Source organism: Acomys minous (assembly GCF_964271855.1).
Source record: "Acomys minous genome assembly, chromosome: 7".
NCBI lineage: Eukaryota > Metazoa > Chordata > Mammalia > Rodentia > Muridae > Acomys > Acomys minous.
Window position 1 is genome coordinate 1,174,980 of NC_140488.1, and position 106,495 is coordinate 1,281,474.

The following is a 106,495-nucleotide window of genomic DNA, read 5'->3' on the forward strand; positions in this document are numbered from 1 at the left end:
TGATTACCCAGAACTCATGTAAAATGAGTCAAGACAAGGTGATTCACCTTTATAATCCCCGCATCAGGATGGTGGAGATGGGTGGAGCCCTGGAGCTTAACTAACCTAGCTTAAATGGTGAGCTACAGGCAGAAAAAGACAATGCTGAAGGTTGTTCTCCGGCTTCCATGTGCATGTACATATATACAAAGAGCATCATGCTTTTTGAAAGCCAGATACAAAAAGCTCATGTATTAATTCTAATTTTACAAAATATCCTCTAAAAAGTATAATCCAGACAAAACCAGTAATTGCTAAGAGCTTGGAGGGAAATATGGAATTTGGGGGGTATCAGCATTCTAAAATTGAGTACATGAAAACCCTCTGAACTGTATGCTTTAAAGGAGTATACTCTGAGAAAGTGATTACCCTGCAACAGGGCAATACGGTAAAAATGTTTTGAGACAGGTAGTATAGGCTGGTCTCCAAGTCACTACATTGTTGAGGACAATCTTGAACTTTTTTGTTTTTATTTATTTATTTTTTAAAAATTTTACTTATTTACTTGTTTATTTATTATGTATACAGTGTTCAACCTGCATATAATGCCTGCAGGCCAGAAGGGGGCACCAGATCTCATTATGGACGGTTGTGAGCACTATGTGGTTGCCGGGAATTGAACTCAGAACCTTTGGAAGAGCAGCCAGTGAGTGCTCTTAACCTCTGAGCCATTTCTCCAGCCCGAACTTTCTTATTTTTTAAGATTTATTTATTATTACATAAACAGTGCTCCTCCTGCACGTACACCCACAGGCCAGAAGAGGGCACCAGATCTCATTATAGAAGGCTGTGAGCCACCATGTGGTTGCTGGGAATTGAACTCAGGACCTCTGGAAGAGCAGCCAGTGCTCTAAGCTGCTGAGCCATCCCTCCAGCCCCAACCTTGAACTTCTAAATCTCCTGCTTTCTCATAAGTTCCAGGATTGTGTCACTATATGCAACAAAATTAGTTTTCTAAAACTGTGATTATGAAATACTATTTTTTTTTCCTCCAAGGCAGCATGTATAGTTCTAGCAGTCCTAGAATTCCCTTTGTAATTCAGGCTGGCCTTGACCCATGTGCCTTTGCCTCCTGAGTATTTGATTAAAGGAATGTGCCCAGCTTTTATTTACCTTTGGCTGGCTTGTGCCTCATTATGAGACCAGGCTGGCCTCAAAGGCATGTATCATCACACTCAGTCATTAAAAGATTTTATTTTACTTAAGTGTGTCTGTGAATGTATGCCACATGTATTTGGGTGCCCAGAGACCAGAAGGGATCAGATTCTCTGGAACTTGGTTTACAGGGAAGTCAAGTTGTGAAACACCTGTTGTAGGTTCTAGGACCCAAACCTGGAAGCAGGTACTGATGGAAGGATTTCACTAGGGTAGATTTTGAGGCTATACTATTTTACAGTGACTGACTTAGTTTGAAGGCCATTACTCTGTCTTAGCTTTGACGTCAGGGACAATGAATAGAAGTCCCTCCCGTAGGACTATTCCAAGTGGGGAACCAAATCACATAGAAGGCACAGCATGAATAAAGTAGATGGTTTTGAAATGCTTTATTAACATCAAACAGCATAGTGTGGAGATGAATACTAGTGTCCTCATGTCTTCACAGAACAGTCATCACCAACAGCACAAGTCATCCTAACTCTTTTCGTTGTGTGAACAGTGGAGGGGATATGAAGGGAAACAGCAGAGACAATTCAAGAGCATCTGAAGTTACGCATTACCCTGGAAGCTGCAGGTACGAAGGCAGCATAGATGGTAACTGAAGTTGAACAGCACTGTGCATGTCAGGGGTGGGTGCTATAAAAGCTGGGCTAAGGACCACAGTTCAACACACATTTGCTTTACTTATGAGGGAAATACTTTTAAACTGTTACTTCTACATTGTTCCTTAATCCGCTTAAATTCAGTCTTATGAGAAAGTTCAGTATCAGGTGGTTGTCTTGTTAGCTAGTCTGCCATTTAAAATTTTGTAACCCACTTTGGTGGTTAAAACAGCTGATATTTGTATATGTAGTCACAGATTAAAGGGAAATTTGAATTTCTGAATGAGGAATAAAGGTGTTAACTGCTTTTGCCTTTAAGGAGAACTAAGCACATCATTTTTAATCTAAGTGATGGTTTTGGTACAAAGCCAACAGCTAAATAATTTTGTTTGTTAAGAAGCACTTCACAGCCACAATGATGTGTCTAGAACTAATTCCAGAAAAATTTAGCACTTGACTGGATCTTCTCTTCCAAGGCACGTTCATCACCGCCAGCTGACGAACCATCATGTTAGGCTCCATGGAGACGGCTGCACAGACAGCTTCTCCAATGCCACCTATAGGAACAAGGATGTTAATATCTTTTCTGCAAATGGCTATATAGACTTTAATCGCTGGTCTGGGGGCAAAGTACTTTTGCTACTTACTGATCCACCCAAATAGTCATGTTCCAACTAGCTGAAGGAGTTCTCGTGTTTCTAACTCCACCTCTCCCAATCATCCCCCCTATACACAGGGGCTACTCTTAACCTGCTCTCTAGTGATTTGTGCAGTTTATGGTACTGAGATTCTTAAAGCTGTCAGGAGTCTGAAAACCACTAAACACAAGGAACAGTGTCAAGAAAAATGACAGCTAGCTTGATACGGTGGCCTTTGTTTGGTACCTCTCTCTCTTCATGGGTAACCCTTGTGCCTAGATATGTGTACAAACAATGCAGACTATGGTAAGTGCCTACTTTTCTGCTGAGAGTCAGGTGAACTTTGGTACAAATGTCTGGTAGAAGACGTCAACACAGCAAAGTCTCAATAGAATCATGGGGTGCCCTATCTCTGACTATGTGTACTCTTGGGCAGACATGGTCTTTGTAGGAAGTGTTCTGGTCTTTTTTTCCCGAGACAGGGTCTCTCTGTGTTAGCCTTGGCTGCCCTGGACTCCCTCAGAGATCCACCCGCCTCTGCCTCCCGAGTGCTGGGATTAAAGGTGTGTGCCACCACACCCGGCTTAGGAAGTGTTCTTTAGGCCCTTTGTTGGGGTATGTATTTCTCCCATCTTTATCAGAGAACTATCCAATGAGATGTAGTTTTAGGGCTTTGTGTCATAAAAACAGAATATTGTCTCTCCTACCTATTTTCTAGGCGCAAACACAGCCCAAGCCTTATCTCCCTGAAATACTCTTATTTTTTGTCACTTGCTGTTTTGTTTGGAAGGATCTAGTTGTTTTTGAGACAGGTCTATGCATCTTTAGCTGGTCTAGAAGATGCTATGTAGGCCCAGCTGACCTCACACTCAGGGATCTACCTGCCTCTGCCTCCGTCTGAATAGTACATTAAAGTTTGTCCCACCAAGCCTGGCTCCAGGAACTAGTTTTTCTTAGGGGCTGGAGAGATGGCTCAGAGGTTAAGGGCACTGGCTGTTCTTCCAGAGGTCCTGAGTTCAATTCCCAGCAACCATATGGTGGCTCACAGCCATCAATAACCAGATCTGGTGCCCTCTTCTGGTGTACATGCAGGCAGAACACTGTATACATAATAAATAAATAAATGTTAAGAATGCCTGTAATCCCAGCATTTGGGAGGCAGAGGCAGGCGGATCAATGTGAGTTCCAGGCCAGCCTGGTCTACAAAGCGAGTCCAGGACATCCAAGGCTATCACAAAGAAACCTCGTCTCGAAAAACCAAAAAAGAAAAAAAAGAAAGAAAGAAAGAAAGAAAGAAAGAAAGAAAGAAAGAAAGAAAGAAAAGAGTTATAAAAGTGTTTGTGTTTCCCTGTCTACTGTTCACTTAGCCATCCCAGTGTTGCTAACTGATCCACCCTAGTTGACTTGGCTCTATTATATGGACACAGAAAGAACATACAATGTTCCATGTTCAAGAAATCATTCTAGGCAGCAGAGAGGCCCCTACATGGATGTGGATGCACTTGTAAAGAGCATTAACAAAGGTATCCTGAACTAGTTGTAGGCTACATAGGAAACATGGTGTATCTCTAGCCAAGCAAAACAAAAACGCTTTCTATCAAAACAAACATGTGAAACCATACCCAATGTACCCAACATACCTTCTGGGTAGTGTTCCTCCACAGTGATAATTCGGCCACCTGTGGCTTTTGCATTGGAAATGATGGTGAAAACATCCAGAGGTTTAATGGTAAATAAGTCAATGACACGGACAGAGATATCTGGAGAATAGTAATATCAGCTTAGTTTAAAAAGCAGATACAAGGCAGGTGCAGTGGTGCACACCTTTAATCCCAGTACTCAGTAAGGCAGAGGCAGGCGGATTGATGTGAATTCAAAACCAGCCTGGTCTACAGAGCAAGTCCAGGACAGCCAGGGATACACAGATAAACCATGTCTTGGAAGCAAAACCAAACAAAACTCCAAACCAAGATTGTTGTTTTTGTTTTGTTTTGTTTTTTCGAGATAAGGTTTCTCTGTGTGGCTTTGGCTGTCCTAGACTCACTTTGTAGACCAGGCTGGCCTTGAACTCACAGCGACCTACCTGCCTCTGCCTCCCAAGTGCTGGGCTTAAAGGCGTGCGCCACCACACCCAGCAAACCAAGATTGTTGTGAGCTCATGGCCAGCCTGGTCTACAAAGCGTCGAGGACAGCCAAGGCTACACAGAGAAACCTTATCTAGAAAAAAACAAAACCAAACCAAAAAGAAAAAGGAAAAATAAAAGCAGATACAGCTGGGTGGTGGTGCACAACTTTAATCTCAGCACTTGGGAGGCAGAGATTTATATTACATAGCTGACATTCTACCTGTTGTCAGCTTATAACTTCAATGTTTACACAGTCAACTGACCTTCTTTAGAGAGTTTATCAGCAGCGACTAAGGCTTCATGCACAGTGACTCCTGCTCCAATAATTGTGACCTTGTCATTGTCACTATAGCGGACAACCTAGTATAAAACACCAACAAAAGAAAATATGGGAAGTTATCGGAAAGACACACTGCTCCCGACCTACCACTAACAAATTCATTAGTTAAGTAATTCACAAACAAACTAGGTACAGTTGTACACATCTGTATTACCAGACACTCAGAAACTAGAGGCAGGAAGATTTCAAGCTTAAGGGCAGCAATGGCAATTTTGTGAGACATATCTTAAACCTGTAAGAAAGGGCTGACAATAGGCTAGAGAGCTCAGCAGGTGAAAGTGTTGACCACCAACCCTGATGACCTGAGTTCTTTCTATTCCCTGGACCCACATGGGAAGGGAGAACCAATCACACCTCAGCATTGTTCTCTGACCTCCACACAGTCAAGCACATTCAGACTGGATGAATCTTAATGCAAAGACAGACTCGGGAGGCAGAGGCAGGTGGATCTCTGAGTTCGAGGCCAGCCTGGCCTACAAATTGAGTTCCAGGGTAGCCAGGACTGTTAGACAGAGAAACCCTATCTTGAAAAAACAAAACAAAACAAAACATTGCTATCTGAATACTATTGTCAGCCTGGATTGAAGCAAAGGGTTCCTCACAGCCAAGCAGTGAGGGTGAAGAAAAGCCTGGGACACTGCCATACACAAACACACAGAATTAATAAAAACAAATGCAAAACAATTGACTGGAAATGTGCCCAGAGATAGAGTATTTGCCTAGTGTGGGCCCTTGTCTGCAGGCAGAGGAGACGCTCCCTCCTGGTAAGCTTCAAGCTCGGACACAGGTGAGCGGACCCCCTGCTGTCAACAACCCACTCAAATGTGTTAAAAAGATAGTTCTTTGCAGATCCTAACCTGCACAAAAGGTGACAAAAGCTGGATCTTTGAAGAAGAGTGTCCTGGGAGTGTCTCCTGCTATTCAAATATGCTTAGTTTAAAATCCCAGGGGCTGGAAGGTTTAGGAGCACACCCCCCCCCCCCATATAGCTCTGTTCTTGTCCCTTTTTTAAGCTTAGTGAATTAAAATCTAGTTGTTTGACTCTGTTGTCTTTATTTTATTAAAGTGTAGTCTGGCCTTTCATGAGCCAAAGGGCCCCTTCCCCCCCTGGAAGGGATGCAGATTTCTCTTGTCCCAACCCGGCTGAGCCCAGCTGCCCTGCACTCCCCCTCCCTGCCCAGAAGGCCTTCTTCATGACCGGTTCTCAGGACATCTCAGGACAGAGCCTTCTTCAGCTAGCCTCCAGAAGGCTGAAGAAAACGCTGGGGCCAGATTCTCAGCCCAGCCCCCAGGAGAAAGGAACCCACAGCCTAGCATGCATAAGGACCTAGTCTCAATCTTTAGCACTATAAAAACCAAACAAGCCCTTCTATAAAAGGATTCAACAAAGGTGGGTTCCACAAGTCTATAGTTCCCTGGACGTGGGAGGGTGAGGTTTTCAAGTTTGAGGCTAGCCTGCGGTACATAATGAAATTCTGTCTCAAAACAAAATAAAAAGTTCAACAAAAGAGGCTCCAGTTGGAAAGAAGTATAGATCCAGCAGGAAAGGTCACAACAGATTTAGCAAAAGAAATGCAATCAAAACATATTATGTAAGGGCTAGAATGGCTCTCTTTATATAATTATAATGGATACTACACAACATAGGAAAAGTTATGTCCTTACCTTGGCCTGTCCAATGCGAAAGGTTTCTTGGCTGGTGTAAATAACTGCAGTTTCTGCTTGGCTGGTACGAATGAAGCACAAATCCTGTGGCATAAGTGCAAACCAGAACCTCAGTTAAGAAAATCAAACTGTAACAGATGGAGACTACAGAAAACCACAGCCAAGCAAAATGTAGAGCTGTGGAGGCCAGTTCCAATGGATACATCCACAAAATACTCCCAAACATAACTTTCTGGGAACTCTGAAGAAGAGAGGGCGTAAAGACTGTAAGAACTGGTGGGGCTGTGGTGGCGCACACCTTTAATCCCAGCACTCAGGAGGCAGAGGCAGGTGGATCGCTGTGAGTTTGAGGCCAGCCTGGTCTACAGAGTGAGTCCAGGGCAGCCAGGGCTACACAGAGAATATGTGTCTTGAAAAAAACAAAAACAGAAACAAACAAACAAAAAAGACTGTAAGAACCAGAACAGGGAGTGTGCAATGAGACCGTGTCTCCTATAAATGTTAGAAGCTACACCCATGAAGTCTCACCAACATGTCTGTCTAAACATGTGTTGAACAAAGACAATAGACAAGCTAATGTGGATATGAGCAGGGAAGTCTAGACAAAAAACTAGAAGCAACTAAAGAATGAATGCTGAGAGCAGGAGAAATAGTTTTCCTCAGGGAAGATCACACCAATTGGCTATCTAATCCCAAATGGCCAGCTCCGAAAACATAATCATACTAGTAACGTATCGACTGAGCACGTTATATTTAGAAATATACAACACACACACACACCCCAATTAGTAAAACAAAAACAAAAAAAGAAAGAGTCCATAAATTTGAAAGAGAGCAAGGAGGAGTACACAGGAGGGTTTGGAGGGAAGAAAGAGAAGGGAGAATTACCAGTGAACAGGTCTTACTGCAATGAAACACGATGACAAAACAGCAAGTTGGGGAGGAAAGGGTCATTTGGCTCACACTTCCAGATCATAGTCCATCACTGAAGAAAGTCAGGACAGGAGCTCAAGCAGGACTGAAACCTAGAGGCAGGAGCTGATGCAGAAGCCATGGAGGAACGCTGCTTACTGGCTTGCTCTCCATGGCTTGCTCAGCCTGCTTTCTTATGGAACCAAGGACTACACGGCTCCACCCACAATGTGCTGGGCCCTCCCACATCAATCACTAATTAAGAAAATGCCTTACAGCTGGATCTCATGGAGGTATTTTCTCAACAGAGGCTCCTTCTTCTCTGATGACCCCAACTTATGCCAAGTTGACACAAAACCAGCTAGCACAACATCTGACTTTGCTATTAAGACAGGAAAATCCCAAGCAGGATCCTAGTGATGTCCTCAGTGATAAGATTTCTATATTGTCCCATTTTTTGGTTTGGGAAGATTTCTAAAATGTGCACTAATGTTTCCTGTCCTCATGGAACAACAACTCAGCACAGGGTCCTGACTCTTGTTGACACATTAAAGATGAATTTCACTACAATATAGTTAGCAATGACTTACCCCTTAAATAAACATGGGAATATGAAGTGAGCCATTCCAATGAGATAGTGTAAATATAACTTTATTTTCAACTTGAATGCACACATTTTCAAGTTCAAGTGCCATGATAAAAGATGTGCATCACCACACCTTAATCCCTGTCCCAGTTTTTATGTGAATTCTAGTGATCTGAATTTTGGTTTTCATGCTTGTGTAGCAAGCTCTTTTTCCACTGCACCATCTCTCTAGCCCTATACTAGGCTTTCATTTCACCATTTTACAATCCCAATGCATTCATGTGCATAGTTACCTGTTGTTGTAAAGGTTGTAATTTTAAAAAGAATCCTGTCATCAAAATGTGTGTGTGTGTGTGTGGGGGGGGGGTGGTTTGTTTTTTGAGCCAGGGCCTCATGCATCTCAAACTGGCTTAAAAGTATTGATATAGCTGAAAATGACCTTGAAATGTGGCCTTCCTGGCTCCATTCCCTGAATGTTATGATTTTAGGCATGTACCACTGTGGCCAGTGTATGTGGTGCAGGGGATCAAACCCAGGGATTCGTGCATGTTAGGTAAAATGCAGCAACTGAGCTACCACCTCAGCTTCTAGCACAAAATTTTTTTTATTAATTTATTCTTGTTACATCTCAATGGTCTAGCACAAAATTTTATATTTTATGTTGGGAAGACAAACAAACAAAACTCACATCAGTTCAAAATTTGTAGTAGAGTCCAGAATCATTTTCTGACTAATATGGCATCCTTTAAACATACCTCAGTAAGCAGGGCATATTGGCCCACACCTGTAATCCCAGCACTCAGGAGGCAGAGGCAGGTGGATCTCTGTGAGTTCAAGGCCAGCCTGGTCTACAGAGCAAGTCCAGGACAGCCAGGGCTACACAGGGAAAAGCCAAAACAAAGAAACAACTGCCCCCCCAAACCAAGTATACCTCAGTATTGGCGGCTAAATAAACAGCATGTTCTGTGGAGACGGCATCACTCGGACAAAAAACAGTACAGTTGGGAATTGCTCGTAACATAGCCAGGTCTTCTAGGGCCACGTGATTGTTGCCCTCACCTGAGAAAGCCACAGACCACAAAAACATGAACACAACCTTAGGAGAAACCTGTAGAAACCCACCACCAACTCCTTTCATCATTCTTGAGAAGCATCTACTCTTACTGCCCTGAACTACAGCATGGTTCAACATTTGCTGTAATTTACCTTGAGCTTTTACATATTCATCTTCCTTGAAAGCTCACTAAACTATTTTGGGTTAGGCTAGCAGATGATCTTTTGTATCAGTAATCAGTTAGTTGTCTGGCCACACAGTACTACTATTGTCCAAGTTAAACCCACTGCTCTCTCTTTCCTAAATGTCAGTGACCCATCCTGCCCAGTCTCTGATCCTGTATACTCCTCTCCTTAAGAGCATACCAAGGCTTTGTCTTCCTGCCTGTCTTCTACTTCTCACCGCAAAGAAATTAGATGTTTTTTCAGACTGAAGTGTCTTATTTATTTTACCAGGCCTTTCAAGTTCTGGATAATATATTTTTGGGATACCCTAGGATGCTGCTGTAACTAAGGATGCCCTTGGATATATGGGATCAGTATACAGAAATCACAATGTACATACAGAACGGCAGCATAGTTCTTTCAGGCTTGGAAAAGGAGTGTGCATTTACTCTGTGTTGCCTAGGACAACTGTCTAGCTAACCTCACAAGCCACTTGTCTCTGATTTTCAAATTCTCATGGAACCCAGTTTTAGCTAAAGATTCCCAGGCCCTTTCTCAGGCTGCTATCCCTGCCCACAGGACTGTGCTTCCATGCCTGGCTTGCCTTGTCTCTCAGCTATACTTGCTCCCTGAGCTACCATGTGTGTCTCAGCTTCATTCACCTAGCTGATTCTACTGCCAGCTCCAGCCAGAGCTGCTTTCTCTAGTTCACTTCTCCCACAGAACCAGCCCCTTATATGATTCCTGAATGCAAATTGGTAGCATTCTAGCAGCAAATGTAAGCTGCTACAACTATCTAGATGACTCATGTTCTCTATGCAATTTCTGTAATTCATGAGCAGGATTTCCTACCATCTGTCAATGAAGAAACTCTTGTATACTTGCTTTTTTTTCTTTTTTCTTTTTATATAGCTCCAGATCCTATTAGTCAGCAACAGTTTCTTTACTCTCTCAGGGCCACCTTTAGTTTTCTACACTCTTGCTAGTTCCCATCTTTCTTCAATCCTTTCTCAAACTTTCCTGTTTCTACCAATATCTGGCTTATTAGTGATACTAGAATCAAGTTTGCATTCACACAATTTCCTGCATCATATTCCTCAAAGGTTCCCACTCCACAAAACAAAAAGGTGGAACAGCAATCCTTGCTCTGTTTCTACCTAGAAATGTGTTCAGCTGCTCACACTCTTCCCTTCCCTCTACCCAATCTGCTCATTCCAATTAGCTTGTGACCACATAGAGGACAGAAAACAATTCTGGAATGTGTGTGTTATCCTTATCAGATCTGTTACATAGCAAGGCTCAGAAAGGCCTGCAGTCAAGGACTTCTCAGTAAGTGAATGGGTACTTTGCAGTGATGTGCCTCCTCTGGATTGGTATCCAGAGTACCTCAAACATCTAAAACACAATACAACTTTTCAAAAATAAGTCCCTTTAGTGAACAGTAAGAAAATGCAAGGACTAAATAAAGCTATCAACACAATGATGTTCTGAATGCATACCAGTAGATACCCCACAATGGCAACCAATAAGGTTGACGTTGCTTTGAGAGATGGCTCCCATTCGGATCTGATCAATTGCTTGGCAGAAAGAGGCAGCGAAGATGCAAGCAAAAGCAATGGTCCGGCCACGGGTGGCACAGCCTACAGCCACATTCATCTAAAACACAAAGGACAGGAAGTAGAACATCCCTGGATTGGGCTTCATCCCCTCCCCATTAAATCACAGTGACTACCTGATGTAATTCTACTCTGTGTATGGTAAACTAGTCTTGCAGTCCTAGCATGTCTCTTTTCTGTTTTTTCTTGGACTTTTCTTACACATATCTGGTGGTATACATACCTCACACCTCTTAGAGACTAAATTAGGAAATGGAGTGTCTGTCGTCTGCCTACCTTCCGTCTTGTAAAGGGCTTGCCGCTCCCTGTGGACAGTCTGCCCAATGCTCATCCTGGATCCCAACTTTCTGACTAGACGGTGTCTCCAATCCTTTGAATCCCCCTCCTTTCAACCATTTTTTTTAACTTTCTCTTAAACCCTGTTTCCATTCAATTATGTGTTAATACCATAATGCTCCAGATTTATGTGATGTTTGTAATAGTATCAGTCCTGCTGCCTCTTGCTGATGGCCATGTAGACTGAGCTCTCCAAGCTCTGTGCTCATCCTTCCTCTTTGGGCCACTGGCTCTGGGAGACTGTCTGATATGCACAATTAAAAAAAAACCCTCTCCCTCCTTTTGACCCTACCATACCCATGTGTCTCTGCATGTGGTTGGGCACTCATGGAGACCACAGGGTCCCTTAGAGCTGGAGTTATAGGCTGCTGCCCAGAATTGGTATTGGAAAGCAAACCCAGGTGTTTTGGCTAAGCCATCTCTCCAGCCCCAGATGTGCACATTATTAATGTTTGTGTTCTTAAAAAAAAAAGATTTACTTATTTATTTGTTTCATACACAGTGCTCTGCCTGCATGTACACTCCCATTATAGATGCCTGTGAGCCACCATGTGGGTGCTGGGAATTGAACTCAGGACCTCTGGAAGAGCAGCCAGTGCTCTTAACTTCTGAGCCATCTCTCCAGCCCAATGTGTTCTTGTTATTTACATTTCCTTTAGAACCCTAGATTCACACTCTAGGAGGCTTTGAACTAGGACATGATATTCTCTGGGAGCAAACAAGAACTTTCCAAAGGGATAGTGGTTGCCGCAACCACCAAAATCAAGATTCTTAATTTTTTTGAGACAGGGTTTCTCTGTGTAGCCCTGGCTGTCCTGGACTCACTCTGTAGACCAGGCTGGCCTCGAACTCACAGAAATAGATCTACCTGCCTCTGCCTCCCGAGTGCTGGGATTACAGGCGTGCGCAAACATGCCCCATTTTAGGACTAAATCTTAATTGACTTGGCTTGACATTCATCTGTTAGACAAAAGGGCCCATAGCTTCTTTCCCCACTATCTCTCTGCCAACAACCCTCTAGCTAACAAACTGTCAGAATACATGCTTATACCCACCTTCATTTTACATTGGGTGGCATTCTGGAATATAAAACCTTCAGATCAAATAGTAAACAATTTGAAATAATGTTGAGTTAGGCACTGTGGCTCCTACACTTGGGAGGTAGAGTCATGAAGATCAAAAGTTTATGATTCATTTTCAGCTACATAATAAGTTCGGAGTTGGAAGTCTACCAAAGGAAGCTCCAAATACATGGCTTTCAGTCAACAACCACACTAGCAAGCTTTTTGATAGGAACGTCAATTAAAAAAAATACGGATTGGCTGGGTGGTGGTGGTGGCAGCGGCACATGCCTTTAATCCCAGCACTTGGGAGGCAGAGGCAGGTGGATTGCTATGAGTTCTAGGCCAGCCTGGTCTACAGAGAGAGTCCAGGACAGCCAAGGCTAACACAGAGAAACCGCATCTCGAAAAAACAAAAACATTGGGGGAGAGAGAGAGGCACAGATATGCAGAGCAGATTTAACTGCTTTGACTATTGGTATTCTTTCTTTTTAATACTTTGACAGTTTCTAACTATTAGTGTTTTTTAATTAAAATAAATTGCTTGAGAAAGGGTCTCACTATGTAGCACTGGCTGACCTCGAACTCATAGAGATCAGGTGGTTTCTTAATCTATCTGTCCTTGGATGGCTATAAAATTGTGTAGCTACAGGCTAGATGGGACAGAAAGGGTTCCTAGGGAACTCAGGACACTACAGATCTAGAGCTCTCAGCATGCTGCCTTCTATCTGTACAAACAGGACACCCAGAGGGTGTTTAGCAGTTTACACCCTGTCTATCAGACATAAAAGAACACCTCTTTGACTTTAGGTGACCACTAGTATTTCCTGGAATTTTTCTGTAGAAAGCCTCTCACAGACTACTGATAGCTAATGAGAAAAGACTTGAGAGACCTGCATGCTACACTCACCATGTTTTGCTCAGCAATATGACACTGGATGAATCTCTCTGAGTGTTCTTTCTTGAATATGTCAGAAAAACTGGAGTTCTTGGTGTCAGCATGCAGTACAATCACTCTGTCATTTTCATGGCCCAGTTTAGCCAGAGCCAAAGCACACGCTTCTTGAGTAGATACCTTGAACAAAGAGTCAAAGAGTAAGAATTTCTTGGGAGTACAGTTAGAAGGAAGCTACTACTTTATAGTTATAAATTGTTATGTTTCACAAATTTATGATTTACCAACAGTCTCTTGCAGAATCATACATATGGAGGTTAATAACTATAACTCCAGAACTCAGGGAGGAGAATGAGTTCAAGTCTAGTCTGGGCTGTAGTGAGACCATACCTCAAAAAATAAACAAAACCTTCCCCCAACCTACCAACCCATCCACCCAAAACAAGAAGAAAATCAGAGTTAATTAAAGGAGGCACAATTAATTTTACAGCTTATAGCCATCAGTCAAATTCCATTACTGTCTACTAACTTGTTCATCCATAGAGATCAGGATAAACAAAGACTCTTGTGTATTACGGAAGAAAACATTAAAAAAAAATCATCACTTGGGGGGGGGGCAGAGGCAGGCGGATCTCTGTGAGTTCGAGGCCAGCCTGGTCTACAAGGCAAGTCCAGGACAGCCAAGGCTACACAGAGAGACCCTGTTTTGAAAAACAAAACAAAAAATCATGATGATATATATGATGTTAGTCAATGTTCCACACTTTTGCCTACCATGTCACCAGCTACATAAGCAGGAGGCGAGGTCATATTTATATCCATGATGTTGATTTGAGGTGAGTCCTCAAAAGGGGGCGGTGGTGCAAGAATCCTGTTGGTTTGTATCTGGCTCTCAATTAATTTGATAATTGTATCTGCTCTTTCTTTTGGCATTGGCCTTCCACACCAACTTTCTGCATCCTCAACATCTGCAACAAAGCAAAGATACTCACTCCAGGTGCTTAATGAGTACCTGTCAGATCATCTGAAAGTCACCTTGAGAGAAAAGATGTCTGAATAGGAATCACAGGAATAAGGATCCAACACAGACGTCCTGGGTTGGAATTGCAGTAAGGAAGAGCAGGCTAAAAAAGGTCCCGTTGCTTTTGAGGGAGGCACTGTTTCACATGCTGTTAACTGGAGAGTTTAATGAAGGAAGCAAGGCTGGAAAGACAGACTGGGGAGAGTGGTATTATGTATGTGTATGAGTTTTTACCCAAAGCAAGACTGAAAACTACAAAAGGTTTAGGAGGAGAGTGGACGATCTTATGTGCTATAGAAAGATTGCTGGTGCAATACTGTGCTTGCAAGAGAGTCATCAGAAAGCAGACAGACTATTTATGAAGCTGCTATAGTTCACCAAAAATGATGGGGACTTAGTGACTCTGTATGTAAGGCTGTATTTCTGAGGAGGACTCACAGATCAGTTTTATTCTAAAATATCTGTATTATTTAAAAATGATTAATCATAACTTCTTCAACTACTTAAACTTGAGAAACTAAATTTGAGGTAGAAAATTCCAGATGACAATCTTGAAATCTGCAGAGTTACATCTTGTTTTATGTCTCATTTTACCCCCCTAGTTTTAACTCTTTCATAGTCCTTTCCCTCCCCAGTAGATTAAGTGAACAAAAATGTAATAATGAAAGTGGAAAATCCTAATTGAAGGCCCCAGTTCCCAAGCTTCTGTTCTCTATGTGTTCTTCCAGATAGTGTGGGTCTAGACAAGTGAGTATCATCTACCAATTTACTCAGGGGCGTGCCCCTACACACAGCATAGTTTCTGACAACTAATGATACAAATCTTACATTGTTAAGGAACTGTTTCCTCTGGTGAACTGTTCCACTAGCTACTCCCTTACGAGGATAGAAAACCATTGTTGTTTTGTTTTTGTTTTCTTTCGAGACAGGGTCTCTCTGTGTAGCCCTGGCTGTCCTGGACTCACTCTGTAGACCAGGCTGGCCTTGAACTCACAGAGATCCGCCTGCCTCTGCCTCTGGAGTGCTGGGATTAAAGGCGGGTACCACTCCACCTGGTGAAAGCCATTATTTACTTGGTAGAAGTTTGGCCTTCCCATCCTACCCTAACCAGATATATTAGCTAGTGAGGTCAAGAAAAAGAAGCAGCTGGGCTGGAGAGATGGCTCAGTGGTTAAGAGCACCACCTGTTCTTCCAGAGGTCCTGAGTTCAATTCCCAGCAACCACAGGGTGGCTCACAGGTATCTGTTATGTGATCTGATGCCCTTTCCTGACCTGCAGGTATGCAGACAGGCAGAGCACTGTATACATAATAAATAAATAAATAAATAAATAAATAAATAAATCTTTTTAAAAAAGAAAAAAGCAACCTCTAGTATGTTACCAATATTAATACTCTTTATTAAGGAAATCAGCAGCCTAGTCAATGCTTCTTTTTGCCTGTTCTACTCCAAGGACAAATATTTTCAACACTCACAGGAAAGAAACACTTACCTGGCATGCCTCGGGCCCTGAAGGTCTTGGCAACCACAGCAGTGGGCTTGCCTCTCACTTGAGCTGCCTGTGAGAACACATGGCATAGGGTTTTCACATCACGGCCATCAACCACGTAAGTATTCCACCTGTCATTGAAGATCTCAGATTACAATGAAGAAGGAGGATGGGACAGAAAAAAGGCATAGCAACAAACTCACAATTACCCAAAGGCTTTAAAACGCTTCTGGTAGATGTCAATGCAGTGGTCCACAGATAAAGAGCCATAGTGTCCAAAGTGATTCACATCACAGATTGCTGTGAGATTGTCCAGATTGTAGTAGGATGCAAAGGCCAATGCCTCCCACATGTAGTTTTCTGTGGACTCCTTCCCCAGAAGACAGAACACCCGGTAGCTAGAAACAAATCAAAAAATAGTTAGGACCCTTGTGGGGTCCACTTGGGCCATTCAAGCAAATGTATTTCAGGGAGATAAAGAAAAATGAGAGTGAGGGAGTGAGGGAGGAAGGAAGGGAGGGAGGAAGGGAGGGAGGAAGGAAGGAAGGAAGGTAGAGATTGACTCAGGGAGCAGCTTTAAAAACCCAATGTTCTTAAGACTATTTTCCTCATCAATCTTCCCTAGCTGAGGAAATGAAGTCTGAGCCTCATGAGACCATTGTTACAATTTTTAGCTGCTTTTGCTCCCTTTCCTGGTTTGTTAGCAAGCAAGAGGGAATGAGAAAACAGAGCCCTGAAACATGCAAACAAGGTATATATACTTTGTTCAGAAAGCTCCATTTAAAAAAAAAAAGCGTTGCCACTTTTTTCTGAATTTAAGATTTATTTACAAGCCGGGTGTGGTGGTGCAGGCCTTTAATCTCAGCACTCGGGAGGCAGAGGCAGGCGGATGGTTGTGAGTTCGAGGCCAGCCTGGTCTACAAAGAGAGTCAAGGACAGCCAAGGCTACACAGAGAAACCCTGTCTTGAAACAACAACAAAAAGATTTATTTATAACTATCATACTACATGTATGAGTGTTTTCTCTGTGCGTATATCTAAGAGACTGTCAGATCCTCTAAAACTGCAGTTACAGGCAATTGTGAACTGCCATGTGGGTGCTGGAAATCCACTCTGGGTCCTCTGGAAGAGCAGCCAGTGATCTCAACTGCTGAACCACCTATCCTACTAGTCTTTAAGAAAAGTTTATTATTATTAAATTCAAGGCACTAACTAAGAAAGGCTATCATGGGTGAAAATTTTTGGCAGCTCTGTGAAAAATGGAACAGGAAGGCTGCTAGGGGGTGTGGTGGAAGAAACACGACTAAGTACTTCCAAAAGGATTCTAGGAGTTGAGACAAGATCTCCAATGATCTAGATAGTTATCTGAGAGCCTACGAAAGAGAAGCACTATACCCTGGAAAGTTGACCCACTGGAGCTGTGGATTTGGGCTCACCACATGCAGCACAGGCTGCAGGAAGTCCAAGGTCTAAACCTGGCATTTCGTTTATAGTACTGCTCAGCAGCAGCAGATGAACACAGGTACAAGAAAGAGACTGTGAACCAACCCAGTAACATTTGGGGTTCCTAATGCAAAGTACATGCCGTTCATTCCACAGTGAAATTCTGCAGGACAAAACATGATGCCCTCTCAGAAAATACTAGTGTTCTAATACTGCAGTCACCACTAACATCCAACCAGAGATGCTAGAAGAGTTGCACAGATGTCATTGGTTTACTGCCTCAATACTGTGTAACCAGAACTGTCAAAGCCATCATTCTCTTCTCAAACTAATGAGTCAAAGCGCAGGGGTGGGGTAGTGAAATGGATTCTGGTAAGCATCTTACCTGGCTTGGTCAAAGTACTTGCCAGTATATGCCATCCCACAGGCAGCCCCGAGTCCTTGCCTCGGCCATCCTGCTGCCACATTAACAAATGGTACTCCCTGTAAGAGAATATAGGAACAGCTGCAGGACATAGGCTTTGGGCAAATTTTAGGACTGAGTGCAGCAGAGGACAGCCAATGCTGTTACACAGAGAAACCCTGTCTGGAATATGGAGTAATCAAACAAACAAACAAAAGCAACCAACCCCCCTCCCAAAAAAGGCAAAAAACAACCACAAAAGTGCCAATGTCTGTGATTAATCACGTTCTGTAATTCTACTTCCCCTTAGCTAATATCCATTAGTTTATATATAGCAGGTAGGATTCCAGTTAAGAGACTTTGATCTTTTAAAAGAGATGCTGAACATTTAAAGAATTGCCTCAGTAGGACTCGGCCCATTGCTATGTCTGATACGCACTGTCCTAGTTGATGACTGATTTTGAAAGGCCCTGCTGCACTCTACTCTGGGCAGCACCATCCCTAGGCAAGGGGATCTGGACTGCGTAAGAAAGCTGGTTGTGAGCTGGTGAGGTGGCACACGCCTGTGATCCCAGCACTCGGGAGGCAGAGGCAGGCAGATCTCTGTGAGTTTGAGGCCAGCCTGGTTTACAGAGTGAGTTCCAGGACAGCCAGGGCTGTTACACAGAGAAACCCTGTCTTAAAAAACCAAAACCAAAACAAAAAAAGCTGGCTATATATGAGCTAGCGAGGAAAGCAAACCAGTAAAGCATCTTGAGTTTCTATCTTGACTTCTCTAAATGATAGAGTGTGACCTGGAAGTTTAAGTTGTTTTTGATCAAAGTAACATGCTCTGATTCCCAGATGTCTTATATGCCCTTGGATCACAGACCTGCAACACCTCTGCTTCCTCAAGAGTATGAGACTAGCCAGGCATGGTGGTGCACGCCTTTAATCTCTGTGAGTTGGAGGTCTACCTGGTCTATAGAGCGAGTCCAGGACAGCTAGGGCTATGCAGAGAAACCCTGTCTCAAAAAACAAAAACAAAACAAACAAAAAAATAGTATGAGACTATAGGACATATTGAGATTATCGGTGTGGGTATCAGCAAGAAGCCTTACATAGCACAAAGTCCCTGAAAAAGCTTCTTGGCCCACATTTTTTTTTTTAGATAGGCTGTTTTTGTAGCTCAGCCTAGCCTGGAACTATGTAATTTAGGATGGCCTCAAATTTGATAATTCTGTCTCAGCTGTGTAAATGTACAGATTCCAGGTATGTGACATCACAGCCAGCTAGGGGTCTTTTATTTTTCTAATCAACTATTATGCATTGAGTGGCACAACCTGGGGATGACAAGGGCTAGATTAAAGGTATGTATACCCCCAAAGGGAAAAATTAACTCCCAAGCAATGCTTATCTTTGTCCCAGCACTAAGTATGCTTCAAGAAGTTGTTCATACAAAGATCTTTTGACTACTTCCCAGGCCTGCTTAGCTGAAAAAAAATAAAAGCTGGTAAAATTAAAAGCCCTTAAGTTCTGGGCTTTTGCAAGTCACCCTCAGTTTTCTGCAGATTCACCAAGGTAGATTTATGGAAGTCATCTGCCTCTTAAACCAGCACAGGGAATGGGAGAAGTTATGATCTGCCGATGTGGACTTTAGTACTAGGTGGAGTGAGGTAGAGTACCACCAAAGAAAAGACGGCCAGCTGCCATATGCCATCATTTCTGCAACACATGTCATATGGTTCCTAGTGGGCCTCACTAGAACAACCTTGCACTGTGAATAAAAAATCAAAAGAGCAAATGGTCCACTTCACGTGTATTGATACATGGTGCCTTTAAAGAGTATGTTAAGAAGCAAGTATCAAGGCAGGGAGACACCTATAATCCCAGAACCAGAGCTGGAGTTAGGAAGATAAGAAATTCATGGTTACCCTGGGCTACATAGTGAGTTGAAGGCTAGCTTGGGTTACATGAGACCTTATCTTCCTCTCAAAAAAACGTAAAACAAAAGCAAAAAAGAAACCTCAACTGCCTGAAAATAAACCCCACAAATGAAACCAGACAAACAAACAAACAGAAAGCAGTAGTATTCATTTCCCTATCATCAAACCGTTGAAATGACGAATCGGTCGTTGTTTGGGTTCTCTGGGTCATCCTGTTTATATCTCATCGTGTAGAAGAACAGCACAGACATGATCTCAGAAGCACTGCTGCATGGTGTGATATTGCTGAAAGGCAGAGAGGATGCAAGTCATCTCTCACAGGCAAATGGTTCCCGATGGCATCTTGTATTTCTATGTGTAGCATCAGCACAATGTCTTTGAACTAGAAGCGGCAGTCATTTCCCCTAGCATGACTGAATTCAGGCAAGAATGAGGATTGGTGAGCCATGGCCTCCCATGCTTAAGACATTAAAGGCCACTTGAGAGGTCAGCAGACTCCCAATCCCTCTTCTTCTCTGCACACAGTCTGAACCTAGCCCTCCTCTATGAGAGGAGTTCCATGTACTTGGGCTTATTCTCAATTTGCAACTGACATGAGCACTCTTTCGCTCATATGCTATTATCTGTAAAGCTTTCACATGCTTCACTCTATCAGAACCATCTATTCTAATACATCAAATGAATCTCAGTCTGTCTCTCTCTGGTTTTTTTGAGACAGGGTCTCTCTGTGTAGCCTTGGTTGTCCTGGACTCACTCTGTAGACCAGGCTGGCCTTGAACTCACAGAGACCTGCCTGCCTCTGCCTCCCAGGTGCTGGGATTAAAGGCGTGTGCTACCATGCCGTGTCAAATTTCTCTAGTTAAAGATTTATTTGTTTATGTAATTTATGTGTATGAGTATTTTGTCTGCATGTACTTTTGTACACCAGAAGAGAGCATCGGATTCCAGGGAACTACGGGTATATAAAAAATAGATGACTGTAAGCCACCACATAGGTGCTGGAACTTGAACTCAGGACCTCTGGAACAGCAGCTATTGTTCTTAACTGCTGAGGCATTCCTCTAGCCCCTAAAATGACTTTTATAGGGATGAGAGAACAGGATAGGGAATAAAACCTACTCCTGAAAATATTTCTTAGCTATTCATTTGGCAGAACATTAATATTCAAAAGATCAGGAACTCAAAAACTTAACAACAAATTAAAGTGGGCAAAGACATAAAAAAGATTTCTTTAAAAAAATTGGGCAAATAATCTAAATGGATTTTTCAAAGAAAGAAATGTGAATGGAAAAAAAAAAAAAAGAAGAAGAAAAAGAAAAAGAATTGCCTTGTAAAAACAGGGGCCACAGTTCAACTACGAGAACACATACTTTCAATCAATTTCTCTGTATTTGATAAAATTAAAAGACATTAACAAATGTATTTGCTTTATTTTAAAAAAGGCTTAGCCTGGTATGGTGGCATACACCTTTAATCCCAGCACTCAGGAGGCAGAGTCAGGCGGATCACGGTGAGTTCGAGGCCAGCCTGGTCTACAGAGTGAGTCCAGGACAGTCAGAGCTGTTACACAGAGAAACTCTGTCTTTTTATTGTTGTTGTTTTGTTTTTGTTTTTGTTTCTCTTTGGTTTTTCAAGACAGGGTTCTCTGTGTAGCCTTGGCTGTACTGGTCTCGCTTTGTAGACCAAGCTGGCCTCGAACTCACAGTGATCCACCTGCCTCTGCCTCCGGAGTGCTGGCATTAAAGGCATACGCCACCATGCCCAGCTGAGAAACCCTGTCTTGAAAAATAAAAAGTCTGGTGTGATACCTGTAAGTGTTACCTCAGTAGGGGGTGGTGGTCATGGGCCAGAGCTGGGATAACATTAAGACCCATATATCAAAAATGTAAAACAAAACAAAATCTTATGTCTCTTAATGTCATAGTCCAGGTTTAAGAGCAAATTATTTTTGCAGTGCTGAGGATGGCTCTCAGGGCCTTTCACGTGCTATTGAGATGCACTCCCAAACCCAGAGCAGGATTAAAAAAATACATTCAAAGTACTTTGCATGACTACAAGGACATTAAGTTAGAAACCAACAGATAAACAGAAAACATTCAACAAAGTTGTGGAAATTAAATAATGAGCTCATATATAAACCAAAGAAAAATAATACAAGGATAATTAGAAACAGATGCATGAAAATAAAAGCAAAAACCCAAATCTTATGCAGCAAAAGCAGTGCAAAGAAAAATGTATATATTTCCAAGAAAAAAAAAAAGAAAAACAAAAACAAAAAGTTCTAGCATGAACTCACAAAGTCTCCTGCCTCTGCCTCCCAAATGCTGGGATTAAAGGTGAGCAGCACCACTTCTCAACTTTTTTTTTTAACAATTTCTAATCAGCAATCTAACTATACTATTTAAGAAACAACAAAAGAACTAAACCAAAAGCCTTTAAGAGAAGGAAAGAATAAAGATCATAGCAGAAATAAAATATGGTGCAGCAAAAGAGGGAGAAAAAAAATCTATAAAACTAAATTTAGTTATTTTTTTTCCTGGGCAATGCTGGTGATCAAGCACTTTGCATTGAAGTAAAACCCACAGGATCCAAAGTTGGTTCTTAGAAAAGAGTAACAAAGCTTTGGTTAGATAGAAAAACCAAATCTGAAAAGACTTAAGTAACTCAGAAAATTATAATGAGGCCATTCTATCACCTCTACAGAAATGAACAAGAAAAATTTACAACAGTGTGAACAACTGTATCCTAAAAAAAAAATCTTGTTAATCAAAATAACTTTAAAAATTCATAGAAAATCTAAAAAGACCTGGTTAGTATTAGGAAGTCTGAACAGACATACAAGCAGTAGCTTAGTTATTGAAGTGTGGACGAGCTGAGGGTAGTAGCGCACGCCTTTAATCCCAGCAATCAGGAGGCAGGCTCAGGAGAATCTTTCTGAGTTCAAGATCAGCTTGGTATACACTTCAAATTCCAGGACAGCCAGGGCTATGTAAAGAGACTGTATTTTGGAGCTGGAGAGGTGGCTCAGAGGTTAAGAGCACTGGCTGCTCTTCCAGAGGCCCTGAGTTCAATTCCCAGCACCCACATGGTGGCTCACAATAATCTATAATGAGATCTAGTGCTCTCTTCTAGTGTGCAGTGAGAACATTGTAAAATAAATAAATAAATAAATAAATCTTAAAAAAAAAAAAGAAAACTACCAAAACATTTAAAGGGAAAAAAAAACAAACCCCAGAGCTTATCTCAAAAAACCAAAAGACCAACCCTGCACCCCCCCCCAAACAAACAGACAAAGGCAAAAAAGAAGGAAAAAAAAGAAAAGGAAAAACTAAGAAAAATTGTGGGGAAAGAAAAAGAAAACGAAAAAAGAAAGGAAACACTATGAAGAAAAATTGTGGTCAAGCAGTGTTATAGGCCTTAATTCCAAACATTGGGGAGGCAGGAGAATTCCTTGTATCCAGCAGTTCAGGGCCAGCGTGGCCACACAGAAATGAAAAACTATAGACACGTCCATCTCTTACCAATTTGGTGAAAATTACCATCACTAATAGCAGTAAACCAACTACCCATTTTTTTTTTCTTGAGACAGGGTCTCTCTGTGTAGCCTTGGCTGTCCTGGACTCACTCTGTAGACCAGGCTGGCCATGAACTCACAGAGATCCCCCTGCCTCTGCCTCCCGAGTGCTGGGATTAAAGGCGTGCGCCTCCACGTCCAGCCATTTTTTTTACGAGCCGTCAACTGTTTGTTTCTGAAAGCACACCCCTTCTGTCCTGCGTCTCCCGTTTGTTGCCTTTCTCGGCCCCTCTCCCGCAGCGCTGCCTGTGTGGTGTGCTCTCCACAGAGCCTGGTTTGCTTTTCATCCTAACGGCTGGCAACCCAGGGCTGCTGAGTCATGACCTCCCGCCAATTTTACCGCGACTGCGTAAACCCGAAACTCCGTTCCCGCTAAAATGTGAAACTAGAGCTAGCTTGGTAAATGCCAGGGAACACTGGTCCTTCACTCGATTTGGTTCCAGATTTTTCCTTACTAAGGAGGGCTTGTGGGCTTCCAAGGCCTTTGGGGTGTACGGCGCCTGCCGACAAGGTTGAAGAGGTCTGTACCTTACGGACATCTACAGGCAATTGGGGGGGGGGGGCGGAGGGCAGAAGGGCACAAAATGGAGGATAACGGCGGCTTCCCCTCACCTCACAGCTTCAGTAAGAAAGACGGAAGAACCGCGCGGTAATGCCTTCCTCGGCAGCCTTACCTCGTCGAAGTACTTGTGGCCCTGATGGACCGGATTCGCAGGCGGTTGGCGATGTCCCGCAACACCTGCAGCGTGCTCTCATCAGGTCCAAGGCTGCGGGCCATGCCGCTGCTCATCTCTGCCTCCCACATACTCCCTCCACGTTGCACTCCGCTGCTCCAAATGGCCGCCTCAGCCTTGCAGCTCAGTTAAAATGCCGGTCCTAGCAGGGATTAATCCCGCCCCCCAACTCTGCCCGCCCAATCATCTGTCGCAAATCTATTCCGGTTATGTGTGTCTCCCGCCAAAAGTAAGAATATCCCTCCACCACGCTTGCACTACTTTGTTGTGCGGCGGCCTTCGGCCGTGTCCCGCCTCACTCTGCCTAACTCCGCGCGTTCTGCCTCACAAACTGCACGTGAAGTCGTCCTGTTGCACGAGGACCAGTGCACTACACGTCTCACTTTCCACAGGTCTTCCCATGCTTTCATTGCGTGTTGACCCCTCCGCCACACGACTATATGCTGCGTCTGTGTGCCCGTTTCAAAAGGATTTTGAAATCCGTCTCGTGCATTTTCAGCACTATACAGACTAATTTTGTTTCTTTATATTTTTCTTTGGGTTTTAAATTCCTCAAAAGGACTACCTCACATCAGGTACAGTTTTCCTTTGGCGACAATGAAGAAAAGTCCTGTAATTAGAGCGCAGTAGTGACGGGGGCTATAGAGAATGAAGCGAGCTTTGTGAAACCGAAATACACGCTTTAAAGTAGTTTTAATAGTCATATTTCTCAGCTGCTGAGGCTAATTGGTTATTTGGAGACTTTAAGATGGTTCTGAGCTATTTTCCTTTCTAGAACTCTCGGTCCAACAATCCCGGAGTGACTGTTTAGTCCAAAGCTGCCCTGTAAATTGACTGCGGAGCCTGACTTGGGTGAGTTTCCATGATGGTCCAATGTTTAGACTTTTTCTTTTAATTCCTGGGCTATATTTCCATAAAGATGGCATAGTTCGTCTCAAAGACTTGGGATAACCTTTGACACCGGTACGGCACTCAGAGGTTTGCCGAGGTTCAGTAATGTAGAAGTCTCAAGTACAAGACCTGGACATAAAAGTTAGGAGTTCCACCCGGATAGGGGTGGCGCACGCCTTTAGTCCCAGCACTCGGGAGGCAGAGGCAGGGGGATCTCTGTGAGTTCATGGCCAGCCTGGTCTACAGAGCGAGTCCAGGACAGCCAAGGCTACACAGAGAAACCCTGTCTTGAAAAACCACTAACAACAACAACAAAAAAAAAAAAAAAAGGAAAAAGTTAGGAGTTCCTGTGTCCTCAAAAATTGTCACCCGAGTGCCACTGGACTTGGTTATTCCTGCTAGGTTAAAAGGTTCCTGCCTTTAAATTTTCAGTAGATGCTGCCAGATTTAGCATGGTAAAGAATCTGAATTGATTTTACTTACATAGTAGGTGAGTATTCCTTTCCTTATAGTCTCATAACTACTGGATGTTATTAGCACTTTTAATTTTTATCAATTTGATAGATAAGTGAACAGTAATTAATGTCTTGAATTACACATTGAAGATCACATTATCTTTCAGTTTTTAAAAAATATTTATTTTTACGTGTATGAATGTTTTTCCTGGATGTATGTATGTGAACCATGTACATGCCTAGTGCCAGAAGAAATCAGAAGAGGGCTTTGGATCCATTAGGAGGCTGGGAATCTGACCAAGGTCTTAGGTAAGAGCAGCAACTGCTCTTAACCACTGAGCAATCTCTCCAGCCCTCTTCCTAGTTTTTTGTTTTTGTTTTACTATTGTTTACTCTTTATCCAAACTTCAGCCTATTTGAGGTATGTAATACTGTCTTTAGATGTTTTATTTACTGAGATTGTTCTTAGATTACTAATTTATATGATTTCCTTAAGTATGATGCTGACTAGTACTTTACTACATATATTTAGTCTTTACCCCTTAATCTATATCTGTTTTTAGTTTTTAAGGGTGAGGTAAGATATTTTATTTGTAAGAAGTTAAACAAAACCTAAAATTTAAATTTGTTTTATTTTTCCTTCTATACAGTAGGCTACAAGAGTTTTAAAGTATGCCTGGCGGTGGTGGCGCACGCCTTTAATCCCAGCACTCGGGAGGCAGAGGCAGGCGGATCTCTGTGAGTTCGAGGCCAGCCTGGTCTACAGAGCGAGTCCAGGACAGCCAAGGCTAACACAGAGAGACTATCTTGAAAAAACAAAAAATAAAAAAAGACTTTTAAAGTAACAAAACATGTAAATCATTTCTTTTTCATGACATTTAGGCCTGAACATTGCTTAGAAAAGTCTTTTCTGGGCAGGAGAAATGGCTTAGCAGTTAAGAGCGCTGACTGCTTTTCCAGAGGTCAGCAACCATATGGTGGCTCACAACCATCTATGACATTATCTGTGCCCTTTTCCTGGTGTGTATGAAGACAGAACGCTCATATACATAAATGAATAAATTAATATAATAAAAAAGGAAATGTCTTTTCTATTTAAAGAGTGTAAAATAAGAGTTGACCTCTGTGGTTCACACCTGCAATCTCAGTACTCAGGGAGGCAGAGGCAGGCAGACCTCTGTGAGTTCGAGGCCAGCCTGGTCTACAAATCGAGTCCAGGGCAGGCAAGGCTACACAGAGAAACCCTGTCTCGAAACAACAACAAAATATTGTAAAAAATATTTATTATATACTTTTAATTTTTCTTTAATTAACCGTGTAATTAATTTATTTTATGTGTCTGAGTGTTTTGGCTGCATGTATGTGTGTGTTCCACATAGATGCCTAGTGCCAGAGTAGGTCAGAAGAAGGGGTAAGATCCCTGGAACTGGAGTTACAGATGTTTAAGCCACTATGTGCCTGTTGGGAACTGATGCCAGGACATCTGTAAGAGCAACAAATGCTTTTAACTGCTAAGCATGCCTCCCCCTTTTTATTATCCTTTTTTTTTTTTTTTTTGGTTTTTTGAGACAAGGTTTCTCTGTGTATCCTTGGTTGTCCTGGACTCACTTTGTAGACCAGGCGTGCACGTCAAAGGATAAGTTAGTGTTTGGAATCAGTTCTCTTCTTCTATCATGTAGGTGCCAGGAATGGAACTCAGGTCATCAGGCAATCGTTATTACCCTAAAGCCATCTCAGTGGCCTGGTTTTTATTTTTATTTATTTATTTATTTTTGATAATTGCAATTTCTTTTTTTTTAATTTTTTATTAATTTATTCTTGTTACATCTCAATGGTTATCCCATCCCTCTTATCCTCCCATTCTGCCCTCCCTCCCATTTCCCCCTTATTCCCCTCCCCTATGACTGTGACTGAGGGGGATTGCCTCCCCCTGCATATGCTTATATGGTATCAAGTCTCTTCTTGGTAACCTGCTATCCTTCCTCTGAGTGCCACCAGGTCTCCCCCTCCAGGGGACGTGGTCAAATATGAGGCACCAGAGTACGTGTGAAAGTCTTACCCAACTTTCCACTCAACTGTGGAGAATGTTCTGCCCACTGGCTAGATCTGGGTAGGGGTTTAAAGTTTACCGCCTGTATTGTCCCTGGCTGGTTTTTTTTTAAAGATTTATTTTATTTATTGTATATGAGTGCTTTACCTGCCAAAGAATGCATCAGATCATGTTATAGATGGTTGTGAGCAACCATGTGGTTGCTGGGAATTGAACTCAGGACCTCTGGAAGAGCAGGCGGTGCTCTTAACCACTGAGCCATCTCTCCAGCCCTGGCCTGGTTTTTAAATGTAAATTTATTTTATTTGTTATTATTGTGTGTGCATTGGGAGGTTATGTGCCACAGGACATGTATTGAGGTCAGAGGACAGATATGTGGAGTCAGTTTTCTTGTTCAACTTTTATGTGAATTCTGGGGATTAAACTAGATTGTTAGTTTTCCACAGCAAGTACCTTTTACCCATTGAACCGTCTTGCTGGCCTGTGGTTTTTTTCTTTTCTTTTTGATAGAAACTCTCACTGCTCCTAAACTACTATGTGGCTAGGATTACTTGTGTGTCTCCCCCATATCTGGCTTCATTCTATTTTTGTTCCTTCTTTTTGTTTTTTTGTTTTTTTGTTTTTTTGCATGTCATGTATTTGGTTTCTGTTCTAGTGGTTAATGATTAAATTCTTTCTGGTTTTTTGAGACAGGGTCTCTCTGTGTGGCCTTGGCTGTCCTGGACTCACTCTGTAGACCAGGCTGGCCTCAAACTCACAGCAATCCAACTGCCTCTGCCTCCTGGGTGCTGGGATTAAAGGCGTGAGCCACCATGCTCAGCCCATTCCCAGTTTTTAAAATAGGTACTACGATCTGAAATCAGATCTTCATGCTTTTATAGTTACTCGCTGAACCATCTCTTCAGTTCTTAACTTTAGTTTCTTACACCGACATATTTTTCCTTCAATTTTGAGATTTATATTGTGTCTATAAAGTTCCTCCAGAAAAAGCTATAAGCAAAAATTTATTCTCCCTAGTATCAGCTTCATTTGCTAAAGGTATGTATGAACACAGTTTAAGCATGCCCAGCCCCCACAGAGTGCTGGGATTACCAGCCAAACGCCCAGCAAGCATACTTCTTTTTTTAAAAAAAGTCTCTCATATATTACATTCTGACTGCAGTTTCCTGTAGGGTCAATTTTCTTTTTTTTCTTTTTTTCTTTGGTTTTTCGAGACAGGGTCTCTCTGTGTAGCCTTGGCTGTCCTAGACTCACTTTGTAGACCAGGCTGGCTTCGAACTCACAGCGATCCGCCTGCCTCTGCCTCCCAAGTGCTGGGATTAAAGGCGTGCGCCACCACCGCCCGGCCAGGGTCAATTTTCTTAACAATTATATTTTATTATAAAATTATTAACTGAGTATACCTTACTTATAACCCGACTAACCTAAGCAAAAGGAAAAGGAGATTAAAGAACACAATAATGAAACCTTAAGTGTATCAGTTCCAAGGAACAATTCTCTTGGTGTAGTCGGCAGGATTTCTTCTGCTGGAACCTGTGTCATCCAGAACTCAGAGCCTCAGCCTCAGCCTGGAGCCCCAAGCCTTCCCTTGAGTGGTTCTCTCTAGGAGCTTCTCGAAGTGGAGCGATGAACAGCCAAAACAATCCCAAGTCTCCAGAACAGTAGCCCCCGCCTCCTATTTGGGGCTCCTATATATATGTCCTCCAGAGTCTGGTCACAGGTTTTCACAATCAAGCTCCTGCATGAGGTGGTTCCTCTCAAAGTCCGTTCTCCATCCCACTCTTGGGATCATATCAAAAAACAAGTTTCTCTCTCCTTCAGTTTCCCCTCTCTCCCCTCCCCCAGCGTCTCCCCTCCACTGCCCCTCTCCCCCAGACCCTGCCCCCCATCTCCACTGCCTCCCCAGGGCCATCAACAAACACAGCATAACAAGCTACAGTAAGACCAGGCACGCACCATCACAGCAAGGCTGGCCGAGGAAACCCAGTAGGAAGAGAAGTGTCCTACAAGCAGGCAAAAGATTCAGAGACAGCCCGCACTCCCACTTTTAAGAATTGAACTCTTTTTTTAAGTCACCATTTTTAATTAAAATTTTCTCATGTTGTATAGTAACCAAACTTCATTACATGCAAGCAATTTCTGAATAAGATCAAAAAGGCACAGTGAGAATCAAATAAACAGTCTAAATAGATTATAATTATTTTTAGCAGAAAAAAAAAAAAAACCGTCCCCTTAGGTCAGCCACAACCCAGAGTATCAAGTACCAAATCACCTAAGCTGAGTCTCTTGTTCATCTCTTCTGAGCAAGATTGGGACCATAACCCTAAGACTGAGTGATAACCAAAATACAAAAGATAATTAAACAGAATCACATAATCAGATCATTTAGATAACTGGAGGCAAATGCCAGGTGAAACAACAAAAGTGTTGAAAATGTTTAATTCTAGAAATTGGGCAGTGGGTGGTTGGAGCCCGGGTGTTGCTAATATTTTTTTGTTAAATTATATCTTCCTTTAATTAAAAAAGAAAAGAAAATAATTTTTCTAGAGCCACATTTATTAACTTCCCCACCATCTAAGGCTCCTTTACAGCTATAAGTAAATGATATAAAATTCTAGGTTGGAAATCATTTATCCTTCAAGCCTCAGAGGCATTACTTCATTGTCCTCTAGTTGTGCTGAAAAGTCTGAAGACATTCTGAATTCCAATTCTTTGAATCTGACTTGATTGTTTTGTTTGTTTGTTTGTTTTTTGTTTTTTTCCGAGACAGGGTTTCTCTGTGTAGCCCTGGCTGTCCTGGACTCCCTCTGTAGACCAGGCTGGCCTCGAACTCACAGTGACCCACCTGCCTCTGCCTCCCGAGTGCTGGGATTAGAGGTGTGTGTCACCACTGCCTGGCTGAATCTGACTTGATTTATTTTCTCCAACAGTATATTCCTTACGTATTGAAGATACTATTCAGCTATAGTCTTGATTTTATTGATGCTATCAAGAAGTCGGATTACAGTCTAAAAGTCATGGTTTTAAAGGTAATATGTTTTTCCCATCTGTTTTTAACACATATATAAATACGTGTTTTTCTGAGATAGGGGAATCAGGCTACCAGGATGAGACCTGATGGGCTGTGATCATATGGTGGGGGAGGAGGTCCCCTTCTGTCACAGGCCTAGGGGAAGGGAGGGGAATAGGATGAAAGAGGGAGGGAGGGGATGGGAAGATACAAGTGAGGGGACAACAATCAAGATGTATCTGAATAAATTATTTAAATAAAAAATAAATTATTCAAACAGATCCAGATACTATGTGAAGTTTTCTGTTTGGTTTCTTCTGTTCAACATTATGCTTGTAAGATTCCTTCATAGTCCTCAGGGTTGTAGTTTGTGTCCTTTGTTGTATAGTAGTGTATCACCCTCATCTGACTCCCTGTCTACCTTGTTTATTAATGCTCAGTAAATAACATGTGGGGTCCCGGGCATTGTGGCGCACACCTTTAATCCCAGCACTCGGGAGGCAGAGGCAGACAGATCGCTGTGAGTTCGAGGCCAGCCTGGTCTACAGAGTGAGTTCAGGACAGCCAAGGCCACACAGAGAAACTCTTCTCAAAAAAACAAACAAAACAAAAAATGTGGGGTAAATGACTTAATGAGGGGCTGGAGAGATGGCTCAGAGGTTAAGAGCACTGGCTGCTCCTCCAGATGTCCTGAGTTCAATCCCCAGCACGGACATGGTGGCTTACAACCATCCATAATGAGATCTGGTGCCCTTTTCTGGCCTGCAGATGTACATGCAGGCAGGGCACTGTGTATGTAATAAATAAATAAATAAATAAATCTTTAAAACTTTTTTTAATGAATGAATAAACCTGTTAGCATAGAAATTTCTCTACTTACCTCTTTTTCTATCTCCCAGAAGTAGCAATACAGAAAGCCGTATGATTAATGCTACTTTATAAGAAGAAATGAGAGACATAATTGGTAATTCTTGGAAGAGAGATTCAAGGCTAGATGAGGCAGATGTCTACCCATCTGAGGTTTGTAGTAGGTTACCATCAAGGAGTAGGTGTGGAAAGGAAGAGAGTTGGGACCCAGAATATGAACCCCAGCTCCCCACAGTCTGCATTGGGCCCATCTTGAATACACACATCGTGTACACATCACTGTTTATGCATACATGTGTTTTCCTGAAGTGAATCCATTCTTCTATTTGAAGCTCCCAAAGCACCTGCTGTATGTTTTCTTGTTTCCCAATGCAGGTAGAAAGCGCCAAGAGCTCAAGTGCAACCCTCCCCTCCAATGTGCCTTCCTGCAGGTCCCCGCCCTCCAACCGTGAGGATTGCCCCAGCAGTCACACCAGCTTCTCAGATGGCGAGCTTGCCAGGAATGTGAAGGAAGGTGTCAAACATCGAATCTTCTACCTCTCAGAGCAGCTGAGAGTGGAGAAGGCCAGTAGGGATGAGAATACTATGAGCTACCTCAAGCTGGTATCCAAAGCTGACAGGCACCAGGCCGCACACATCCGGCAGGCCTTTGAGAAGGTGAACCAGCGCGCCTCTGCCACCATTGCTCACATAGAACGAAAGCTCTATCAGTGTCACCTGCAGCTGAAGGAGCTGGAAGAGGGCAGCATCCCAACGAGCTCGGCGCTGAAGGTGGCCAGCGACACGGACAGCAGTAAGCAGCCATGTGCACGGATCTCATATTCCAAGTTGTCCAAGCCAGGCGGGAAGGACAGCCTGCCCACGAGCGCTGCTAAGCGCTCCGCTGTGGACGGTCACTTGTCAGGCATGCAGCAAAGGAAATTCTCAGACAAAAAATACCTGGCCCAACAACAAAAGCTGCTGTTGCAGAAGGTGAAGGAAGAACTGATGGAAGCCAAGAAGGTCCATGCTAGCCTTCAGGTCTCCCATCAAAGCCTCAAGGAAAGCCACGGGGCTGATGTGGCGGAGATACTGGAGTTACTTCAGGAAAAGAAAACCAGGTGAGGAAAGCCCCTGCTTACACTTTGGCTCCCAAGACAAGAAGCAGTCAAGATATAATTTTAGTTTCCACTGTGAAGGGTTAAGAAGGAGCCAGGGACACAGTCAGGATGAGGACAGTTGAAAAGAGCAGGTCTGGGCTGGGCATAGTGGCACACGCCTGTAATCCCAGCACTCGGGAGGCAGAGGCAGGCAGATCTCTGTGAGTTCGAGGCCAGCCTGGTCTACAAAGTGAGTCCAGGACAGCCAGGGCTACACAGAGAAACCCTGTCTTGAAAAACCAAAAAAGAAAAAAAGGAGCAGGTCTGTGCTTCTCTTGGTGGCTGTTACCTACAGTGGAGCGAGAGGTTCTTTTCTTACTGCCCTGTGCTTACCTCTGTCCTTTGCTGGCTAAATAAGCTATAGCTAGGATGCCTGCTAGGCAGTCTACTTGGTGTGATGGCGCAATAGAGGCAGCCAGGTGAAGCAGGGGCTAAGCAATACCACTAGTATGAGAGAGAAAGTGTCTCGTATGTCCCATTTCCTGGAAAAGTTTGTCAAGAGTCAAGTCTGAACTTGCCTTTTGTGAGTGCTCTCTCTTCATTATGCTGTGGCTTGAGTTTCTTTCTTTCCTTTGGATTACAGTAACTTTCCTTTTTCTTTCTTTCTTTCTTTCTTTCTTTCTTTCTTTTAATTTATTTATTTTTCTCGAAGACAAAACGGGTCCACCAACTTAAAAAGAGGCAAGCCAGGCATTTACTATGTAGTGATTACAAGGCCAGTTTTCGATACATAGTGAGATCCTGTCTCAAAACAACAACAAACAAGAAAATACATAAATCAAACCCCTTAGTGGATCCACTGAACCCCTTTTCTGGTTCTCCACCAGCTTTGGGTACCTTGCTCTGTCTCATGTCACTGTCACAAATCCCCTCAACAGCCTAATGAGAGGGAGGAGTTGCTTCGGTAATCCAAGACTCTCAGTGTGTTCATGAAAATAAAGATTCTGCAGTCATTTTAGTGCCTACACACCCAAGGAGGAAGAGGCAAACAGCAACCATTCTCTTGGGTTTTCACAGGGACTCTTAGGTGCTTTTGTGTCTAAGAATCTCTAGGGAAAAATTAGTGAGCATAATAAAGAAAGCCATCATTAAGTAAGCTAGCCATTAAGTAACCCGAGACGAACAGGTTCCATTACTCTTCTTACTTTCGTTGTGTATATACATAGACAATTTTGTTTCTACTTTCATTTCATATATACATACATGATTTTAAGTATGTTTTAGGTTTTTATTTAGGGTTTCTCTGTGTAGCCCTATCTGTCCTGGACTCACTCTGTAGACCAGGCTGGCCTCAAGCTCACAGTGATCCACCTGCCTCTGCCTCCCGAGTGCTGGGATTAGGATTACAGGCGTGCGCCACTACGCCCAGCGTTTTTAGTTTTTAGGTTTTTTTTTTAAATCCTCCTTACCAATAATCTCTAGAGTGGCTGGGGTAGTTTATATTCAGAGCAGCAGTATCCAAGGAGTCCCTTTTGCGTACATCCTCACCAACATTTGATGTTACCTGGGTTTTCTTTCTGACAGTCTCAGTGGCCTTCTGATTTGCATTGAGGTGGAACATTTTTTCTCTGTCTGTTAGTTTGTATGGTATGTTATTTTTCATTTTTTGAGAACCATCTGCTCATTTCATTTGTCAATTTATTAAGCTGTTTTTATTTTAATGTTTTACATTTGTGCATTCTATGTGTGTGTGTATGTGCATGCCACAGCACATGTGTGGAGATCAGAGGACAATTTGCAAGGGCTGGTCTCTCTTTCTACTGTATAGGTCCCAAAGATCCAGGAGACAGTGCTTCCTCACTGAGCTGTCTTGCCAGCCCCAATTGAGTTTTTAAAAAATTCATTGTATATTAATCATCTGTCAGACGTATATTTAGACAAGATCTCCCATTCTATAGGATATCTCTTCACGCAATTGCTCCTTCTTTTGCTGTATAGAAGCTTTTTAATTTTAAAAAGTCCCATTTGTCAGTTGCTTCCTTCCTTCCTTCCTTCCTTCCTTCCTTCCTTCCTTCCTTCCTTTCATTTTTCAAGACAGGGTTTCTCTGTGTAGCCCTATCTGTCCTGGAACACACTCTGTAGACCAGGCTGGCCTCGAACTCATAGAGATCCACCTGCCTCTGCCTCTGCCTCCCGAGTGCTGGGATTAAAGGCGTGGGCCCCCATTTTCCAGCTATTTGCATTATTTATTGTTTCCAGAGTTAATGTGGCCTTATTCTGAAATACGCCTATATCGTAAAGCACTGTCTCGATGACCTCCTCTTGTAGTCTCAGCACTTCAGGCCTTGCCTAGTGCTTTCTGAGCCATTTGAGATTGATTTCTACAAACCTGGATGAGAGATAAGGACTTAGTGTTAGTGCTCTAGTTTTCGCAGCACCATTGTTGAAAAGGCTTTTTTTTCTCTAACATGCATTTGAATAATATCAGATGTCTATAACTTCATGGGTTTATATCTGGGTCTTTTATCCTATTCTACTGACTTACATGCCTGTATCTGTGTGGGTACCATGCTGTTCTTCTTACTACAGGCCTTAGTGCATGACTTGTAATCAGGTGTGGGGATGCCTTCAGCACTGTTCTGTTTTATCCGGATTGCTTTGGCTATACGGGATTGTTCATACTTCCATACACATGTTGACATTGCTTATTTTATGGCCTAGAGAGGTGGCTCAGTGGGTAAAGTACTTGCTGTTCAAGTGTGAACACCTTAGTTTAGATCCAGGCATGGTGGTGCACAGTTGTCAGCCCGGTATTAGGAGAACAGAGACAGGAGAATCATTGGTGCTTAGTGACCAGCTGTGTCACAAAATCAGCGACTTCTAGATTCAGTGACAGACCCTGTGCTCAACTTAATTTTCTGTTGCTATAGTAAAACACTGTGACCAAAACCACCCTAGAGGAAGAAGGAATTTATTTGGCTTACATTTCCAAATCCGAGTCCATATCATTGCGGGAAGTTAGGGCAAGCGTGTAGGGAGGAGTTCCAAGCAGAAGCCGTGAAAAACGCTGCTTTCTGGCTTGTTTGAAGACCTAATGCTCCAGTAGCTTTCTTTTTCTTTTTAAGAGTTTTTATGTGTATGAATATTTTGCCTGCATATATGTCTGCTCACTCTATATATGCAGTGGACATGGAGGCTGGAAGAAGGGCTCAGACCCCCTGGCAGTGCTGGCAGTGTGAGCGTGGGCCAGTGTGCTTAATACTGAGCCATCTCTGCAGCCCTTACCTTGATTTCTTTATTCTTTTCTTTCCCTTTCTTCCTCTCTTTTTTTGTTTTTGCTTTTTGTTTTGATTTGTTTTTCAAGACAGGGTTTCTCTGTGTAGCCTTGGGTGTCTTGAACTGGCTGTATAGTCCGGGTTGGCCTCAAAATCACAGAGATCTACCTGCCTCTGACTCTTCGAGTGCTGGGATTACAGGCGTGCACTGCCACTGTGCCTGGCTCCTACTTAGATTTTTAAACAAAATTATGTAACATTTAACAAAGTTAAATCTGTTCTCAAAAGGAACTATTGATTACCCAGCATGGGGATGCACGCCTGTAATCCCAGCACTCTGGAAGGCAGAGGCAGAAGGATCTCTGTGAACTCGAGGCCAGCCTGGTCTACAGAGTGAGTCTAGGACAGCCAAGGCTACACAGAGAAACTCTGTCTCGAAAAAATTTTTTTAAAAGGCTCAGCTATTAAGAGCACTGTCTGCTCTTCCAGAGGTCTTGAGTTCAATTCTCAGCCATCTGTAATGTGACCTGATGCCTTCTTCTGGCCTGAAGATAAACCACTCATATACATAAAATAAATTAAAAAATTAAAAAAATAAATAATCTTTTTTTAAAAAATAAAAAGGATGTATTGTAACTATTTTTTTTTGAGACAGGATTTTCTTGTCTTGGCTGTCCTGGACTTTGTAGACCAGGCTGGCCTCGAATTTACAAAGATCTGCTTGCGGCTGCCTCTCAAGTCCTGGGATTAAAGGTGTGTGCCACCAGGCCTGGTGATATTGTAATTTTTTTTTTTTTTTAATTTTTTTTTTTTCTTTTTTTTCTTTTTCTTTTTTTTTTTTTTTTTATTAATTTATTCTTGTTACATCTCAATGGTTATCCCGTCCCTTGTATCCTGATATTGTAATTTTTTAACGACAGGATTTCATGTATCTAGGACTGGCCCCAAACTTGCTGTGTAGTTGAAGATGATCTTGAATACCTGATCCTCCACTTCTACCTCTTTAAGTGCAGTTTATAGGCCCGTGACGACACACACAACTGCAGCTACTGGGATGTTGATCATTGTAGTTGTTTCCCTGCTTCTAATCTGGTTTTAGGCATGTGTTAACAGTGCTCCTAAGCCAGGTGTGCTTGTACACACCTGGAATTCTAGAACTCAGGCATAGGCAAAATAATCCTGATGGTTTTGAGGCTAGATGGGACAACATAGCAAGACTCACAATGAAACAAAACCAAACCAGGAGTGGCCATAAGCTAAAATAGCCACTCTCCGGGAGATATTAGGGCGCTTGTATCAGAGAATACCTAAGAGAAGATGAAACTAAAACTAAGCAGGAAGCAGATGAAATTGATTACTTATAGGTGAGGGGTGCTGACTGGACGCATCAGGGAGCCAAACCCTCCCCGTAGCCTTCTCTGGCACTATAGTGATTGGTACTATATGTGGCCTCCAGATCCCAGAGGCCAATAGCACCCAGCCTATCTTGGTTTCCATTTGTTGCCTCTCATAATACTCCAACTTAGTGGATTGGAACACACTGAATTTATTCTCTCACAGTTTTAGGGGCTAGAGGTTTAAAATTAATTTCACTAGGCAAGGATGCATGGTTCATTCTGGTTCCGGGTGACTGCTACGTACCTTAATTTGTGGGCACATCTTCCAATTGCTTTTCATTTCTCTGTATCTCCTCTCCATTCCTGTCACTTTTTCTCTTCTCTTCTCACTTCCTGTTTTGACTTTCATTTCTTGAATGGCCTTGAACTTGCTATGTAGGTGAGGATCACGCTGAACTTCTTGTTCTCCTGTCGCCACTTTCCAAGTTTTGGGAATAGAGGACTGTGCCACTACACTCGGATCTTCCAATTTCCCCTTTCTTTGTCTTCTCAAGGCCGTCTCTCTGTGTGTTTAATCTCCGTCTGCCTAAAACTGCGTGAGGACTAATGCTCTATGGTAGAGCACTTGCGTATCAAACATGATTCCTAGGCTTCCTCCCTAACACTACACAAAGAAAAAGAACACTTGTGATTGCATTTAGGGCCTACCAGTGCAGTCTCCACATATTGGTATCATCAACTATGTCATTTCTAGAAAAAAATTTTGGAGTCTGTATAGTTTCCATGGATTAAGACGTGGCTGTTTTTTGGGGGGGAACCATTTTTTAGCCTACCAGTTCTCCTCGGTTTATGACAAGCAAACATGTCTCCAGGCATTTCCAAATATTGCATAGGGGGAGAGATTTCCACTGAGTACCATTACGCTAACTACACGAAAACAGTGCATGTAACTTACCATTTCTGTTTCTAATTATTGTTATTAAAGCCCTTTTTATTGCCTCATGACCATTTGTACATATTTTCTTTATCAAAGTTCTATTGAAGTCTTTGGATAGTTTTCAAACTGTATAGTTTGTCTTTCTCTTGTTGAATTATAAGAGCTCTTTCTATCTTATTTATACTAATCCTGTCAGATAGATGATTTTAGAGAATCCTGCATTTAGGTCAGGCCTAGCATCCTCTCTGCTAGAGCTAAATAGCTTTAGTCAAAGATTAAAAGCAATACTAATTTCCAAGTCTGTAAAATTGAATCAGTTTGAGAATTCCACTGTTGTTGTGAGACTTAGCTTGGTCAATATTTGAGTTTAGACCCCAAGTGAATGCTCACAAAATGGAAATAACTAATATTGCAATATTGTAGAAAAATCAACAGAATGCCCTAGGGTGAAGAACTGGCCAGGCTGTTGGTCTGACCTTCCTTTCTCTTCTTTCCTTTGGGCAATGCCTCCTCACGGCTTCCTCCTGCCTCTCCTCTCCACCAGCTTCACAGTGTCCACACTACCCCCATGGTTTTGGTTCTCTGTCATATTTTAGCATATTTTTATGGAGAACATCATTCTTGCTTTACATTTCTAACTGTATTTGCAGATGATGGCATTCATGGACTTTTTTCGTGGTCCATCTTGCACATGAGTTTCCACCAGACTGAAAATGCTCTAAAGTGAATATTCTGTTTGTGTGCTTCTTTCCCTTCTATATTCCAGGACTTTGAAAACTTTCAATCTCTAGCTCCTCTGTCCCAGGAATATTCTGGTATGATTTTCTTTGAGACACAGTTCCGAAATCAAAGGTTATTTATAGCAGAGCCTTTCCAGCTGCTAAGATCACGCTTTGTCTTACTGTTATAGTACTGTGCTGCCTTCTCAAGGCTGCTTAGGCTTCTGTTGTGCTCTCAGAATATGTTGGTCAGAGGGCTCAAGAATTGTCATTTCTGTTGGACTTGATTTCATTAAAGTTGGAGCCTCCTACATCTTGCCAGCCAGAGATGGAATATTTTTTTACATACTTATTTTAAAATTTTATGTGTATGAATGTAAGCGCGCTGTGTATGCCTGGTGCCTGTGGAAGCCAGAGAAAAGGGTACGTTCCATGGAACTGGAGTTGTGAGCTGCCATGCAGGTGCCGAGAACCACACCCAGGTCCTCTGCAATAGCAACAAGTGCTTTTTAAAAAACATTAATTTTTTTCTGCCAACGGCCATTATCTTTTTTACATATGCATTCATATTATTATACCTATATGTAATGAACTACCTACAGCAAAAAGAACCACAAAACAGTCAGGAATTATATGAATGTTGCATTCTTAGTGTTTTGGCCATTTTTATTTGGCAACCTTGAAGAAAACATCTTTCCTATGTTGGTGAGTCTAAAATTCTGAATGTAAATCAATATCTATCGTATCTCATCATTTTTTTTAAAGACAGGGTTTCTCTGTGTAAGCCTTGGCTGTCCTGACTCTCTTTGTAGACCAGGCTGGCCTCAAACTCACAGTGAACCACCTGCCTCTGTCTCCCGAGTGCTGGGATTAAAGACGTGTACCACGACGCCTGGCTCTCGTCATTATCAACTTAAAACATCTATCTAGACCTAAAAACATGTTCGCTCATAAACAACTAAGCTTAATTGTAAAACTAAACTACCTGGTCTTCAACTCCATCAGAGAATTGAGAAGGGATAAAATTAATTACCCGAGTGTACAGGAGTGCAGTTTATTACCTGAACAGTCACCCCAAACTCACTATAACGGTGGAGCATCACCTTAGCCTTCTGGCCTGATATATCTGACAGACATATTTGTGCAACAAGTGCTCTTAACCACTAAGCCATCTCTTCAGCTCCTCTATCTGTTTTCTCTTAACAGTTTTTGAGTTTTAGGTCTTCTATGAAGGTCTTTGATTCATTTTGAGTTTTTCTTAGTTTATTTACTACTGCCACATTGTATATGATGGGGCCACATATGAGGAGTTCATAGAACAACTCTGTTGACTCAGTTTTTTCCTTCCACCTTTATGTGGGTCCCCATATTGAACTCAGGTTTTCCAGCTTGCGTTGTCAGGCATCAAGTATTTTTACTTGCTAAGCCATCTCACTGGCTCCTGAGCTGATTTTTTGCATAGGATGAGAGATAGAAATATAGTTTAATTGTTGACATGTTTGTTTTAGCCAGTGTTCTATGGCTGTGAAGAAACACCATGGCCACAGCAATTCCTATAGAGAAGTGGGGCTTACACGTTCAGAGGTTTAGTCCACTGTCATGATGGTGGCAACCAGGTAGCATGCAGGAAGACATGGCACTAGAGAAGTAGCTTGGGAGTTCTACATCTTAATCCCCAGGCAGGAGGGAGGGAGGAAGGAAGGAGGAGAGAGAGAGAGAGAGAGAGAGAGAGAGAGAGAGAGAGAGAGAGAGAGAGAGAGCGCCTGGCTTGAGCATTTGAAATCCCAAAGCCCACCCCCAGTGACACACTTTCTCCAACAAAACCACACACCCTAATCTCCACTCTTTAATGACCAAGCATTCAAATATATGAGCCTATAGAGGCCATTCTGATTCAAATCACCACAATGTGGATATCTAATTTTCCCAACATCATTTGTTAAACAAACTTTTTTCCAATGTATAATTTTGACACCTTTGTAAAAAATTAGGTGGCAAAGTGGTTCATTTGTAGATCTTCTATTCTGTTCTATATGTAGGTCTGCTTTTGTGCAAGTACAATTCTGTTTCCATTCCTGTGTCTAACTCTGGAATACAATGTGAGATTAGATGTTGTGATATCTCCAATTCAAGATTGCTTTGCTGTGTACCATCTTCTCTGTGTCCATATGAACTTAGAGGGCTGCAGGGATACCTCAGTCAGCAAACTGTTTGACTTTAGGCATGAAGACCTGAGTTTGATCCCCAGAACCCATATAAAATTGCCAGGCTTGGTGGCACAAGCTTGAATGTAATCCCAGCTTTGAGGAGATGGGCACAAATGGATTGTAGGGTTTAGTAGGCAGCCTGTCTAGCCTACTTGGCCAGTTCCAGGCCACTGAGAGATCTTGTCTCAAAAAACCAGACAAACCCACAAAACCAAAAAAGGTGGATGGTGCCTGAGGAACTCAAAACAAAGTTGGCTTCTGGATTTCAAAAGTTCAAGCATACACACACACACACACACACACACACACACACACAAAGAGAGAGAGAGAGAGAGAGAGAGAGAGAGAGAGAGAGAGAGAGAGAGAGAGAGAGGGAGACAGACAGACAGACAGACAGAGACAGAGACAGAGAGACACAGACACAGAGACACAGAGACAGACAGAGACAGAGAGAAGAGAGAGAGGAAGAAGAAGATCAAGATCATCCTATTGCTTGAATCAAGTGTTTGTTAAAATAGCACTGTAGAGCTGGAGAGATGGCTTAGCAGTTAAGAGCACTGGCTGCTCTTCCAGAGGACCCGGGTTCAATTCCAAGAACCCACATGGTGGCTCACAACTGTCTGTAACTCCAATTCCAGGGAATCCGACACCCTCTCACAGACATGCAGGCAGGCAAAGCACCAATGCACGTTAAAAACAAACAAACAAATAAATAGCAGTATAGAGTACAGCAGTGTGGGTGACAGGCACTGCTTTCATTTTCCATTAACTGTCTGGCTTCCTCATTCTGGAGTGTTGCCAAGGGGTTGATGTACTAGTTACTTCTTTTTCTTGTGGTGTTGAAAAAAAATCCTGACAAACTCAAGTTAAGGGAGAAAGCTTATTCTGGCTCACTGTTTGATGGTAAAGCTCATCATTTCAGGGTACTTCAAGTGCAGAAGGAGCTTAAGGTCACTCACAGTCAGGAAGCCAAGAGTGATGAATGCACATCCTCAATCCTCTTTGTTCTTTTAAACGTTTTTTACTATGTTAATTTATTTCCATGTGTATTTGGGCACATGTGGAGGTCACAGAAACACTTCGAGGAGTCAGTTTTCTTCTTCCACCTTTTGGAATTGAACTCAGGTGGTTAGGCATGGCAGCACTTGCCTTTACCTGCAGAGCCATCTTATCCTTATTTTCTTTCTAAAGAACACCTTTGCTGGACATAAAATTCTGGGTTAGAATTTATTTCTTATAAATACTATGCATATGGAAAACAATCCATTCTGGCTTCTCGTGCTTCTGTTGAAAAGGCTATGTTAATCCCAATGAAAGAGAGTGAAGACCAGCAACCCAAATTTTTTGGTCAAATTAAACAAGCTTTATTTTCTGTCATACAGGCCTATCTCCCTGAAGTGAGGATTGAGAGAATACCATTGTGCAAAGGAGAAAGTGGTGTTTGTATAGCTTTAAAAAGAAGTGCAAGGCTAGGGAGTTTCTAAGGGTTTTTGGTTACATAGGAACTTGGCAGAATATCTGAAAATTAATTTGCTGTTCCTAAATTTTACTTAAGAATTAATACAGAACATTCCAGACCGATGTCTCTTAATCCTCCTCCTCCTCTGCATCCTGGTGGCTCTGGAAGTAGCGCAAGTCATAACTCTCTTTGCTGTTGGCGAGAACACGCAACCAGTCTCGAAGATTGTTCTTCTTCAAATATTTCTCAGTGAGATGTTTCAAATACCTTTTGGAGAAAGGCACCTCAGAAGTGACAGTGATCTTGCTCTTGCTCCGGTCAATGGTCACAACCCCTCCGCCTAGATTCCCAGGTTTCCCATTCGCTGTAGTTCTCTCCTGGAGGAACTGCTCAAAACTGGCAGCATCCGTGATTCCATCATCTACAGGACAGGCGCAGTCAAAGGCGCACTGTTTTCTTCTTCTTCTTCTTCTTCTTCTTCTTCTTCTTCTTCTTCTTCTTCTTCTTCTTCTTCTTCTTCTTCTTCTTCTTCTTCTTCTTCTATTTATTTATTTTTGCCTCCTTTGCTACAAGCTTTTTCATGGGTGCCATGGTGACAGAGGAGGCAGAAAGGGTACTTCTGAAAATTATTTGACAAAACATTTTGTCTTAACAGAATGGAAGTCAGGGTATGATCAGCGTATAGTGGGTCAAGACATGGTCAAATTTAAGTTTTACAGAAAATAGAAAGGACCTTGTTTTGACCTTGTAATAAGATGCCTTCTAGTCTTAAGATGGAGTCAGGCTGGTCCATTAGCTGCTGTTGTTTTGATGGTGATGTTTTGAATATGATCAGTTTTATTATCTTCTGGCTCTTTCTTGCAGTTTATAGAGTTTTATTTTGAAACAGTTTTCTCTGTATAGTTCTGGCTGTCCTTGAACTTGCTCTGTTTTAGTGTTCATTGGTTTTGCTGGGATGATGCTGTGTATAATTTTACTTGCTTTCAGCCATGCTTTTAAAATACTGTTCTTTCTCTGAATTCCTTGCTTTTACTCTTGTTCTTTTGCTGTTTTCTCCTACTTTAAATGGCCTTTATGAGTGGGAATGCCTCAGTCGGCGAAGTTCTGCAGCTCATTCAGTCTCACAGTCTTAGATGGTCCTTGACCTTTCACCTCTATTCCATGTCAACTGACAGCAGATTCTAGTTGTCCCATAGTCACAGCAGAGACCTTGCCAGCCCTCTATCATATTACTTACGTCTGGCATCAGAAGCTCTGACTTCTCTCACCACTATCCTGGCCTAAACTACCAGAGTTTCTCACTCCTGTGTTATCTTTTCTTTAGTCTTCATTAACCCACGGAGATTTTTACCTTGCCACTTCATTGTTATAATTTAGTAAGCTTTTTTTATCATTTAATATTATTCATTAGTATTATTCTTAACCATTAAAGCACAAATTGATTCAGTGACCTGTCCAACGAAGTGTCAGAGATATTATATCTTAGGGTGAAATGCTCCCAGAACCATTTTCTCCAAACCTACCCATTTATTTTTTATATATTTTTCTTATTTCTTAGAGAATTTCATGTGTTTGTGTGTGTGTGTGTGTGTGTGTTTTAACGTTTTGAGACACCATTTCTCTGTGCAACAGCCCTGGCTGTCCTAGAACTCATTGTGTAGACCAGGCTGGCCTCAAACTCACAGAGATCCACCTGCCTCTGCCTCCCAAGTGCTGGGATGAAAGGTGTGCGCCACCAGGGCTGGAGAGATGGCTCAGCCATTAAAGGCTAGGCTCACAACCATAAAAGATGTGCACCACCACATCTGTTATTTATGTATCTTAATTATATTTATTCCTCATTATTTTCCCCAACTCTTCCTAGGTGCACTCCCCAGATCCTTTGTGTCTTCTTTGTCTTGAAGTACCTGTCTTAGTCCTCGGGCTCTTACAATCTTCCTGCCACCTTTTCTACTTTGTTCCCTGAGCCTTAAGGGTAACAGTTGTGTTGCAAATGCATTAGTTGGGGGCAGGCACCCACAGTCAGTGATCTGTACATTTTAAACAGTTATGGCTTTCTGGAATGATCCAAATCTACTTCAAAATGAAGCTTTATTAGTGAGGAATGAAAGGTAGATTTTATCTTATATTTTACGTATATAAGTGTTTTGTCTGTATGAATTCCTGTGCATCGTGTGAATGAAATCTTCAGCGAGGCATCAGCTCCCCTGAATTTGGAGTTACAGTTGTGAGCTACCACGTGGGTTTTGGAAATTGAACCTAGGTCCTCTAGAAGAGCACTTTCCAAGCCTGTTAGGCTTCTTGGACATTTGCTTGCTTGTTTTGAGATAGACCTCATTTTGTAGCCCAGGCTGCTTCCAATTTATTATCCTTTTGTCGTAGCCTCTTAAGTACTGGAATCAGAGGTGTGTGACATCACATGCGGTTCTTTGGGAGATATTAGGCATCCAGGGTCTGTATGACTACCATCCCACATGCTTTACTGGATTCTATCAGTTCCTAGACAGACGTCTGATGAGTTGTTTCCATCCACCCTCGTGACTCCCTGGCCACCCACTCCACCTCAGCCTTCAGTTTTCCAGCCCCTGTGGTGTCCTTCATGGGGTCCAGATGAGGAACTTTAAAAATGTTTTTCTTTTGTAACTAAAACCTTAACACTTTCAACACATTCTCTTTAAATCTTTTTTAAAAAAATTAAACTTCAAAAGACTCAGCTATCCATATGACCGGGGATGCCTAGTTTGTGTGAGGCTCCAGGTTCCATCCCCATTAACACACACACACACACACACACACACACACACACACACACACACACACACACACTCAAGCATGTATGCACTCACACAAAGATTCAAAAGTACTCTCCGGGGTGCTAATATTTTCCATCCATGTTATAATAGTTTCTTTTTATTTTTTTCTTTCTTTTTTTTCTCCTTCCTTCCTTCCTTTCTTCCGTCCTTCCTTCCTTCCTTCCTTCCTTCCTTCCTTCCTTCCTTCCTTCCTTCCGTGACTTCAGGCTTCTTAACCCCCACTTCTAGGAGCCTTAGCATCATCCCCATAGACTCTTAAGGGCCTCACCTATCTCAGAGATGCTTCCCCACTGATTTCCATTCTCTCTCCTGGTCCTCCCCTTCCTATTACCCTCTCCCACTCTCCCCATGCCTCATCCCTGCCCCCATTACCCTCTTCCCACTCTCTCCCTCTCAGTTCCTTCTCTCCATCTATTTCATATGTCTATTTTATTTCCTCTTCTGAGTGAGAGTCAACCATCCTCCCTTGGGGCTGCCCTTGGCTTCTTTGGGTCTGTGGGTTGTACCATAGTTATCCTGTACTTAATGCCTAATATCAACTTGTAAATGAATACATACCATGTGTTTCTTTCTGGGTCTGGATTATCTCACTTGGGATGATCATTTCTAGTTCCATCCATTTGCCTGCAAATTTCAGGATTTCCTTGTTTTTAATAGCTGAGTAGAATTCCATTAGTTAAGCAAATGTCTTTGTTGTGTGGTGGAGTATCTTTTGGGTATATGCCCAGGAGTGGTATAGCTGGGTCTTGAGGTAACACTATTCCCAGTTTTCTGAGAAAATGCCACATTGATTTCCACAGTGGTTGTGCAAGTTTGCACTCTCACCAGGAGTGGAGGAGTGTTCCCCTTTCTTCACATCCTTGCCAGCATGTGATGTCACTTGAGTTTTTCATCTTAGTCATTTTGATGGGTATAAGATGGAATCTCAGAGTCATTTTGATTTGCATTTCCCTGATGACTAAGGACGTTGAACATTTCTTTAAGTGCTTCTCAGCCACTTAGGATTCCTCTGTTGAGAATTCTCTGTTTATATGTGCACCCCATTTTAAAGATCAGGTTATTTGGTTTTTGATGTCTAGTTTCTTGAGTTCTTTATATATTTTGGATATTAGTCCTCTGTTGAATGTAGAGTTGGTGAAAATCTTTTCCCAGTCTGTAGGCTGCTGTTTTCTCCTATTGACAGTGTCCTTTGTCTTATGGAAGCTTTTCAGTTCCATGAGGTTCCATTTATTAATTGTGGACCTTGGAGCCTGGGCTATTGGTGTTCTCTGTTCAGGAAGTTGTCTCCTGTGCCAGTGAGTTCAAAGCTCTTCCCCACTTTCTCTTCTAACAGATTTAGTGTGTCTGGTTTTACGTTGAGATCTCTGATCCACTTGGACTTTAGTTTTGTGCATGGTGATAAATATGGATCTATTTGCATTTTTCTACATGTAGACATCCAGTTAGACCAGCACCATTTGCTGAAGATCTTATCTTTTTTCCATTGTATGGATTTGGCTTCTTTGTCAAAAATCAAGTGCCCAGAGGTGTGTGGATTTATTTCTGGGTCTTCAATTTGATTCCATTGATCAATCAGCCTATTTCCATGCCGGTACCACACTGGGGTTTTTTGTTTTGTTTTTTTAAAGATTTATTTACTTATTTGTTTATTATGTACACAGTGTGCTGCCTGTATGTGTGCCTGCAGGCCAGAAGAGGCCACCAGATCTCCTAATAGACAGTTGTGAACCACCATGTGGTTGCTGGGAATTGAACTCAGGACCTATATGAAGAGCAACCAGTGCTCTTAACTTCTGAGCCATCTCTCCAGTCCTGCTGTTTTTATTACTGTTGCTTTGTAGTACAGCTTGATGTCAGGGATGGTGGTTACCTCCAGAAGGTCTTTTATTGTATAGAATTGTTTTAGCTATTCTGGGTCTTTTATTTTTCCATATGGAGTTGATAGTTGCTCTTTCAAGGTCTGTAAAGAATTATATTGGAATTTTGATAGGAATTACATTGAATCTATAGATTGCTTTTGGTAAGATGGCCATTTTTACTGTTAATCTTACTGATCTGTTAACATGGGAGATCTTTCCATCTCCTGATATCTTCCCCAATTTCTTATTTCAAAGACTTGAAGTTCTTTTCATACAAATCTTCACTTACTTGGTTGGAGTTACACCAAAATACTTTATATTATTTGTGGCCATTGTGAACAGTGTTGTTTCCCTAATTTATTTCTTAGCCTGTTTATCAATTGTATAAAGGAGGGCTACTGATTTTTGAAAGTTAATTTTGTATCCAGCCTCTTTGCTGAAGGTGTTTATCAGCTATAAAAGTTCTCTGGTAGGATTTTGGGGTCACTTATGTATACTGTCATATCACCTTCAAATAAGAACACTTTGAATTCTTCCTTTCCAACTTGTATCCCCTTGATCTCCTTTAGTTGTCTTACTGCTCTAGCTAGAACTTCAAGTACGATATTGAAGAGATATGGAGGAAGTGGGCAGCCTTGTCTAGTCCCTGATTTTAGTGGAATTTCTCTAAGTTTCTCTTTGTTTAGCTTGATGTTGGCTATTGGTTTGCTGTATATTGCCTTTATTATGTTTAGTATGTGCCTTGTAGCCCTGATCTTTGCAAGACTTTAAACCTGAAGGGGTTTGTCAAATGCTTTTATGGCACCTAATGAGATGATCATGTGGATTTTTTCTTTTGATTTGTTTATATTGTGGATTACATTGATAGATGTTCATATATTGAACTATCCCTCTATCCCTGGGATGAGTCCTACTTGATCATGGTGGATGATGCCTTTGATGTGTGCCACGATTAAGTTTGTGAATATTTTGTTGAGTATTTTTGCATCAATGTTCATGAGGTTGATTGGTCTGAAATTCTTTCTTTGTTGAGTCTTTGTGTATCAGGGTGACTGTGGACTCATAGAATGAGTTTGGTAGTGTTGCTTCTGTTTCTATTTTGTAAAATAGTTTTTGGAGAATTGGTATTAGCTCTTTCTTGAAAGTCTGGTAGAATTCTGCACTAAAATCATTTAGCCCAGGACTTATTTTTGGTTGAGAGGCTTTTGAGGACTGTCTATTTCCTTAGAGGTTACAGGACTGCTTAATCTGTTTATCTGATCTTGATTTAATGCTGGTAAGTGGTATCTATCAAGAAAATCAGAGCTAGGCATGGTGGCTCACGCCTTTTATCCTAGCACTTGGGATGTAGGGGCAGGCAGATCTCTGTGATTTCGAGGCCAGCTTCGTCTATAGAATGAGTCCAAGATAGCCAGAGCTGCACAAACAAACCCTATCTCGAAAAAACAAAAACAAAAACAAAAAACATCCATTTCCTTTAAATTTTCCAATTTTGTAGTGTACATGTTTTTGAAATAAGACTTAATGATTCTTTGTATTTCCCCAGTGACTGCCGTCCCCACTTTTCATTTCTGATTTTGTTAATTTGGATTCTATCTATCTATCTATCTATCTATCTATCTATCTATCTATCTATCTCTATCTCTATCTCTATCTGCCTTTTAGTTAGATTGGCTAATAGTTTATCTTGATTTTTGTTGATTCTTTGTATTGTACTATTTGTTTTTAATTTATTGATTTCAGCCCTGAGTTTGATTATCTTGGGTGTGTTTGCTTCTTTTCGTTCTAGAGCTTTCAGGTGTGTTGTTAAGTTGCTAGTATGCGAACTCTCCAAATTTCTTTATGAGGGAGCTTAGTGCTATGAACTTTCCTCTTAGCACTGCTTTCATTGTGTCCCTTAAGTTTGAGTATGTTGTGCCTTCATTTTCATTGATTTTTAGGAAGTCTTTTATTTCTTTTTTTATTTCTTCTCATAGAGATTTATTCCATTTCCACGAGTTTGTAGGCTTTCTATTGTTTCTGTTGTGGTTGAAGTCCAGCTTTAATCCATGGTGATATGATAAAACACAAGGGGTTGTTTCAAATTTCTTGTATACATTGAGGCTTGCTTTGTGACCAACTGACTATATGGTCAATTTTGAAGAAGGCTTCATAAGATACTGAGAAGGTAAATTTTTTTGTGTTTGGGTGAAGAGCTCGGTAGGTATCTGTTATGTCCATATGATTTATGACATCTGTTAGTTTCATTATTTCTCTCTTTAGTTTTTGTCTTGATGACCTATATGTTGTTTTAATTGAAAATTCCATATTGTTCTATTTTACGAATAAAGGCTCAGGAGAGAGATGCTGTGGTGAAAAACCTGCTAGCTAGAGAGGCAGAGAAAGAACCCAGCTGACCTTCCTACTCAGCTCACATTCCAATGGAAAAGGCCCAGAAGGCACACTAGCTCAGCTGACAGCCCAGGAGGAAAAGGCCAGAAAGCCCAAGGCCAAAGGCTTACTAGCTCAAAGCCCAAAAAGCCAAAGGCCAAGAAGCTGAGGAGCTCAAGAGCTAGAGAGCTAAGAGCCAATGGGCTAAAAGCTAAGGAGCTAAAGAGAGAGCTCAAGCTAAAATCCCAAAAGCAAGAGCCCAAGAGCTCCTTCTACTTCCACACGCTGTCTAAATCACCCCTCAACCCAAAGTCCCTGTCAGCTGGTCTCTTGTTCCACCTCTTGACCTAGGGTTAATTTATTAAATCCTGTGTACAGAGAGCTCTTGGATTAAAGGTGTGTGCTAGGGCTCAACCATGCCAAACAAAAGACAGGCTTTTACAGTTCACAACCTCAGGGATCACAATGGGATCAAAGGCAGGTTTTTACAGTTTACAATCTCAGGGATCTCATTGGGATCAAATATCCTGCCACACCTGTCCTTCATGATAGTGGGCTGTTGAAGTCTCCCACTATTAATGTGTGGGGTTCAATGTATGATTTAAGCTTTATTAATGTTTCTTTCAAATGTGGGTGCCTTTATATTTGCTGCATAGATGTTCAGAATTAAGATGTCATCTTGGTGGATTTGTCCTTTGATGAGTATGAAGTGTCCTTCCTCATCTCTGATTAATTTTGGTTGAAAGTCTATTTTATTAGATATTAGAATGGCCACTCCAGCTTGCTTCTTGGGTCCATTTGCTTGGAAAACCTTTTTCCTGTCCTTTACTCTTAGGTAATGTCTATGTTTGTTGCTGAGGTGTGTTTCTTGTATGGAGCAGAATGACAGGTCCTGTTTACGCATCTACTCTGTTAGCCTGTGTCTTTTTATTGAAGAGTTGAGGCCATTGATGTTGAGAGATATTAGTGACCAGTTACTGTTAGGTCCTTTTATTTTGATGTTGGTTGTGGTACTGTGTTTCTATGTTTGTCTTATTTTGTTTTTTGCTGTAGTGAAGTTATTTATATCCTGTGTTTTCTTGGGTATAGTTGACCTGTTGGGTTGGAGTTTTCCTTCTGATATCTTCTGTAGGCCTGGGTTTGTGCATAGATATTGTTTAAATTTGGTTTGTCATGGAATAACTTGTTTTCTCCATCTATTCTGATTGAAAGCTTTTCTGGGTATAGTAGTCTGGACTGACATCACTGGTCTCTTAGAGGCTGCCCAGGCCCTTTTAGCTTTTCTGATAGGTCTGCTTTTGTAAGTTACTTGGACTTTTTCCCTTGCAGATTTTAATATTCTTTCTTTGTTCTGTAGATTTTGTGGTTTGGTTGTTATATGGCAGGAGGATTTTCTTTTCTGGTCTACTCTATTTGGTGTTCTATAGGCCTTTTGCATACTTATGGGCATCTTTTTCTTTAGGTTGGGGAAATTTTATTCTATGATTTTATTGAAAATATTTTCTGGTCCTTGGAGCTGGGACTTTTCAACTTCTTCTATTCCTTCATACTATCTAAGATTTCCTAGATTTTTTTGTGCCAGGAATTTTTTAGATTTAACATTTCCCTTGACTAATGTTATCTATTTCTTTTATTGTATCTTCAGGTTCTGGTGTTGGCATATTGCCCAGACTCTTGTTTGTGTTCTTATATTGGCCTTTAGCCATCTGTTTATCTCTGGTAGGCCAGAAAATAGAGCTTTGGGAGAAGATGTGGTTTACCTTTGTTGGGAGTGTTTTAGGGGAGCTGCTGGCAGGGGTAGGAGTTGAATTTTCCCTCCTGGTCTCTGATGGCCCCAGGCCTCTGGGAATGCAAGTATGGTTGTGATCTGGGAGATGGAGCTGGCAGTGGGGAGAGTGTAGCTCACCACTGCTATACTTGCCCCAGGGGCACCCAGCAGGCAGGGGACTTCCACATAGAGATCTCACTTGTCTGTTCCAGGTGGCTACAAGCCTCTGAGGATGGAGGCTGAGCTGTGGGCATGGAATGTAGCACCTATAATACTTTCTTATTTATGTTTGTATGTATAACAGGTAGTATGTTTTGCTTCTATTTTTTAAACATCTGTGTTGAAATTTAGTTTGCATGTGATAAAAAGCCCCATCTAATTGCATTTCAATGGTTTTCATTAAATTTACTGAGTTGTGTGACTATTAATAAAATCCAATGTGGGCTGGAGAGATGGCTCAGTGGTTAAGAGCACTGACTGTTTAATTCCCAGCAACCACATGGTGGCTCATAGCCATCTATAATGAGATCTGGTGCCCTCTTCTGGCCTGCAGGTGTACATCTAGGCAGAGTACTGCATACATAAGAAATAAATCTTAAAAAAATAAAATCTGATGTTTGCTTTTATTTAAGTAACTTTATTGAATTATAATTCATAGCCTACTAATTTCACTCATTTAAAGTATACAATTCAGCTTGACCTAGTGGCACATGTCTGCCACTCAGGATCTCCACTCAGGAGGCTGAAGCAGGAGGATCACAAATTCAGAGCTAGCTTGGACTACAGTGTGAGATTCTGTCTGATCCACACAAAATCATACAATTTTATTGGGCCAGGGGTTAGTATATTCAGAGTTAATCCATTATCTAATCTTCCTTGAAAAAAACCAAACAAACCTTATTAGCAGTCACTCCTTGTCACCCTGATTCCTAGCCCCTGACACCCACTCATCTGAGTCATGTTTATGGATTGCATATAAATGCAACTTAACTCAGTGTGGTCTTTTGTGAGTGCCCATACTCTATAATAAAGATGCATTTATGGAGAAACTACTGCTCCTGGGAATGTTTGGGGGATTTGATAGGATATACAGATAGCTTAAATTTTTATTTCTATACTTTCTAGTCTATGGCACATTTGTTACTAGAGAATAATTGTAAATACTATCTATCAGTGTAAATATTCCCAGGCAGAGGTAAAGGAGGCAGCTACCTTTGACTCAATCCTAGGTGGGGAGGGTTTTTATTTTATTTTATTTTATTTATTTATTTTTTGTAAATCCAGCTGCAGGGTACTCTCTGCTAGCAGTAATGCTAAGATACAGAGTGAATATTACTTTCTCTCTTGCTTCCTAGACAATCAATAATGGAAAAACAGGCGAATTATCACTTGCAGAGATACCTGGATGAGATTTGCCATCTCAAACAGCATCTGGCATGCACTGAAGAGAAAATGGCCTATTTGTCCTATGAAAAAGCCAAGGAAATATGGGTGAGGGCCCCAGGGAGAAAGCGCTAGTAAGAAGGATGTGGGGATGAAAAAAATCTATTTGGATGCTCCCAAACCAAGGCAAGAGTAGATCTTCTAGCTATGCATGACATGATGTGCCTGTACCTTTGCTTTAGAGCCAACAATGTTCACCCTGCCTGTGTGTGTGAGCCCCACTCCTCATCATGCACCCAAGCTGCTCTGGGAACTTTGGACTGTACTTCTCATCCTGTAGGGGACAATCACTGAGCCATAGCCTGGAGTCTATAACCTATAGATCAGGGGTGAGGCCTAAAAAGCCCAAGAGATGCTGGGGTGTTTGCATTGTTAGTAGAGGGAAAGTCTCTGGGAACCTCTTCTTGGGGTCTGTCTTCCTGCCTCCCAGTTCTTTCTACACTTACAGCTCCTATTTCTGTTCCTGGTTAGCCCTTTCCCACCTAGGTCCTCAGTCTCAGTAGATAGGACCCCATAAGCCAGCACTCCACAGCAACTATCTGTGTCTGTTGTGCATGGCCTAGACGTTCTCCTTATCTTTTCTAAAGGCATGAGTTCATCAGGTGTGGTGGCACAGGACTTTAATCCCAGCACTCGGGAAGCAGAGGCAGGCAGATCTCTGTGAGTTTGAGGTCGGCCTGGTCTATAGAGTGCATTCCAGGCCAGCTGGAACTGTATAGGGAGATCTTGTCTCAAATAAATAAGAAAGAAAGAACCAGAAAATTAAAATATCCATCTCAACAGCACTTCCTGAGCACCCCCCAAGTAAATAAATTATTAAATTAGATAAGCACATTTCTGTTTTGACTTCTGGTGAGTGTATGTGTTTGTTGCTTACAGGATGTAATGGAGACGTTCAAGAGCAGAATAACTAAGCTAGAAACTCTACAGCAAGCTACCCAAATGGAGATGATGGCCAGCCTCAGAACCCGTCCCAAGGACTTTTTGTTCAGATTCATAAGCCTGCTTCTCACCCTGACCACTATCCTCTTGGTCTTGATCTCTACTTTGTGTTCTTGCCCCTTGCCCCTGCTCAACTCACGTCTGCGCGTGTTCACTTTATTTGTGCTGATTGGTCTTGGGACCTTGGCCTGGCAGAAGCGACATATCATCTCCATCATGAACTGGCAGGCCTGGGTCCCCTTCAAGTGGAGACCAGACTTCAAGGACACTAAGCCTCCATTAGATGGACACTGAGGGGCAAGGAGTGCTGCTCACCTGAATTTGTTCATTCCTTCCCTCCGTCCAGATGTTGAGGGTATCCAATAAGCCCCCCCTAGAAAGCTACTTCATTGCTCTCACCTTCTTAATTCTGTAACTGTGAGCCTAGTGGGATGTATGCAGATGCCAACTTGCCTTCTTCCAGTTCCCCATTATCTTTTCACAACATCTATAGACATGGGGATTGGATTAAAGATGAAACACCATATGTTCTGGTCTCTTTGTCTACACTGTACTGTGTCCAGATCTGGTGCCTGAACACCCAGCAGTTTAGATAGCCCCAAATTGTAGATATCTTTGGGATTTGTTGATTTGGGCAAGGGGAAATTATGCTTGTTTCACAAGGATAGAGGAGAAGGGAGGTAGTACATGGCTAAAGCTTTGGTGGATGGGACAGGTTGGAGGCCAACTTCATGCAGGGGACACTGAAGAGACAGATGAGACTTCTGTTTTGGAGGTGCTGGAAAGTTCAGAGCTATCATCAACTTTCTTTCCAAAGAGCTGTAAGATGCAGTTTCGAAACTAGAAGGACAGAAAGCATTATTCAGCAAAGCAGAAAGGGTTAGTGCACTGTGCTAAAGGTGAAGCTTGGGACCTTCCCTTCTCCCATTTCATAGTGTGAGCAGACGAGGAAGGCCCAGCTCATCCTTTACACATACGGACTAAGGATGTATGAACCATCTAGTTTAGTACTTAATGGTGATTGTAGTTGAATTGTGACCTCTCTTTAAAAAAGTATGCCAAAGCCTGATTACTGGAACCTGTGAATGTGCTTTTTTTGGAACAGGGGTCTTTGCACATGTATATTACAATGAGGTCATACTAGATTAGCATTGTTACTACTCCAATGACCAGTGTTCTTATGAAGAGAGGAAGATTTAGATGACTCTACATATACGGAGAAAGGGCTATGTGAAGAATAATATTGGAGCAGCATGTCTGTGAACTGTAGAATAATGCGGAAAAACACAAGACCGATGCTTAGCCTAGGGCTATGTATGTGCTAGGTGAGTACTCTTCCACTGAGCTACAATTATGTTGTTGTAAGCCATGAAGTTCGCAGAATTTGTTGTGGTAGCCTCAGGATAGTTTGGCAGTGACTAACACCAATGCCATCTAAGGAGCCCAGCTACAAAGCTTTGAGAACCCAAACTAAAAGTACCCTCTAATTTCAGATCTATATTGTAATAGTCTCCATTACCTCTAACATTAAAAGTCTCAAAATGAAAACTCTTAAGTGTTGACATTGATAACATTAGAGATGGGCTGAATAACAACATGAATTTGTCTGAAAAGCTGGCAGATAAAGCAAAACATTCATTCAACATCTACTTACTGAGTTTTCACTTCATGCCTGATTGTGAACAAGAGTAGAATCCCCTGTTGCAATTTTCTTGGAATATAGCAAAATGAGTGCAAGAACAATTCATACAACTGGCCAGGAGAATGTACTTCACTTCCCACCCTTGTTTCCTGTCTTTCAACAAGGATCTCATTCACTAGATGGAAGAGGAGATTGGGAGAGAGCACTGGTGTGCCACGCACCGCACTCTGTGTTCCATCCCAAGCACCAGAGGAAAGAAGAGGCAATTGGAAGGACTCACTGAGTCTGATGAAAGAAGAGGCCCCAGCGAACACTTCCGCTTACTAATAACCCACACAGTAGATATCCTTTAATTAAGTGCATATGATGTGTTCAAGAAAGAGGAAGGCAAATGGCACTCAGAAGGTCATGAAACTCAAAAGGTCCACCTAGACATGACTCCTGTCCTTAGTTGTGGGCTCATCAGAAGGGAGGAGCCTGCAGTGCACCACACTTTAAGTGCCAGGCTCATGTGAAGACAATGCAAGCATACCAGACCTAATGGTTGAGTGCAGGTACGGCTGGGGTAGGTCACATGCGGAGTTTTTCCGCACTCATTTCCTTGGAGGATCATCATTAGCCCCACCAGCACATTCTCCATAAGGCTTTCCCATTGATGACTTGATTCCAGATAAGAACCTTTTCTGAGTTCTAGGCCATTTTGAGTTGATCTGCTTAGGCTCTTGCTTACCTGCCGGTTCATAAAGACATAGATAATGGGGTTGTAGATAGTGGCACTTTTGGCAAAGTAGGATGGTAGGGAGGCCACAAGAGGGTGGAAGGCATAGCCAGGGTGGGCAGTAGCATAGCATGCAAAGAAAGTATAGGGCCCCCAGCAGAGGCAGTATGCGAAGATCATCACCACCACCATGCGTGTCACCTCCTTCTCAGCCTTCTGGGTGGACTCAGATTCTTTCTGCTGCTTTGCTACCTAGAGAAGACAAGGATGGTGAAGGGAGGAGTCAGTTAGGGCCCTGTACCTGGAGGGACTATTGCTATTGTTCAAACAGCAAGTTACAATACTAGCAAGAAGAGGGAAGCCTAGGCATCTATGGGGAATAGGAAATGGTCCACCTAGTATCCCAATCCTGCCTCCCACCCTGAGTCAGAGAATGGCCTGACTTGAGAGCCAGAGTGGTCCTGGAGCTGACTTTGGAAGAGTTCATGTAGGCCTTGAGGAAACAAGTAGCTGGCCTGGCTCAGGGCAACTCTCAGAGCAGATCTTTGACGCTGTTGTCTTGGTTTCAAGAAGCTTGTGAAGTACTAAGGAGGCTGAGCTTAGCCTGCATCTGATCCCTTCCAAGAAGACCTAGTCTTGTGCTCAGGCTTGAGTCTGAAGTCCTGGGCAGAAGTTAAGTTTGTTTTAACTAAATCAGGCGTGGCAATTGCCAGGTGCCCAGTGGCAATTCAAGACACACACACACACACACGCACACACACGCACACACACACACACACACACACACACACACACACACACACACACACACTTCCCCCAGGCTTTCTAGAGAAGGACAGAGGCCAGCCACTATCTGCCATGAAAGGCTTGCTGATGGTAGACAGCTGTAAGGGGAGCCAGGAGAGCTAAAATACAGGAAGAACTGGAACAGCAGTGACAGCCTCTGCTCGCTAAGAGCTAATGCTACTGAAGCTGGAGAGAAGCCCTGTGGGAACTTGCTAAACTGACTCTGCTATAGCACCACCAACCTAGGAATCAAATTGCAGCCTTCATTACCAGACACTAAAGACTAAAGTGAGCAGCACCTCTGGTAGGGCTCACGGTCTTCCGTACAAAGTACTACCTGAAAGGACTATCTGTCACCTGTGCTGCACAGGGTCCCAGCACTGAACAAATGGTATATGAAGTAAATATCAGGGAGTTGTTTGACAAAGGGACAATTTATGCTGGCGAGGGAGACCATTGGAGGAGCACAGAGCTCTCAGCATACAGTGCCCAGCTTACACATACCCTTACTCTCATCTTTTGCAGGAGATCACCAGTGGTAGCCTGCCTGAGTAGGGATGCTGATGTGCTAGGGGCTGCTGACAGAATCAGCTTCCTAAGATGGAGCACTGGACGCAGGACAGTGGAGAGGAGGTCTGAGGGCAAATTGACATTCCTGAGTCCACTTTTTGATCTTCCCCGAGAGCCTCACCTCATTCTGGTGGTTTGAGCGACACCTCTAGGCTCCTATATTTGCACAATTGATACCTGGTTATCGAAGTGTTTTGGAGGATTAGGAGGTGTGGCCTTGTTAGTGAAGGTGTATCTCAAGCAGTGAACTTTGAGGTTTCAAAAACCCGTGCCAGGGTCAGTGCGTCTCTCCCTGCCTTTAACTTAGAGTTCAGGATGTATGCTCCCACCTAGTGCTCCAGTGCCATGCCTTCTGCCTGCTGCCATGCTCCCCACAACAACTGTCCCAGTCACCCTCTGAAACTGTAAGCATCTCCTAATGAAATGCTTTCTTTTATGAAATTGCTTTGGTCATGATGTCGCTTCATAGCAATAGAACAGTAGTTAAGACACCTGTGAAAGGGACGCAGGTGCTCTGTTGCTCATGCTCCATGGGAGGGCTGTACTGGGCCAGGGGAAAGGTACAGCTCTGTTCCCTTACTGAGTCCTCTAGGAATGGGCAGGCAGTCGCGTTCCACCCCACTGGAGTAGAACAAGGAAGCCAGGGTTTTGCTTGTTTGGTTTTTTTTGTTTGTTTGTTTGTTTTGGTTTTTTTGAGACAGGGTTTCTCTGTGTATCCCTGCTGTCCTGGACTCACTTTGTAGACCAGGCTGGCCTCAGTCTCACCAAGATCCACCTGCATCTGCCTCCCGAGTCCTGGGGTTAACTGTGTGCCTTGCTGCAGAAGTCAGGCTTTAAGACTACAAGAACTCCATTTATGACTATCAGTCCTTGTGTCTGGATGACCCCAGTTCGCTGGAGTGGTTCGCCACCTCTAGATCTTACACCCTTTCTGACCTCTTTTCTGCATAGACTCCTGGGCCCTGAGGACAGGGGTTTGATAAACACATCCTGTTTTATGGCTGTGACAGTACATACAAGACCTGCACAAGTTCAAGCCATACACAATTTCAGCATGGAGAACTAGAAGTCCCACCCTTAACCAAGAAGTTATTTGCAACTAATGCCTGCTTGGGAAAGGACAATGAGTTTTCTCTGATGGAGTGTCACTAGGTGGATCTTGCACACTCCAGGCCAGGCTCCATGCCCAGGAGGAGCTGTCTAACACAAAGCAGACTCCATGTTTAGTGTTTTTTTTTTTTTGTTGTTTGGTTGGTTGGTTGGTTCTGGGATTTTTGTGCATTTTTTATTTTGGTAATTTTATCTTAATGATTTTTGTTTGTTAATTTATTCTGACCTCTGTTTTTTGCTTTATTTTTTTTTTACCTCTAGGGAAGAGAGCATAGGAGGACACGGAATTGGGTGAGGAAGATCTGAGAGGAGTTGGGAGAGGAGAAAGAATATGGTCAATACATATTGTATGTAATTTTTTTTAAATAACAAAAAAGAACCTCAAATTTATCCTCCAAAGGAACTTCCTGTTTCTCACTACACAATATTTTGTTTTGCTTTTTGAGATGGGGTCTCATAGATATCAGGCTGGCCTTGAATTTGCTATCAGCAGAGAATGGCCCTGAACTCCTTTGATCCTTCCTGCCTTTCCTGCCTAAGTGCTAGGATACAGGAGTGCACTACCACTTCCAGGTAGGCAAGTACTCTACCAGTGAGCTACACCTCTTTCCCATAGCATTGAGTTTTAATATTTTCTTATACGAATGGGATCTGTTTGTATGGTTTCATAGTTTGAATAAGAATGCCCCTCCATAAATATTTGAATGCTTAGTCATCAGGGAGTGCCACTATTCGAGAAGAATTAGGAGTAGGTACGGCCTTGTTGAAGAAAGTATGTCACTGGGCATGAGGTTTCAAAATCCCACACCAGAGCAGCATTCCTCTCTCTGCCTGTGGATCAGGATTTAGCCCTCAGCTACTGCTCTAGCACCGTGCCTGTCTGAGTCCTGCCACAGTCATAATGGACCAAGCCTGGAAACTATAAGCAAGCCCTCAATTAAATCATTTCTTTTATGAATTGTTTTGGTCACAGTATCTGTTCACAGAAATAGAACAGTGACTGAGACACGTGGGCATTAAAAAAAAAAAACCACCACCACCACCAACAGTGTAAGCCAGGCATGGTGGCACACAGTCAAGAGGCAAAGGCAAGTAGATCTCTGTGAGTTGCAATCTAGCCTGATCTACATATCAAGTTTCAAGCCAGTCACGGCTCCCATTGTGAGACTGTCTCAAAAACAAAAGTAGCTTAAGAGACTCAGGTGGACTGACTGATTTAGGACCAGAGCAATGTGGAGGCAGGAGAGTTACCAGGTGTGTCTCTGAGCTTGCCGAGACATCTTGCCAGTTTGGGATGAGGGCAGAAGGGTGAAGGGCTTACTGCTCGGATGGCCAGCCACACTTGGAGGTAGCAGAGCACGATGATGCTGAGTGGGAAGATGCAGCACGTGACCATGAGGACCATCATATAAGACTGAACCCCGGGGTATGAGGTACCGCTGAACACATCTGGACCACAGGATGTCTTCAGGCCATAAGGCCAGTACCTAAAGAGAAAGGCAAACGGCCCATCCTAATTCAAGCTGGGGCAACGTGAAAGCTCCCCAACCAGCCAAGTTATACCTCTGACTTGAGTCAGAGGGTTTTTAGGTGGAGAAGAAATCAACCAGTTAGAAGTGAACAAGTCAATAGCATTTCTACACAGTGTTGTACTTCTAGAACATTCTCATCATCACTATCTCGTTCTAAAATATCTGCTTTTCATAAGGAGGTAAGGAGGCGTCCTCTTTCTCTTACTTTTTAGGAACATCTATGGATATATATTTGGTTTTTTTCTGAGTCCAGTTTATGGCAGGATTGTAATAAAGGGACATGCTCACTCAGTGACCATGGAGATGAAATGAGATTGTCCATCTGAGTCCCCACCTGGGCCAGCACTAGGGCATTCTTAGTTACTGGCAGCCGTTGTGGTTCTGGAGAAAGACAAACTTTTTACAAGGCTTATTGCATAGAATGATGGAAGTTTCCCAAAGAAAGAATGTCCCCTGTTTAAATGCCACAGGAACATGCACTCAATATTGTAGCGTACAACAGTGAAATCAATTGCCCATGTCTCATTCCTCCCAACCAAACATCTGAGGCCTCATCAGTTTTGAATATTTCCACCAAAGAATGAGCCTGGCAAGGATATACAGACCCTCTATGCCCTGGTATACCCTCTAAGAAATTGTGAAGGTGGCGGGGTAAAATGTGTAAGAAAGGTCTGGCACAGACGTTGTAAGAGGTCCCTGAAATCTAAAAGTACCATGTGTTCACTTGCACTATAACCCTAGGTTGGGCATTTTGGATACTCCTAGTGTTCTTGTGAGCTTCTTATACTTGCGATAAATATTTTTATGGTCTAGGGAGTGGACAACAGGGCCCCCTTTGATGTCATATGCAAATATATCCATACATTCATGTGTGCTCAGAGCTTGGGGAGAGACTCCTCCCTCCTTCTGGTAAGCATTTGGTCCTATAGGAGCTACCTTACTAGCAGCACTACACTCTTACCTGCTCCAACCAAAGATTGGTGGGGCTGTCCACACAGCAGCCCAGACCCAGGAGAAGACGATTCCCACAGTTGCCAGCTTGGCATCAAATCTCACATTGCCAAAGGGCTTGCAGACCACCAGCCACCTCTCCCAGGAAATAATGGCCAGTGACCAGAGACCTGTGATGCCTATGGGGAGGAAGAAATAGACCAGGGCTTCAGGCCAAACAAAGGGCTGTTCATACTGCATCCTCCTCCTACTAGCCAGCATCTTTTAGCTGCCACACCAAATCCTCTGAATGTTTTCAGATCCAGAATGCAGTGGACCTCTTGGTGAATGCGTATTTTCAGCCCATTTTATGACATCTGTGTCTCACTTCCTTTCCCCATCTCTTTCAGGCTCTTCTGATTTACTTCCATGTGAAACCCAATGTCTTGCCTTCTTCCCCTCTGTCTTCCTATTTCCTTTCTCACCTTCCTTCTAAACACAGTTGCTTCTGCTCTGAAGGAAGATATCCTAGTTCTTGGCTTAGTTACTGAGACATAGAATCTTTAGGCTGCTAACTAGAACTCTCAGCTCTCTCTCCTCAACCTCAGCCTGCATACCTCATCACCAAAAAGCAGACAAGAAAGGGCTATGGTAGCTAGTGGTCTTGTACTTGTGTATCCGCAGGGGCTCTACAACCCTTTTTGTCCTCTCGGCTTCTGGGACTGCCTTCCTCTGATGCCATTGACCAAAATCCTGGAAGCCCATGTGCATACTGTCAAGACTACATTGAGGTATCATTGTTCCAAACAAACAGAACATGTAACCTATACCCTTCCTGCTTGTTTGCTCTCCCTCTAAGGGTTTGCAGATAGCTCAGATTCTCTCTAGTTGTTTGTAGGGTGACACAGGTTCCCAGTCTTTCTTATGCCCAAAGGTGTATACACAGGCCATGGGGACTCATGGGTCAGGGTGAGAAAATGCATCTTTCATTCACCTAACCTCTAAAGGACACTCTGCATTACCTTCTATTATGAACTTGGCAGTATTAGCGCTATCCCCTGACTCAGCCAGCTAGATAGAGAAGTGACAGATGCTCTCGCATTACCTTGCAGAGGTGGCAGACTTTATAAAATGTCATTCCTGTTCATTGTCACTTCACTGAATTTTTACTGGTAGTCAGATCAGATCCTTGTTTGAAATACTTTACTGCAGAACACTGTTGCTAATGTTTTTAGTGAATAATTTTAAAGATGTATTTATTTTTATTTTGAGTGTATGGGTGTTTTGCCTGCATGTATGACTGTCCACCACATGTGTGCCTAGTGCCCACGTAAGTCAGAAGAGGGTGTTATATCCCTTGGAACTGAAATTAAAAATGGTTGTGAGCCTCCATGTGGGTGCTAGAGAATTGAACCCAGGTCCTCTGGCAGAGCCACTGATACTCTTAGTCACTGAGGCATCTCTACAGCTCCTATTTAGTCCGTAGTTTCATACTTTTGCTTTGTTTTTCGAGTGTTTCTCTGTGTAGCCCTGGCTGTCCTGGACTCACTCTGTAGACCAGGCTGGCCTCGAACTCACAGAGATCCACCTGCCTCTGCCTCCTCTGAGTGCTGGGATTAAAGGCGTGTGCCACCACCACCCAGCAATACTTATATTTTAAATGAAAGACTATGTCATTAATAGTTAAAACTCTGATAACTATTTTTCAATGTAACTGGCTGACTTTGCAATGCTGCACATTACATTTTATGCATTTGTAAACATTCCTGAGGGTGAAGGTTTCCATGAACCAAAATCTTGCTGGCTACTTGATACCTGAGTGAACTAAGAACACACTGCGAAAAAGGCAAGTCTGGCAGAAGCAGAGCCAGATATGAGGCTGGCACTTGGGAAGGGCCATGTAACCACCAAGGCACACAGCTATAACCGAAAGCACTTGGGCCTGGGAAATAGACTTCCTTTATTTGATCTCTCCTGAGTACTCTTCCCCTATGCCTTTGGGATACTGCCCAGTAGTTTGCTGGTCCGAATTTTATCTGCCAAACAGGTGAGTGGCAAGAAGAGACAATCATGAGGAAACCGAGAGCAGGGGCAGCTACTGATAGATAAGTGGGGTTCCAACTATGTCCAGATGTGGGTCTCCCACTCCCAGTCTGGACCTCTCAAAAATCTCTGCTTATATGCATGGCATTCAAACCCTCCCTTCTCATATGTGCTCAGCAGAGCCTGTCTTCCAGACTGGCTAGTATTCCTGGACTCTTCTTACCCATGTAGAGATGACGCAAGAAAAAGATAACAGAGGAACTGTATTGTCATCATCTAGTTACTGGGCCCTTTCCAGCACAGAACCTAGCACACTGGTACTTGTTAACTACTACTTTTAGGATGTGTATATGTGTGTAGCCATGGTGCATATGTGGGTGTTAGAAGACAGTTTTCAGGGGTGGGTCCTACAGATCACAGCTCATCAGGCCTTAGCTACCTAACCTAAGCAACTCATAGCCAACAGGCCTTAGTGGTGGTTGTAAAGAAAGGTGTCTAGAATCCAGCCAATATCTCCAACACTCTGGGAACTGTTTTTCTCTGGGAACAGCTCATCCAGTGCCATTAATTAGCCTGAGAGACAGAATGAAAACACACATATACATGAATTAGGTAAGAGTCCATCCAAGGGGCCCAGATGTCTGTCATATGGTTCTGGAATTCTCTGGCTCAAGATCTATCTCTTCGCACAAGAGCTCCAAGGACCCAAACTGGGGCCTGTCTTAATGCTGGACTCAAGAAAACTGACTTGTTCTATTCTGGTCTACTCTATTTGGCGTTCTTTAGGCCTCTTGGATGTGGCTGGTGGATCTGGACCCAGGGGGGCCTGCACAAACTCTTGCACCAGCCAAGGGCAATGCATGCAGTAAACCTAGACCCCCTGTTCAGATGTAGCCAATGGACAGCTCAGTCTCCACAGTTGTGTGGAGAGCAGGAACTGCCTCTGACATGATCTCTGGTGCCCCCGATCTGATTGCTTCCCCTTGGCGGGGAGTCCTGGCGGGCACACAGAGGAAGGGGATGTAGTCTATCTGGATGAGACCTGATAGGCTGTGGTCATATGGTGGGGGAGGAGGTCGTCTTCTGTCACAGGTCTAGGGGAGGGGAACAGGGAGGAAGAGGGAGGGAGGGTGGGAATGGGAAGATAAGAGCAAGGGGAGGGGATAACAACCAGGATGTAATGTGAATAAACTATAATGAATTAAAATTTTAAAAAGGAAGAAAACTGAGTTGAAAATGTGTGCTCAGATGGAAGCCTTCAGAAGTGTGTAAGCCTTTCCTCCACCCCCTGTGGTGATTGTAATCTGGCTTTTACCGTGAGTATCTCCCTCCATACCGTGCTTACAGTATGGTTGTGTCTTCTTCAGCTTACCACACAAGGAGACAACGTAGCCTTCGATGACACAGAGAGGGTGGCCCAGTATGAAGTAGCCATAGATTTGGTTCACGACACTGATAGTGCTGGCAATGATGGTCTCTGCTAGGTCAGCAACTGCCAAGTTCACCAGAATCCAGTTCAGAGGATGGCGCAGCTTTTTGAACCGCATGGTGGCTACCAGCACAAGTCCATTAGTGAAGACAGATGCAATGACCACAAGAATCATCCAGATGCTGGTGAGGTGGTACACCCACCTGGGAGCAATGTGATAATTGGGGCCTTCAAAGGGACCTGTAGGCAAGAGGTACAGAATAGAGGAGGAGCTGCACAAAGCTTTACACAGCTGCACCAGCATCTTGATCCCACTTTTCCTTGCTCTATGTGAGTCCTGCGCATCAGCCTATTAAGGTGAGCTGTAATTCAGTAGGACTTGTGTCCTTATAAAAGGGGGTCATGGCCGGGCAGTGGTGGCGCACGCCTTTAATCCCAGAGGCAGAGGCAGGCGGATCGCTGTGAGTTCGAGGTCAGCCTGGTCTACAAAGTGACTCCAGGACAGCCAGGGCTACACAGAGAAACCCTGTCTCAAAAAACGAAAAATAAATAAATAAAAAAAAAAATAAATAAAAGGAGGTCATTTAGAAGGGGGGTGCTGGGGAGATGGCTGAGAGGTTAGGTCCTGAGTTCAATTTCCTACAACCACATGGTAGCTGGCAACCATCTACAATGAGATCTGGTGCCCTCTTCTGGCAGTCAGGTGTACATGCAGGTAGAGCACTCATACATAAAAATAAATAAATAAATCTTTTTTTAAAAGGGGGGAGTGACACACATTTGCCACTGCCAGAATACTAGGACAGGGTCATAAGTCCCAATCTCTGCTACTGTATAAGGCTTCACACTAGGAAAGCACATGCAAAGAGACTTGTGCTTGCTAGAATTCTCCAGTCTATGTATTACAAAAACCAACAAAAACAAGAAACAAAAAAAGCAAACAACTGCCCCCTCCAAAACCTAGCACAAAGTAGCTCAAAGAAACAAGGCTGTCCTGGCTGTTCTAGGAGGGCCCAGCAAATCGCACCTGTGATACCTCTGCTTCTCTCTGTGTACAGGCCCTATTTGTTTCTAGCAGGAAACCTGCACAGCTTACTAGGACCCCTAATAGGACGTAGGAACAGGCCATGGACAACCCCAGACTCATAGAGTCTTGGGCTCCACGCAGAAGGGAATAGTGTTTGCCCGGGAGCTGACTTTTGCTACCTTTCTCTTGCTCATTTCTTTATGGACCCTGTTCTATAAACTAGAGGTTCGAAATACCACTCAGCCCCCCACTCGGCCACCCCCTACCCCCACCCCCACTCTGCTCCAGTTAACCTGCTGGACTTCCTCAGGGGAGATTCATTGACAGGCTGAGGGTTTTCTGTTCTCAGGCCTGTAATAGTAGAACAGGATTCATAAAGAAATGAGCAAGAGAAAGGTTAGCAAAAGTCAGCCCCCAGGCAGACACTTGTAAGGAATACAGGGAAAGAAACAATTGGGTCAGGGAAGTTGGACTTCTTCAAACTTATTCTGTGTTCTAGATTTTCCTTTGGAACGTTGTTGTTGTTGTTGTTGTTGTTGTCTTTTTTTTAAGATCAGATCTGTCTATAGAGCCCTAGATGTTCTGGAACTCACCATGCTGGCCTCAAAAATCTCAGAGATTTGCCTACCTCTGTCTCCTCATTGCTGGAATTACTCCAGAGAGAGGGACTGAAAGCACAGTGTCTCAACTACAGAACCTAGTGATATATATCCTAAGTGTGAAAAGACATGTAAAAATGTTAGGTCTTTACTAATCTTATTTAAAAATTTTAAAACTAGTTTATTTATGTGTGTAGGTGTTTTGCCTGCATATATGTCTGTGCAGCATGCTAAGGTAATGTTCACAGAAGCCAGAAGAGAGTCCCCTAAACTGGATCTTACAGATGGTTTTGACTGTCATGTGCATGCTGGGAATCAAACCCAGGCCCTCAAGAGGAGCAGTAAGTGCTTTTAACTGTTGAGTTGTCACTCTAGCCCTTAATTTCTTTTTAGAGACAAATATATAGCCCAGGCTGGCCTCTGACTTGTTTATTTAGCTGAAGAAGGCCTTAAACACATGATTTTCCTGCCTGTACCCAGTAGTTATGCTATTGTTTGTATGACACTATTCTTGAAGAACAAAATTCTTAGAGGGAGGAAAATGAGAGGCATAGAAAGCCTACTGTCTTCATTGGTGACCCAAATCACTTTTGGAGAATGTAGAGAGCTGGGCATGGTGGTGCATGCACATAATCCCAGCACTCAAGGGACAGTGACAGGAGGCTAAGCCATCGATTTGAGGCCTACATAGTGAGTTCTAGGCCAGCCATTCAGGGCTACATAGGAAGGCTTTGCCTTAAAACAAGGGAAGGGAAAGAATCCATCGTAAATCCTGCTTTTCACACATGCTGAACTCTGGAGAGTCCAGTGGTGGAAACAGGGGCATGATTTTGAGTCAGCATGGCACTGGGCATGGTGGCGCAGGCCTTTAATCCCAGCACTCGGGAGGCAGAGGCAGGGGGATCGCTGTGAGTTCGAGGCCACCCTGGTCTATAAAGTGAGTCCAGGACAGCCAAGGCTACACAGAGGAACCCTGTCTCAAAAAACCAAAAGACAACAAACAGACAAACAAACAAAAAGAGTCAGCTTGGCATCCCCAATTGCGTAGTATGTCTGGGCATTGTGTGTCAGCAACTTGTGATTCCCCAAGAGATGCTTTTGAAAGCTGTCTTCACTGAGACACAAAACACCAGTTAGATGCTTCTCTAGCCACTGACAGAAGACTAAATAAGAGTCTTAGCTTTGCTGGGCCTCAGTTAACTTTAAGGTTGCTAATTCTTTTTTAAGATTTATTTTTATTATTTTTAATTATATGTAGATGTGTGTGTGTGTGTGTGTGTGTGTGTGCATGCGCGCATGCATGTGAGTGCATGTGTGGGTATGTACATGTGACTGTAGTTGCCCTCAGAGGATAGGGGTGTCAGATCCCCTGGAGCTTGAGTTACAGATTCCAGCTCTGAGACACCTGATGTGCATGCTAGAATTTGAATTTGGGTCCTCTGGAAGAGCAGTAAGTGCTCTCAGTCACTGAGCCACCTCTCCAGCTCAAAGATCACTAATTCTGAAGGTCACGCAGCCGGGCCATTCACTTCCTTCTGAGCTGTGAGTTGTGGTAACAGTTGCTCAGGAAGCTGAAGGCTCCTCATGCTGAAAGTGCTGTCTCTTTACTTGGGCCTGCAGGTGTCTGTTAGGGTGGCTGGGGTCGGGTGACAAGGATTGATGCATCTGTCTTCTCCCTGGTCCACAATTAGTGTCTTCTCCCTTCTCAAAGCATCAGATACTTACCACCCACCATGACTGGAGGCACCAGATCATGAAAGAAGTAACAGCACCTGGATTTCTAGAATTATCCAATGTCTTAACTGAAAAATAGAATGTTTTGAGATCACAGCTATAACCAGGAGAAAATCTCCAGGCTACTCCAGCAGAGAAAGAAAAGCTTGCCTCTCTCCCTCCCTTTTTTCTCCCTGAGACAGGATCTCACTGTGTTAGCCCTGGCTGTCCTGGACTCACTTTGTAGCTTTGTAGACCAGGCTGGCCTCGAACTCACAGCGATCTGCCTGCCTCTGCCTCGCGAGTGCTGGGATTAAAGGCCTGTGCCACCACGCAGAGCGCTCCCTCTTTTTTTAAAATCAGTACTGAATACTTTCTGCTCAAGTTGGGAGAGGTCTGCTTGAGCTGCTATCCCAAAAAAGCTTTGCACAAAAGCTCTTATTTCCATTACTTGTGCCAAAGATGCCTCTGATACCAGTCAGACTTTCAGATCAACTGTTAATTTACAGAAAAAAATGATAATGCATATAACTCAGAGAAGCAAGTTAAATCATATCATAGGTGAGTCACAAGCAATGTTTGAAGTGTGGGAAAGCCCAGGGGAAATGGTTATTTTTTTTTTAAAGTACAAGGAAAGTGAGAGATGTAGCAATTGGGGTGGGGAAGGAGATCTAGTAATCAACATGAATCTGCACACTTCATCTGAGCTTTGATTCAAATAAACTTAAAACAAGCATAACACGTTTTCTGATCGTAGTAGTACACACTGTAACCCCAGCACTCTGGGGGCTAAGGCAGACGATAAGCTAGAGATCAGAAGCACATGGATACTCAAACACAACATTACAGCGGGCTCTGGGGCTGCCAAGAGAACTCAGTGGGTAACGACACTTGCCCCAAATTTGGCAGTCTGAGTTTGGTCCCTGGAACACACACAGTGGAAGAAGAGAACTTACTACTCTCACGAGTTCTGACCTCTGATAAATAAAAACTAAATTCAATGTAAAAACAAAACAAAAAGATGATCTTTTTGAGACAGTCTTGAGAGCTATGTAGACCAGGCTGGCCGGGAACTTGCTCTGTAGACCAGGCTGGCCTCAAAGTCATAGAGACCCACTTGCCTCTGCCGCCCGGGTGCTAGAGCTAAAGGTGTGCACCAGCACTTCTGCCTACTTTCCTTTTTTGACACAGGGTTTCACGTATGACGGACGGGCCTCAAACTCCATATGTACCCCGAACTTCCGAGTCTTCCACTTCTGTCTCCTAGGTGCTGGGTTCTCAAGCACCTGCTACCATGACCGTTTGAAAGTAAGATATTTCTAACATCAACTAAGATAATGCATAGGATCTAGAAAATATTCCGAAACTTTTGGTATTCAGATGGCATTCTAGTTATGTTTTGTAGAATCCTTTCATCTTACATGGAAAAGACTGGGAGGAGTGGAGAGAGCGGAAACTGTGACCAGGATGTAATTAATATACGAGAGAAGAATAAATAAAGCATTAAATTCAAAAATAAAAAAGAAAGGATATGTGGTAGAAGACACTGTAACAGCTACATTGTCCAACCCAGTGCCAAGCAAGGCACACCACCCACCGAGGCTGTTCACTTCGGAGGAGGAGAGCTAACAAGGATTCTGTCTTGAGCAGTCCTGGGAACTGGGGACTCTAGGGCTCCCTTTAGAAGTTATGTGTGCAAAGAGCTTTGCATGCGGGACTACCAAATGACTAATGGCAGGCCCCCAGCTCCCTTCGAGCGTCCCTAGAAGCTTCTACTGTAGGGACAGGGACCTCAGGCCAGACTAGGTAGGGTTCTGTACTTCACCTCCACAGGGGTGTTGTGGTCCGAAGCTTCAGTGACACGCAACACACCTGTTTCCTGATGCCAGAAGCTTTGTTTTGTGCAAAGCTTCAAGCATATAACAGAGTTACTGGGGAGAGTATCGTGAACTCATGTCATTAGCCTTTAGCCTGCAACTTGCACAGGGTTTATCTTATTTCATCTGTGACCTTCCCACTCCCTTTCTTCCTGCTTCTTTTAATTTGATTGTGTGTGTGTGTGTGTGTGTGTGTGTGTGTGTGTGTGTGTGTGGAGAGGGGTGTGTGTGTGTGTGTGTGTGTGTGTGTGGTTTTATAAGAAGTGTTCTTTTATCTGTCAAAAATGTCATCATCATTAAAGCTAAAGGAGATAGGGTTACGTACAAGAGAGAAATTGGAGGCGGCTGGTAGCTTTTTAGCATAGCCATCCTAGTCTGGTGACTGACCCTCCAGTGCACCTGTTGCTCACCTCTGGTGCTGTTGCTGTTGGTATAGATGAAGACGCTTGCATGGGTGCTATCTTCATAGTGGTCCAGTGTCTGTTCACCTGTAAGCTTTTGGGCCATGGCTGTAGAAAACAGTGTTTCTGGAACCTGTTAGAGTTGGCACATTGCCTTTGGGGTTACAGGACTTTATAGCAGCCTTCAGGATCAGCCCAGGTCTCCTTACCTTAAGGGCTCCCAAACCCTTCACCATCTGATCTCTTAATTGGGCCCAGGACTTAGATTACCCCTCCTACCTGCACTTCCCTGTTCCTGAGTCCAACCTACAGGGGTGGCTCAAGGCCATTTGCCTGCACTGGAACCGGATGCTGCGCATTCCCACCCTCCCATCTCTGGCTTGCAGTAAAGCTTGTGGGAGCCATTGTAGTCCTTGCCGGTTTACATGCCTTCTGTCTCTTTCTTCTACTATGGGTAAGGCAGACCCTAGGATGGAGTTTGTGGACCAGAGTGTGAGCAAGGAAGCAGCTCAGAGTTGCACTCTACCTCCCTTCTCTGGCTCTGCTGAATGCTCCTGGAAACCTTTCAGGACAGAGTTTGTCAGTGGGCCCATGGGAAAGGGACAGGTGCTGACTCTGCATCTCTCGTTCAGCTTCAGCCCTCTTCTTCCTCCACCTCTGCTAGCTGCAGCTCTTACTGTCACCAGGTCTTCCCAGAAGGTGTTCACACTCAAGTGCACAATCTATTCTTGGGCTCTACCTGGCTGCTGCCTGCTTTTTTGCTTGTACCTAGACAGGGTGCTTCAGTGTCTGCCTTTGCTCATAGCAGCATGGTTGCTGCTGGCACAATAATTAGCAGGAGCCACTAATTCCTTCAACAGACAGTTCTAAGCAGAGGCTCCTGCTTTCCTGCTGTGGCGTCCTCAGGAAGCACATCCTTTCTTAAGGCTATCACCAGCTTCTCTCTACTTGGTCCTGAAATCCAGCTGCCTTGAGGAATCTCTTTCAAGTTGGCTCCTTTAGAGTTGAGCTCAGTAAAGTCTCATGGGCTGGTGGAATTACTGTTCCCATCCTCCATGCTGTCACTGTTCAGTCCTCCTGGCTCCAGCCTTAAGCTTGGAGCCAAGCAGAACCTCTGTAGTTACCCACCCCAAGAAAGACTCTTGGAAGTAATTGATGCACCGTTGTATAAATGTTCATAGTGGCACTCTCCAGATGAGACTGGAGAGAAACAACTCAAAAGTCTATGAACAAATGAATAAATGAGTCGTGTTGTCTCTTTACACAAAGGAATATCATCCATTTATCACAATGAATGAAGTGGTTTCTCTGCTACAAAGTGACTGAACCTTGAAATAATATACTACATTAAAGAAGGAAGAAACCAAAAGCCACATAGATATGAATCTAGGATGTCAAGTATAAAGAGAAAGCAAATCCATTGAGACACAAAGTAAAGTTATTACCAGGTTATGGGAAAAGGGAAGATGGGAGCAATTTTTTCATAACATTTAATCTTTATTTCTAAGTTCCTGGGGGAGGCCAAAATTGAGGCTATCTTTTCCATTGAAGGACATTTGTAGTATAGGATTTTGAAAAACATTCGTTTATATTATTGACAAATTTACTAGGAAGCCCTGAATGTATGCACTAGAGTTATAACCACTTAAGAAGTGTATGAAGCTGGCCCTGATGGCGCAAGCCTGTAATCCCAGAACTCGGGAGGCAGAGGCAGGTGGATCTCACTGAGTTCAAGGCCAGCCTGGTGTACAGAGTGAGTCCAGGACAGCCAAGGCTACACAGAGAAACCCTGTGTCGAACAACAACAACAAAAAAAACAAAAACAAAAAAACAAAAAAAAAAAAAACCCAAAACATATTTTATTATTAATTATTTGGGAATTTTGTTCAATGCACCCTGATCACTTGCTTCCCATTCCTCCCAGGACCACCCTCCCACCTTTGTACTACTCCAAAACCCCCACCAAGTTCAATTTGTGTTGCCCAAATACTCACTGGGGCATGATCAAACTCCCAGTGGCCAGTCCCTTAAAGAAAGCTGAGTGTCCCTGTTCCACCCCACCCCCAGCTGTGAAGGTGTACACTTCAGCGTCTTTATCACAGTTTTTAAGGACTCTTCAATAGCTTCCTGTCTGGACTGCTTCTTTGTGTTGGGGGCAGGGAGTTGTTACAGAAACCTTCAATGACTCTCGTTCTCAGTTATGAGTCTGCAGTCATCAATACTACTGCAAAAGGAGCTTCCTTGCCCATAGCAGCCAGTGGCAGCCTGCATCATGGACTTCCACACAGTTTCCAGTGGCAGCCTGCATCATGGACTCCTACATGCTTTCTTGAAGCAGCATGGGCCACAGGACCACAGACCCAGGTTCCATTCCAAGATCCCACACAGTGGCTCAGAACTGTCTGACTCTAGTTCCAGGGCATGTAGTGGGCTCCCTCTTCTGGCCTCTGTGGGTTCTGCATGCATGTGCTGCAGAAGCAAAACATTCATACACATAAAATAAAAATGTTAAATGTCCAATTACATTTCTTTCTTTCCTTATGTAAGGATGGTACATGCCTCCACAAGTTACATGTGGAGGACAAGAGGACAATTTGTGGGAGTCAGTTCTTTCCTTCTACTCTATGGGTCTTGGGGACAGTGGCAGGTGCTTTTACCTGCTAAGCCATCTTGCCAGCTGGGGCATGATTCTCTAATGGGTACTGGGAATCCCTTGGAGATGATGCAAGTGTTCTAGGACTAGATGGAGGTGATGTGCCAGTGTGTAAAATAGTTTAGCAGCAAGAACTAGGGATTTGTGACATGGTCTCCAAGATGATTTCAAACTGGCTACATAGCCGAGGATAACTTTGAACTCTGGATTCTCCTCCCTCTACTTATCGAGTGCGGGGATTATAATCACAGCACCCAGTTCATGCATTCTGAGCAAGTACCCTCCCTATGAACTGATCCATAGCCCCAGGCCCTTTCTGAAAAAAAATTTAAGCATGGAAACATCATGTGATCTAAAAGACTGTCAAAGAGAAATTTGTACCAGTATCTTGACAGCAGCAACATTCTTTATTAAGAATAGGTATGTTCCACTAATGAGATGAATGGCTAAATGGGGCATTTTTATATAGTGGGACGTTACTCAGTTTGTATCAGGAAGAAATTTCTGATACATGCATCAGCATCAATGGTCCTGAGGACATGAAGCCCCATGAAATAAACCAGGAACAAAAGACAAATACTTGAGTTCTAGGAGGTTCTGAAAGTAGCCAGGTTTATAGCAGTTGGCTGCTGATTGGTGGGAGCTAGGGGCTAGGACACTTGAGAGTTGGTGTTGCATGGGTGCAGCCTTTCAGTTGTCCATGATGAGCAGGTTCTGGAGCTGCAAGTACTGACAGCTACTCAGCAAGAGGATGATGCTTAGTTCCACTGGACTGTCCATTCTGTTTTGATCACTATTATGGAGATGTCAACGGCAAAATGTCAGGTGATTCCTTGTCGCCTAGTCGGTCTTCTGGATGGAACTGAGGGCTGAATGGGGGTGGCAGGCATCCACCAGAAGTCCTAATAAGTCCAGTCTCGTGGGGTCATTTAGGAGTAATCAGGTTAGAAAATAACAATCACCATGGCCATCCAACTCCGAGAGCAGGACAAATGCTGCCACGTAACTCTTATCTTTCAGTTTGTTCTTGTAGGTTAGGACCCAACCAAATCTCATTTTGAGAGCTGAATGGAAGAGACAGGCATTAGAAATCCTAATAAAAGAGAAGTCCTAATAAAATGCAACTAAAAGCTGAATGAAAGTAGCAGAAAGCCCTTAGAAGTCTTATAAGTTCTCCGTGTGAAGGTGAAAGGCTGCCTAAGTGCAGAGGAGTTTGGTGTCTGGAAAGGCTTCCAACCTCGCTTGAGCGCCCTCTGCTTGCCTCTGCTTGCCCTGCCTGTCCTTGTCCAATATTACACTGAACACGTCTCACTGTAGTGCCCCCAAAACACTGGGAAATGAGTTGAGAGGTGGGAGGGGGATGAGGAGGCTGAGGAAGACAGTGAGCTGTGCTAATTGATGATTAGGGCTAACAGAAGATCAAGTCTTGATTTAGCTTTAAAGCCGATTACTGCCTTAGAAAGTCCCCAAACATGTGTGACAGCATGTGAGCTCCCCAGCTGGAACGAAAGCTCCCTCAGGCTCCAGCAGAAGGCTGGGTGCAAGCAAAAGGGCCTTGGACAGAGAGATGAAGGGCAAAGGTGGAGGAAGTGGGAGTGTAGAGGAGCAAGTGCAATGGTGCGGGTGGGGAGAGAACGAAGTCCCATGTGGACGTCCTCCACTCTGCCTCGCCCCAGCATCATCCACCACGATGTGCCAGCTGGTACCCGGGAAGCCTGGAAGATTAGACGTCAAACTTGTCTCTAATCTGCCTATTTCCAAATGACTCTAGAAAGGAGAGCTTAGTAAGAGTTCTGGGAGTCGCCTGTCACCTCCACTCAGCTCTCAGCTCCCTCTCACAGGTCAGGGGCTTTAGCAGCAGCAGCCAGTTACTGATTTTGTAGAGGACAAGGAACCATTTGATAATTTCCTTTGGCATTTTCAAAATTGTGGCAAATGTATACAACACATTGCTGCTGTGTTTAATTATCTGCCTTTCTTCACCCCTGGCAACCCTCTCTCTACTTTATATGACTTTGGCTGCTCTGGGGACCTCCTAGAAATTAAATTATACAATATTTATCATTTGTTGCCTGGTTTCTTTCACTGAGCGTCATGTCTGTAAGGTTCATCCATTGCCCTTGACTTTGAATTTGGAATACGTTTAAGTCCATTGAATTTTGTACATGTCTCAATTTCTGTTATAGTCCAAGAATAGCTGCACAAGCCACTCACACACTGATCTCAGTCAGACATTGATGAGTTATTGATCATGAGCAAGGATACAGTCCTGTTGACACTTGTTTTTTAAACTCTATTTTATTTCGGGTATTGAAGCCTTTACCTCCCTTCCACCACCCCTAGCTGTTTAGGGTCAGTTTGATTCTTTCTTTCTTTTTCTGGGGGGCGGGGGTTTGTTTTGTTTTTCCGGACAGGGTTTCTCTTGTAGTCCTGGACTCGCTTTGTAGACCAGGCTGGCCTCAAACTCTTGAGTGGTGGGATTAAAGGCATGAGCCACCATCCCTTTCTCAATTGCCTTCTTTGGGGGCAATACCAATCTCCTTCAACAGCAAATGCAGCAAGCAGCCTCCTCTGAGCTGCTGTGTTGAAACGTTTCTCTCTGTCTATCTCTAAGCCACCACACTGTCTGTCTCTGGTCTCTGGTCTCTCCAAACTACTGCATGCCACAGACCACCACTCCACCACCGCATGCCACGCCTTCTCTTGCCAAGCTCTCCTACTTATCTTCCTCAGGGATCGAGACGATAGCCCACAGGAGGCAATTATCAGATGTGGACAAACTAAAGTCCATACTAATCCCAAGTGTGGGATTAAAACAAAAACATATTTACATAACATGACTGAGTTTACAAAGAACCCAAAACTTCCATTACACAGCTGAATTGCAATGCTGGTCTGCTTCTAAGGCAGGCTGCTTAATAAGAAAAACTGCAACCGGGTAACAACCAGGTAACCAGGTGTAGGAATCAAGGGGAAGGCAGCATTACATCACTTTGACTACCTAGAGAAAGCATTTCTAACTGACTTTTAATTTGATTGGCCTTGCAGCTGGGGCCTGTTGGGAGCTGTTTGTCAAGGCTCTTTGGCCGTAAGCGTTGCTCTCGTGCTCTCTGCTGCAGCATAAGAATCACACAGATTGCTGAGACCACGATTAAGCAAGATGTTCTGCCAAGTGCACACTCAAGGGCTTCCGACTGTCAGAACAAGTACACTGTGGCCTCCAGGCCGAGAGTCAATAGCGCTTACACCGCCTTTCCCGTGAGAACGTGCGCATTGTCTCCTGAGAGCGACCTTCTGCTTTGATTCCCCATGCCTGACATGTGTATCACTTGAACTGGTGGATAACGCTGAGGCGTTGTGTGGTAATGACTGCGGCCCTCTCCAGTCTATCCTGTTTCTGACTATTTCTTGCTTCAGTTTCTTATTTCTGTTCTTTTATTTCTCAGCCTCACTCCCTGGTGTAGGACCTGCTCAATATTGTCCAGAGTGGGCTCTGGCAGGGGACTTTACAGACTATCAAGGCAACAAGGTATACAAAGTTTGAGTAGTGAAACCAAAACAAGATATGAGACAGAGCCTAAGAACTTGAACTTAATTTTACTTTACGACAAAATGGAGATTGAAGACAAAATGTCTACAGTTATACTAAAGCCTAAAGCAGGTCTTAACAGTGTGTGTGTGTGTGTGTGTGTGTGTGTGTATGTGTGTGTGTGTGTGTGTGTGTGTGTGTGTGTGTGTGTTGAAGACTGAGGTCAGTGTTTGGTGTCTTTCTAAGTTTCTATCCACCTTATTTTTTGAAGCGAGTGTCTCACTGAACCTGGACTTCACTAATTCAGCTAGATTGGCTGGCTAGAAAACCTAGGATCCTCTCTTCCAGACCTCCTGAGAACAAGAATTACAGGCAATGTACCACCACACTTGATGATCAATGCCTCGGATTAAAGTCATGCATGGCAAGCACTTTACTGCTGAGGCATCGTCTCGGCCACTTTCATCTGGTGTTTTTTTTTTTTTAAACCCTTTACCCTAAGATCCCCACACACTGGAAAGCACAGAATAAGTAAAGTAATAAAAGAGAGAGGTACAGACACACAGACACATACATACATACATACTATACACACACAGAGAGACAAAGAGCCAGCCAGCCAGCCAGAGAATCATATGTGGCATATACCTCTAATCCTAGCATTTGGAGAGTAGAGGCAGGAAGATCGGGAGTTTAAGGGCATCCTAGATAATATATCCAGGTTAAGGCAAGCCTGGGCTACTTCAAAAAACAAAAAAGTGAAGACTGGATCATTTCATTATTTTTGTGAGTTTTCTGCATGGCTCATCTCAGAACCTGACAACAGCTGGATTTCTCATGCCTTTAGCAGCTGGTGTGAGTTCTCACAACCTGCATCTTCAGTATCATCCAGAATGCTCAGTTTGAAGTAGCCATTTCACTCAGTCTGTGAGGTAAAAGCCTTGTAAGGCACTGGTTTTTTGCCTGTTGCCACATCCACATCTGTGACCTTGAGTAAAGTAGTCATGCCTGAATCACCATGACAAGGATACTGTTTGTTTCACAGAAATGGGGATCTTGCCTTTTTGAAGGAAGTGCCAATAAGCGGGATGGATGACAGGGCAAAGATAGCAGGAAGTAGAGGCTATGGTGGGAGGTGAAAAGGGATGAAAGCTTCCAAAGAACAAAAACAAACAATATCACGTGTACTGTTTGGTTCTGTGTCAACTTACACAAGCTAGAGTTGCCAGAGAGGAAGGGGCCTCTAGTGAGAAAATGCCTCCGTAAGATCAGGCTGTGGGCAGGCTTGTAGGGCATTTTCTTAAATTAGTGATTGATGGGGAGGGCTCAGCCCATTGTGGGTGGGGCTATTCCTGTGGTGATAGTCCTTGGTTCTATAGGAAAGCAGGCTGAACAAGCCACGGGGAGCAAGTCAGTGAGCAGCACCCTCCATGGCCTCTGCATCAGCTCCTGCCTCCAGGTTCCTGCCCTGTGTGGGTTCCTGTCCTGACTTCCTTCAGTGATGGAACCCTAACTGGAAAAATGCCTCGATCAGAAAGGCAAGTAATGTACGTCTGTGGGGGCATCTTCTTGATTAGTAATTGATGTGGGAAACTCTTGTCACCCAACCCCAGCCACCCTAACAGACACCTGCAGGCCAAGTAAAGAGACAGCACTTTCAGCATGAGGAGCCTTCAGCTTCCTGAGCAACTGTTACCACAACTCACAGCTCAGAAGGAAGTGGATGGCCCGGCTGCGTGACCTTCAGAATTAGTGATCTTTGAGCTGGAGAGGTGGCTCAGGGACTGAGAGCACTTACTGCACCTCTTTTCCCTTTCTGACTCTCGCTGAAGTGGAAATGGATATTGAAGCTGGGTTGGAAGCTGTGCATGCTGTGCAAGTGTTCTTCTACCAAGCTACGTCCGAATCTGGAGCTGGTGATCCTCTGGCCTTCTCAGTGCTGGACACTGCCATGCTAGGCTTTGTGCACTGGTGTTGCCTTCGTGATTGCATGGCAAGAATTTTACTGACTGAGCCATCTCTGCAGCTCTCAATTGATTTTTTCGGGAAGCAGGGTCTTACTGTGTTGTCCAGGATGTCCTGAAACTCCAGGGTTCGACCCTATTTCTTTCCTCAGCTTCCCAAACTGATACTGTAGTCACATGCTAGCAACGGGTTTTTTTTTTTTTTTGCTTGAAAGAAGTGTCACATTCCAAACCAGATCCATTTTTACAATCTAGTAAAGACTTGAACCTTAGATTGTACAGAATTTCCCCTTAGTTACTATCTCCTATGTAGTTTATAAAGACTCTTTAAAAGGGTGTATTTTCCAAAGTCAGTCACAATTGGATTTCATTTGCTATGCAGTGCCTGGAATAGCCAAACTCATCAAAAATAAGGAAGGATGGATGCCAGGGCCCAGAGAGAAGGAGAGACCAGCATGGAGTTGGGGTTCATGGGATCAGAGTCTCACTTGACTCTGGTGACAGACAGATGGTAGTGATGTGCCATGACTGTGCATACATATATGTGCCACCACAGAACTATACAGTTAGGACTGGTTAACATGGAGAAGTTTCTGTGCTGGTCATTTGATCACAATGAAATAGTAAACCATGTTTAGAGAGAACACTCTCCAGTACACTTCTCTGTTGGTGGCGGTTGCTCTGGTTGTTGCCCAAATGAGCAGACTCATTTACCAAAATGGTCTCTGTAACCTTGCCTAAAATCTTACTCCTGTTTGACCAATGAAAAGCCAACAGACCTGGACAGGGCAAATGGGATAGGTGTGGCTAAGGTCCCTGTGATCTGAGGACAGAGAGGATCTTGGGAAGGAGAAGAGAGAGCAGAGGAAGAAAAGGAAGGAGGTCACCGCCATGGGTGAGGTGGAGTAAGAAGCGCATGGCCGGCGTGGGTGGAGGATTTGGCCCAGAGGAAGAACATTAGCAAGTACTTGGGATTATGGATGGGAGGTAGCTTGGTAGAAATTATTAGAAGCAGATGGCACCGGGTGAGGGTAGAGAGATATGGAAGGTAGTTTAGGGGATTAAAATCTGCCCTGCCCCAGGTGAAGAAAGGCAACTTTAAAATACAACAGGTGTCTGGCCTTTCATTGATAGATATCGGGTTAGAAAATACCGCTGTAGTAATAATTAGTATAACAATAAATATTTATTAGGCCCTACTTATAAATTAACCACAACAGAAAGTTGACTGGTAGAGGGGACTTTGCTTTATGCAAGTTGTGTATGCTATGGGTGCCATTCTTTAGTGGTACAGCTTCTTGGGAATCGCCCATGTTATGGGTGAGACTCTTTTTGGTTTTCTGAGACAGGGTTTCTCTGTGTAACAGCTCTGGCTGTCCTGGAACTCACTTTGTAGTCTAAGCCGGCCTCGAACTCGTGGAGATCTGCCTGCCTCTGCCTCCCAAGTGCTGGTATTAAAGGTGTGTGCCACCACCGCCAAGGCTATGGGTGGGACCCTTTAGTAGGGTAAGTGACAATGAGTTGCCCAGGGGACTTTCCAGTAGTGTAACTCTCTTTCAGTCACCCACATTCCTGGGAGTAACCCAATAAACTCAACTGCTTCCCCTAGAGACTGGAAGTGTGAAATTCCAGTTGTAACTCACTTTTTAAAAATGGTTTGTAAATTGCTTCATTAGATGCATATTTCTAGTACTGTCTGTTAAAACAAGTGTGTGGTGGCCTGCAAGCATCTTGATTGCACCAGTAACTGATGCCAAGTGTAATAGAAGTTTTGGTTTCTTTGTAAACTCAGTTGTGTTGTGTAAACATTTTTTTGTTTTAATCCCAGGTGTGGGATATGGGGGGCGGCTCCAGTCTGTCCACAGCTGAGAACTGTTCCTGAGAGGGCACGTGGTGATGTTTGTCAGCAGGGAGAGAGACCAAGGGCTCCGAGAAAGAAGAGGGCTGCTGGTGCTTCCCCCATGCTGCTCCTGGTTGCTGCTGATGCAGTAGGACGAGAAGAACAAGTTGGAGACGTCCTGAAAGGAGGACTGGACTCGCCCCAAGGAACCCAAGGACCCTGGACAGCAGGAAGCAGCTCAGGAAAACCACGCCCCCTCCCCCCCTCACCTTCTTTCTCTCCTACCTGGTGGTAGGGTGTTGGAAGGGATTGGGGTCGAGAAGGGAGAAAGGGATTTAAGGAGCTCAAAATGAAAAATAGATTTAAAAAGTATGCCTATAGGCAAGAGCACAAAAACCCCTTTAGAAGGCATTCCCACTGGCCAACATGATGACAAATTAAGTATCAAAAATAATTTATAAGGGCTGGAAGTGTGGTTCAGTTGTTAAGAGCACTTTTTGTCTTTTCAGTGGGCCGGGGTTATTACCAGTACATGTATGGTGGCTCTCAAACATCTATAACTGCAGTTTGGGGGAACTTGACATCTTACTCTTACCTCTGCCAACACTGCAGCACATGTGGTGCACATACATACATACATACATGCAGGCAAAACACTCACACACATCATAAAATAAATATATATTTTGAAAGAGTACTTATGACAGAGCCAGATGTGTTGGCTCTAAGTGCTAATCCTAGTATCTGGGAGGTGGAGGCAGAAGCATTAGGAGTTCAAAGCCAGACTCATGTACATAGCGAGTTTGAGGCCATCCTGGGCTGCAGGAGATTCAGACCCAAAAGCAAAAACTAATCATATGACAAAAATGGATTCAAGCACAGTGAGTCCATGAAGAACGTGTACTCAGAAGGAACACAGCGAGTGCTGAGAACATTGCAAGCCCTTGCCTGTGACCAGATTCGGCTTGCTACTTAGACTGCTTGCTTTGTGGGGCTTTTTTCTCCTTTGTTCAAATGCTGCACTTTACCGTCTGTTGCTTTTGTTCTCACTGTTGATGTTTTGAATACGCTTCCAGGGGCCCGCCTGAGCATAGGGACGCCCGGGGAACTCAGATCTACAGTCTCCTCGGTTCTCTGGCGCCCTCTCCTGGTCGCAGCACAGCTTCGGCATCCATACCCACATTTTCCTTTTCCTTCCTTTCGTTCCTTTGGCCTCAGTGGCCACCTGGCTGGGCCTGAGCCCCTCTGCATGCAGGTGTTTCTAAGCACAGTTGGGCAGTGCCCTGCTGGACTGGATCCTAGTTGGTCCGTCCTGCAGATCGCTGAGACCCTTAGCACCTTCCTGCTCCCTTGCCACACCCTGTTGGCTAGAGGCAGTTGGTTTTTCTGGTTTCCTGAACTCTGCATCCTTATCTGGAGTTTGCCAATTGTCTGCATCCTGGGTTCTTGTAAATTGTAGGGCACCTAGAGAAAGAAAATCATTTTTTCCCTTTTTTGTTTGCTTTGCTTTATTTTGTTTGTTTGCTTGCTTACTTGCCTGTTTGAGACAAAGTTTCTCTGTGCAGCCTTGGTGGACTCAGTTTGTAGACCAGGCTGTCCTGTGACCAGAACTCACAGAGATCCGCCTGCGTCTGCCTCCCCGAGTGCTGGGTTTACATGTGTGTGCCAGCATACATACACCATGTTGTGTATGTATGTGTTCCTGTGGGTCTGTGAACATGCGTACTACCCACCACAGATGTTTAATTATTGTTATGAGTGGATATGTGCTAGGATATGCATGTGGAGGTCAGAGGGGATCTCTGATTCTTCCACCTTTTATGTAGATTCTGGGGGGATCAGGCTTATATTGTCAGTCTTTTATGGCAAGCACTTTATTTGTTGAGCCATCTTGCTGGCCTATTATATTCATTTTGGCACTGCTTTGGGGGGAAGACAGTATCAAAGAGAATTGCCACAGGAAGCCACTCTAGTACTTAAGACTGCAAATGCCAGGTATTCCAGAACGTGAAAATATCTAGGCTTATAACATTTTAACCACAATGCCTGGGGTACAGTGATAATTGAGTAGGAATTAGATCGTTGTTTAGTTGGAATCCCCTTTCCTTATACACGCATATATATGTATTTCCAGGTTTTTCAGGTATTGCTATTGATGGAATTGAGGTGCTATGAGTTCCTTGTATGGTAAAAATAAAAACCTCTGGGTTCAGGTAAATATTTGGTATTGAAAAGATATCGAGGGAGGAGTAAGAAGAGATGGCTCAGTAGTTAAGAGCACTGTCTGCTCTCCACCCAGGTTCAATTCCCAGCACCTATATGGCAGCTTATAACTGTCTGTAACTCCAGTTCCAGGGAATATGACTCCTTCACACAGATGTACATTCAGGCAAAACACCAATGCACATAAAAATAATAAGGAAGTAAATCATTAAAAAAGAAAAGAAAAGAAAGCTGGCAGTGGCACAGGCCTTTAATCCCAGTGCTTGGGAGGCAGGTGAAACTCTGAGTTTGAGGCCAGCCTGGTCTACAGAGAAAGTTCCAGGGCAGCCAGGGATAAGAGAGAACCCCTGTCTCAAAAAGCCAAAATAAATAAGTAAAAATAAAGAAAGAAGAAAATAAAAGATGTTGGTCATTCATTCATTTACTAAATCATTCATTTGCTATTTTGAGCAGGATCTAGTTAGTTCAGGTTGGCCTCAAATTCCCCATGTAACCAACTTCTGATCCTCCTGCCTTTACCTTCCCAATGCTGAGATTACAGGCATGCACCACCATGCCCAGCTTCAATATTTGTTATTTAAATTTTGCCCCTCATTTTTATTTTATATGTATGGGTATTTTGCCTTCAATATCTGTAACACCCCATGCATGCAGTGCCCAAGGAGGCCAGAAGGGGGCATAGTCTCTCCTGGAACCGGAGTTAAGATGGTTGTGAGGCAACACGTAGATGCTAGAAATTGAACCCAGTGGGATGTAAAGTGAATAAATTTTAAGAATAAATTTAAATAAAAAAAGAAATTGAACCCATGTCCTCTGGAAGAGCAGCCAATGAGTGCTCTTAACTACTGAGTCATCTCTTTAGCTCCTATATTGATTATTTAAAGGGGCTCTGTTCATTCAGACCTCTATTATAAGAAGCCTTACATTTATTAACTTAATATAAATTACATGTATTTATGTAAATGTATACATATTATGTACATATTATGCTGAGAACACATAAGTGAAAAGTAATTAGAGCCTGAGATGTAGCTCAGTGGGTTGAGTGCTTGCTTACCACATATGAAGCACTCAGGAACTGAAAGCTGGAGGGACAGAAGTGGAGGGTTATCCTGGTCTACATGGTAATTTCAAGACCAGCTTCTGATACATAACCCCCTATCTATAAAAAACCCCACTTATTCACATTTTTATTCTTTGGATCTTGCTCAAGTAAATATTTATTCATTGATTACTCAAAGTCACAAAGCTAAAATGATGGTAAAGCAATATTGAAGGATAATATGATCACAGACAATGAACCCAAAGTTGACAGAGACAGGCTGGAGAGATGGCTCAGGGCTTAACAGCATGTGCTGCTCTTTTAGAAGACCCAGGTTCGATTCCTACCATTTATGTTGCTCTTTACAATGGTCTGTAACTCCAGTTCTAGGGGATTCGACGCCCTCTTCTGGCCTCCAAGAGTATTGTATACATGTGGCAAACATACAAACATGAAGGCAAAACACTTGTACACATTAAAATAATTTAAAATTTAAAAATTGACAAGCCAGTCACAGTGGCACACGCCTATAATCCTAGCACTAGGGAGGCAGAGGCAGGTGGATCTCTGTGAGTTCGAGGCCAGCCAGGGCTACACAGAGAAACCCTGTCTGGCAAAACCAAAAGAAAAGAAAAATTGTTGCCAAAGAAACATGACACTTTAAATCTTGCTTTACAAAATGGAGTCACTTTGTGAGTCTACATTAGTTACTGTCATCATTGGATGTTTAAGATAGGGTGGTTTTTTCCAATAAAGATATAAGTTAATTTAGCTCAATTCCTGTCTTAAATAACCTTAGCTATTTTGTGAAAGAAAACAGCATTATAAGTTTACAAAGTCCCATTTAATGAAAACTCCTCTAAGAAATTAATAACATATATGTAAAGTATTATAAACCCCCCAAAAATATTGTTTGCATTGCATTTTGAACTGTAATAAAATTGGAAGAAGACATCAAAATATCTTTAAAACGGAAACTAAGAAAACTATTTCTTTGCAGAGTTTTTTCAGGAGCTGAGGATTGAATGCAGGGCCTCATGCATGAGTGTGCTACCATTGAGCTACATCTGCAGCCTTAATTTCATCACTTTAAGAAAATGAATTTATGTATGTGTACGGCTGCCTGCATGTGTGTTGGCACACCATATGTGTGCCTGGTGCCCACAGACGCCAGAAGGAACTGTTGAAACCTCTGAAACTGGAGTCATAGACAATCATGAGGTGCCATGTGGGTGCTAGAAGTTGAATCCATGTCCCCTGGAAGAGAAGCCAGTGCTCTAAAGTACCAAGCCGTCTCTCCAGTCCCTTACAAAGCAGTATTGGTGCAAATTGGAATTTCTGAATCTTTTCTTGGCTTTATTTTCCTAAGTTGAGTAAAATCATTGCCATACGTTTGTAAGTGGGGGTCCAAAACTTTCTTTTTCCTTTTTTAGTTTATTAAGACAGAATCTTGCTATATATAGCCTGGCTTTGCACACCAGACTTATGCTTCTGCCTCTGAAGTGTGTACACTACAGGCAGATACCAGGCCCTAGACTTTTCCCTCTCTGTGTGTATACATGTATGTTTGTGTATGCACAGGTGCACACGTTCAGATATTTGTGCATGTGTGCATGTGTATACGAGGACAGAGAACAGCCTTGGGTGTCATTTCTTTATTTTTAGAGAGACAGGGTCTCTCACTAGCCTGGGAATACAAGCATGTGCCACCATGTTCAGTTTTCACATGGGTTCCTGGGATTGAGCCTAGATCACCCTGCTTTACTGACTGATCTAGCACCCCAGCCCCTAAAACTTTGATCACAAAAAGTTTGTCACTCAGAGATGAATATGGTGACCAAAGCTTTTGAAACCAGTTCTTGGCTTGACTGCTGATGGAATTATGAGAAAGGTGGAAAGTCATAGGCTCTCCTGAGCTGCCCAATGGGCTCAGAAGGGGTGAGATGCTTCAGGGTCTGTGAATTTCCTTCTTGCTTTTCCTATCCCCATTTGTTTTTGCTCTGCTGTTCAAGCTTTTTCAATACTGGTAATCAAATTTAACATCATAGGGATCCCTGATGCTTCTTCAGTGCTCAGTTTTGGAGTCATAGTAACATATTTTCTTTGTTTCTTATTCTGTGATTTAGCAACCAGGACAATAGGACAACAAAATAAAAAATACATTTGTCCCATTTCCCATGAAAAAGTTGTATATAAGAAACTGGACTGCTGCAGGGTGTGGTGGTGCACGCCTGTAATCCCAGCACTCGGGAGGCAGAGGCAGGTGCATCTCTGTGAATTTGAGTCCAGCCTGGTCTCAAAGCAAGTCCAGAACAGCCAGAGCTGTTACACAGAGAAATCCTGTCTCAAAAAACAAACAAACAACAACAGGGACATTTGCTCAACCATGTTCATAGCAGCCTTATTCATAATAGCCAGAACATGGAAACAGCCTAAGTGTCCCTCAGTAGAAGAATGGATAAAGAAACTGTGGTACATTTACACTATGGAATATTACACATCTATTAAAAACAAGGAAACCCTGAAATTTGTGGACAAATGGATGGAACTAGAAATTATCATAATGAGTGAGTTAACCTAGAAGCAGAGAGACTCAAATAATATATACTCACTTATATCTGGACACTAGCATAAGGGGCATGTCTCATGAAAGTCTTCACTTACCAGGAAAGTGGTACAGAGGTGAGGATATCCTAGGGTGAGAGAAATATAGGAGAATGGGGAAATAGATGGATCCAGAGGGTCCTAGAAACCTAGAGGAAGAACACTATGATGGGCAGATCTGGGCCCAGAGGTTCTGCTCGATCTAAGGCACCAACCAAGGACAATACATGCAGTCATCATCAAACCCCTACCCAGATCTAGCCAAGGGACAGGACATTCTCTACAGTTAAGTGGAGACTGGGGACTGACTTTCCCACGAACTCTGGTGCCCCATATTTGGCCATGTCCCTTTCATGGGGAGACCCGATGGCACTCGGAGGACAATAGCAGACTACCATGAAAAAACTTGATACCCTAGCACCATATTCAAGGGGAGGAGGTCGCCCTCAGTCACAGTCATAGGGAAGGGGAATGGGGTGAAAGCGGGAGAGAGGGAGGAATGGGAGGATGCATGGGATGGGATAGCAAGTGAGATGTAATATGAATGATTTTATTTTTCAATAAAAAAATAAATAAATAACAAAAAAGAAAAAATAAATCACAATATTGCACATACTAGAAACTTGACAGAGGCTAGAGAGATGGCTCAGTGGTTAAGAGTAATGACTGCTCTTCCAGAGAACATGGACTCAATTCCCAGCAACCACATGGCAGTTCACACTTCTCTGTAGCTCCAATATCTGCCACCTTCACAATGATGTGCATGCAGGTAAAACACCAATACACGTAAAATAAAAATAAATAATTTTAAAAACTTGACAAGTACCACAAAAAATAGCAAAAGCCAATGAAATGCTATTATTATTATATTCTCTACTTGTCTTACCTCCCTTATCCCGCCTTCCATTTTAGCTGCATAATCTCTGACTATTTTTTCTCCTCTTCTTCCTCCTCCTCTTGAGACAGGGTCTCTCTGTGTAACAGCCCTGGCTGTCCTAGAACTCACTCTGTAGACCAGGCTGGCCTTGAACTCACAGAGATCCACCTGCCTCTGCCTCCCCTGAGTGCTGGGATTAAAGGCGTGCGCCACCACACCCAGCTCATATCTTCTTCTAACAGCAATTTTGTAATGTAATTTTCTCTAGAGGCATAGACAATATTTCTTCCACCCTGGCTGACGTGTTTTATTGTTGATGGTTTGGCAGTCTCCTGTTTCATGGCCCCAACAGAGAAAGCAAAGCCTCTCTCTTAGCTGAAGCATCTTCCCAGGCAATATGGCTTTAGGGAACTACCAAGAAGACATTCCTCAAGGGCTTATGTCCTTCCCTTGATGCTGGGCCCAGATGGCATCTTCAGTGGCAATCCCTTGGGTGCTGAATTTATCAGCTGATAGGTGGAGAAACTGTACTTTTTTCTACACACACACACACACACACACACACACACACACACGGAGTTTCTCTTACAACGTTGACCCCATTTGTGCCCTTTTACAGGATTCTTGGGTTCTTCTGAGGGGAAATTAATCAGGATATCCTGTTCCATTTTTTCAGCTTTTGCATGTATCTTTCCTAGAGGACATGGGTATACAATAATATATGGTCTCCTTGATGCTAACTTGGTAGTTTTCATAGCCTAGAGACTACAGAAAACAACCACACAGAGATCTCCTGTTACAGCCACCAGACTTGAGTATGCAAGGAGGGAGTTCTTGGATGTGTGTGTGTGTGTGTGTGTGTGTGTGTGTGTGTGTGTGTTGTGTTCTGGGCCTCAGAAGCACAGAGGTGTCTTTCAGTGGTGTCACAACAAGGTTTTCCAACACTTCAATCTGGAAGACAGGAAACCTTCCCAGGCCTTGTGTGTGTGTGTGTGTGTGTGTGTGTGTGCGCGCGCGTGCGCGCGCGCGTGGAGAGCCACAGATAGTAGCGCCCCCTGCTGCTTCCCCGGCGCAATGCGCCCCTTGTGCGCATGCGCAATGAGCTTTGAGCGAGCCCCTTATGCGCATGCCTGAAGGCATAGCGTGAGATGGCGTGATTCGAACAAGGCATAGCGTGAGGTGGCGTGATCCGAACGCACCAACCAGGAGTGACGATGTGGCAGTCTCTGATAGGACCAGGCACACTATAAAGGTTCTGTGTGAGCTTTTCCCGGGGTCACTCCGGTAGTCAAGGTTCCTGAATAAACTGCTGCGAGAAGAGTTCCCGGTGTTGGTATCTTTCCTGCTGGTCGGGGGCAGCATTGACATGTGCGCGCGCGTGCGCACATGCCTGTGCATGCATGCATGTGGAGACTAGAGGGTAGTCTCATGAGATGTCCTTCCTCAAGCACCATCTTTTTAATATTTTCTTTCTTTTCTTTTTTACTATTTTGTGTGTAGGTGCTTACATTCATGCTATCTATAGAGTCTAGAAAAATGTATCGGAGTTTCATGGTTGTAAGCCACTTTGTAGCTGGTAGAAAATGAACTCTGGACCTCTGGAAGACGAGCCAGTACTCCTAACCACTGAGCCATCTCTCCAATCTCTCACTTTTTTTATATAGAGTCTCAGGATTCCTTTTTAAAATGTATTACATTTGTTTGTATATATGTGTGCATGCACACACATGCATGAGTGCCATGACCTATATGTGGAGGTCAGAGGGCAAGTTAAAGGAGTCAGTTCTCTCCTTTATGATCCCTCCTACTATGTAGGTTCTAGGGATCAGCCTTAGGTCACCATGCTTGTCAGCAAGTGCCTTTAACTGCTAAGCCATCTCACCAGCTTTGGCCCCCTGCTTTTAAACTGGAAACAAATGTCCTAAAGGATCTTGTCATGTTTATATCCTGGAACACAAACCAAGATTCCTGGAAACAGGACTTTGTGTGTGTATACATATACACATGTATATATGCATGTACATGTGTGTGGGTGTGCTTATGTGTGTGGAGATCAGAGGTCATCCATCAGATGTCATTCCTCTGGTGCCATTCATCTTAATGACAGGATCTCTTATTGGTCTGAAACTCTTAAAACAGTTAAGACTGGCTGGCTAGCTTGCTCCAGAGATCTGTCCATCTTTCTCCCAAGCACTGGAATTTCAAACACAAACAGCCACACTTGTCTATTATTAATTAGGTTTGGGGGATCAAACTCAGTTCTTCATTCTTTCAGACAAACACTTTACCAATGAAACCATCTTCCAGCACCCCAGAATCAGAGCTTTTGCTCTATACCTGGAAAGACAAAGGGAATGAACCAAACACTTCAGAGAAGTGAGTGGCTCTCAAAGAACCTAGAAATCAACTCAATGGCTGAGACCAAGACCCTTTACCACCTCCCGTGTATGCCATCTCATTAGCAACAGCCTTCCTGGGGAAGAGCATGGGCAGCTGGACCCCCTCCCCGCAGTATACCTTGTAGGAACGTCCCATGCCAGTGCTCTGCTTAGATAGTACCTAGCCTAAGGCTAGGTGACTATGGTGGAGACCTCTAACCTGTGTAGGCTGTGATCTCAGCCAAGGAGACGCTGAGCATGTGTGCAGTGAAGCAGCCAGCTGGCAGAAAGTACAGTTCCCAGGCAGCAGAGGGAAAGGAGCATGTAGGTGTTTAATAGGTACAACAAGTTAGTAACCCACAGGCTAAAACTCTGCTAGCCAGCCAGGTGTGGTGAGAGGCACCTGGAGTCCCAGCTACTTGGGTGGCTGAGGCAGAGGATTTCTTGAGCCCAAAGACTTCAAGATTATTAAGGGCAACATAGTGAGACTTCATCACAAAGCAACAAAAATCTACTTGATTTGACTTGTGTGGGTTAAACCTGAATCACACTGTCCCAGACACATGTACTATAGAGCTCTTTTAAGCTCTACTTTATCTGAAGTGTTTAGGCCTCAACCTCCCACTCCTATGTGGGAGAGAGGAGGTTAGTGGGGAGAGGGGCCCCTTTACTTCTCCCAGCTGTTTAGGGTCAAAGGGTCTTTGGGGCTATACCAATCTCTGCCACAGCAGACACAGCCAGCCAGCAGTTTCCTAAAGGCTGCTGCGCCCCGAAGCGTTTCTCGGCTCCAAACCACCATACCGTCTGTCCATCTCTGGTCTCTTCCTACTGCTACAGGCCAGAGGCCGATACCACATGCCTCGCCAGGCTCTCCCTCCGGGCTCTCATGTATATCCCCAGAGCCTTAGACCATGCCCCTCTCCATACAGCCAGAGGAGGAAGCCCTTACCAGCTGGCTAAAGCCACTCTCCCCAGGAGAAGATTAGCAGCTCTGAGCAAACTGAAATCTCACACCTGGGATTAAAACAAAAACATATTTACATAACACAACTGAGCTTACAAAGAAACCAAAACTCCCATTACACTCCTGACACTGCCTGGAGGACCAGGGATCAGAGGCTGGATAGCCCAGAGACAAAGGATAGAACCAAACCTGATGACAAAACAAACAAAGAAACAAAAATTCAGTAAGATGATTCCTAATGATAGTCTGCTATATTTGTAGACAGGAGCCGAGCATAATTGTCATCAGAGAAGATTCACCAGCAACTGATGGAAACAGATGCAGAGACCCACAGCCAAACAATAGGCCTACCTCAAAGAGGATGATGAGCATCAATGAACCTCCTTATGGAGATGGCTTTAAATGTGGCAAGCCAGGCACTGGGGAAAATGTCCTTGTTTCTGCCACAGACAGAATTCTGCCTAAAAAAGGGCAAGCTTGGATGCAGGCAGAGTGTTTCTGCCAAGACACAGTAAGCAAGTCCATAATAGCTCCTGCCCTACAAATATGTCTGTCAGATATATTGGGCCAGAAAGCTGAAGATGATGCTCCAATGTTATGGAGAGTTTTGGGTGACTGCTCAGGTAGCCAATTGTCTCTGTCATTTTTTCATTTTGATAGCCATGTAAGACTGAGACCTCTAAAGAGATCTCTAGACTATTCCCAGAGTCCCCAGAGAGAGATGGAGTCCAATGTCAATACAAACGCATAGGAATATATTGAACCATCGCGATGGGGTCTGTCCAGCTCTTTCAAGCTGCAGACCCCGAGAAGCAGAGGCACGGGCCTTTTATAGGTTTTAGACAAAGAAATTATTTTTACAGTACGTGATTGGTTGGCATTTGGGCAGAAAAGCTGTAAGCAGGGAGTGACAAGCCTTGGCGTTTGGTGGTTGGATAATGGGTGGATGGGCAAGTTAACCTATGGAAAAGATTGGCTGAAGCAGTCACAGGGGGCATTTAGGAACTTTTTTAGTTGGGGAGGGGTAGTGGAAATTTTTAGACACACCTTCATGACCTTGAGTCCAGCTGGACCCTGAGCACAGACTGAGACTTTGAGTCAAATTGAACTCTTCAAGGTTTTTCTTGTCCCTGACACACACACACACACACACACACACACACACACACACACACACACACACACAGTGATCTGATATCTGTCTGTCCTTGGTTCAAGCTGAACCCTTTAGAAATTTACACATTTTGGCCTTAATGGGGGTCCTTAAGAGAGGACTGGGTAGGCCAACTTTTTCTAGACTTTGGCCTTAATGGGGGTCCTTAAGGAGAGGGGGATGGTTCCTATAGCCGCTAACCTGCACTTCCTGTTTACTCAGGTAATTAATTTTATTCCTTCTCAAGTCTCTGATGGGGCTGAAGACCAGATAGTTCAGTTTTACAATTAAGCTTAGTTGTTTAGGGGTTAAGATGTTTAGGGTCTACATAGATGTTTTAAGTTGATAGAGATGAGATACGGTCAATATTGATTTATATTCAGAATTTTAGACTCTCCAAGATAGGGAAGATGTTTTCTTCAAGGCTGCCAAATACAAATAGCCAAAACACTATGAATGTTACATTTATATAATTCCTGATTGTTGTTTCATGGTTCTTCTTGCTATATGTAGTTTATTGTATTTATGTGTAATGATATAAATGTATATGTAAAAAAAAAAGAAAAAAAGCAACTACTTAGTTGTCATGATATACCCACAATAACTGAATCCTGTTATTTCTGACAGATGCTAGTGTTGATCATTATTTCTAATTAAGTTTCCTAAAACCTACCAGACATGTTGCCAAACACCTATAATTCAACACTCAGGATGCTAAGGCAGGAAAAGTCCAGGCTACCCTGGACTATAGAAGGGAGGGAGAGAAAGAAAGTAGGAAAGAAGAAAAAAAAAGAGCTGAAGAAAGGCACATGACAGAGAAAAGAAGATTCCCATTTCTGGTGTTTCTTAGAGATGTATCTGTAATGGAAGTTTTGGTTTTTTTGTAAGCTCAGTTGTGTTATGTAAATATGTTTTTGTTTTAATCCCAGGTGTGGGATTTCAGTTTGCGCAGAGCTGCTAACCTTCTCCTGGGGAGAGTGGCTTTAGCCAGCTGGTAAGGGCTTCCTCCTCCAGCTGCATGGAGAGGGGCGTGGTCTAAGGCTCTGGGGATATACATGAGAGCCCGGAGGGAGAGCCTGGCGAGGCATGTGGTATCGGCCTCTGGCCTGTAGCAGTAGGAAGAGACCAGAGATGGACAGACGGTGTGGTGGTTTGGAGCCGAGAAATGCTTCGGGGCGCAGCAGCCTTTAGGAAACTGCTGGCTGGCTGTGTCGGCTGTGGCAGAGATTGGAATAGCCCCAAAGGCCATTCGACCTCAAATAGCCGGGAGAAGTAAAGGGGCCCCCACTCCCTAGTAACCTCCTCTCTCCCACATAGCAGTGAGAGGTTGGAAGGGAGGTTGAGGCCTAAACACTTCAGTTTGTAGAGCTTACAAGAAAGAATGCTCCACAGGGGTGAGATCCCTCTCCTAGAGTCTCAAGTTGGATCAGTCATTGATTGGCCACTCCCACAATTTCTGTTCCACCTTTCCCCCTGCACATCTTGTAGACAAGACAAATTATAGGGGAAAGTTTTGTAGCTGGGTTGGTGGCCCAATCCCTCCACTGGAAGTCATGCCTGGTTACAGGACATGGCTAGTTCAGGCTCCATATCTTTCATTGCTAAGGTCTCTCTCATAGATTCCTGGGATTGCCCATTATACTGGGTTTCTAGTTTGTCCCAGAGATGTCCCCCCCCATAAAAATAAAATCATTTTTAAGAAGCCTGACTTTACCCCCCCAAAAAAGTCATTTAATATCTATCAGCCAAGTAACAAAGGTTCACATTATGATTCTAAGGCAAAAATAAACCCACTAGCCATACAGAGAGTCAAAGCCTGTATCATTGTACTGAACTCAGTAGTAAAGCGTATGCTTAGCAGGTAGAAGGCCCTGGTTTCAATCCTCAGCACTAAACCAGCAAACAACAAGCAAAACACTAAAAGCTGATCTGGTGACACAGGATGCTAAGGTAGGAGGATTGTGAATTCAAGTCCAGCTTGAGTAACAATCTCAAACATCAAAATTCTACAAAAGTGGGATTGGAGCTGGGGCTGTAGTCCAATGGCAAAGTGGTTGGTTAGTAATGTGCAAGACTACAGGGTCTGATCCTTCGTCAAAAAAAAAAAAAAAGACTAGAAAATCTAAAGATGCAGTGCTGAGTGTGGTGAGAAATTGTTTTAAGACTGAACCATGAAGAAATGCTGTCTCCTTGCAAAGTCTGCACTTGGTGCTAAGGTGAGAGCTTGCAGCTGTACAGACCTTAGTCTTAAGCCACTCCTGGCAAACTTGGAGTGTTTTACTTTTTAAAAAGTAATTTTTTTACTTTATATGCATTGGTGGTTTTGCCTGCATGTATGTCTGTGTGACAGTGTCAGATATTGGAGTTACAGCTATGAGCTGCCATGTGGTTGCTAGGAATTGAACCCGGGTCCTCTGGAAGAGCAGTCAGTGCTCTTAACCCCTGAGACATCTCTCCAGCTCAGAATTCTTACTTTTATTTATGGCTAGCAATGATCAAAAGGGACTGAGATTTGTGTGGGTTGACTGCTCTCACAGGCAACAAAGGCAAGATAACGTTGGTAGCTGGAACCTTTCCCAGCCTCAATTAACCTTGTGTAATGATTGAATAAAGAAACCAGAGTGAGCTAGCCGAACATCAGTTTGTTTTCCAAGAAGGATGAACCGGTTCCTCTGCTTCTTAAAAAAATGAAGGCTTAGCATGTTGGTGAGCTTCTGTCTCTACTACAGCATCAACCAGTATGAGGGCACAAAGCAAACCCCTGGAGAGACAGACAGATGGATAGATAGACTCATAACCCATCAGGCCAAATAGAAACATATTTGGGAACCAGAGCCCACACAGGAGCACCTGAACTACACCTGATAAATTGTTGGATGATGAGTATAAATCTAAAACTGATGTGGACAAGTTGAAAACTCCAGGGGTGGCTGATCATGAGGCATGCTTTTGCTTTTTGTCCTAGCTTGCTTTTTGATGTTGTGATTAAACACCATGACTGAAAGCAACACGAGGAGGAAAGAATTTATTTCAGCTTACACTTCCAAATAACACTATATCACTGAGAGAAGTTATGGCAGGGACTCGAGGCAGGAAGCTAGTGTTAGGAGGTAGTTTTTGGCTTTGTTTCTCCAGCTTGCCTGACTGAATAGGGATGGTGCTGCCCAGCCCCTTCCACATCTGTCATCAATCAATCAAGACAATCTCTCAACACATGGCAACAGGTCAATCTGATCTAGGAAGTTCTTCCGTTAAGGTTCCCTCTTTCCCGGTGATACTAGATTGTTTTAATTTGACAATAAAAACTAATAAGGGCAATTTTGTTAGGTTTTGCACATTTTTTTGAGATTCTCTATGTATTGTTTTTATTTATGTGTATATGTCTGTGTGGAGGTAAGTTGATGTTACATAAGGTACCATTAGAGGCCAGATGTGTCACATTCCATTGGAACAGGAGTTACAGGTGGTTGTGAGCTGTTCAACATGGGAGTGTGTATCCTCTGCACTCTCAACCACTGAGCCATGTCTTTTGCCTCAGTTTTTAAAATTTTATGTGTTGGGGATGGAGAGGTAGCTCAGTGATTAATAGCACTTGGTATTGTTCTGGAGGACTTGATTTCAGTCTTCTGCACCCTCATCAGTCAGTTCAAAACTGCCTGTCACTCCATCTCTATGGATTCCAATACATTCTCTGGCCTTTACATAAGACATACATTCATATAAACATGCACATAAAATTACCTACTATTATTGTGTGTACATGATGGAAAGAGTGCACATTCGACACTGCATGACTGTGGAGGACAACTTTATGGAATCAGTTCTCCTCTTCCACCTTTACATAGAACTGAGTCTCCAGGCTGGCACAATAGATGCCTTTAGCTACTGAGCTCCACCTGCCTCTGCCTCCTTGAGTGCTTGGATTAAAGGTGTGCACCACCACTGACCAGCTGAGAGACTATCTTTAAAAAAAAGAAATTAAAAGGCAGATGGGACCTAAAAGATGATACCTGAAGTTGCCCTCTGGCTCCATGGACACATACTAGCTTGTGTCTGTCTACCTGCACATACACAAACATACACATACAAAGAAGGAAAGAGAAGAAGCCCAAGTATGCCTAGTACTTTCTGTCTTAGAAAGTTATTTATTATTGTTTCCATTTTTTAATAGGTATAGGGCCACTCCAATTATTTCTTCAGGGGCGAGTTTGGGAAGATTGTATCTTTTAAGAAATTATTCATTTGATAATAACTGTGTGAGCACAGTGGATCATGATACTCATTTCTTACCTTTTGAATGTCTGAGAAAATCTGTGATTTCTATCAGACATTTAAGAAAGAAAGTATCCCTTTGATGCTTGTTTTTAAACTATTTTATTTGAGTTTTTAAAGAAACTAAAACATCCATTACAGTATCCCAATTCTCTTTCAGAAGATAAAAGCTGAAAGGATATCTCTAACTCACTGTATTAGTCCAGTATCATCTTAATAAAAAACAAAAATAAGGGACCAGAAAAATGGCTTAGTAGGTGAAAGTGCTTTCAGCCAAGCATATTAACCTAAGCTGAGTCCCCAGGAGTTGTATAGTGGAAGGAAAGAACCTGCTCCTGCAAATTATCTTCTGACATCCACTTGCACATAAATAAATATAACAACAGTGTTTTAATAAATAATTAAACCAGAAAGCCTGGGCACAATGGCACCTGTCCAGTTTGTCATTTGGGACACTAAGACAGGAAAATTGTGAGTTTGAGGCTAGCTTCAGCTGCATAAGTGAAGAGATAGCTTCCAGAATGGGAGAAAATTTTTGCCAGCTGTATATCAGAGGTTTAAAATTATTATCTAGAACATATAAACAAGAAACGCAGGAATTAAACACCAAAAGCAAATTATTCAATCAATAAATATAGCAATAAATTTAATAGACATCTCTCAAGAGAAGAAACGCAAATGGACAATAAATACATGAAAAAGTGTTCAGCATCCTTAGCCATCAGGGAACTGACTTCTTTGTGATTCCATCTCACCCTACTCAGAATGGCTATCATTAAGAAAATAAATGATGAGGGATGGTGATAGTGCACGCCTTTAATCCCAGCACTTGGGAGGCAAAGAGAGTCAGGCAGATCTCTGTGAGTTCAAGGCCAGCCTGGTCTATAAAAGCAAGTCTAGGACAGCTAGGGCTACAAAGAGAGACCCTGTCTCAAAAAACAAAACAAAACAAAATCTAACTAGAATAATGTGTGACAATGACAGCATAAAGGGGACCAGAAAGAGGGAGAATGTGGGCAGGGGAGGGCAGGGGGGAAGAGGATAAATAAGAACAAATTATTTTTATGAAAATATTACAATAACTGGGCATAAGGATACAGGTCTGCCATCTCTTAACATGGAAGGTGAGACCAGGAGGGACAGGAATTCAATGTCATCATTATCTACATAGCAAATTTGACACCAACCTATGACACAAAATGAAGTGGTAGCACACAACTATAATCCCAAAGGGAAGATCAAGACTTCAAGGTTAGCCTGGGCTCTGTTGGATTTTCTCCTCTCTCTTCTCTCTCTGTCTCTCTGCCTCTGTCTCTCTCTGTGTCTCTGTCTGTCTCTGTCTGTCTGTCTGTCTGTCTGTCTGTCTGTCTGTCTGTCTGTCTGTCTCTCTCTCTCTCTCTCTCACACACACACACACACACACACACACACACGCAATATATATCAAATACATATGTGTCTTAGGGTTACTATTGCTGTGGTGAAACACCATGATCAAAAGCAATGTGGGGAGGAAACTTCCATGTAAAAGGTCATTCATCAAAAGCAGTGAGAACAGAAACTCCAACAACGCAGGATCCTGGAGGCAGGAGCTGATGCAGAGGCCATGGAGGAGTGCCGCTAACTGGCTTGATCATTATGGCTTGCTCAGCCTGTTTTCTTATGGAACCTAGGGCTACATGGCCCCATCCACAATGGGCTGGATCCTCTCACATCAATCACTAATTAAGACAATGCCCTATAGGCTTGCCTCGAGTTGGAGTTTATGGAGGTATTTTCTTGATTGAAACGCCCTCTTCTTTGATGACTCTAGTTTGTGTCAACTTGACATAAAACTAGCCAGCACACATATACATATTTAAAAAAAAAAAACAGAGCTCTGCAACACATTCTGGATAATAATGATGTGTCAGTGTAGGTTCATTGAGTATATGGAAGTCATGTTCTGGTGGGTATTGATAATGAAGGAACTATGCATATTGGGGGCAGCTGGTATGTGGGAATTTTTTATAACCTCTTCTCAATTTTGGTGTGAACATAATGCTACTCTAAAAATAAATATAAGCCGGGCGGTGTGGCACACACCTTTAATCCCAGCACTCGAGAGGCAGAGGCAGGCAGATCGCTGTAAGTTCGAGGCCAGCCTGGTCTACAAAACCAGTCCAGGACAGCCAAGGCTACACAGAGAAACCTTGTCTCAAAAAACCAAAAAAAAAAAATTATATATATGTAAAGCTAAGATGACCTTGAATTTTTAAAAAGTATTTAATTTTACATACACATTTATATTATTACTCATATACAATAAACTACATACAGCAAGAAGAACCATGAAACAATCAGGAATTATATCGGTGTTACATTCATAGTGTTTCAGCTATTTGCATTTGGCAGCCTTGAAGAAAACATCTTTCCTATCCTGGTGAGTCTAAAATTCTGAATGTAATCAATGTCTATCATATCTTGTCAATATCAACTTAAAACATCTGTCTAGACCTAAAAACATCTTAACCGCTGAACAACTAAGCTTAATTGTAAAACTAAACTATCTGGTCTTCAACCCCATCAGAGACTTGAGAAGGAATAAAATTAATTACCTGAGTAAATAGGAAATGCAGGTTAGCAGCTTCCAAAGTGAAAAACTGACAGAGACAGCTGCCTGAACAGCCACCCAACACTCACTATATCGTTGGAGCATCATCTTCAGCCTTGAATTTCTGATCTGATCTTAATGCTTCCACCACCGGAGCGCTGGCATTACCAAATCAGAACACAGAGAGGCAAGAGAATTAGTACCAGATCTGGTTCTTTGAGGGCACAGAACAAAGACAGAAAGAGAAAACAGCAGTCAACCTCAGCAAAGAAAAGAACAAGAGAAAATAATACTTTAACCAAAGCTGGAAAATAACAGATATTGATGACATCTCTAATCTCACAAGACCTCAAAAAGTGACCCTTGGAGCCAAGCAGTGGTGGCGCACACCTTTAATCCCAGCACTCGGGAGGCAGAGTCAGGCAGATCACTATGAGTTCAAGGCCAGCCTGGTCTACAGAGTGAGATCCAGGACAGCCAAGGCTACACAGAGAGACCCTGTCTTTAAAAACAACAGCAAAAAAGGGACCATTGTTGGCTGACTGACCTATAGCCAGACATCCCATGTCTTCTTCAAGGCTCATCCTGACCATGAGGACCACTCACTCTCACTTTTCATTAGCTAGAACTAGGTCATAGGCCACATTTCTGTGAATTAAGGAAATGAGTGGGTGAGGGAATAAAAGCAGGGCTAGCCAACAAATTTCTGGAGCTGATCACCCTGTGCTTGGTTCCCTTTGAGAATACATGCGTGTCTGTTTGTTGTCTGTTTTGACAGCAAACCTGGATTCGTTTCATCACTGTATTACCATAGCATTTTAAATTATCTAATTAAAGGACGTTTCCTTTCTGGCTGAACTTGTGTGTGTTTACTGAAGAACCTTTAAATAAAGCATTGTTAGCTGAACTTTGTGTGTTTGGCTTATTAAGTTCTACCACTACTCAGCAGGGAAAATGGAATTATTTATCAGGGTCCCTCAAGCCCTTTATACTTTCTTGTTCTAATTTTTTCCATGCTTTTATCTCTCCTTTGGTGACTATCTTTTCGTATTTCTTAAATATTAACCCCAACAATGTAAAATTAAAGTATAGCTGGTAAAAAATGGTCAAAGATAATATTACTATTGGAAGTGGGTAGCATAAGAAGTTAACGTGTGTTGTTTAAATTTACCAAGAACTAAAGATAACTGCATAAAGCAGGGCATGGTGGCTGACACCTGGAATCTCAACACTTGAGAGGCTAAGATAAAAACATTGATGCCAGCCCGGCGTGGTGGCTCACTCCTTTAATCCCAACACTCGGGAGGCAGAGGCAGGCGGATCACTGTGAGTTCGAGGCCAGCCTGGTCTACAGAATGAGTTCCAGGACAGCCAAGGCTACACAGAGAAACCTTGTTTTGAAAAACCAAAACAAACCGGCAAAAAACAAAACAAAAAAACCCCACATTGATGTCACTTTGAGACCAATCTTGGCTACAGACTGAGACCTCCTCTCAAAGAACCAAAAGAGGGGGAGAATGAGGAGGCATGTTGTACTTCATTTTCATGAGCCTAATTTGATGGCTCCTGGACCATTTAAAAAACATTTTCTATCATCAAGGTCCCAATGTGCTCCGTTTCCTTATGTACCATGAATTAGAAAATTGATAAATTTTACTTTGCTTCTGATAGTGATCATAATTTTCTTGTGCAGTTCTTTTTTTCTTGATATTTCTAATTACAATTTCTTTTGTGTTACTTCTACAGTTTATTATCTCTCCTCCTCCACCTTGTCCTGCTTCGGTGTTTTGGAGACAGGGGCTAGTGTGTCCCAGGCTGACTGACAATGACCTTGAACTTCTGATCCTCTTACCTCCAATTCGCTAGTGCTGTCCTATCACCCCCAGTTAATGTGGTGCTGGAAATCAAGCTCAAGGTTTCCTGTACGCTAGGCTAGGCAAGCAGTCTACCAAGCCAACCACACCCACCCCCTGTCCAGCTTCGTCCAATTCCTAATCACACCTTCTGATGCATTGAATTTACAAACATATAGCTAATTTGTTTTTAATTCTTGGACTCCTCTCTCTCACAACTGCCCACTCTCTACTTCCAACAAGGTCTGGTCACCAGCCAGGACTGCTGCCCAGTTGGCATCCCTGTGATGTCCTGGAACTGCTTTCCTGGCATGGACTCGCTATCTTGTGGGTACCACCACGTCCTCTTGGCTTACGCCTTTGTTTTGCTTCAGAACACTCTCAAGTAGCTTCCTAAGAAAATGTATTTGAGAGAGAAATGTATTAGCTCATATATCTCTACAATTCCTTAGTTCATTGTCATACTTGATAAGTATTTTGGCTTGTTATTACTGACAATTGCTTTCCTTTAGAGTTTTTTTTTTGGGGGGGGGTACAAGGACTGTTTTATTGAGAAATAAACAACCTTCTGCATCAAAACGGGGTCCCTAACAATAGATTGCCTCTCCTGGACTTTTGAAAGCTTTGCCCTGTTGTCTATTTCCTTGTTGCCCTCTTTGGAGGGCTGGTGCGAGTCTCACTACTGTTCCTTTTTCTCACTTTTTAGTCTTCAAACTCTTGTTAGGCACCGAACTTCCTAGAATACTTCTTAAAGTTATTTTTCTCCCACTTTTAAAAAATATTATTTCTCTCATAGTTTTGTCTTTGCTGTTTCACTGTTTTCTGAGAAACCCATTGAATCTTTCTCCTTAATATTCATGGGGGAATTTGAACTTAAATAATTTTCTTCTTTGTAGTGCTAGAGAGTGAATCTGAGGGCCTGTGCAGGCTAAATAAACACTACCACTGAGCTAAAAATTCCCTTTTGTCAAGCTGGAGAGATGGCTCAGAGGTAAAGAGCACTAGCTGCTCTTCCAAAGGTCCTGAGTTCGGTTCCTGGCAACCACATGATTGCTCACGGCCCTCTAAGGCTGAGGTCTGGTGCCGTCTTCTGGTATGGAGGCAGATTGCTGTATAAATAATAAATGCATAAATCTTTTTAAATTTTTCCATTTTGTCTTTGGTTGTTGTTTTTGTTTTTGTTTTTTGTTTCGTTTGGTTTTTGATTTTTGGTTTTCCAAGACAGGGTTTCTCTGTGTAGCCTTGGCTGTCCAGGACTCACTTTATAGACCAAGCTGGCCTCAAATTCACAGCGATCCACCTGCCTCTGCCTCCCGAGTGCTGGGGTTACAGATGTGAGCTACCACCACCCAGCTTCTGGTTGCACTTTTATATAATGTTCTGTTCTTATTTATGGATACAGTATTTTCTTAGTTCTCTGAATATACTAATTAAGTTTAGTCTTGTGTGTGTGTGTGTGTGTGTGTGTGTGTGTGTGTGTGTGTGTGCATCTTATAGTTCCTGAAATTTCAAATCTTTTTTTTTTAATATTGGGCACTAAAGCCAAGGTTTTAAGCATTTTAGACAAGACCTTAAATTTTTTTGTGTGTTGAAGGCCCCCTTCGATTTTTTTTTCATGTTTAAGAAGATAGGTTCTAACTCTGTTGTTGTTTTAATTGAAAATTCCAGATTGTTCTATTTTATGAATAAAGGCTCAGGAGAGAGATGCTGTGGTGAAAAACCTGCTAGCTAGAGAGGCAGAGAAAGAACCCAGCTGACCTTCCTACTCAGCTCACATTCCAATGGAAAAGGCCCAGAAGGCATACTAGCTCAGCTGACAGCCCAGGAGGAAAAGGCCAGAAAGCCCAAGGCCAAAGGCTTGCTAGCTTAAAGCCCAAAAAGCCAAAGGCCAAGAAGCTGAGGAGCTCAAGAGCTAGAGAGCTAAGAGCCAATGGGCTAAAAGCTAAGGAGCTAAAGAGAGAGCTCAAGCTAAAATCCCAAAAGCAAGAGCCCAAGAGCTCCTTCTACTTCCACACGCTGTCTAAATCACCCCTCAACCCAAAGTCCCTGTCAGCTGGTCTCTTGTTCCACCTCTTGACCTAGGGTTAATTTATTAAATCCTGTGTACAGAGAGCTCTTGGATTAAAGGTGTGTGCTAGGGCTCAACCATGCCAAACAAAAGACAGGCTTTTACAGTTCACAACCTCAGGGATCACAATGGGAGCAAACATCCTGCAACACTCTGTAGCTCTGGCTGACTTGGAACTTTCTCTGTAGCCTAGGCTGACCTCAAACTTGTTGGGATCCTCCTGCCTCTTGGTTTCTTGAATGCTATAATTACAGGTATGAGCCATCATACCCAGCTCTTTTTCTCATTTTAAAAAGATACTTAGTAATTATTTATAGTTGATAAGGGTATTGTGGATTTAATGTTCTAGTGGAGAAAATAGATGTTTTCCTGATCCAAACAACCTCTGTCCTGAGGAAGGGTTGTACTAACTGAGAAACAAGACTAAGGATGAAGGTCTAGGGAGGGAGGGTGTGAGGTAAACATAACAGCCTGGGAGATTCGGGTGCGGCCTGGCCCTGCAGGTGGCACAGATCACCAGGCTATTAACCACAAGGAGGCCCAGGCTTCTGGGTGGAAAACAGGTACACACCTCCCTTCTGTTGAAGAGACAAGCCAGCATGCGTCACACTCCTGGCTTCTATAATGCTTGTCAGGGACTGCAGAGGCCTTGTGCCCTCTGCATCAATCACGTTTTAGAGATTGGGCCTGTTACTTGCATGAAGCTCACCAATAGAGCTGTCTTTCAATGTACAGTCTAAACAAATTGTTAACATTTCTCCATTGATGACCTTTTCTCTTCTTCACCACAGTTTCTTTACTTCCTTTTATTCTTTGGCACTTTTCTTTTGTTGCTAAATTTTATTTATTTGTTTGTTTCTTTGTTTGTTTGGATGGGGAGAGGGAGAGAACAAGCCACAACATGCCTGTGAATGAAGGCCAGGGGACACCTTATGGGAGTTGGTTCTAGGTCCTGGACTTGAACTCAGGCCATCAAGCTTAGCAACAGGTACCTTTACCTATTGACTCATCTTGCCAGCCCCAACACTTTTTTGGGGGGACTTTTTAGAGTAAAGAAGGAAAGCTTTGAGAGCATGCACACACAATCATAAATATGTGGTATGTAAAAATTAGTTTATTTATTGTCTTTTCTATTTTACCTTTGAGTATGTATTAATTTTTATTTTATGAATGAGTGTTTTTGTTTTGGTTTTGAGACAGTGTCTCATGTAGCCTAGGCTGGCCTTGAACTCCTAATGTAGCCAAGGATGACTTTGAACTTCTGATCTCCTTGCCTTTACTTCTTGAGTGTTGGCCTTGTAAATGTATGCCACCATGCCAGGTTTACACATGCTCTGGAACGGTTTTCTTTTTTGTTTTGGTTTTGGTGTGCTTGATGCATGAATGGCTTTAGGAGATATTCCATAAGTATCACAAGCAAAGCTGTGTTTATACTTTTGTGGCATCCTCTGGGATGTGCATTCAATATTTTGGACTGTGTCATCTTTCTCATTTTTCTTTGTCATTTTAGTTTTATTATTTAAAAATGTTTTTCCATCATTCCCACAGAATTTTAGACAGACAGAGTAGATACATGTGCTCTGTTTTCCATATAGCTAAAGTCCTTCAGTTTGTTGAGGTATGTATGTGTGTAGTATATTTTTTGGTTGTAAACACCCCATTTTTTTATTCTGGGGGTTGAATCCAAGGCTTTACAAATGTTCTATCATTATGCTTTACAAATGTTCTATCATTATGCTTTATCCTCAGACTTTATCTCCTTATTTTAAAGGGATATTATTCTTAAATGCTAAAGTCTCGTTTTTAAAATGGCTCATTTTTACTCTACTACTAAAATACTTTTGGTACAGTATGTTTTTCTATTTTTTTCACTGTAAACATAAAATATGTCATTTAAATATCTTTTATCTAATTTAAGGAACTTAAGATTCTCTTCACAGAATTTCAAATTTCTTGGCTTCTTGTTTCATACATTACTCTTTCAATGCAGGATTAACTATTGCAGCCCCCCCCCCCCATTTTTGGACTTATCTATTTATTTTTGGTTTTTCAAGACAGGATTTCTCTGTGTCGCCCCGGCTGTCCTAGAACTCAGAGATCTGCTTGTTTCTGCCTCTCAAGTGCTGGGATTAAAGGCATGAACCACCATACCAGGCTCAAAACTCTTAGACTTTGATCAGGGCAATTTCCAGATTATTTATGAAGCACTGACATTTTTATGTTGACTCTTTCATTCCAGGATTGTTGTAATTGACTTTAAAAAAAAACAAAACATTTTAAAACTATTTCAGTAAAATTTTATATAGGGTTTTTCCTTTTCTTTAAATTTTTTATTACAGGTATTCATTATCATGTGTGTACATAAGCATTCAGATGCCACAGTGTGAGTGTAGAGATCAGAGGATAATTTTTTGAGAGTCAGTTTACTTCCTCCATGACGTAGGTCCTAGGTATCTACCACTAAGGTTATTAGGCAAGTGCTTTTAGCTGCTGAGCTGTCTCAGAGAACCAGTTATTTATATTTCATAGTTTATTTCTAGACTTTAACCTTCCCATTATATTTGGCAACATTTTATTACATGCTTGCTTCCTAATATTAAACTTAGATTAATGGCCATTTTTCCTACAGTAAAGGGCCAATTATGAGATTATAGTAGGGAAATGATGTATTTTATTTTATGTGACTGATAATGCACCATATATCTTGCTGTTTCTTTTTCTTTTTTGATTTATTTATTGTGTATACAGTGCTCTGCCTGCATGTACACCTGTAGGCCAGAAGAGAGCATCATATCTCATTATGGATGGTTGTGAGCCACCATGTGGTTGCTGGGAATTGAACCCAGGTCCTCTGGAAGAGCAGCGAGTGCTCTTAACCTCTGAGCCATCTCTCCAGCCTTCTTGCTCTGTTTCTTGCTTTGTTTTTAATTAAATATCATGTTTACAATTTTGATCAGATTAAGGAAGTTATAGTTCTTTGTGGTGTTTTTTAAAATCGTAACTAGGGAGCTGGGTGTGATGGTGCATGCCTGTAATCCCAGCACTCAGAGACACAGAAGCAGGTGGATCTCTGTGAGTTCTGGTCTACAAAGTGAGTGCAGGACAGCCAAGACTACACAGGGAGATCTTGTCTCAAACAAACAAACAAATAAAATCATAACTAGGTATTGAGTTTTATTAAATGCTTTTTCCTCAACATACTGGGATAATCACATGATTTATTCTGTAAAATTGTAATTGATTTCTAATTTTAAACCATGCCCCAAACTCAGCCATTATCCTTGTTTTCTTCTTTCTTTCCATTTGATATCCAATACTTTGAGGCTCAATTTTGAACATATTACAACTTATCAGAATTCAACTGCTATTGCACTAGTTAAAGCCATCCTCATTTCTCTCAGCTGTGGCCAGGACCTCTGGACTGGCCTCTTGCTCTTAGTCCTAGTGTCTCCCACAGCCAGTTCTCCATTCTCCACCTGCTACATAGGTTTTATGATTTCAGCTAGTGACTCAAATCTATCAAGGGCTTTTCTGAAGGAGAGATAAACATGGTTTTGTTGTTGTTGTTGTTTAGATCACAAGTGGGGGATGAGAAAAAGACTTGTGAGAGAGCAGGTGAGGTTTATCTCCTTAGAAGTCGAACCACCATGTGGGGGAGATTGGTTGGTTGTTAACCAGCTGAAAAACATTCTTGAACAAATTCTGAGAGGAAGTATAAATGTGAGCCAAAACCACGAGGCGGGGCCTTTGGAGACTTGGGATAGTTTTGGCTGTTCGTTGCTCCTAGAGAGAACGGCTGGAGGGAAGCTTCGGGGCTCCAGCTGAGGCTCCGGGTTCCAGTTGCTCCAGGTTCCAGCAGAAGAAATCCTGCTGATTACGCCAGGACAATCGTTCCTCGGAACTGATATCCTTACGGTTTCATTATTGTATTCTTTAATCTTTTCCTATTGTTTAGTTAGTCGGGTTATAAGTGAGGTACTCTCTGTTAATAAGTATATAATAAAATATAGTTGTTAAGAAAATTGGGCCTACACTTCTCATCTCAAAACAACCTCCCAGTTCTCTTGGTGACCTAGGGTACCTCTCTGCAGTCACACTGGCTGCCTTCAGAAAAGCAAGCATAGTCCTTCCTTAGGGTCTTTAAAACTGCCTAGAATGTTTCCCCCAGTTACTCATATTAGGGGTGACATGAGGGCAAAAGCCAGAGGCTATCTAAATAGCACTCCTTTCACTTTTGTCCTATTTATTTCAAAGGATTTATCTCTATGTAAAAATCTAAGTTCTACTTACTTGTATGCTTAGTGTGACTCTTTACCAGGGTTCTAGTTTGACTCCTTGTTCAGTGCAAAAAATGTCTAGTAAATAAATGAGTAGAAGGGGAACCAAATTTGAATCAAAAAGTCTGTTGTTGAGCATAATACAAGGAACATTGACAAACCTGACACCCTATTACCGCAATCTTCCCTCATAGTCTTAAATCTAGATTGCTAGATCTCAGGTCCCTAATTATGTCTTCAAAGCAGTGCTGCTTCCTTTGAGCTCACTGCCATCAAACCAGCTGATCCAACAATGACAGATCACATACAGGCTTGGCACTCGCCATCTTCCCACCATAGAAGTCTGCAAAAGACCAGCATTTGATGTTGATTTTACAGCCAGCCTTAAGATCGTGACACCTGGCAATTAAGTGGAATAATACAACGGGTAGGCTCTTTAAATCAAGTGCCTTGGCTTGGAACATCAGGCTCCTCAGCAGGCAACTTTGCTGCTTCTACTGAAAATGATGATACTAAGAAAATGCTAGTGCACTCAAATGCTTATTGCAGCGTACCCTGTGCGCTGG

The 106,495-nt window shown here is 42.9% G+C and overlaps 3 protein-coding genes across 4 annotated transcripts; 1 reads left to right on the top strand and 2 right to left on the bottom strand.

The window, feature by feature from the left end:
* Positions 1-1,568: 1,568 nt before the first annotated feature.
* On the bottom strand, positions 1,569-23,913 carry TKTL1 (transketolase like 1). Its single transcript, XM_084788907.1, has 13 exons — positions 23,722-23,913; positions 19,641-19,758; positions 17,531-17,628; positions 15,912-16,100; positions 15,706-15,833; positions 13,967-14,160; positions 13,208-13,372; positions 10,784-10,940; positions 8,998-9,125; positions 6,569-6,652; positions 4,827-4,923; positions 4,078-4,197; positions 1,569-2,356 (listed from the first exon to the last, which is right to left on the bottom strand). Exons 1-13 carry the CDS (start codon positions 23,850-23,852, stop codon positions 2,175-2,177), a joined length of 1,791 nt encoding a protein of 596 aa, XP_084645033.1. The 5' UTR covers positions 23,853-23,913; the 3' UTR covers positions 1,569-2,174.
* TEX28 (testis expressed 28) lies at positions 1,575-53,776 on the top strand. 2 transcript variants are annotated; one of them, XM_084788909.1, is made up of 6 exons: positions 1,575-1,771; positions 24,557-24,633; positions 30,108-30,206; positions 31,430-32,154; positions 52,233-52,368; positions 53,200-53,776. In XM_084788909.1, the coding sequence occupies exons 3-6, from the start codon at positions 30,195-30,197 to the stop codon at positions 53,554-53,556; spliced, it is 1,230 nt and encodes a 409-aa protein (XP_084645035.1). In that variant the 5' UTR covers positions 1,575-1,771; positions 24,557-24,633; positions 30,108-30,194; the 3' UTR covers positions 53,557-53,776. The 2 variants fall into 2 exon arrangements, with proteins under 2 accessions (XP_084645035.1, XP_084645036.1); XM_084788910.1 differs by having other exon boundaries at positions 31,486-32,154.
* A 215-nt stretch (positions 53,777-53,991) lies between these two features.
* On the bottom strand, positions 53,992-69,745 carry LOC311601581 (medium-wave-sensitive opsin 1; the record flags this gene model as incomplete). Its single annotated transcript, XM_084789100.1, has 6 exons — positions 53,992-54,102; positions 55,635-55,874; positions 59,410-59,575; positions 60,582-60,750; positions 63,966-64,262; positions 69,649-69,745. 6 exons carry the CDS (start codon positions 69,743-69,745, stop codon positions 53,992-53,994), a joined length of 1,080 nt encoding a protein of 359 aa, XP_084645226.1.
* Between the last annotated feature and the right edge of the window lie 36,750 nt (positions 69,746-106,495).

Excerpts from the sequence above, each read along its gene's own strand:
- TKTL1 (XM_084788907.1), bottom strand. The coding sequence starts at position 23,852 with ATGTGGGAGGCAGAGATGAGCAGCGGCATGGCCCGCAGCCTTGGACCT. Across the intron at positions 9,126-10,783 it reads CCATTGTGGGGTATCTACTG|GTGAGGGCAACAATCACGTG; the intron begins GTATGCATTCAG and ends TGGCTTTCTCAG. Across the intron at positions 4,198-4,826 it reads TGATAAACTCTCTAAAGAAG|ATATCTCTGTCCGTGTCATT; the intron begins GTCAGTTGACTG and ends ACTATTCTCCAG.
- TEX28 (XM_084788909.1), top strand. Across the intron at positions 32,155-52,232 it reads CTTCAGGAAAAGAAAACCAG|ACAATCAATAATGGAAAAAC; the intron begins GTGAGGAAAGCC and ends CTTGCTTCCTAG. Across the intron at positions 52,369-53,199 it reads AAAAAGCCAAGGAAATATGG|GATGTAATGGAGACGTTCAA; the intron begins GTGAGGGCCCCA and ends TGTTGCTTACAG.